This window comes from Bos indicus x Bos taurus, chromosome 5, assembly GCF_003369695.1.
Source record: "Bos indicus x Bos taurus breed Angus x Brahman F1 hybrid chromosome 5, Bos_hybrid_MaternalHap_v2.0, whole genome shotgun sequence".
Taxonomy (NCBI): domain Eukaryota; kingdom Metazoa; phylum Chordata; class Mammalia; order Artiodactyla; family Bovidae; genus Bos; species Bos indicus x Bos taurus.
The window spans coordinates 101,029,720-101,173,898 of record NC_040080.1 but is presented as its reverse complement, the minus strand read 5'-3'; the positions used below and the strand labels follow the sequence as shown (position 1 = coordinate 101,173,898).

Below are 144,179 nucleotides of genomic sequence, written 5' to 3'. Positions count from 1 at the left end.
TTAAAATCAAAACTACTAAATAACCGAGAGACTATTTTAACTAAATTCAAATTAAAGAATGAATTAATTAGGAATCGTCTAAAAACCTACATGATACTGACTTATATGATTGAATAAACCTTAATAGCTTACTTCCTCATAATCAAAAATGAAAAAATATTAAAACTAAATATGGTAATAACTTTCAAAATCTGGACTAGAGCTCAGAGTGATGCAATGGAAAGATTGAAATATCATGAAAGGTGACCAAAACAGCAAACTCTAAGATAATGTTTCTTTGTGAAGAGACTTACATCAAACTATCATGAAATTAAAATTAGTAGAAGCTTAAGTAACATTTTACTAAGTTTTCGTGCATTGCAGTATATCTAAAAGTTATAATTAGGATTAAGAGAAATATTTAAAACATGAAGTCCAATTAACTGGAGGATGTTTAGAACTCTTTCACAGGTTTAGGAAAAGTTAGAATATAATTTCCTATTAATAATTTTACCTTAAGTACTGTCTGAAAATAACAATGATAAATAAATAAAATATTTTTACAAAATTTTATGATACACGTGTGGGGGTTATGTAAACTTTAATTAAAGTTCATACTTAAGTTACTATGAAAAAAAAAAAAAACTGTAACTTTTCCACAATTGGAAATATCTACTCAGTGTAATTCTTACAGCCCTAAGACCATAAGCTCCAGGAGGACAGGGCCATGTCTGTTTCGTTCCTGGCTCCATTGCCAGCAACAAATGTACTGCTGGATCATACTATGTGCGTAATCAATATTTGCTGAATGGAAGAATAATCATGTACATGTACTTATACGAAGTATGCGTGTGTGCTCTCTGCAATCCCATACCTGCAACCAAGTACCCTGCAACCCAGTACTCTGCAAACCCAGTATCCATCCTCTGTCCATGGGATTTCCCAAACAAGAATACTGGAATGGGTTGGTTGCCATTTCTTCCTCCAGGGGATCTTCCCCACCCAGACATCAAACCTGCGTCTCCTGCATTGGCAGGCAGGTTCTTTACCGTTCATACACCTTGGAAGTCCCACTAACATGAAGGGATCCCATTAGTCCACTGAAAATGACTCCCATTTGTTTAGTCATTCAAAATGAACTGAACAAATATTTGTTGAGAGCTTTCAGAAAATTAAGATCGTGGCATCCAGTCCCATCACATCATGGGAAATAGATGGGGAAATAGTGGAAACAGTGTCAGATTTTATTTTTCGGGGCTCCAAAATCACTGCAGATGGTGACTGCAGCCATGAAATTAAAAGACGCTTACTCATTGGAAGGAAAGTTATGACCAACCTAGATAGCATATTCAAAAGCAGAGACATTACTTTGCCAACAAAGGTTCGTCTAGTCAAGGCTATGGTTTTTCCTGTGGTCATGTATGGATGTGAGAGTTGGACTGTGAAGAAGGCTGAGCACAGAAGAATTGATGCTTTTGAACTGTGGTGTTGGAGAAGACTCTTGAGAGTCCCTTGGACTGCAAGGAGATCCAACCAGTCCATTCTGAAGGAGATCAGCCCTGGGATTTCTTTGGAGGGAATGATGCTAAAGCTGAAACTCCAGTACTTTGGCCACCTCATGCAAAGAGTTGACTCATTGGAAAAGACTCTGATGCTGGGAGGAATTGGGGCAGGAGGAGAAGGGGATAACAGAGGATGAGATGGCTGGATGGCATCACTGACTCGATGGACGTGAGTCTGGGTGAACTCCGGGAGTTGGTGATGGACAGGGAGACCTGGCGTGCTGCAATTCATGGGGTTGCAAAGAGTCAGACACGACTGAGCAACTGAACTGAACTGAACTCTACGTACCAGGGTCTGCACTAAGGCATTAGGGATGCAGCTATGAACGGAGCAAATAAAAAGAACTCTTTTTTCCATTGGTGCTTACCTTCTAGCAGGAGGAGACTATGAATCAATGTTATAGCCAAGGAAAATATAAAGAGGATTAGTTGGTGATGCATATTTAGTAGAAAGCCAGACAGGGAAGACAGATAAGTGTATCAGGTGGTGGGGAGAGCTTTCTGGAATGTTTACAAGGGGAGGCCGGGGAGGCCAGGGAGGCTGCGGCAGAGAGTCAAAGGGGGAAGGAGAAGGAGGTACAAGAAAAATGCCCCCCCAACAGGAGGCTTTTATTTTTGAATGAGATGGGGAGCCATTGGCGAGCTTTGAGCAGAGAAGGGAAGCCATCCAGCTTCTATGACAACAGGCTCAGTCTGGCTGCTGCGTTGAGAACAGAATGAGGCAGAAGCAGGAGGCCAGGGAGGAGGCGAGGTCTGGCGAGATGGTGATGCTTTAATTTATTGCTCCTTATGTGACAGGCTGTGTGAGAGCTGGAGTTATGGATTTAATATTTACATATTCTATTACTTAATCCCCACAAACTTCTGAGGTGGATTATTATTTTGCCATTTTCTGGATCAGGAAACTGAGGTTAACAATGTTGGATTCACCCAAAGTCACTCAGGGAGCAGGTGGAAGATGCAGGATTCAAACATATTCTAATGACCCCACTGCAGTGCCACACTGCTTTCATACGTTTTCTTCAAATGTTTTGTAATAAATAGAATCAGTATACCTAGAGATTTTTAGAGTACCCAGTTTAGGGATGAGGTGGCATTAAAAAGAAACTGACCCATCCTGTCAGCTCTGTCCTCAATTTCTCTCTGCAGCAAACCCTCTAGGCCAGCCAAACCAACCGATTTATTATTTCCCACATATTTCTTGAATTCTCCCAATCTTAAAATTTTAGTATTTGGGGAAAAGTTAGCCAACCTGACACTCACAACAGAAGCCATGTCTATGCCAAGTCTGACCTTAGGTCATTAGCCTCTGAAAATTTCCATGTGACAGACAAGGTATTCATTGCCGGTTTATCTACTGGTGTATTTGTGTCAGACAGCACCTGGGGAACCCCAGAGTTCTTGCAGTTGATCTCGTAAAGAGTTGGGCACATTAAAAATTTGGTTATAGGGCAATATCATTCATACTAAAGTATTTTTCTCATCAGTCAGGTCTCTTATTATTTAAAAAAAAAAAAAGTGGTGCTAATGAAAACTGGGACTCTGGGTAAAAACGAAACAAAAATCTTGCTTCTTTTGATATTAGTATGCTAAGCTTTGTTGGCTTGAGGTCCCAAATTTGATATATAACTCAGGTCAATTTTCACTTTTGTCTAAAATTCATAAAGGAAGTCACTGTTTGAGGGACAGAAAATAGAACCATGAGTTATACTATAAGAGTCTCAGTCCTGCATTTACTACCACCCAGATGTGGGTTTTAGGAAGTGGCAGAGAACTCTGTTACCACAGTAGACAACTTGTCTATTCTATGGCCTGACACTTTGCATTCAAGCCCAGGCAATGGATGAGGCTGGAGGGGAAAAGAAAATCATAGTTCAGGACACTTTGAGAACCCTGCTTATTGACCTGCACTGTGGGTCCCTGGGTGGAGATAAACAAACCCTCAGCTATCAAAAGTATTATCTCAGAGTCTGGTAAAAACACAAGAGTCAAGAGTCAGGAGATATGAAGAGACTGCTTCCAGCTCTTCTACATTTTATAATGCTTCAGACAGTGACAGTGGACTTACGGTTATAAAAACCCCCTCGTTTCTCGAAAAGTTCATCTGTACCATTCAGACGCTACAATGCCAATGCCTGAATGTTTGAAAACAGGAAGAACGGGATCAGAGCATAATTAACAGGTAACATTTAACACAAAAACTTAGAACTATTGTCTCCATCTAAGCCACATAGGTGAATTTAGAAAAAGCAAGTCAACTATTCATTGCCTTAATCCCTACACATATGAGGTACAGGAATTAAACCATAAAATATATCTGTTTACATATAAGGATCTTTTTAAAAATCAACTGGGGGGGTGGGAGGGAGGCTCAAGAAGGATATATATATCCTTAATCTGATTCACGTTGTATAGCAAAAACTAACACAACATTGTAAAGCAATTGTACTACAATTAAAGACAAATTTTTTTAACATATAAAAAATATTTTTTTTTTAATTCAGATTTACACTTTCCCTATGTATTAGCACGAAACGTTTCAGGCATACTGAACTCAACTGAGTCCTCACTAGGAGTGGAAGGTACTAAAATAAAGAGCTGTGTACGGTAGATTCTCACATTATTACAACAGTGTCGTCTAACAACTCTTCCCTTAAAACTTCGTCCCGGGCTACTGCCTGAGTCATAAGTCAACATACAGTATGGTCTTCAGTCTGTTAGGCAACTTCTCCAGAACAGGATGTGGTTCTTCCTTGAGGTGACAGGTTACGTACTGCAAGTTTTTTCATCTCTATTGAAAACATCTCATTTGCTGCCAAGCTATATGTAAGGGAAAGAAGCCCAGTCTGCCCTTGGAGGCTCCTTGGAGACTGAAACCAGAGAATGGCCGGACATACATGCACTATGAAAAGTCTAAATTAAACAATGGCTTTACAAGAGCACCTTCCCATGTGACTCTGAATCAGAGTAAAGGGAAGTTCACAAAATCAAAGCAGTAAAATGGATCTTTATTTGGAAAGTACTCATTAACTCAGCAAACCCTAGCTGTAAGAATTAGATCTGTGAGGAAAATCCTCCTGGCAATGAAACCAGGGCTTTGATTGCTACTGGCTCATAAAATAAATAATAATGTCCACTTACAATTCTATATTACCTTTCAATTTACAAAGTGCTTTCTCATACATTATTTTATCTTCGCAACATTCTTGTGAGGTATTGAGACATGGTTATTCTTTCACGGGTTAAGAAATTGAGGCTCAGTGAGCAGACAGGATTTCCTCAAGGCCACAGAGTTATTAAGAAGCAGAGTCCAAACTGAGATGTTGGTCTCCAGACACCCACTTCAGAGCTCTTGCTCTATCGCCTCTAAAGGTAGGAAGCCATAATTCCAAATTATCATAGCTACTTAAATATTAATTGGGTAAATTCTAAAATTGCACTGGTTACCCAATTGTTTTTTTTTAAAAAGAAAATTGGCCAGATTTGGAAGAAAGCAGACTTACAAACTGCTTTATGTATGTTCCATATGATAATGGCAAGAATCCAAATTACATTTCAAGGTCAAACAAAAGTAAAATAAAGTTTATTTCTGAATTTCATAATAATGATATCAAAAACTGAAACTACTGCATATATTAGAAACTCTGCCAGTTGAAAAAGAAAAAGAAAACTTTCCTGACTAATTTACAAACTTAAAAAAGTTTCTCTAAGGTTCTCTCTTAAATGAGTCATACTCTAATTTGATAGTGAAAATACTTGAAACTAATTTTTGGTACCTGGAGTTGGTTTTTTTCCTTCTTCTCTTTCTTCCCTTCTTTCTTTAAATTTTATTCGTTTATTTCTTATTTTTGGCTGCACGTGGGCTATTCTATAGCTGCAGTGCTCGGGCTTCTCATTATGTGGCTACACTCTTGCTGCGGAGCATGAAGTCTAGAGCGTGGGCTCTGTAGTTGTGATCCCGAGGTTTGTTGCCCCACAGCGTGTGGGATCTTCCTGGACCAGCGATCGAACCCATGTCCCCTGCACTGGCAGGCAGATTCTCAAACAGTGGACCACCAAGCTAGTCTCTTTCTTTCTTTCTACAAATATACGACAGCATAAAGCAGAGAACTATGGTGAAAGGGCAATGTTTTGGTGACCAGGGAAGCTGGGCTTTGAAACCTGGCTCCAGCTGAGTGGCCTGACAAGTCTATTTAACTAATGAGGATTTTATCTATAAAGCGGAACCAAAATTATTATTATTTGTTGGCTTAGTCAACTAGGGCTATGCTAGGACAGAATAGCACAGAGTGAGTGGCCTAAACAGCAGACATTTGTGTTCTTCCTGTTCTGGAAGCTGGGAAGTCTAAGATGAAGGTGCCAGCAGGGCTGGTTCCTGGTGAGGACCCTCCTCCTAGCTTGTAGATGGTCACCTTCCAGCTGTGTGCTCACAGGGCCTTTCCTTGGCACATCTGCACAGAGAGAGGGAGGAAGTAAACTCTCTGGTGTCCCTTTGTATAAAGGTGCTAATCTTACCAAGCAACCCCACCCTCATGACCCCATCTAACCCTGTTTATCTTCCAAACTCCTCACTTTCTAATACCATCACTTTGAGGATTAAGGATTCAACATATTAATTTGGGGGAAAGCAACCATTCAGTCTATAGCACTTGATTCCCACCCTAATATCAAAGCAAACTGGGGTAAAAAGGCATTTAGGAAGAAAGAGGATGAGATGGTTGGATGGCATCACCGACTTGATGGACATGAGTTTGAGCAAGCTCCAGGAGTTGGTGATGGACAGGGAAGCCTGGCGTGCTGCAATCCGTGGGGTCACAAAGAGTCGGAAACTACTGAGCAACTGAACTGAACTGAACTGAACTGACTAGGAAGAAAGAAGTAGCATTTTTAATTAAGGAAGGGCACAAAATAATGAAAACCACTGAAGTCCAAAACTCCTGGTTCACTACCTTTGATCACAATCTCTCAGGTACCCTTCCTGAAACAATCAAGAACATGGATGAGGATGCTAAGAGAGAATGCTGTACTTGAGATCCCAGTCATGGCTGGCTACCCACAGAACCTATTTTCAGAGAATCTGTCCTGTTCGTACCAAAGGATGTTCACCACCTTACCTGATGTGTGAACTGTGGCCCTAAGGAAAAACCACCCTAGACAGATTCTCTGTCCAGGGAATGAAGCATTAGCTTAACAATTGAGATGGTGAGATAACAGTTGCATGGGGAGTGGGTGGAGAGACGCATGGACGGGTATAGAACCGAAGCCAGATCTGGATCCATTTAAGCAAAGGCTGTGTCCAAACAGAAGTGAATGGGGAAGGTTCCCTTATGGCCTAGTGGTTAAGATTCTGCCCTGCAATGCAGGGGACGTGGGTTCTATCCCTAGTTAGGGAAATAAGACTGCACATGCCAAGGAGCAACAAAGCCTGCACATCACAACGACTGAGCCCCAGTGCAGCCAGGAGCATCCCACATGCAGCAACTAAGCCCCAGTGCAGCCAAAGACACGAAAGAAAGAAGTAAGGGGGTAGCAGAGCAGCCATGATGGAGGTGGCAAATCTGGAGAGCAGGTTTGAGCAGGAAGCGAAAGAAAAGTACAATAAGCAGGTCAGTCATTCAGTCAGAGAAGGTAAAGGACTCGGGTACCAATGTCACACAGGGCCTCCTGTGACCTGATAACTTTTTCCCTGCCTCCAAATATTTCTGAGATTCTCCAGTATCCTTTCAATAAACTCTCTTTTTGCTCTAGAAATAGCCTGAATGGCTTTGTATCTCTTGCAACCAAAAAGCCTTGAACATCATAAATACAATCAATCACCTGTCAAGGAGGAGATTAATTCAATACAAATTAATTTAATACAAATCCACGTGAAAACGCCAAAGAGCAATTTAAGAGCAATACAGGTGGGGACTGGGAAAAAGCAGAGTGAATGTGAAATCAGAGTTGGGTGAGGTTAACAAGAGCCCTCTCCCAAAAGACATGAACAGAATCAAGTTTGCAAAGTAGGGAGATACTGTGTTTGCAGTGAGAAAGGCATTTATCTAAGAAAGACTTGCAAGGAAACATAAACAGCAAGCCACTGACGGTGAGTTCAAAAGCAAGCTAATACAATAGTTGGCTTTTTCAAAGAAATAATACTTTAAAAATTAATTTCACTTTGAATATGTGTGTGTTAGTCGCTCAGTCGTGTCCAACTCTGCGATCCCATGGACCGAAGCCCACCAGGCTCCTCTGTCCATGGAATTCTCCAGTCCAGAATACTGGCGTGGGTTGCCATTTCCTTCTCCAGGGGATCTTCTCAACCCAGGGATCGAATCCAGATGTTCTGCATTGCAGGGAGATTCTTCACCGTCTGAGCCACCAGGGTAGTATCTTTTAATCTAATGAACATTTTCAAATTATTCGGTTGTTTTGAAACTCACTTACATCAATTCAGTAAAAATGATGTTTTATTAGTTTTGCTATTTTAAGGTCCAAAATCAAGTGTGTCATTTAGTTTATGGTCAGCTGATAACTTATCAATTTTCAGTGAATCTTTACAAGTTCAAGTTCTGTTCATGAGACTTACACAGATCTCCTAGTTCTTGGCTTAATTATGAAACAGAAGAACTTCCCTTAGGTTAAATATTCAACGGGTTTTAGTGCTATGACTTAACAATTTAACTTGATATTGATCATCAGTTTTAACATTTGTAAGTGTTAAAACCCTTTGACATAAAAAGATATCTATATTATTTGCTTTAAATTCTAGTGTTCGCTTTGTCTCAAAAAATTTTCAGCACCTCTAATTAGGAGACTGTCACAATGGATTATGTGAAAAAGCACATGAGAGTTGTAAAGCCCTGACCGTGTTTGACACAAATGTTATGCGTCACCAGCATGACCAGAGAGTCATCAAATCGATCGATAATTGCTGACAAGGTAAGGACAAGTGACTCTAAAGAGAATGACAGAAAATGGATGGGAACAGCTGTTCAATGGCAGAGTCTTTCCCTCTAGGGACAGCATACTAAAAAATCATAAAAGTGTTAAGAAAGGTACAACTGTAGATATAAGCTACAACTGCTTATATCTTGCTGTCATATTCTGAGAAGAAAAGTTCAGACTTATTAACTTAATCCTTGAGGCTATTCATCTGTTGCACAAATATTTATTGAACTCCTATTATGTGCCACACTCTGGCCTAATAAAACAGTTCCTCTGTGTGGCCTTAACAGTCTAAGGAGGACCCATTACACACGATTGCTTCAGTGTGTGGTCCTTACTCACATCCCCTACCTTTTGCTATGTGGTCACTTCTCCAGGAGAATGTTCCCAATACACAAACCACATACACACACATGTGAGAGCCCCCATACAAGTACACATCTTGGTATAGCTATTTCATACTCCCCAAACTTCAAATATCACCTACACTGGAAAGTGTGTTCCTAATTTCCCTTTCTTTCTTGATGGAAATGTCCTACTCACTGTGCTCCCATATATCCTGTTCATGGGCTTATCAAAGCATTCACTATAACACGTAATCTGCTATCTTTGCTGATTTATTGTGGGTCTCCCCTATAAAGATGAGGGCCTAGATCTAGCATGATACTTAATACACAATGAAAGTAAAAGTGAAAGTCGCTCAGTCGTGTCCAAATCTTTGTGACCCCATGGGCTACACAGACCATGGAATTCTCCAGACCAGAATACTGGAGTGGGTAGCCTTTCCCTTTTCCAGGGGATCTTCCTAACCCAGGGATCGAATCCAGGTCTCCCGCATTGCAGGCTGATTCTTTACCAGCTGAGCCACCAGGGAAGCCCAAGAATACTGGAGTGGGTAGCCTATCCTTTTTCCAGCTGATCTTCCCAACCCAGGGGTCGAACCAGGGTCTCCTCCATTGCAGGCGGATTCTTTACCAACTGAGCTATCAGGGAAGCCCCCATACACAATGGGTGTCCTGTAAATGTTTCTTTTTTATAATTAAAAAAATACTTTTTTATTTATGGGTCATAGTTGTGGCACATGAATCTTTGTCCCGGCACATAGACCTCACTCTAATTGTGGAGCATGGGCTCTTGTGCGCCTGGGCTTTATTAGTGGTAGTGCAATGGGCTTAGTCGTCCTGAGTCATGTGAGATCTTAGTTCCCTGACCAAGGACTGAACCCACGTCTCCTGGATTGGAAGGCAGATTCTTAACCACTGGACCACCATGTAAGTCCCTAAATGTTTCTTAAATGAATAAATAAATGAACCAGTGGTCTCAGATAGGCTAAGAAAGGAATCAATCTTGGACATTGAAAACAATAGTTTTAGTCAAAATTAAAAGGATTTCCATATGTGAACAGGAAGAAAAGACTGTTCATCTTACATTATCTTAAAAGATTGGGAACAGAATTCTATTTAATACCAGAATCTCTTAAGAATATTACAGCCTTCCTCTGCCAATTCAGCACTTCAATTTAACCAAAGTCTGTGACTGTAGTCAGTATTCTTTGATACTGATTAGTCTAACACACATGGCGAGTACACACACACACACACACACGCACACGCACACACACACGCAATACAAATCTTCTCCTTAAGTTGAATTCATCAGCTTACTGGTTGAGGCACAGCACAGACAGGATATCACATAACAGATGTTCTACTGGGGAATCAAAAAATAGATAATTAATTTCAGGGGGAAAAAAATCCATTTTTATAGTTCCAAAAGCGTGAAATTTTAGCAGATGGTGCTAAATAACTTATCACATCTCTGGAACCTGGCTTATGCCACATCATGTTGGGCCACAGCTAGACAGCCTGGCCTCCTGATTGAAACGCAACCCAGGGATATATGTGGCATTTCTGTGGCATTTCTGTGACATTGAGTGAAAAGCTTTAATTCATGCTCAAGTCACCGTTATACAACCTGAACCAGAAGTGAGCTAGAGAAGACATGTAACATTCTGCCATTTTCAGTGGAGCAACTGGGTGAAGAAAACTCTGCTTCACCCTCTTAATGGGTCCTTTGCAGACTCCCAGCTTTTTGGATTTGGATCTTGGGCCATTATCACGGAAGGGGCAAAGGAGACTGAGAACGTGTCTCTGTACAATTGAAAGTGAGCACAGAAGAGTCCACAGATTACAAAGCCTCCAGCAGAGGTTAGCAGGTAGAGAAAGAAACCCGGGCTTCTTAACCAAAACCTAGTCAAAAGATTAGGACATGACTAGCGCACACAGGTCAGGCATCTCTGGTGGCACAGACAGTAAAGAATTTGCCTGCAATGTGGGAGACCTGGGTTCGAGCCTTGGGTCAGGAAGATACCATGGAGAAGGAAATGGCAACCCACTCCAGTATTCTTGCCTGGAAATTCCATGCATAGAGGAGCCTGGCAGGCTCCAGTCCATAGGGTCACAAAGAGTAGGACACGACTAAGGGATGAACACACACACACACAGGGCACAGGTCATGGAACATGCCACTCACCACCAGAAGCCAACAATATCCAACCAGACCATCTATGTTCAATGCCCACTGACCACACACTTGGAATCAGAACAATGTCAAATGGCTTTTCTGAATGCTTGCTCTCAGTTTCCATACTCGCTTTATTGCAGACAAATAATGAATAGTCCAATGCTAGTCTAATGTCAGTACAAAGGCCACACTTCCGGCAGCATTGGTCTGAAACTCTTGGAGGTTTTCTTTGTTTTTTAGGTTCACTGCAAGGACCAAGGAAGGTGGTTGAAGATGAATGGTGGTGAGTTGCTGGTCATTTGCTGGCAAAAGTCAGCTTACAGAATTTAGTCTAATAGATGCTGAAAGCAAAAGGTAATTCAACAGGAGATTGACTTTTAAGATGAACTGCTTAGAACCCCCAAATAAGCAGGGAAGCAGACCTGCCTGATTGAATCCCTTTTAAAGGATGTTATCTAGATAGAAATGTATTAAAGTGGACAAAAAAAAAAAGAAAAAGATATACAAGTCCAGGTGAGAATGCATCTTTACCAGGATGTGAAAACTTCAGAGATAATGTCAGAGAGAACAGGAAGTTTGCCTTTTTCTCTGTTGTTTACCCTCCTCCTGCTCTGAGCCTTCAGGCTCCTGAATTCAAATGCTAAACATAATATTAATAATTACTGATTCCCAAGACTTGAAGGAACACTATGGGGGAAACAGACTTAACATGGCTTTTTCAGCCTATCCTAACTCCCTGCTAAAATACCTAAGATGATACAGAAAATGACCAAAGACAGAAGTTATTGTATTTCCAAAAACTAAGGCTGGAAGCCTATCATAAGAATCTACTGGGGATTTCTATCAGGCCTAACTATGGAGCTGAATTCTAAGAAATTAAAAAACCTACTCATATTTCATCTGTTGCAAGAGAACATCTCAGCCACCTAAAAATATAAAGAAGATATAATAGGAGTCCTTAGAAGTCCTCTTTGTTCCTTTTCCAATCTCTTCACTCTGACTTAGAGATACAGAGGCTATAATCCTGCTACTGTATGGCATTTAGAGGCAGCCAGAATCCATCAGCTGTTCCCTCAGCATCATCTGAAACCCATTTGGAGACTAATTCTAAGAGAAAAATAGGTAAGGACCCTAAAAGTTAACAGGTACAGAAAATATTCTAGCCATTGTTCTTGGCATTGTAGATTTCCAAGTACTCTGTCACAAAAAGTTCTCATAAAAGGTTCACAGAAGAGTAGCTCCGTGAAATGGTTTTCCTTGAAGGAGCTTTTGTGAATAAAGAATTTGAGGCAAGAATGCATAGCCCCTCCCTGAATATTCACAGTACATCTAACAGTTTCGAGATACCCTGCAGGAAATAATCATGTTTAAATTTGTATCCATCGTTGGCTAAATTATTTTGCCTGAATAAAAATTTACCAACATTACTCTTGATATTCTAATGAGTATTTTGCAGAAACCACCGAGAAAGCTTGTTCAAATAGGAAGGGCAGAAAGTAGAAATTAAAACCAGATCCCTTTTCTGTACACAGAGATGCCTTGGATGAATGTCTGGCTGATCCAAAAAAGTGGACAAGAAGACTTGCCCATCAATACCCAGTATAATCAAATTTTCTCTGATTTTGATCCTAGGAGAAAATTCATCCAGCCCCAGAAGTGTCAGTGAGGAAAGACAATCTACAAACCCTGAATGATCACAAACACTGAGTTGAAAAAGAGATTTCTCTTTATTTCAGGATGAATAAAGAAAAAAACTAAGGCTACAAATTAGTGCAGAAATAGGAAAAAGGAACATCATCTGGAAGACTTCAAAAGAGATCATTCTCTAGAAATAATTCTATGTTTCACTCAATGTTTAACATTTAAAATATCAGTGAAATCACAATTTCAATCAAATGGCGGTGTGAAACTTACAAACAAGCCTAAATAGACTTAAAAGACCAGAAATAAAAAGAAAATTTTATTTTAAAAACTAGTCATTAAAAATAATTCTCCAGAGTTAACGTATTGTATGGTGCATTCTTTTAAGAAATAGATATTTGCCACACTATATAAACAATTCCAGGATGCATAAAAGACACAAATCCTCTTCATTTATTGATCTTTTACAAAGCTGACGTAATCTGACACTAAACCACACAAACCACACACACACACAACCACTGATACTGATACACTTACTGACAATTATCAGAATAAGCTTGAATGGAAAACTCCTAAAGGAAATTCACAGACATATATATTAAAACAATAATCCAGCATGAAAGAGTGGGGTTTACTCCAGGCACACAAGAACTGTTGTAATACTAATATCTGGCGATTGGCAAAGAGCAGTAAAATTAGAACTCTAGTGCCGTGTGTGAAGACTGAGATCAAAAGTTCCCTTCCTGCCCTGTTTCAAAGAAGTACTTAGGGCCTTGTGACTCATTTCCAAAGTTTTCTTCAAAGAAGACAGAAGCTCCTTGAAGACGAAGCTGTTTCTTGGTGTAGGGGAAAGCCCACATTCACTCAAGTAAATACTTCTGAGAGAGAGAAGTACCCTTAAAGACACAGCTAGTAGAAACTTGATTGCTTTACAATGGAAAGAGGCAAGTGTCAATAAGTCAGAGGCAGTAGGGACTAGTAGACCCCTCAATGTGGTTTCCTGGTAAGACAGCAGATTGGGGTTGTAGGCAACATGAAGGGAGCTGGGCCACCAGCAAGGGGCTCTAACCACATCCGGGACTCCTGCACATGAAAACTGAGAGTGTAGCACTGACATATATATATATGTATATATCACATCAGACCAGATCAGTCGCTCAGTCATGTCCAACTCCTTGCGACCTCATGAATCGCAGCACGCCAGGCCTCCCTGTCCATCACCAACTCCCGGAGTTCACTCAGACTCACATCCATCAAGTCAGTGATGCCATCCAGCCATCTCATCCTCCGTCGTCCCCTTCTCCTCCTGCCCCCATCCCTCCCAGCATCAGAGTCTTTTCCAATGAGTCAACTCTTCGCATGAGGTGGCCAAAGTACTGGAGTTTCAGCTTTAGCATCATTCCTTCCAAAGAAATCCCAGGGCTGATCTCCTTCAGAATGGACTGGTTGGATCTCCTTGCAGTCCAAGGGACTCTCAAGAGTCTTCTCCAACACCACAGTTGAAAAGCATCAATTCTTCGGCGCTCAGCCTTCTTCACAGTCCAATTCTCACATCCATACATGACCACAGGAAAAACCATAGCCTTGACTAGACGAACCTTTGTTGGCAAAGTAATGTCTCTGCTTTTCAATATGCTATGTAGGTTGGTCATAACTTTCCTTCCAAGGAGTAAGCGTCTTTTAATTTCATGGCTGCAGTCACCATCTGTAGTGATTTTGGAGCCCAGAAAAATAAAGTCTGACACTGTTTCCACTGTTTCCCCAACTATTTCCCTTGAAGTGGTGGGAGCAGATGCCATGATCTTCGTTTTCTGAATGTTGAGCTTTAAGCCAACTTTTTCACTCTCCACTTTCACTTTCATCAAGAGGCTTTTGAGTTCCTCTTCCCTTTCTGCCATAAGGGTGGTGTCATCTGCATAGATATTTCTCCTGGCAATCTTGATTCCAGCTTGTGTTTCTTTCAGTCCAGCGTTTCTCATGAGGTACTCTGCATAGAAGTTAAATAAACAGGGTGACAATATACAGCCTTGACGAACTCCTTTTCCTATTCGGAACCAGTCTGTTGTTCCATGTCCAGTTCTAACTGTTGCTTCCTGACCTGCATACAAATTTCTCAAGAGGCAGATCAGGTGGTCTGGTATTCCCATCTCTTCCAGAATTTTCCACACTTTATTGTGATCCACACAGTCAAAGGCTTTGGCATAGTCAATAAAGCAGAAATAGATGTTTTTCTGGAACTCTCTTGCTTTTTCCATGATCCAGCGGATGTTGGCAATTTGATCTCTGGTTCCTCTGCCTTTTCTAAAACCAGCTTGAACATCTGGAAGTTCACGGTTCACATATTGCTGAAGTCTGGCTTGGAGAATTTTGAGCATTACTTTACTAGCGTGTGAGATGAGTGCAATTGTGTGGTAGTTTGAGCATTCTTTGGCATTACCTTTCTTTGGGATTGGAATGAAAATTGACCTTTTCCAGTCCCGTGGCCACTGCTGAGTTTTCCAAATTTGCTGGCATATTGAGTGCAGCACTTTCACAGCATCATCTTTCAGGATTTGGAATAGCTCAACTGGAATTCCATCACCTCCACTAGCTTTGTTCGTAGTGATGCTTTCTAAGGCCCACTTGACTTCACATTCCAGGATGTCTGGCTCTAGGTCAATGATCACACCATCGTGATTATCTGGGTCGTGAAGATCTTTTTTGTACAGTAGTTCTTCTGTGTATTCTTGCCACCTCTTCTTAATATCTTCTGCTTCTGTTAGGTCCATACCATTTCTGTCCTTTATCGAGCTCATCTTTGCATGAAATGTTCCTTCGGTATCTCTGATTTTCTTGAAGAGATCCCTAGTCTTTCCCATTCTGCTGTTTTCCTCTATTTCTTTGCATTGATCGCTGAAGAAGGCTTTCTTATCTCTTCTTGTATGTAAAATAAGTAGCTGCAGAAAGCAGCTACTTAGCCCAGGGAACTTGGCTCGGTGCTCTGTGATGACCTAGAGAGGTAGGATAGGAAGGAGGAGGGAAGCTCAAGGAGGGGACATATATATAATTAAGGCTGATTCACACTGTTATACAGTAGAAATCAGTACAATATTGTAAAGCAATTATCCTCCAATTAAAAAAAAATTTTTTTTAAAGGAAGAAAATTGAAACAAAATCGGCAGAGTCATGAAGAAGCCATGCTACCTGGGATACTCTAAAGGTAGATAGAGGACAAAACAAGACTGTTCTCTGATGCACCATCATAGCCTAAGAGTTGCTGCAGAACTTCCCCGAGATGTGTAGTGGGAAAGCAAGATCCACAAGAGACATGGTCATTCCAGTGAGTCAAAATCATTAATTTACCTACAAATATGTATTATGCACCATGTGCTAGAGATACAGCAGGGATGAACAGACATATCTAGCCCTTAGGAGCTTGCGTTCTAGATTGAGAAGATAGCAATAAACAAGTAATATAATAAAGTCAGTTAGGGAGTATTTTAGAAGCTGTAAAATGCTGTAGAATAAAGAATAAAGAAGATGGCTTAGAGGCTATTGTAATCTAGTCAAGAAAACATGGTGGTAACAGCAAGATGAGAAGTGGTCAGACTCCAGATACGTTTTGAAGATCAAGCCAACATGACTTCCTGATAGACTGGGTGGTGTGAGGCAAAGAGAGTACTTAAGAATGACTCCAGATTTTTCCATTGGAACAATTACAAGGATAGAATTACCATCAACCGTTCTGGAAAAGACTATCTTGGGTAGAGCAGAGAGGAAGAGCTGAGGAAATCCAGATCTTCTTTTTCTTAACATACTGTATTTCAGTTTTCTTTTTAACATCCAAGTAGAGATGTTGGGAGAAATATCAACAACCTCAGATATGCAGATGATGCCTCTCTAATTGCAGAAAGCGAAGAGGAACTAAAGAGCCTCTTAATGAGGGTGAAAGAGGAGAGGAACACACTGACTTAAAGTTCAGCATTCAAAAAGCTAAGACCAGACTTCCCTGGTGGCACAGTTGATAAGAACCCACTTGCCAGTGCAGGGGATACAGGTTCAATTCTCGATCAGGGAAGATTCCACATGCTGAGGAGCCCACGTGCCACAACCACTGAGCCCATATGCTACAACTACTGAATCTTGAGTACCCTGGAGTTCAGGCTCCACAAGAGAGACCACTGCACTGAAAAGCCCGTTTACTGAAACTACAGGAAGCTGACAGGCAACAGTGAAGACCCAGCACAATCAGAAATAAATAAAATAATAAATTGTTTAAAAAAAAAAAACTACCATCATGGCATCTGGTCCCATCACTTCATGGCAAATAGATGGGGGGAAAGGGGGAACAATGACTGATTTTATTTCCTGGGCTCCAAAATCACTGCAGATGGTGACTACAGCCATGAAATTAAAAGATGCTTGCTCCTTGGAAGAAAAGCTATGACAAACCTAGACAGTGTATTAAAAAGCAGAGACATCACTTTGTCAACAAAAGTCCATATAGTCAAAGCTATGGTTTTTCCAGTAGTCATGTATGGATGTGAGAGTTGGACCATAGAGAAGGCTGAGCACCAAAGAATCGATGCTTTTGAACTGTGGTGTTGGAGAAGATTCTTTGAGAGTCCCTTGGACAGCAAGGAGATCAAACCAGTCAATCCTAAAGGAAATCAACCCTGAATATTCATTGGAAGGACTGTTGCTGAAGCTGAAACTCCAATCCTTTGGCCATCTGATGAGAAGAGCCAGCTCACTGGAAAGGAACCTGATGATGGGAAAGATTGAAGGCAAAATAAGAAGGGGATGACAGAGGATGAGATGGTTGGATAGCATCACCAACTCAATGGACATGAGTTTGAGAAAGCTCTAGGAGATAGTGAAAGGCAGGGAAGCCTGGTGGACTGCAGTCCATGGAGTCTCAAAGATTCAGATACAACTTAACGACTGAACAATAACAGAGATGTTGAATAGACATTGGACATAAAGGACAGGATTGTGTGGTTTAAGTTAACTTTGAAAAGGAAGGCAGGGTAGGAGGGGAAAAGAGGAAGAAGGAGCTAAGGAGAGAGAGGGAGGAAGGAATAAATATGCTTTCCACATAATGGATTTTGAGGTCAAAATCTTTGGACTGAAAATCAATTCCACCACATTACAATCAGCAATGTAAAATGTGATATTCCAAGGTTTGTACAGAATTTAGCCAGGGGGATATTGGGAGCTCTCAGGGAGATTTCACAGAGAAAAATGGCATTTAAACTGGGCTTAGATGGATATACCTGAGTTTAGAACCTAAGAAGAAGAACAGGAATGTAATGTGAAACCTTGAAGTGTAATGGTAGGTAACCCACTGAAGTGCAATGGTAGGTAACCCAGAGTAGGTAACCTACAGAAGGTTCTGGTAGGTAACAAGAACCTTTTGTAGGTGGAATAGAATGATGGCAAACAAAACTGGGAGAGTAGGCTGGGTCAGCTTTGGGAGACCCTTGTATGATGTGCTAAGAAATTCAACTTACTTTGCATAAATTTGTGTAATAGCAACTGAGAGCAGAATAAAAACCATGGTCATGGTCATAAAGCCATGGTCGTGGAAATGTAGTTGTTGAGATTTGAGTAGGTGGAATAGAATGATTCTGTGCTTTAAAGCCTGAGTAATTGCAGACAGACTAAGGAGTTACTGAAAAGTATTACGTATTTACTACTTCCCTGGTGGTCCAGTCGTTTAAGAATCTGCCTACCAATGTAGGGGACATAGGTTCCATCCCTGGTCTGGGAAGATTTCACATGCCTTGAGACAGCTAAGCCCGTGCGACACAACTACTGAGCCTGCTCTCTACAGCCTGCAAGCCACAGCTACTGAAGCCCGAGTTCCCTAGAGCCTGTGCTCCACAAGAGAAGCCACCACAATGAGAAGCCCACACACACCACAGCTAAAGAGGGGCCCTACTCGCCACAACTACAGAAAGCCCTCAAGCAGCAACGAAGACCCAGTGCAGCCGAAAATTAATTAATTAATTAAAAATAAATAAATAAACAGTTTTTAAAATTGAGCAGTCGTATCTAGTGATACCAAAGAAAAAGTATGCCCAGGACAGAAAAGAGACATTATTCTAAGCAAACCTGCCTAATGATTTAATTCTTGTCCAAGGGAAGAACAACGGAGAGATTACCCAAGATCATGATTTAGTCCTACCTATAATTTTTTGTAGTCACTCTATGTGTCTATGCTTAAATTAACTGATAAGAAATTACTAATCTTAATTTTCTTAGTGCACTTTTAGTTCTTCTCAACTAATCCTTTTTTAATCCACAGTATTACCTGGCAGGCTATCCACAGGGGTCGCAAAGAGTTGGACATGACTGAGCATGCACACACACACACACATATACACACATTGCATAAAAAATCTTTTGGTTATCATTGAAGGTGCTTGAACCATAAAAACTCAACTGGTAGCTCCATTCAAAGTAAACTGTTGAATGGCAATTAAACAAGCTCCTAGTACAGAGATAAAGCACATCTAAGATATGCACAACTTTATAGATATTTCCCTTTAATCAGGCTTCTCTGGTGACTCAGTGGTAAAGAATCCACCTGCAGTGCAAGAGACAAAAGAGATGTGGGTTTGATCCCCGGGTTCGTAAGATCCCCTGGAGGAGGGAATTGCCACCCACTCCAGTATTCTTGTCTGGGATCCCTTGGAAAGAAGAGCCTGGCAGGTACAGGCCATGAGGTCACAAAGAGTCAGACATGACTGAAGCGACGGAGCATGCAGCCCTTTAAGTCCTCAGGTCCTATAACTCTAAGTGATACCTCCCAGCTTGTCGACTATTTACTGTGTCCTAAAAGCAAAAAGACTCAGCCAATCAGACTCATTTTCCCTTAAGTTATGAAAACAGGATTAGGATTAATTTGCCCTTTTGTGTTGATGTGCTTTTTAAAAAAAATTTTTATTGGAGTATAGTTGACTTACAATGTTGTGTTAGTTTCTAATGTACAGCAAAGTGAATCAGTTATACATGTACATATATCCACTCTTTTTTAGATTCTTTAGCTGTATAGGTCATTACAGAGTATTGAGTACAGTTGCTTGTGCTATACAGTAGGTCCTTATTAATTATCTGTTTTATACATAGTAGTGTGTATATCTCAGTCTCCCAATTTATCCCTCTCCCTCTCCCCTCTGCCCAACCCAGTAACCATAAGTTTGCTTTTTACATCTGTGACTCTACTTCTGTTTTGTAAATAATTTCATTTGTACCATTTTTTTTAGATTCCACATTTAAGCGATATCTACCTGGAAAAGAATTCAGAATAATGATAGTAAAAATGATCCAAAATCTCAGAAGAAAATGGAGGCACAGACCTAGAAAATATAAGAAAGGTTTAACAGAGAGAAGATTTAAAAAACAAAGATAAACCACACAATAGAAGATCACATGTTTCTCAGTGGTACATCTCATGTGGAGCCATTGGCAGGACCACAGAGACCTGAGGGAAGGTTCAGGGGCATACAGGCTCCCTATTATGAGCAGCCTGAACACTCATTGCCTGGACTCGGCAGTGTTCCCTGGGGTTGCTGCATTACTGGTACATTTTGAATATCAACATGCTCTGCATTCCACTTTTTAAATCAAAGGCCAGAAATCTCTTCCAAACAGCATCAAGATTGCTCTCACTCTTGGATGTGGACATCTTCAATAATCAGTTTAGTGCTTCAAATGATCTCCCTCTGTCCTTTGACCTAATCTTCTACTCCCACTTCAAAACCTGGATTGGACAACACAATTTTTTTTCTTAGTGGAACTAATTAGGGAATATTTTTAGACAAAATGGAGAAGGAAATGGTAGCCCACTCCAGTATACTTGCCTGGAGAATACCAGGAACAGAGCAGCCTGATGGGCTACAGTCCATGGGGTCGCACAGAGTCAGACAGGACTGAGTGACTAACACTTTAGACAAAATATACCCAGTGTAAAAGAGATAAGCAGTAAGAATATATTATATGGCACAGGTTATTGTACCATTGTCTTGTAAATAGATTTAATGGCATATAACCTGCAAAAATACTGAATTACTATGCTTGAATACTTGAAACTAATATAATCTTGTAAATCAACTAAACCTCCATTTAAAAAAATCCACTAAAACATATAAAGATTCTATAGATGCAAGCTATAAACATTCAAAGAAAACAATGAAATGAAATGCTGTATTACCCATTTGTAGGTATAGTTTTAAGCAGCCCACAAAGTAATTAAGTTTGGTAAAGTTTTATAAAAACCCTGAGTGATTGACATCTCCAGGAGTAAAGCCATCTTCAGAGAATCCAGAACCATGAAACTAAGAAATTCTCTTTTTCTGGGCACTAAATACTTCTGGATTTAACCCAAAGCTGGCACTGAGTCATAAGTAATCTGCACTTTCAAAAGAAACTAGTTACATTATTTCTACTTTGAAACTCTGGTGTGGGGCATGAATGTAATGGGGAGTAAGTCTTTCTCTTTTGTTTTTCATCTCATCATGAAATGTATTTCCTCCCACAATAAAGGTTAAAATTTTAACCAAAGACCTAGTTATAAATTTATACCATCAACTATAAGTTAATCAATTATAATTATGTAAGTTGACAAGTTTTTCAGATCCAGCCTCGACTAAAATTTCTCTTTTTTATATCTTATACTCCCATTTTATATTCTATAATGAGGATCACTGGAAGGACTGATGCTAAAGCTGAAGCTCCAATATTTTGGCCACCTGATGCAAAGAGCCAATTCATTGGAAAAGACCCTGATCCTGGGAAAGATTGAGAGCAGGAGGAGAAGGGGGTGACAGAGGATGAGATGGTTGGATGGCATCACTGACTCAATGGACATGAGTTTGAGCAAACTCTGGGAGATAGTGAAGGATAAGAAGCCTGGCGTGCTACAGTCCATGGGATCACAAAGAGTCAGACACGACTTAGCGACTGAACAACAACAGCAATGAGAATATATTCTTTCATCCCCCCAGCACCTTTTCTTTTTGGTGAGCTCCACCCTCACTCCTGTCTCTAGTTTCTTTCAGGAAATATTCTTCCCCTGATCCCCTACACGGTCCAGACGACAGCTGCCAGTTACAGCACTGCATCCACTGGTCAGAGACTGTGTATGACCTGACCTGAACCTTCCCCAAACTTCTACAAATTAGGAATTAACCAAAAGGGACAATCTCTGTTTGGTATCAAGGCTTAGGGGCTGAGACTGAGAGCGTGATGACCTCATAGAGGAGGCCTGTAGGAAAACATGTGAAAAGGAGTGCAAATGAAAGCTAGAAGAGAGACTTGAAGAAACCTGAGTACTTGTTTCCAGTGATCCTGGAAACCCAGTTATATCCTTGCCCTTCCCTTTTGCTTAGTTAGTTCAGGTTACATTTCTGTTGTTTGTGTTCTAAGTTGCTTCAGTCATATCTGACTCTTTGCAACCCCTGGACTGTAGCCCACCAGGCTCCTCTGTCCCTGGGATTCTCCAGGCAAGAATACTGGAGTGGGTTGCCATTTCCTTCTCCAGGAGATCTTCCCAATGCAGGGTTGGAAATGGTGTCTCTTACATCTCCTGCGTTGCCAGCAGATTCTTTACCACTAGTGCCACCTGGAAAGCATTTCTGTTACTTGTTTGCAAAGGTCTTACTTCATATGCACCCTCTCATAATTCCGCCATTAATAAGGGTGGAATAATCTTGTCCATTTATCATGTGACTGGCAAATCTGGTTTAAAAAAAAAAAAAAAGTTTACTTCTGGAAGAATCTGAGCCATCAACTAATTGAAATTGAGGGCCAAGAGGGGGCCAGGGAAAGCATCCATACACTTCTGTGGCATCATTGCAATGACATCATGGCATCCTGTGTTCAGCGTTGTGAGCGCTCATGGGCAGATCCTCACATGCTAAAGCTCTTCCCTGCTCTTCTGGCTTCTGAATCTAGATGAGGTCACCAGTGTGATCTCACTTTGGAGAGCATTCAGATGAAAGGAAGTGTGGCGTAGGTGAGTCAAGAGGGGAGACTCCCTCCTCCCAAGTCAAGTTTCCAGGCAGAGAAAGGCAAAGAGCACAAAAATTCCAAAACCAGCTCACTCTTTAAGCTGGTAGCCAATGATCTTCCTCCCCGTAGAAGGAAGATGAGCCTTGAGGCCCCAAAGCCAGCTCCACAAACAGCTCAGCCACTCCCAACAGTGCTTAGGTTTTCATGCTTCCATAACAGCCACTCCTTTCTCTGGTTTGGGTCCAAAAAACATCCCTCCCTTCTCCTTTAATACCAGCCTCTCTATAGTGAGCTCATGTCCCCGCCTCTCCACCTCCTCTCCCTCTGACTCACAGTGCTCAAAGCTTTAAGAAATAAAAACCTGTTAGATCAGTCAGACTAGAACTCTGCAAGTGCCAGCCCTTCCGTGAAAGGGAATCTCACTTTCATTGTTAGCACTAAAGCTCTGAGTTACTTAACTTGGTCATAAAAAACCCAGAACTCCACTCATTCTTCACCAGCAAAAACAATCCTGTTCCATGTCTTTTAAAGGAAAAGAAAATATACCTGTAATAAACAAAATGTTTGTCATTTTAACATCTCAAAAGAGACATCATCCATGGAGTTTAAACATTAGACAAAGAGGTGATCCCTTTACCTTGATTCCTGTTTTTGAACATAGTTTTTTGACTAAGATGCAAAATGATTTAAGGAAGCAAAATCCAGAAAAGTCTCCTCAATAGGGGACTTGCATGTGACTTGATCACATTCATTTTTATACAAGAAGCACCAAGAACAATGCCTGAATCTTTTAATTTTTCAACAGATATTTATAGAATTTATCTTCAAGTGATTTGAAGTAAGAATCACAAATAAATTTGAGTTATCAAATATTTTGAGAGTAAGGAGTCACCATTGTCCAAATCAGAAAACAATTTGCTAGATCTGAAAATTTTCAGAATTTTTCCTGAAAACTTGTATTTTTAATCACCTTTGCAGAAACAAAGAAAAAGATTTCGTCTTAGGTATAAGACAAATGGAAAATATTTTATAAAGGAGCCTTTCTCCCTCGTCTCTAAGCAGTATTCTTAAAATCAAATTGTTGTTTTACAGCCTGCCTCTCCCAGACCAGAGCTGATAAAATCAATCAATTCTCAACAAAGACCAAGGTCAAGCTCATTTTCTTTCCAACTCAACTATGTTCTTTCTCTGAGCCTTGGTACATTCCTCTTGTGCTAAATACCCTTAGATTTGAGCAAGAGAGCAAACGAAAAGAATTTGTTGGGAAAAAATAAACCCTGGCCCTGCATTTGAACCTGAACTAACCACAGGCAGTCTATAAAACAAGGTGTAATCAAATAAATTCAGGATAGCAGTATTTTTAGCATTATTATCCTAACTGGCCAGTGAGCTTCGTGGATGGTTTTAAGTGGTTTGGCTGGTTTTTTTCTGGGGAGTAGTTATCCATGAAAAGATGATTAGCTTTCAATTACATGTAATGAATATTCTCTTGGGTTTCTTTGCCCTACCCCTTTGTCTCTTTGGGGCGAAACATACTCAACCTTTCAGACAATTAACTCTCTATGAACTACTCCAGTATTCCACCAAAAGAATAATGACCAGGAAACACAATCATAGGGCCGGTTCTATTGGTCTTTTGCTGAGTTCCTGGGAAAATGATTCGTACTATGATAGATCTTTTTATTGAAATTGCCCTGGAAACTGTCAGCCAAAGAAAGATCCAGAGAAATTTTATGGTTCACATCATAACCTGAGCCCCCAAATAAAGACACTGTAGAAACATGCTCAGTGAGTTTGCTGAGGGCTCGGTTTTCTTGCCTGTGAAATGAGAAGCTCTTGAATCATCTTTAGCTCTTACTTTAAAATTCACTGGCATAGTTCTGTCTGAGATGGTTCGCTTTTGATGATGCTGCTTATAAAGACAAAACAAGCAAGATCAAAACTGAGAATCAGAGATGTTAGTGTTCCTAAGATTGCACAGTTAGCAATGACAGAGATTGGATTTTAAATCGACATTATTTTGCTGTCTCACCTCTCAAGAGAAAATGTGAATAAAATGCATATATAAATTTTCTAAATATTTGTTGCCCGCGATACATTTTTAAAAAAAGATTAATGAGTATTTCCACACCCAGTGCTCCATGTTTAAATCAAGATCACAGGGCAACCCTTTAGAAGGACCCAAGCAAATGAGTTCCTAACTTGTCCTGGGTCATTCAACTCTCAATTCTCCATAACAAGCTAAAGTGGCAAAAGTCTGGGAGTTTTTTCTTTTTGCTTCTGGAATGTGTTATTGTATTTAGGGAACAAGTACTTCTCAGGTTCCAGTAATTCACACCATCTCAAATGTTTTCAATGAAGCCAAGCTGTGAAGGAACTCAAGAGGAAGTTAAAAACACAAAAACTGCCCGTGATCGCTCCCAGCTCATCCCTGTCACTCCATCTCACAAAGATCTGGCCTGAACATGAAACACTATTTCAAACTTAGTATAAAATTCATTTTAAAGAGCCTTCCCTGACTTCTAATCTGGCTGTATAACAATACAGGCTCTAATTTCCGTTTCTGAAGTTTGACACCATCCAAAAATTAAATCAAAATGTTGCTTCAGAATCTCCCTGGTCTCTTTTTTCATTTGATGAAGCTAGCAGCTTGTGTCCACTCACCAAAGTGGCTAAAACAAGACAGGAAATGATTCTAATGACTATGGATACATAGCATCTCAACATGAGTTATGTCTTCTAGGTCAACTGAAAAGGGTGCAATCTTGATAAAGCATTTACAAGTGTCAGCTGCTTTCAGACTTCCCAATAAAAGTTTTCTGTATGTGATTGTCTTTTGAAGAGAAAGAAAGGGAGCAATTCAATCCCAAGAAAGCATTAAAACATTTGCATACAACATTCTAAGAGGTTCTATTAACAAAAGTTGACGCTAGAATAGTATGCAACAATAAAAGGAACAAACTGTGGATAAAGCAATCACATGTAAGAATCATACAGTCATTTTGCTAAGGGAAAGAAGCCGGAGACAATAAAGTATATGTTACGAGATTCCATGTATACGTATTCACACATGGAACTCAAGACAATGATTATCTGGGAGGAGGATTAACTAGGAAAGGACAGAAAAAACTTCTGGGTGCCAAAAGTGTTCAGTGTTCAATCTGGGTGGTGGATAAGCAGGTACACGTGTACCTGTGAAAAACCACTGGGCTCTGTGCTTAAAAGCAGTGTTTGTCAAGTCCTTCCTCGATGTACGTTAAATTTATTCTTCAATAAAAAAAATTTTTTTTAAGTTTAGCCCAGTTGTATAGATGAGAGAAAAGTTATATAATTCATCCCTTGAATATTACTGATAATTCTGTTTCTGTAGTTCACAAACATTTTTTAATGCTACTTATACCACACAATTCCTTATCTGCAGTGATGAAATGCAAAAAAACTATGAAAACTGAAGTTTTTCAACTGACTTGAACTGAAGTGAAGCTATTTACACCTTTATTCATTTCACCTTCTACCTAGTGTAAAAATATTCACCCGCGTTTCTGTGGATGTGTTTTTTGATTACGGGATGTCACCCACACCCCTCTGTGATGGTTAGAGAACATGCAGTACGCGCCTTATGACCTTTGTGAAACCTACAAATGTTCGACATTTCTAAACACTGCTGGACCCAGCAGTTTCAGGTAAGATACTGTTAAGCTTTATTTATTTGAGGATACATTTGAAGAGTTTTAACCAGCACCCTAGACCTGTGATGTCAGAGATACTTTATTGCTTAAGATGAAAGTGTTAGTCACTCAGTCATGTCCGACTCTTTGCAACCCCATGGATGGTAGCCCACCAGGCTCCTCTGTCAATGGGATTCTCCAGGCAAGAATACTGGAGAGGGTAGCCATTCCCTTCTCCAGGGCATCTTCCCGACCTAGGGATCGAACCTGGGTCTCCCGCATTGCAGGCAGATTTTTCACTATCTGAGCCACCTGGGAAACAAGTTTAAGATGAGGCTGAATTTATTTAAGTAAACTGTGGGCTGAATTATTTTAGTAAATATAAGGTAAATAATAAGGTGGCTCACAACCAAAATTGTAAAAGTGGCATGGAAATGACTTAAATTTAAGGAACATCTTTCCGGCATGCTCAGAAAGATGTTAATATGTCCATACAGAACACCAAGTTGCCTACATAAGACAAAGGGTGGGGAGAGGGGCTTTCTTTACATCTTCCCCAGCCAGCACCCAGCAGGAACTTGCATTCGCTATCCCTCAACAAAAGCTTGTTAGATTGAACCGAATCTCCAGCATTCCTCATCCTTTGATTTCTGTTACCCACCATCCCTGAAAAGAAAAACTAAATGCATTTTTTTAATAAAATAAAGTTTAAGGCCTTAGGGAAATAGTGCTTTGGTTCCTTTTGGTTGATTGGAAGAATTGATTGAACCGCACCTTGGTTTGTACCTTTTAACTTTAGGATGTGTCTCTACTGGAAGCCCTCAAAGACTCAAATCAATCACTAAGTCCCCGCTCTTTATTCTGTGCATCCAAGGACAGAAATCTCACAACCCAAACCACATGAAATTCATCACTGACTGCAGGAAAAGATTTACTCTTTCTGTGCTGACTCGCCTTGGTACCATTGCTCCTGAACAGCTGCTTTCACATTTCTTCACTTTATTCCTCTATATTTTCCCCAAGGAAAAGAACTCATCATAAGGATCCTGCCCAAATATATTCCGGAAGCACTGTAAGTGTTTGCCTCATGCTTCTGTATCAGTTTCAGGACCATCGTAAATCAACAGTTGGCGGATGGAGGTGCTCAGACCAGAAATCATGGCTTTGAAAACACAGCATCATTCTCCTCGAGCAGCTGCAGCCTTTTATTAATGGCTCAGGAGGCTTTCACACCTCCTTTTAAATCCAGTGCATTTGAAGTAATAAAACAGGGAGCAGTTTATAGGCAGGAAATATTAAAATGTTTAATTGCTTTTTTTCCCCTTGGCACAAGGCAGACCGCCTCAAGCATTCTCTAACACATGAAGAAAAAGACACCTGTCCATGCTTGAATGGACATGAAACAGGGGATTGGCAAATTGAACACATCTGTGACCAAACCGCCTTTAAACCCACATCAAGCCTTTTTTTTTTTTTTTTTTGCTAGTTCTAACCATTTCCTTCCAACTACTTTTCATTTTCTTCCTTCTCCTTGTCTAATTACAATAAAACACAGAGGAGAATAAACTGATATCAAGTCCAAAATGATTCCCTAATGTATCTCAAAGAGAGACTGAGCACCAATTGAACCTGAACATCTTTCCAACTGTCCAGTCCTATACTTTATCATCAAAACCCTTGAACCCTTCTCAGAGAAAATGGGATCTGAAAGTGTGAGTACGAATGGGATCACTAAACTTTTGACAAGTCTATCTATATGATGGACTAAGGCAACCCGAGATCAAGCTCCAGCTCAGCCAACTGCTGGTTGAATGACTTTGGACAGGCTGGTACCTTCTCTGAGTTTCAGTTGGCTCATGTGTAAAATAAGGATGATCAATAGTGCCACTCACTTGAGGTGGTTGTGGGCATTAAATGAGATGTCCATTGTTATTTATTATAATTCATTCTAAAGAGAATTGTTTCTAACACAAAAGAAGATATGGCTAACACTCTTCCATGAACAACTGACCTTAGTACAAGAGTATCTTGCTGAGATTTGTATTGGTTATCTACTGTATAACAAATTTTCACAAACTTAACTGTTTAAAACATCCCTTTATTAGTGCACAGCTGTGCCATCAGAGGGGCTTCCCAGGTAGTGGTAAAGAATCTGCCTGCCAATGCAGGAGACACTAAAGACATGGGTTTGATCCCTGGGTGGGGAAGATCCCCTGGAGGAGGGCATGGCAACCCACTCCAGTATTCTTGCCTGGAGAGTCCCCACGGACAGAGGAGCCTGGCGGGCTACAGTCCATGGAGTCGCACAGGGCTGGAGAGGACTGAAGCCCCTTGGCACGCATGAAATCAGAAGTCCCTCACGGCACGATTGGGTCCACTTCTTCTGTATCACAGACTGAAATCCAAGGGTAGACCAGGTTGAGTTCTTATTTAGAAATTCTAAGGAGCAACCACGTCCATGCTTGCACGGGCGCTGACCGAGTTATTTTCTTGTAGTTGTAGTTCTGAGATCCTGTTTCCTTGCTGGCTCTCAGCAAGGAACCTCTCTTAGCATTTAGAGCGTGCACTCAGCTCAGACAGTTCCTCCATCTCTAAAGTCAACAGCAGAGGGTTTCCTTCACACCAAATCCCTCTAAATGCTTCAATTCACTCTGACTTCTGCAACCAGCCAGGGAAAAGTCCGCTTTTAAAGAGGTCATCCAATTGAGTTACTCCAGCCCACATATTTCCCTATTCTAAGGGAAACTGATAAGCTTAATTTCACTAACAAAAATCCTTTTTTGTCATGCATTGCTACATAATCATGAAGTATTGTAACACCAGGGAGCTGAGGACCTGGGGGCCATGGAAGGATTCTACCGTAAAAATTTAAGATTAGTAGTTGGGATGAAAACCATGTGTTATATTTTAAAGCAGAACCAGAAAGCAATGTGCAGCCTCCTAACCACTTTTTCTGCTCTCCATTTATATATATATATATATATATATATATATATATATATATATATATGTATGTATGTATTTGGCTGTGCCAGGTCTTAGCAACATGTGGGAAACCTGGTTCCCTGACCAGGGATTGAACTTGGGGCCCCTGCATTAGAAACACAGAGCCCTAGCCATGGGACCACCAGGGAAGTCTCTGGTCTCCATTCCTGCTACCTTCAAATTCAATCTTCATAGAGCTGCCTGGACTAAATATCCAAAGGCAAAACTTGTAAGCTCCTCATTGCCTACAAGAGCAAATCTAAACCTCTTAACTAGGCCCACAAACCCTCCATAATTTTTTTGGTATCTCAAAACTACCTCTGAAACTCCATGCTGCTGCTGGCTGCTAAGTCGCTTCAGTTGTGTCCGACTCTGCAACCCCATAGATGGCAGCCCACTAGGCTCCCCCATCCCTGGGATTCTCCAGGCAAGAACACTGGAGTAGGTTGCCATTTCTTTCTCCAATGCATGAAAGTGAAAAGTGAAAGTGAAGTCGCTCAGTCGTGCCCGACTCTTAGTGACCCCATGGACTGCAGCCTACCAGGCTCCTCCATCCATGGGATTCTCCAGGCAAGAGTACTGGAGTGGGGTGCCATCGTCTTTTCCTCTGAAGCTCCATACTAATTCCATAATCATGTAATGAAATACCGAACTGCTTAGTTTCCTTTATCCACCATGATGTTGCTCACTTGCGTCTTTATTCAAGCTGTCCTCTCAGCCCAGAACAATCTCTCTGTTTTCACCACCCCTTTGTGGTGGTGAAATTAAAGAATGAATAGCTCTTATTCATCCTTTAATTTTGCTTATCACTTACCTTATTCATTCATCCAATAAATAACTTCCAAATATCTACTCTATGACAGAGATAAGGCTATAGTGATAAAATAGACTCATGCAGTCTCTACTTCACAGAACAGACACTGTCTTTGGGGAAAAAGCACTTAAACAAGTACAGCCCAGTGACTGGAGGAGGGCTGATGCACCCAACAAAGACACTTGACCAAAGTCAGAAGTTTCTGGAGGAAGTGACATCCAAGTCAAGACTCTGAGTATGAGTAGGAGTTAAATGGGAGTAAGCAATGGGAGTGTGGAAGGGGAAAAAGCTGCAAAGGCAATAGCATGAAAACATACAGGTATATACACATTAGAAAGAACACGGTTCCTTTGAGAGACCAAAATATCTCCATTTCACTGAAGTATGGAGTTCTGGGGCCAGTACAGGAGTTGTGCTAGGGTAATGAGGAAGCATTGAAGCTTAAGACTAGATTTCTGTTTAGTGACATCTCCCTAGCTGGCCCTACAGATAGAGGATGGGCTAACAAGAGAGAGGAAACTGGAAGGGAGTTCAGAGCAGTCATCCAGACCAAACATGACCGGAAGTGATTTTATGTAGAGGCAGAAGGGATCAAGGGAAATGGAGAGACCTGAGAGATGATGCCACCTACAGAAACTTGGTGATGAATCTGCTACTGGGGATGAGGGAGGGTGATGCCCTTGTCTCTGGCCTGGGAAACAGGGTGGATGTGAGAGCCTGTCACAGTCAGCGGGAAGATGGGTGGAGAAGCGGTTTTGTGGGGGAAGATAATTGTTTCCAAATGGCTTCTGGGATAGCCAGCAATTTACAGAGACTATTTTAATTCTTCCTAGCCCACCTGTATGATTCAGCTACATTAAGCAAGAAAAGGTCATCTGTTGAGTATAAGGGGAAGAAGGGAAAATATAGAAGTGACACTAAGTCACTTGTTCCCCCCAATTATCCCCCTCTAGTCCCAGGGTAGAAGAGTCTCATCATCTGGGATTTCTTACTCATTCTAGGTAAAGATGATGGAGAATGATTGTAATGATCTTCCCTCTGATGTTGAGCTCTTCCCCAAATATCTGCGTGGCTCACCCTTGCCCTCTCTTAATCTGAATCTCTACTTCACTGTCATCTGATTAAAGGGGGCTTGCTGATCGCCCTTCATAAAGAGCAAAATCTCCTATTCACACTCCAGCACTTGCTAGCTTGCTTTTACTCTATAGCACTTTTGACAGAATGTGTGCGTTTGTGTATAAGTGAATCGTCTCTTTTAGTAGAGTATAAGTACCACAAAGGCAAAGACTTTGGTCCATTTGTTTGCTGTTGAATCTCTCTTTCTAGAACAGTGTTTGGACACAGTGGGCACCAGTAAATAATTGTTGGGTAGATGAATAAATGTAGGAATGAAAGTCTTTGTTCAGAAGACTAACCTTGGCTGGAGAAAATCACATGGGAATCTTCAGGATAGAAACAGTATTAGAACCATATGAGTAGATAAATTTTCTCAAGAAGAGAATACAGAGTTAGGAAAGATCTCTGAGAAATTCCAACATTTACCAACCTTTAAACAATAACCTGTAAGAAGAGGCAGTCAGGAAAGCCAAAGAAAAACCAGGATTTGGGGATTGAGAGATGCCGAGGAGGAGGAGGATCATAAAAGAGGTGTCAATCGTGTGGCAAATGCAACCAAGAAGATAAATAAGAGTTCTAGAACATCTACATTGGGTTCTTCAACCCAGATGCCATTTGTGGCCCTTACTGAGAACAACTTGAGAGAAAGGTGAAGAGGAGGGCCAGAATTCAGTCAGCTTGGAAGTAAAAGATAAGAGAGAAAGGATAAAAGTAGTTGAGAGAAGAACTAGAGGGATGCTGGAGAGATGCCCAGGAGAGTTGCTTTTCAAGATTAAACAAGATTCAAGGTTGGTGGGAAAGAGACAGCAAAGAGGAAGAGGTTTAAGATAAGAGAGAACAAGATAATAATAATAATAGTCAATACCTGGAGATCTCTGCAGTACAGGAAGTGAGGCTTCCTTCTTCTGGAACCCTCCTCTGACCTCTCCCTGCCCCTCCTCTCCCTCCCTGCTACAGCCTGTGTCAACTGTGCTGTTATTAATAACAGCCTGTGTCTGTTATTAAGCTTATCCAGTGAAATTGTAACTCTGCTTATGTTACTGTTGGGTCACTAGTTTATGAGCTTCATTAGGGAAGGGACAACTTCTGATTCATCTTTTTATCCTCATGAACTGGCACAGAATCTGCTACATAACAAATACTCAGTAAGGTATCCAATGAGAAAATGAACAAAGGAATTGATGGAGTAGACTTCTGACCCGATGGACTCAACAAGTATATGTTGAATCCTCACTCTGCTCCAGGCTCCACTGTGGGCTCTGGTCTTTGAGCAGGAACAAAGCAAAGCCCACGAGCAAGAGAACTGAAGAAAAAATACAAACATGTGGCGAGAGAAATAAAAGTAGACTTGAGGTAAATGAAACATCATGAACCAGCACTTCATATATTCAATAATGTTGATACTTTAGAAGGAACATCATGCCTCTTCACAGCCAATTTTTTCCATGTGTGAGGGGAGGATTTACTTACCATTTATTAGGATTGATTATAGTCTTGCTTCCTCATTTCCTGTTTTTCATGATACTTTTAATCTATGAATCACTTGCCTGAATTTGTCTTTCTCCATAATCTCTCAAAAGTGGATTGAACTGGTTTTCCAACTCTTTACTAAGAGAAAGACCAAGATCCAAGATCACAGAGTACCGTGGGTTAAAGCCTTCACCATGCCTTCTTCCAAAGTACCTTCTCACTCAGGACCACAGTCATCATTATGTTCTTCTACAGGAATTAAATGGAAAACATGAGAAAGAAAGAAAGAAAAAAAAAAGCAGGGCTTTAGGAGATGTTACTCAAACATTCCCAAATGGGAGTGCCTATGTTTGAGTCATTACTGCACTTTTAGGAACACCCTAAGCCTCATAGATAGGAGGAATTGAGGCATGAATACACAACAACATTACTGTGATGCCAACAAGCCATTCTAGATCACTTATGCAAATGATGCAAAAGTTATCCAAACAAACATAAGGGAACATGGCAGTCACTGTGGAACATTTAAGAATCCACAGCCTCAAGGTTCTTGGATATTGGTGTTAATCAAACACTCGTGGCCATATTTTCAAAAGTAAGATTAAAATCCTCCGTTGACTCTTTCTATTCTGAAAACCAGTTTCTAGTCATGGTTGACCCTTTCACCTATTCGCCCAATGATATCATCCAATTGAACAATCACTTCCCCATGGATTGCACCCAATTCTTAAGAAAAGGGCTCAGACTTCCGTTGTAATCTTCTAGCCGGATATCTGGATGTCCCTCCAATATCACAAAACAAACATCTTTAAAACCAAACTCACTCTCTTCCTCTGCAAAACTAGTTCTTCCACCCAACTTCCCAGCTTCCATTAACGATGCCACTGTTCCACTAAATGAAAACCTTCCCTTTATTAACCTTTCCTTCTCTCCCGTTCTTCATTTCTGTTGAGAGATTTTCTAATACCCATTTCCAACATATTATTCCAACCCATCCTCCTTAACATTCAATTCCTTTTATTTTCACTGCATCCAACCTCGTTCAAACTCTTTATCTTCTCACCTGGACTTAGCAAGCACTGTTAGTGGGGCAAGAAACTTTTACCACCAGAAGATTTGTATTCAAATCCTGGTTTCATCTCTTCCTAGTTGTGTGATTTTCAGGATTTTCCCAAACTCTCTAATCCTCAATTTGCTCCCTTAAATTATGGCTCATTTCATGAGAATATAAACAATGTCTGTTAAAGTGCCTGGCACATCACTGCTCAAAGATCAATGACTCTTTTCCTCACTCCCAAAGTGTTCTTGTCGTATTTTTTCCATACTCATAAACTTCAAATGATTTCCCTTTTTCTACAAAACCAAGATCCAGCTACTTATTTGCCCTCCACAATAGCACCCAAGCTACTTTCCCAGCTTCCATTTCCCAAAGTCAGTCTCTCCATCAACCTCAAACATGCTCACACTTTCACAATGCTGATCTTTCCACTGTATTTGACTTTCCCGTTACTCCCCACCAGTCAAAAACCTACCTATCCTTTAAGAAACAACATAAATGCCATCTCCTCCAAAAGGTCTAATTCTGATATTCAAGTATGTGTTCTGGGGGACTTCCCTGGTGGTCCACTGATTAAGAATCTTCCCTTCAATGCAGGAGACATGAATTCAATCCCTGGTTGGAGAACTAAGATCCCGCGTGCCTTGGAGCAACTAAGCCCATGCACCTCAGCTACTGAGACTGCAAGCCATGACTAGAGAGGCTTTGTGCCACAACAAAAGCTCCCGCGTGACTCCACAAAGGTGCTAGATGCCAAAACCCGACACAGCCAAAAATAAATAAATAGATATTTTAAAAACATATGTGTTCTACCTTTGAATGCCCACTTTACTTACTTAATATCTACATTATGGGATTTATCATATTCTGCTTCATACTATGATCTCAAGCATCCATATGTTTGGAAATGTGAAGTAACTTCTTATTCATCTCCAAAGCTACTGCTTTTCACTTATTTGAGACTCAGGAAATGAGCAGAATTGATTGTAAGTACACATCCCTAGAAGAGTTGCTTTTTCAAATTTGATGCAGGCAATCATTTTTGTCTATTTTAACCAATGATATATTCTGATGCCTAGAAGAGTGCTTAAAATAGAGTCAGTGCTCCCAAACTATCTCCTGAATGACTTTAAAATCCAAGATTAGTTTTTGAGCCCCCACAAAAAAAAAAAAAAAATCCCATATAATCCAATTTTTAAATCATGCCAATGATGAATAGCAACACCTAAGTTCTGCACAGTCTCCTCGTCTCCCACCAAGGACATCCTGTCCTGTGTGATTGACATGAAATGGGTGCCAGCTGTCCACCCAGGGAGAACACACAGAGGAAGAGAGCCTGGTCTCCATGCCCTCAGGTGCCCTTCACTAACCAGGCCTCTAGACAGCTGCCTGGTGACATGCCATTGCTCCACACGCACCTTTCTCTCTGGCCGAGACACCCAGCCTGCCTTTTAGCAGGGCCCATAAATTAAAGCCTGAGAGAACAATCACAGGAACGCTGGCCTCTGAAGTCAAGGCCAGCCAGCAGTATGATTCAGGCGCTGAATGTCGCCACCCTCTGCTTTGGTCAGAATCCCGAGAGAAATCACTTGCCAGCCCAGCCAGTGTCAGAAAAACACCACTGAGCTGCTGGCCAAGCTCCCCCACACACAGGCTGTGGACCCCATCTTGCTAACTGACAAAGCTTTTAGCTGTGCCTGCGGAATCAGCCTGTTTGCTCCCTGCGGTGGAAGGTGGAGGAGGGAGGGAGCGAGGAGACAAAAGCTTTTCAAGTCAGAGAGACCAGGAGGTTCTGAATACTGGCTCCCCCACTGACCCGAAGCACAGCTGTGGGCATTTTATCAGCCTCCTGGACTGCAGATTTCTTATATCTAAAATAACATCTACCTGACAGCACTATTGCAGAAATGAATGGGGATCTATGTAAAGCACCAGGCTCTAGGATTGCTGGTGGTATTATTGCTATTAATAGATTAGAGCATCAGAGAAACAAACCACAGGAGATGAAGCCAACCTTCCTAACACAATCCCAGAAATTCACCTTTACTAATTCACTAGAATATGGCCCATTTTGTCCCTTGGAAGGATAATGACAGATTTCTGAGAAAAATAAGCAAGTATTAATCCTAAGCATTCTGAAACCCAACTGACAAAAACTTGCAGATGGAATTTTGGAACTTAACCTCTGGCAGAAAGTTCACTGGCTTGACCTCATTTTCCCTCAGCCCTGAACCTTAAAACCCAGCGAACAGTGCCCCCGTGCCTCGAAGTCCTGCCACCCACAAAGATCGCCCGCTTCTCAGCAGTTTGCCTGCTCTACTCCCACCCTCTGATCACCCTTTCCTCTCAACCAACACACACACACCAGACCTCCTGGGTCATCCTGACCCATCCTCAGAACTCACATTCACTCTCACCTTCATTCACAGGACTTCGAGGCTCCAGAGAGAGGAAGTGCAGGAGAAGGGACTTTTTTCCACAGCAGCCATAATCTGAGAAACTACCAGCACGTTTGGCAATCACAGGAACTTACTCAACTGTCACTTGTTGTTCTTACTCGTTAGGTAAGTAAAGTCCCTAGGCTGATTGCATCAGGAATACATCCTTTCTAAGGTTTATCTTGTATCCTGCATCTTATACAGGTCTTCAGTGCATGAATCACACAGACTGCTAATGTTTTAAGTCCCTTCTTGTGAGCCATCCTGGGTGATGGAGTCATCATGTGCTGCACTGTATGATTTTCTGCTGAGCTCCTTATCTGATTCTGTGATACCCAAACTGACACTAATTCTGGAACTTTCTCCCCACTAGCTAAGGAAGACAACATCTTTACTTTTCAATTGTGGAGCTGGCTCCTGTATCTAAAACTGAAACGGAGGAGTCTTTTGAGAATTACCTTAGGCCCCATGTTCTATGCGCTGTGCTCAGTCTCTGTCGTGTCCAACTCTTTGAGACCCCATGGACTGTAGCCCACTCGGCTCCCCTCTGTGGGGATTCTCCAGGCAAGAATACTGGAGTGGGTTGCTATGCCCTCCTCCAGGGGACCTACCCAACCCAGGGATCAAACCCAGATCTCCTACATTGCAGGCAGATTCTTTACCAACTGAGCCACCAGGGAAGCCCAAGAGTCCTGGAGTGGGTAGCCTATCCCATACTCTATAGCACCCACCTTATTTGCTTATTCTCAACTTTCATGGGGGGTCTTCAAAGTTGCCTAGCTTCATTCAATCATCTCTTCTTCTCCTAGCCTCAGCCCACATCATTTCTCATCTATCTGTTGCAATCATCTATTAACTCTTGTATCTGCCTCCAGGCCAACTCACTTTAGCCCTAGTCTCCTCCTATATCTTCACAGCAGAGTGATCATTCTGGATGGCAGGTCTTCCTAAATTACTACATTGCTCTACGCAGACACTTAAAGGTTCTCATTGCCACAAACAATCCAAACTCCTATGAGTAGCAGGTGAAGCTCTTTATGATCTCATCCCCGCCATCTTATCTCTTGCCACAGGCTTGTTCTGTCCTATGCTAACTACCAAACACATTGCACTGTTTTCCACCTCCATGCCTCCTACTAGGCAGTCCTCTGTGCCAGGGAAAGGAACATCCTTTCCCACCTACCTTCCAAACCTGGAAAGCTCTGAGTCCTCTTTCAAGAATCTGCTGGAAGCAGACCTCACCAGTTAGAGATGCTATCTTCCTCCTTTTCATCCGCACTCTTCCTCATGATCTTATTTGTGCTCCTGTATCTCTCTGGGGCTTCCCAGGTGGCACACTGGTAAAGAAACAGCCTGCAGTGCAGTAGATGCAAAAGACACGGGTTTGATCCCTGGATTGGGAAGATCCACAGGGGTAGGAAATGGCAACCCACTCCAGTATTCTTGCCTGGAGAATTCCATGGACAGAGAATCCTGGCAGGCTACACTCCATGGGATCTCCAAAAGTCAGACACAACTGAGCACACACACAGCAGCTCTCACTCTGAATGAACTTCTTGGTTTGTGCCTCAACTACTAGCCTGCTGCTGCTGCTGCTAAGTCACTTCAGTCGTGTCTGACTCTGTGCAACCCCATAGACGGCAGCCCGCCAGGCTCCACCGTCCCTGGGATTCTCCAGGCAAGAACACTGGTGTGGGTTGCCATTTCCTTCTCCAATGCATGAAAGTGAAAAGTGAGAGTGAAGTCACTCAGTCGTGTCCAACTCTTTGGGACCCCATGGACGGAGGAGCCTACCAGGCTCCTCCGTCCATGGGATTTTCCAGGCAAGATTACTGGAGTGGGGCACCATCGCCTTCTCCGAACTACTAGCCTACAAGCTCTTTAACAGTAAGAATTGCATCTCATTTACCTTTGGCTCCTCAGTGCCATGAAATGTCCAGCACATAGTAGGTGTTCTATAATAATTGATTACATTGACCTTTTCTCATTCCTTTAGCAAATCTTTGGGCAAAATCTATCCTAAAATGACATCAGCTAGAAAAGAGCAATACTGAAAGATTTCTTCCCCGCCCCCCCAATTGGTTGGCATATCATTTCATGTTCCAGGAACACCTTAACCATATTTTCTTTTGATTCAAATAGTTTTTCTTAGAAAGTCATCTTATTTTGCCAGTTTGAACAAGCCTGGAAACTTTGGTGTTTGTTTTAAAACTGAAAAATGCCTTAAGAGGTACTTCGTGCACTTGGACAGGGTTGAGAAGAGACCCACAGAGATGATTAAAGGCTGGAAAACAGACTAAGAGAACTGGAAGGAAAAGCTAAAGGCAATTTAGGAGTCGACGTCAAGCATATGAAGGGCTGTTATTACTGCGGAGACTGACAAGCTCATCGTGTCCGTATCCTCTTGAGGGAAAGCAACAGGAAGTGAGGTGAGCTGCAGCAGAGAAAACATGGGTGAGACAGAGAGGAACATTCCTGGCAGAACATTGCTAAACACTGAAGGATCCAACAGGAATGATACTTCTTAGTCTTTTTTTTCTTCAGAGGTAGAGAGACATAGGAAACGTTCCCAACTGTCTGGAATGTTCCACATACACTATTAACTACATGCAGGGATGGAATGACACTGTTTTAAGGAGTTGCCTCCAGATGGCATATAGATTTCTGGCACTTCAGGTACACGTAGCCTGACAGAGTTTATCCCGCTCTAAAATTTTGGAGGAAGTATCTCAAAGGAACTGAACTCAACTGTCACTTTTTTCCCATTGAACATGTACTAATCCCTTCTCTTCACCTAACACACAGCCAGCCCTTGTGTTAGGTACCATCCAATGACAAAAGACACGTTTTTAATCTGATGGACAAAAGAGCTGTGAAATGGAGTATTTCCTGCCATATCAATAAACAAGGATGTCACAGCCATCAGGGATTCCAACCCTCCAAATGGGAATTTCTGAGCCCAGGAAGAACGCCTGCTACATGACTGCCACCACCCCTATGGTGAGCCGAGAACTAAGGATGTGAACAATCAAATCGTGGGATTTCTGGCCCCAGGTAGAAGAGATGCACGTGAAATGAACAATTTCAGTATGCCCAAACTCTTGCGTCTTCCCATACATAGAATAGTGCTAAGTTCTATTACTTGAAATATCTGGTTTTCCGTAGTTAACAATGATGTTCAGACTACCTGCCCTTTGTTGCAAGCATCTGTATAACCTGACTCTCCCCCTCCCACCCCCCACCTTCTCAGAACAGCTCTCTCAGGGCTACTTGAGAAGAGATGTCTCCCGAGCTTGAAGTCCTAAAAATTCCCACTCCATAAAACATAACCCTCAACTTCGAGGTTGTGATACTTCTTTCATAGGATGTCCCGGCCTCAGCTCTCACCTACACACTACTTAGCAATCACCAAAGCTGCCTGCATTTCTCCAAGTACCAGGTGCCACCAGGTCTCTCAGCCCCAGCCTCGCATATGCCGTTTCCTCTTTGTGTACCTCCCTTCCTCCTCCCGTCCAGCGGAAACCCCTTCTTGTTCTTACGGCACAGCTCAGCTGTTAATTCCCTCCAAGATGTCATTTTGTCAAAGCCACTGTTCCTTTCACTACCATTTTAGATTATGACAATATTTCTTCATTCCTGACTGCATGTATTAGAAACTGGCTCAAATGAATGCTAATAAAGCAGAATTTACTGGAAGTCTATCGGGAGCTCAATAATAGCTGGAGGAACAGGCTTGGAAATGCCCCAATCCAAGGGAGTGAACAGAAAGAAGCAGGGAGTACATTTGATTCTTATCCAAGAATTAAAAAATAATCTTTCCATCCTAGAGTCAAAGTCCTAGAAGAAGGTCTAATTGGCCAAGCCTGAGTCCCAGCTATAGGCCTGAACAGTCTATAGCTGCCCTAGAGTAGGGCAACTACAGAATGGAGAAGGAAATGGCAACCCACTCCAGTGTTCTTGCCTGGAGAATCCTAGGGACAGGGGAGCCTGGTGGGCTTCCGTCTATGGGGTCACACAGAGTTGGACATGACTGAAGTGACTTAGCAGCAGCATAGGAGAATAAAAAACAAGAAAAGTAGTACCATATGGTTGGAAACAAGTTCTAAGTATAATAAAGAACTATCATGAAATAGCATTTGAGTATGTCTATGGTTCACTGGAAGGACTGATGCTGAAGCTGAGACTCCAATACTTTGGCCACCTCATGCAAAGAGTTGACTCATTGGAAAAAACCCTGATGCTGGGAGGGATTGGGGGCAGGAGGAGAAGGGGACGACAGAGGATGAGATGGCTGGATGGCATCACCGACTTGATGGACATGAGTTTGAGTGAACTCCAGGAGTTGGTGATGGACAGGGAGGCCTGGCATGCTGCTATTCATGGGGTCGCAAAGAGTCGGACACAACTGAGAGACTGAACTGAACTGAACTGAACTGATGGTTATCATCAGGCAGGTAAGCGTGACTGGCCTGGTAAATTCATTTCAACACCATTGGAAGTGTCTATGGCCATTCAAGCCTGTGACTTTGCATGACTTGCTTAATCCAATTTCAGTTTCATTTTGAACCATATTTGGCCCTGTACTAAGTTTTGCTTTCATTGAGAAGAATAACTGTATACCTTGCTAAGAAGAAAATAGCCTTTGGGAATTCACTTGCAGGATTTCAAAAGTTTAGGATTAAGATTTTGTAGATGACCAAGAGGTAAGTTTATCTTCCCTTGAAGATACATTGTTATGAACATTGAGAATAATAGTCAGGAGCTTGGCTATGAATCAACAATACATTTTGCCCTTATGTGGTATCTATTGCTTTAGGTTCCAAGTCATCAAGATCATATCAAAGAAAGAAGCTAGTTTTGGACACCAAACTTATATATCTCTACAGAATTGGCTCAGGAATCAGGCATAGGTCCTTCTTCAATAAACCTTTCACACGAAGCTAGCTTATTATTCACATTTTCCACATCACTAAAAAAGGCAAGTCATGTAATAAGAATTCTGCTTAATTCAGTTGGCTGGATTACGTTTAGGTGTCTGGAGAAACAATATCTTCTAATATTAAGCCTTAAGACATTAGCAAGAATGTTACACCAATTCTCATTTTGAAGGGCTTGTCAATTCAGATATATTTTAAATTCAAGTATAAGACTAAACTGGTGTGTGTGTGCAACGTGTGCCTCTTTATAACCGTGATTGCCCCCATCCCACTCCATAGGATTCTGCTTAAAAATCACTGAACACCAAGAGAGTTAGTACTCATTGGTCCAGATCTGGATTTTATGGGTTAGCTGCACTCTGGATATGAAGGACTTGAAAGAAACTACAAACTACCCCCAAAGAACCTTGAAGCTGCCTTTGCTGATGGGAATCTGTGATGGTGGACCAGTACAGCAATCCTGAATTGTTTCTAGTGCAGCTGTGGATTACCTGTGGTTTCAGTGGACTACTGTGTACCCTTTGTTTATTTTATCCCTCCTTCCTGTTGGAAAAACAGCTGGAGAACAGACATCCTGCTGTTCAGAGCCTCAGGTTTTGGAATATTAACAGGAAGCCACAATAAGCATCTTCATTACTTCACCTGTGGCAAAAAGAGCAGAAAGAATGGAGCCCATCAGGAGGAACTGATTTAAAACAGAATGAAGCAGTTTGTGGACCATATGTCTGAACATCCAAGTAACTGCCACTGGCCCAGTAAATCGGCTTCCTTCATGTAGAGTTCAACCAAAAGGAAGAGGAAAAGTCAGTTTCCTATAGAAAGAATAAAGGCAATCCTCGTAGCCTGTAGCAAGAGATGGGGAAAAAAAGTATTTGGTGGTTTAGACCAAGAAGTTGTATCACATAATTTATATCAGTTGCTTTTAACTTTGAACAAAAGGCATGGGAATGGATGGTAGGGGTATGTGGATGGGAGAGGAGGGAGCTAATGACCTTATAAGATACTTTCATGTGTTTTCCATCATGCATAATTACTCATCCTAAGGCAAGAAGGATATTGCTTAAGCATCACTTCAAATATCTTCCAGAGTTTTTTTTTTTTTTTCCAGGATGGGGGAGAGGTACAGAGTTGCACAAAAAGGAGAAGCAAGTATAAAGTGTCTATGACCCTGTTCTCCAAATGAAGAGACAGGGCAGAGAGGTTATATGAGCTAGAGGTCTGTGTAAGGTTTACATCATAATGGGTCAGAAATACTTACTCCTGGAAGTGGAATTCCTGGAGGTGGATTCATCTTCTCCACTGTAGGCTGAGGCTGTGGGGGAAAAAATCATTCCAGAAAAAACCTTTACCCTTTAAGTATAAAAAGGAGCTACTGAACAGAAGGACCAAAGAGGGAATGATAATCTTAACATTGATTACTGAGGACACACTGGAACCCTCCCTCATTACTGTACCTAATAAACATTTATAGGCCTATGGGGCATTAAATTTCTTAGAGCCTTGATATATTCCATCTACCAACTTTGGTAAAAATACAAATAAGAAAGAAAATTTAGAAGCACAAATAGACAGACAACAATCCTCAGAATCAGTTCAGATCAGTTCAGTTGCTCAGTCATCTCCAACTCTTTGCATCCCCATGGACTGCAGCATGCCAGGCTTCTCTGTCCATCACCAACTCCCAGAGCCTGCTCACACTCATGTCCATCTGGTCTATCTCATCCTCTGTCGTCCCCTTCTCCTCCTGCCTTCAATCTTTACAGCATCAGGGTCTTTTCCAATGAGTTGATTCTTTGCATTAGGTGGCTGAAATATTGGAGTTTCAGCTTCAGCATCAGTCCTTCCAATGAATATTCAGGATTGATTTCCTTTAGGATTCACAGGTTTGATCTTCTTGCAGTCCAAGGGACTCTCCAACACCACAGTTTAAAAGCACCAATTCTTCAGTGCTCAGCTTTCTTTACGGTCCAACTCTCACATCCATACATGACTACTGAAAAAACCATAGCTTTGACTAGACAGACCTTTGGCACTAAAGTAATGTCTCTGCTTTTTAATATGCTGTCTAGGTTGGTCATAGCTTTTCTTCCAAGGAGCAAGCATCTTTTAATTTCATGGCTGAAGTCACCATATGCAGTGATTTTGGAGCCCCAAAAATAAAGTCTGTCACCATTTCCACTGTTTCCCCATCTATTTGCCATGAAGTGATGGGACCAGATCCCATGATCTTAGTTTTTTGAATGCTGAGTTTAAGCCAACTTTTTCACTTTCATCAAGAAGGTCTTTCATTCCTCTCTGCTTTCTGCCATAATGGTCATGTCATCTGCATATCTGAGGTTATTGATATTTCTCCCAGTAATCTTGGTTCCAGCTTTTGCTTCATCCAGCCCAGCAAATTACATGACATACTCTGCATAGAAGTTAAATAAGCAGGGTGACAATATACAGCCTTGATGTACTCCTTTCCCAATTAGAACCAGTCCATTATTCCATGTCCGGTTTTACCTGTTGCTTCTTCACCTGCATATGGGTTTATCAGGAGGCAAATAAGGTGGTCTGGTATTCCCATCTCTTGAAGACTTTTCCACAGTTTGTTGTGATCCACACAGCAAAGGCTTTAGCGTAGTCAGTGAAGCAGAAGTAGATGTTTTTCTGGGATTCTTTCTTTTTCTATGATCCAATGGATGATGGCAATTTGATCTCAGGTTCCTCTACCTTTTCTAAATCCAACTTGAACTTCTGGAAGTTCTCAGTTCACGTACTGTTGAAGCCTGGCTTGGAGAATTTTGAGCATTACTTTACTAGCATGTGAGATGAGTGCAATCGTGCAGTAGTTTGAGCATTCTTTGACATTGCCTTTCTTTGGGATTGGAATGAAAATTGACCTTTTCCAGTCCAGTGGCCACTACTCAGTTTTCCAAATTTGCTGGTATATTGAGTGCAGCACTTTCACAGCACCATCTTTTAGGATTTGAAATAGCTCAAGTGAAGTTCCATCACCTCCACTAGCTTTGTTCATAGTGATGCTTCCTAAGGCCCACTGGACTTCAAACTCCAGGATATCTGGCTCTAGGCAAGTTATCACACCATCACAGCTATCTGAGTCATTAAGATCTTTTTTGTATAGTTCTTCTATGTATTCTTGCCACCTCTTCTTAATATCTTCTGCTTCTGTTAGGTCCATACTATCATCAGAGGACAGACAGATTGAAAGCCACAATCACAGAAAACTAACCAAACTGATCACATGGATCACAGCCTTGTCTAACTGCATGAAATGATGAGCCATGCTGAATAGGGCCACCCAAGATGGATGGGTCATGCTGGAGCTGCTGCTGCTGCTGCTACTGTTGCTGCTAAGTCACTTCAGTCATACCCAACTCTGTGCAACCCTGTAGACAGCAACCCACCAGGCTCCCCCATCCCCAGGATTCTCCAGGCAAGAACACTGGAGTGGGTTACCATTTCCTTCTCCAATGCATGAAAGTGAAAAGTGAAAGTGAAGTCACTCAGTCATATCCAACTCTTAGAAACCCCATGGACTGCAGCCTACCTGGGTCCTCCATCCATGGGGATTTTCCAGGGAAGAGTACTGGAGTGGGGTGCCATTGCCTTCCCTGGTCATGTTGGAGAGTTCTGACAAAATGTGGTCCACTGCAGAAGGAAATGGCAAACCACTTCAGTATTCTTGCATTGAGAACCCCATGAACAGTATGAAAAAGCAAAAGGATATGACACTGAAAGATGAATTCCCCAGGTCAGTAAGTGCCCAATATGCTACTGGGGAAGAGTGGAGAAATAGATCCAGAAAGAATGAAGAGGCTGAACCAAAGCAAAAACAATGCCCTGTTGTGGATGTGACTGGTGATGGAAGTAAGGTCTGATGCTATAAAGAACAAGGTTGCATAGGAACCTGGAATGTTATACCCATGAATCAAGATAAATTAGAAATGGTCAAACAGGAGATGGCAAGAGTGAATGTTGACATTTTAGGAATCATGGAACTAAATTGGACTGGAATGGGAGAATTTATTTCAGATGACTGTTATATCTACTACTGTGGGCAAGAATCCCTTAAAAGAAATGGAGTAGCCCTCATACTCGACAAAAGAGTCCAAAATGCAGTATTTGGGTGCAATCTCAAAACCAACTTCCCTGGTGGCTCAGATGGTAAACCATCTGCCTACAATGTGGAAGACCCAGATTCAATCCCTGAGTTGGGAAGATCCTCTGGAGAAGGAAATGGCAACCCACTCCAGTACTCTTGCCTGGAAAATCCGATGGATGGAGGAGCGTGGTAGGCTACAGTCCATGGGGTCACAAAGAGTCGGACATGACTGAATGACTTCACTTTCACTTCAAAAATGACAGAATGATCTCTGTTCGTTTCCAAGGCAAACCATTCAATATCATGGTAATCCAAGTCTATGCCCCGACCAGTAAGGCTGAAGAAGCTGAAGTTGAACAGTTCTACGAAGACCTACAAGACCTTCTAGGACTAACACCCAAAAAAAGATGTCCTTTTCATCATAGGGGACTAGAATGCAAAAGTAGGAAGTCAAGAGATACCTGGAGTAACAGGCAGGTTTGGCCTTGGAGTACAAAATGAAGCAGGGCAAAGGCTAACAGAGTTTTACCAAGAGAACACACTGGTCATAGCAAACACCCTCTTCCAACAACACAAGAGAAGACATGGACATCAGTCTACACATGGACATCACCAGATGGTCAACACCAAAAGATTGATTATATTCTTGCAGCCAAAGATGGAGAAGCTCTATACAGCCAGCAAAAACAAGACTGGGAGCTAATTGTGGCTCAGATCATGAACTCCTTATTGCCAACTTCAGACTTAAATTGAAGAAAGTAGGGGAAACCACTAGACCATTCAGGTATGACCTAAATCAAATCCCTTACGATTATACAGTGGAAGTAAGAAATAGATTGAAGGGATTAACTCTGATAGACAGGTGCTTGATGAACTATGGATGGACAGAGGTTCATAACACGTAGGCCGTGATCAAAAACGTGCCCAAGAAAAAAAACTGCAAAAAGCCAAAATGGTCATCTAAGGCAGCCTTACAAGTAGTTGAGAAAAGAAGAGAGGCGAAAGGCAAGGAAAAAAGGAAAGATATATCCATCTGAATGCAGAGTTTCAAAGAAAAGCAAGGGGAGAAAAGAAAGCCTTCCTCAGTGATCAATCCTCAGAATAGGATTCAGGAAATCCATTATACCACGTAATCACTCTGAGTCCATGAATCAGATTCAAGCACAAACTTTAGCCATTCTACCTTTAGTTACAAGAACTAGGATAATGTACTGTACATTCCTGATTATTAGGCATCCTCCATTCTTCTGAGGAGAAGGTTAAGATATGATGATCTTTTACCTTTACCTGGTTTGTTTCACTTTTTCTATTTCACATTCAATGCTCCCATTTCATTTAGTTTGTGTTTTCCAGTTTCTCCATCTCGTCTTTATTTTTTTTGATGTTCTTTCTCAAGCATTGATCAAACATAGTAGAAAAACTTTTGTATACATATATATAAATAATATGTATAATACATATATTTTAGAAAACTTATGAATTTTTGCCTAACTAAAAAATTTATGACATTTGAGTCTATTTGCTTGACTTAATAGAATGCTAAATTTCTAATAAAAGAAAAAAGATATGCATCAAGCAACAAAGGTTACTGTATAGTACAGGAAACTATAGTCAATATAGTATAATAACGTATAATGGAAAATAATTTCAAATATAATTTATGTGTATATGTATAGCTGAATCACCTTGCTGTGTACCTGAAACATTGTAAGTCAACTATATTTCGATTATATATATATATATATATATATATATATATTAAGGGGAAAAAAGTTTTCTCCCTCTCAGGAGTGTGTAAACTTTTAGAAATATAGATGAAATAATCAAATGTCTGCTTATAATATTTAATGTATTAATTTAGTCATGTTAGTGCTTAAAATCATAGAAACCTCAATTTAGGATTTTTTTTTCCATTCTCATTTTACAAAACAGTTTTCTTCAACTTCTTGATGTACAGGATCAGCATCTGCATCACCACCATTTTTATTTTCTGATGGGCTGTTGGATGCTGTCTTGGAAGAGGAAGTGGCAACCCACTCCAGTATTCTTGCCTGGAGAATCCTATGAGCAGAGGAGTCTGCTGGGCCACAGTCCATGGGGTCACAAACAGTGGGATAACTGAGTGACTGAACATACACACGTGTCATCAGAAATCTTATCCCAAAACACAAATACCCGTGCACATGACATGAAGACAGTTGCTTTGTTCATTCATCCTGCAGGTGAACATGTGTGCTGTTGTGTTCACTTAATGTAGTCTAATACCTGATTTCTTGCTTTTGAAAAGCCTCTTTTTTTTTTTTGAAAGGCCTCTGTTTAAAGGCTGCTTATGATGACATTCAATCCTTGCAATAATGAGGTCACCACTCCACCCACGCCCATCACAAAAAACTGATTAAATCTCTGTTGAATTTCTTTGCCTCCTTTTTTAAGTGTTCTGCAGGTAAGATCTATAAGTTTTGAGACCAAAATTTTCTGAAGTCATGTTAGGCCTATGTGACTTAATTTTGTTCTCATTTATTCTATTATTTTCATTTTTATTATTTTGTATTAATTTTTTGAAGTATAATTGCTTTACAATGTTGTATGAATTCCTTGCTGTACAGCAAAGCGAATCAGTCATATGCATACATGTATCCACTCTTGTCAATTGCCTTCCCATTGAGGTCAACACAGAGCACTGAGTCAAGTTCCCTGTGCTATACAGTAGATTCTCATTGGTTATCTATTTTGTACACAGTGGTGTATATATGTCAGTCCCAACCTCTCAATTCATCCCACATCCTGCTGTCCTCCCTTAAATTTGTTTACCTGTAAATTTGTTCTCTACATCTGTGACAATATTTCTGTTTTGAAAATAACTTCATTTCTACCATAAAATTTTTCTGGATTCCATATAAAAATGATATTTGTTTTCCTCTTTCTGACTGATTTCACTCTGTATGACAGTCTCTAGGTCCAGCATGTCTTTGCAAATGTTACTTTTTAATTCCTTTATATGGCTGAGTAATATTCCATTGTATATATGTGCCACATTTTCTGTATTTCTCTGTTGATGGACATTTAGGCTGCTTCCGTGTCCTGGCTATTGTAAATAGTGCTGCAGTGAGCATCAGCATACATGCATCCTTTCAAATTATGAATTTTCCCTGGATATATGCCTTGGAGTGGGATTGCTGGGTCATATGGTAGTTCTATTTTGTTTTTTTAGGAACTTCTATACTGTTCTCCTGGAGAAGGCAATGGCACCCCACTCCAGTACTCTTGCCTGGAAAATCCCATGGACAGAGGAGCCTGGTGGGCTGCAGTCCATGGGGTCACGAAGAGTCGGACACAACTGATCGACTTCCCTTTCACTTTTCACTTTCATGCATTGGAGAAGGAAATGGCAACCCACTCCAGTGTTCTTGCCTGGAGAATCCCAGGGACGGGGAAGCCTGGTGGGCTGCCATCTATGGGGTCACACAGAGTAGGACACGACTGAAGTGACTTAGCTGCAGAATACTCTTCTCCATAGTGGGTGTGGTAATTTACACAGTGAAGAAGTGTTCCCTTTCCTCCATACTCTTTCCATCACTTATTGTTTGCAGAGTTTTTGGTGATGACCAACTGGCCAGTGTGAGGTGATACCTCATTGTAGTTTTCATTTGCATTTCTCTAATGAGTGAAGTTGAGCATCTTTTCATGTGTTTGTTGCTCATCCATATATCTTCTTTAGAGAAATGTCTATTTAGGTCTTCTGTCCATTTTTTGATTGGGTTTTTTGTGGGGTTTTTTTGTTTTTCTTCTTAGCTGCATGAGCTGTTTGTATGCGTTAGAGATTAGTTCCTTGTCACTTGCTTCATTTGCAAATATTGTCTCCCAATCCAAGTGTTGTCTTTTCATTTTGTTTGTGATTTCCTTTGTCGTGTAAAAGCTTTTAAGTTTAATTAGGTCTTATTTGTTTATTTTTTTTTAATTTTTGTAAAAATAAACAAATGGAACCTAATTAATTTTCATTACTCTAGGCAGTGGCTTGAAAATGAGCTTGCTCTGATTCATGTCAGGCAATATTTTCCTCTAAGAGTTTTATAATGTCCAGCCTTGCATTTAAGTCTTTAATCCATGTCGAGCTTATTTTTGTGTATGGTGTTAGGTATTGTTCTGATTTCTTTCTTCTACATGTAGTTGTCCAGTTTTCCCAGCACCACTTATTATAGAGACTGTCTTTGCTCAGGCCTATGTTACTTTATTTATTTTTTAAAATTTATTTGGCTGCATCGGGTCTTTGTTGCAGTATGTCGGTTTAGTTGTCCCATGGGCACGTGAGATCAGTTTGCTGACCAGGGATGGAACCAGTGTCTCCGGCATTGGAAGGTAGATTCTTAATCACTGGACCACCGCGGAAGTCCCAGGTCTGTGCGACTTTAGAAGCTGAAGAAAAACCACATAATTCAAGAGACTTTTTGAAGACTGAACTAAAGGTGGTCCCCTCCTTTCTGAGGGGTACATTTGCAGATGATCTCCTCTCATATTTTAGCAGATACAGTACTAATATCTGTAAGTGTCTGTTTCCTCCATTATAGAATAGAGCTAATAATATGCTTTGCTCACAGAATGGTGGGGAGGGTTAAACAAGATGGCATACTACCACGACACTTTGCACCATGTAAATACCTAGAAAGTAACAGACATTATCAATTGCTACTGCCCCAGTCTTGGGTTCCACAAATAAAAAATGCAAAATTTGAAGAGTTATGTCCAAACAAACCCATAAAGATCCAAGATGAAGAAAATGAGGACAGGTTAAAGGAACTTGGATTATTATGCCAAAAGAGAGGAAAGGGGTGATGTAACAAATAAATTTCTAAAACAGAAAGGACTCTCAAAGAGCAGTAAGTATTTCTGCTCTTCCTTGCTCTGTAATATGGTCACGGGATGCATCCAAATTACATCATAAAGAACTCATGTCACATCGAAGGAAGAATTTCTATTCAGTGAAGTCAGTGAAAGAATTGAATCACTCTGCTAAGGACTGAATCATTTGGTATAGTACTGTCTAAAGGCAGTGTTATTAAAGGAATGATATTGCAACAGCCTAATTAGCCCCATGTTTCTAAAAATCAAGACGAGCTAATCTATGAAAATAAAGTATAGTGGTACTTCCCTGGCAGTTTAGCATTAAAACCCCACGCTTCCATTGCAAGGGGCCATGAGTTCGATCCCTGACTGGGGAACTAAGATCTCACATGACACACAGTGTGACCAAAAAAAAAAGAAAGCATAAGAGTGGGACACCAGTAGGAGAGCATATAAACCAGGCAGCAGTGGAGACCAAAGAAATAACACTTTTTGCTGAGTTCCTGGGGATATGCAAACTTATTTTTTAATATCTCTAATCAGGGGCTTTCTTTCCTTCCATAGACTGCCACTACTATTAGAAAAAGCATTTCCTTGGACCTCTAAAGTCTTGACTTCAAGTCTCAGCTTTTCTTCTTACCATGTAACTTTGAATGAGCTTCTCAATTTTTTGGACAGTATGTTTCATCATCTGCAAACAATGAATGAAAACATCAGTTAGCGGGGATTCAGTGAAACCTTTACGAAATGGCTACTACGCTTGGCATTTGGTACCCCCTGGCTACTTTGTTCTTTAAATGTTCATTTATTCATTGTGGCACACAGACTCTCCAGTTGTGGGCTTAGTTGCTCCAGGGCATGTGGGCTCTTAGTTCCCTGATCAGGGATCAAACCCAGATTGTAAGGCAAATTCGTAACTACTGGACCACCAGGGAAGTTCCTGTGTTGGCTACTTTATTTTTTTTTTTAACTTTTTATTTTGTATTGGGGTGTACCCAATTAACAAAAAATGTTATGATGGTTGAACTCTTCTCAGGTGAACAGTGAAGGGACTCAGCCATATATATATACATGTATCCATTCTCCCCCAAACTCCCATTCCATCCTCTCCCATGGCTACTTTAGATATTGATTTTCCTCACCCCCAAATCACTTCTAAACATATACCAGTTTCAGAAGCCATTACAGTATCATCAGCTGAGAGGCTTACAGCCTGAGGAAATACTTAGGCCTGGTTTACTTTAGGTAACAAATTCCTTGACTTAGTGACTAAAGAGCAAGATCAAATTCCTCAAAGACAGACCTGGAGAGAGGTGAACTTCTGGGAGTGTGTGGAGTTGTTATCCGGTTTCCCATTCAGCAGTTGTGCTGGGAACAACTGTGTCTTGTAGATATCCTCTTCAAGGGTACTTTATTTTTCCTTATTGTTGCTACAAATGTTTCCACAGCCTCCTATTCATTCAGGCATAAATGGTTTGAAATGGTTTTAAACACTCTAACAAGATTTATTTGGAGAAGGCACTGGCAACCCACTCTGGTGTTCTTGCCTGGAGGATCCCATGGATGGGGGAGCCTGGTAGGCTGCAGTCCATGGGGTCGCTAAGGGTTGGACACGACTGAGCGACTTCACTTTCACTTTTCACTTTTATGCATTGGAGAAGGAAATGACAACCCACTCCAGTGTTCTTGCCTGGAGAATCCCAGGGACGGGGGAGCCTGGTGGCTGCTGTCTATGGGGTCGCACAGAGTCGGACACACCTGAAGCGACTTAGCAGCAGCAACAAGGTTTATTAATTCAGTTCAGTTCAGTCGCTCAGACGTGTCCAACTCTTTGTGACCCCAAGGACTATAGCACGCCAAGCCTCCCTGTTCCATCACCGACTCCCGGAACTTGCTCAAACTCACGTCCATTGAGTCAGTGGTGCCACCCAACCATCTCATTCTCTGTCGTCCCCTTCTCCTCCCGCCTTCAATCATCCCAAGCATCAGGGTCTTTTCCAATGTGTCAGTTCTTTGCATCAGGTGGCCAAAGTATTGGAGTTTCAGCTTCAGCATCAGTCCTTCCAGTAAATATTCAGGACTGATCTCTCTTATGATTGACTGGTTTGATCTCCTTGCAGTCCAAGGGACTCTCAACAGTCTTCTCCAACACCACAGTTCAAAAGCATCAATTCTTCAGCGCTCAGCTTTCTTTATAGTCCAACTCTCACATCCATACATGACTACTGGAAAAACCGTAGCTTTGACTAGATGGACCTTTGTCGGCAAAATAATGTCTGTGCTTTTTAATATGCTGTCTAGGTTTGTCATAGCTCTTCTTCCAAGGAACAAACGTCTTTTAATTTAATGGCTGCAGTCACCGTCTACAGTGATTTGGGAGCCCAAGAAAATAAAGTCTGTCACTGCTTCCATTGTTTGCCCATCTATTTGCCATGATGGGACCAGAAGCCATGTTCTTAGCGATCCCCAGGAACAGTATGAAAAGGTACATTAATTAGGACAAGGCTTAGCTGACATAACAAAAATATACAGTGACTTAAATAAGACAGAAATCATCTCTTTTCTCACTTAGTAGTTTGGAGGGAGATGGGGCAGGGCTGACAGAACAGCTCGGCCTTCATCATCAAGACATAGCTTCTGCCTCTGAGTTCTGGGCAATATCCACGCAGTGAGAAGGGCAGGGCAGGGAACACACCAGACTCCTTTGAGTTGCAAAACTCATCAGTCATACATTCTTCAGATCACAGCTCATTAGCCAAATTTAGTCACATGGTCAGACCAGCTAGAAGGGAGACTGGGAAATGCAGCCTCGTCCTGGAAGCCACGTGTCCAATAAAAGCGTGGGAAGAGAGAAATAGTGAATATAAGGCAGGCCCACTAGCAACGTGTGCTCCACAAAATTGAGGAGGGAAAGCTGTCCAGACAGTTTGCCTCTTTATTCAGAGGCCAGCTAAATTTTTGAAAGTCCAAACAACATAGCTTTTAACATACAGCAGTGTTAAATGGATCACAGTATGGATCAAAATGCCATGAATAAAGACCCTAGCAACACAAATTGAGGCTAAGTACAAACCTTGTTTATACAACAGAAACTTGAGTCATTGACTCTTACTGAGGCCAAGCGATGTCTGGGAAAAGCTGAATATGCTGACCCAGAAAAGAGTTGGAGAAAAGAGCTGTGTTGGAACAGTGACAGCGCTTAGCCTCAATCTTTTAAAAATTCAAAAATTATGGGGGTGGCCCCTGGAGCAAGCCTAGGCTAGCCTGAAGAACTCTAGAAGAAGAAAGAGTCCCACTCCGACGCAGAGTTTATGATTTATGAAACATCAGGTCAGATGAAGTGGCAACACCCCCTATTTGACTGTGAGAAAATACCTCTTGGGCCAAAGGATAGTAATTCCTATTTGTAGTCAAGAATGGGTTTACCACACACTGTTTTGCAAAGTCTTATGGAAATCTTTTCCAAAATATTTAGGAGAATTTAATATGCTATTTTATTTAATTGTCTGCACTTCTTATTTATCTCCCTCCTGCAGGAAATGCAGAATATTTTGTTATTAAACCCTTATTCATGAATTTAAGAGTTTGTCTGATCTCACAAATGTTCTCATTTACAATTGGGTCTTCTCTCTGACTCTAGAGAGATTTCCCCATTTTTCTAACAAGTACAAGAGAATCCACAGGAATTTTTAGATCTTTCAAGAATAAGAAGAAAACCACCAAAACACAAGCAAACCAATGTTTAAAATAGACAAAACTAAGAGGAAGTATATCCTTGAAATACTCAACAGGGGAAATTTGCTATGAAATTGAAATAATCTCTACCAGTTGTTTTAAATTTTTAGATTTAAAAAAATGAAATCCTGGACTAAGGCCAAAAAATTCAGTTCGGGTTCCAGAAAACCCAGTAGCTAATGGTGAACTTGGACAAATCCCACACTGTCTTTGGACTTCCAATTTCTCATTTGTAAAATCAAGAAGCTGAAAAACATTTCTAAGATTTTTTTCTAATTTTAATCATCCATAAGTTTATGCAATGGTTACTGAATTTTTTTAAAATTCCCAAATCACAAATGTCCCAGAATCACATTAAATTTTTTCCTACTTCACACCCAAATTAGCAAATGATAAATTCCCCCTAACAGTTAGGGGGAAATCCAGATTCTGAAGACATCTTGTAAAGTTAATATTTGTAAAGGGAGAACTAAACCATCTTCTCAGGAGCTTTCTAACCCTTAGAGACGTGTGTAGCATTTTATTGATTTCTTTGTGCCAAAAGGGTATTTGGATAATATGGCTGTTCCCTCCAAATCTGGCCTATTTATGATTCATATCCTGCTGCCAGTAAAATGTTTATAGCGAATGATCTCCTCATGAACATTAGTTTCAAAGGATTAAAGCTAATTATGGCATTGGATCCCACGTTGAATTTTCCCCAATGACATTACAGTGAACCCCTGACTTCAGTCTCACCTCCTGAAGCATCAGTCCCTCTATCTTCCATGTAACTACCAGTGCTCTGCCTTAAGTGACGGTGCTTTGACAACTCCTGAAGTCCCACTCTGTGCCTGGTAAGCTATGCCATGACATTTCACTCCGCCATGGCTTTACAAGTGCTGCATTCAACACCTCGAGTGTCATCCTTTTCATGGCTGCAAGGAAACATTAGTGCTAATTCTCAATAGACCTTCCCTCTAGGCAGGCACAGCCCCAGAAGACAGATGTATGTACGTTGTATAAGTCCCTTTCATCGTGTCTGATTCTTTGCGACCTCATTGACTGTAGCCCATCAGGCTCCTCTGTCCATGGGCTTCTCCAGGCAAGAATACTGGAGTGGGTTTCCACGCCCTCCTCCGGGGGATCTTCCCAACCTAGGGATCGAACCCAGGTCTCTTATGTCTCCTGCATTGGCAGGTGGGTTGTTTACCACAAGCGGCACCTGGGAAGCCCTCAAATACAGAAAGAATAATAGAAGAAAATTGTATGCCAAGAAAAAGATGCCACCTTGTCAAGGGGGAAGCAGATGTACCTCAGAGTGTGTGCTGGGTTCCAAGGCAGAAACTAAACAGCTGTGCCACATGCTCTAGTCTTTCTCATTCCCTAAGTCCCCTCCTCCACCTTCTTATTGCCTTCCTTACAGTTCCTGATAATGGGTAAAGAAGATGTGGTACACATACACAATGGGACCCCACTCAGCCATAAAAAAGAATGAAATTATGCCATTTGCAGCAACATAGATGGATCTAGAGATTATCATACTAACCTAGAGATTATCATACTAAGTGAAGTAAATCAGACAGAGAAACACAAGTATCATACCATATTATTCACATGTGGACTCTAATTTTAAAAAATGATACAAATGAATGTGTTCACAAAACAGAAAAAAATTTGACTGATACTGAAAACAAACTCATGGTTATCAAAGGGGAAATGTGGTGGCGGCGTAAATCAGAAGCTTGGGGTGAACATATACACACTACTGTATATAAGACAGATAACCTACTGCATAGCACATGGAACTCTACTCAATATTCTGTGATAACCTATTTGACCAAACAATCTTAAAAGGAATGAATATATATATATTCACATATATGGGCTTCCATGGTAGCTTAGCAGTAAAGAATCCGCCTGCAATGCAGAAGACCTGGGTTCAATCTCTGGGTCGGGAAGATCCCTGGAGGAGGGAATGGCAACCGCCTCTAGTATTCTTGCCTGGAGAATCCCATGGACAGAGGAGCCTGGCGGGCTACAGTCCATAGGGTGGCACAGAGTTGGACACTACTGAGCGACCAAGCAGCAGCAGCAGCATTCACATATACATGCTATGTACTTGAAACTAACACAACATTGTAAATTAACTACACTCCAATAAAATTGTTTAAAAAGAATTGATAAAATCTCACCTTCTCTGGAAAGCCGTCACTGTCTTTTCTACCTGCTCCATAATGACAGATGTTTTCTCCTCTGTACGCCCATGGTCCCCTACACCTAGCTGTACTATATCCCCTTCTGTTGTCACTGATCCCCAGTGTATCCCTTAATGCCCTCCGATTAGGACTACTGCTTTGCTGACTGTTTCTCTCCAGTAAACTGTAGTTCTCTTATGGGTAAAAAAAAGTCATAGTTCATCTCTACCTGGGATGCCTAGGACAAGTTCTGGTCCCTTTAAGTACTCAGTAAATGCCTATTTAAAGAAAGTTTGTCTTACTGATGTTAAAGCAGTTACAACATTTAATATCCACACACCAAACTGCCTAGGAGTAGCATCAAACGTTGACTCACGTTCCAAACATACCTATTATGCATAGCCTTTTCAAAGAAAGACAGCAGATAATAACTTATTTCCTTTTGAATTAGGATGAAAGTTTCATTTTCTGTTAAAAATTTCAGAAGTGCAACCTACAAAATAATTACTTTCTAGATTTCTTTTGCATTCTCTTTCTGTAAATTTCCCTGCTCCCACATCTCCAAAAATTCAATATTTTCCCCCAAACCAGCTACACTCAAAAATGAAGAACTGATCCCTCTTGACGAAGAAAATTTTAGCCCTTTACACAGGAATGGAAATTCCCTGTTTCCAGAGATTAACAATCTAAATGGATAGAAATCATCTGCTATCCTTTAGTAATGACAAAGGCATCTACTAAATGGGAGGTAATGGGGCTTAATTCAGGATTTCTCAACTGCGACACCAAAGACACTTTGGCCAGATAATTCATTACTTAAAGGGCCATCTTGTGCATTGTGGGCTGTTTTGGCATGGTCCCTCTCAATGCCGGCAGCAGTCTCCCAGTTGTAACAATCAAAAATACCTCTAGATATTGCCAAAACAGCCCTGGTGGGAAAAATTGCCTCTTGTTGAAAACCACTGCCCTTAGTATATAGTCTCAGAAGATAGACATATCAGGCTTTAGAGCCACTCATACACGTAACAAATCCCAACTCCATCACTTAAGAGCCATGTGCTCTTATTTGAGCAAGTCACTTAAGCCCTTCAAGCTTTAGTCTCTTCATGTAAACAATGGTGCCAGCAAAACCCATTTTCACAGCTTTTGGAAGACTAAATGGAAAAATGTACATGAAATGCTTAGTATAGTACCTAGTATGTGGTGAATTCTTAATAGATAATATTTATTATTTAGTTATTGCTTACAAAAAGTATCAATTTTAATGGAATTAAAATATCACTAAATGCACCCTTCAATTGAGTCAACCATAACAGATAGTTTTTTGGTCTTGTTTTGCTTGTTTTTAATAGAGGACCATATTTTTTTTTTCATTTTTTAGTAAGATTAGTGATAATAAGGCTTTCCTAGTGGCTCACACAGTAAAGAATCTGCCTGCAGTGCAGGAGACCCAGGTTCCATCCCTGGGTTGGGAAGATCCCCTGGAGAAGAGAATGGCAACCCACCTCAGTATTCTTGCCTGGAGAATTCCATGGACAAATAGCCTGGCAGTCTACCATTCATGGGGTTGCAAAGAGTCAGACACAACTGAGTGACTAACACACACACAAATGTACCCTAATACAAATGTAACCCCAAACACATTTGATTTTTAAAGAGTTCAAAACAGATTCAGGCTCTTACTCTTCCTTCATGGCCTCACTGTGAACATCAAGAGTTACTGCTGTACAGTTAAAGAAAGCACAGAGAAGCATCAGAAAGTAGGATTAGAAAGAGAGAAAACTTTTCCAGTTCTAGGAGAGAATCCAGTTGTGCTCCAATATCTATGCTCCCCCACTTCTCCAGTGATACCAATTTTAAAAAGTTAACAACTTCCAATATAGTCATGTTTCCTAGACTCCTTCCCAAGTAGGAGCAAGCCATGTGACAAAGTTCTGGTGAATGCAATATAAGCAGAACTTGTAGGAACAACTGCTAAGATGTGTCTTTAAAGGAAGAGGACCTGCTCCCTTCTTTATCCATCCTGCTGCTTGGAAGACTGATGCAACAGCAGGAGCACCAGTTAGGACCATGTTTGCAAGAACCACTCCCAACAGATGATCAAGTGGATAATTGGACACAGCTTGGGCCCCAGTATCTGTAGTATGGTCCTGTCATGGATGTGTGCTCAGTCGCTTCAGTTGTGTCCAACTCTGTGACCCCATTGACATAGCCCACCAGGCTCCTCTGTCCAGAGGATTTTCCTGGAAGAATACTGGAGCAGGTGGCCAGGCCCTCCTCCAGGGGATCTTCCCAACCCATGGATGGAACCTGTGTCTCCTGCACTGCAGGCAGATCCTTTACCACTGAGCCACCAGGGAAGCCCTCTATCAACTCTAAGCTAACTACACCTTGACTTTAAAGAGAGAAAGAAAACTTCAATCTTATTTAGGCCACTATTATTTTTGAATTGTTATGAGTCATAGCCAAACAGATCTAATGTTTAGCACTGAATTAAAAGCATGATACCAAGCAGTGAGCAAGTTACTCTACAGTTTGATGTTTGATAAAACTCTTCTTCTGATACCCAGCCAATCCAACCTGTATCCCTTGACCACATGACTGAAAATTCAAAATGCTCGTCCATGACTCTTTTAGTAAAGAATTTTGGATGAAATTAGCTCCAACTAGAACTAACCAGGGCCTTCTCTGGTGGCTCAGATGGTAAAAAAAAAAAAAAAAAAAATCTGCCTGCAGTGCAGGAGACCCAGATTCAATCCCTGGGTCAGGAAGATCCTCTGGAGAAGGGAATGGCTACCCACTCCAGTATTCTTGCCTGGAGAATTCCATGGAGAATAAGCCTGGTGGGCTACAGTCATGGCTAGAAAAGCCTGGTGGGCTGTAGTCCATGGGGTTGCAAAGAGTCAAACAGGACTAAGTGATTAACACTTTCACTTTCAGAACTAACCAGTTGCAGAAATGCGAGTGAACATAGTTTTACCTAAAGTTTGCAATCTAAGCTTTTTTGTGAAAGCCTATTAAATCTTAAACCTTTTAAGAATGTAAAGGTCAACTGCTTCTGTGCCCAAACTGAACTCTTTTTAAAGGGAATTGTAGATGTAGCAGGAGATAAGTCTGCTTTCAGTTTCCCTCATATGAAAGTTTTCTGACAGGGGAAGTCAGCCTAGTAACAAAGATCACATCCTAGGTGTTGCCTTCCCAACTAGCCCATTTTCTAGGTAAGTAATAGGGATGGTTAGCCAAGAGGCTGAATTTTCTCCCCTACATTTATATGCTGAAGTTCTAAACCCCAGTATGTCAGAATGTGACTAAATTTGGAGATAGGATATTTAAAGAGGTAATTAAGTTAAAATGAAGTCATTAGGATGGTCACAATTTAGTATGGCTGGTGTCTTTATAAGACGAGAAGATTAGGATATAGATATGACCATGGTGCAGGAGGGAGGCTTCCCAGGTGGCACAGTGGGTAAAGAATCCACCTGCCAATGCAGGAGGCGCAAGAGGTGCAAGTTCAATCCCTGGGTGGGGAAGATTCCCTGGAAGAGGAAATGGCAACCCACTCCAGTACTCTTGCCTGGGAAATCTCATGGACAGAGGAACCTGGTGGGTGACAGTCCATAGGGTCGCAAGGAGTCAGACATGACCAAGCACACACACACACATGACCATCGGGAAGACCATGATGGAAGACACAGGGAGGAGACGGCCATCTAGAAGCCAAAGGGAGAGGCTGCAGACACCTTGATCTTAGACTTCTCAACTCGGGAATTTCAGAGAAACAAATTTCTATCGTTTAAGCTGCCCTCTCTGGAGTGCTTCCTAATGGTCACCCAGGCAAATGAATACAGGTAGGCAGAGTGGTAAACAGAACACAGCAGTACGTAAGTAAAAGACAATCTTTAGTTTCAAAAACCGTGAGTACATGAGTCCTTCAGCTCTGCTTCTTCAAAGGGATATTCACCAGAAACAAATAGACCAGATGCTTACTTGTTTGGAGAGGGAATTGTATTGCCAAAGAAACCACGAGCTTGGCCTGACAAAGCTTGTGATCATTTGAGCCCTAAAGCAACCCCTGGAACCCCCATCCTCCACCAGCAGGAAGGAGTCGGAGAAAGAGGGCACACTGCAAGAGTCTTCTTCAGATGTGGTCAGGGAGGATCACGGAAGAAGAGAGCTCCTCCCCGAAAGTCAGAACCCTGAGCCACCAGATGCGCTACGTGGGAGACGGACTCCTCCTCACTCCCTCTTTCCTCTAGTCCAGCAGGATCTGATAACTGCTACAGCCTGATGACTGAGCAGAATTTGCATTCTCTCTTTTTCCAAATCAGAGTTTTTGCTACAGTTATAATGTAACTAACTACTGATGAGCTGAGACCAGAAAAGCAGGGATCTGAAAGAAACCCTATTCTGATCTCATAGAAGGGACCAAGCATCACCCAGAGATTCTGAACCTGGACTTCTATTACAATAGAAGGATGGGACTTTTCAACTGAATCTCTTGGCAGAGGGAGGGGAGAGTGTACTCTGTGTGTGGAAAAGATGCATGTAACATTTTAGATTTCCACCTGGACAAACCACAATAGAAGATTTTTGGATGTCTCTTAATGTGTCCTCCACTTCTTCCTTATTATTCAGTTCAGTTCAGTCGCTCAGTTGTGTCCAACTCTCTCTGACCCCATGAATCGCAGCACACCAGGCCTCCCTGTCCATCACCAACTCCCAGAGTTCACCCAAACTCATGTCCATCAAGTCAGTGATGCCATCCAGCCATCTCATCCTCTGTCGTCCCCTTCTCCTCCTGCCCCCAATCCCTCCCAGCATCAGAGTCTTTTCCAATGAGTCAACTCTTTGCATGAGGTGGCCAAAGTACTGGAGTTTCAGCTTTAGCATCATTCCTTCCAAAGAACACCCAGGACTGATCTCCTTCAGAAAGGACTGGTTGGATCTCCTTGCAGTCCAAGGGACTCTCAAGAGTCTTCTCCAACACCACAGTTCAAAAGCCTCAATTCTTTGGCGCTCAGCTTTCTTCACAGTCCAACTCTCACATCCATACATGACTACTGGAAAAACCATATTATTAGAAGCCCGAAATTTTAGCTAGGTACATGGCTGCCCAAACATCTCTCGGCTTCCGCTGCAAATAAGTGTGACTGTGTGATTAAGTCCCAACTGTGGAGTATAAGCAGACATGATGTTTGTAACTTTGGAGGTGTGTTCTTAGTGGTAGTAAGCATGTCCTTTCCTGTTTGTCTTTCCTATTTCATGGAACCTGAAAATAAGGGCTATGCTTCACCCATGAGGATGAGGGTCACAGACCCAGTTCACCAACTTTGATGAGATGGACAGCAACCTGTGTCCCTGTGTCACTGATGACTGAGAATCCATCATTTTGGCCTCTGTTTCTAAACTTTTATATCAGAGAAAAATTAATATATATCTTCTTTAAGCCAGTGATATTTTGGGGTTCCTATTATTCATGACAGAACCTAAGCTCAAGTAGTACACTGACCTTATGGGTTTCCTTCTAGCTGTAGACCTGAAAAAAAAAGAAAAGAATAAGAACTCAGGCAGAAAACTATTATATGATTCTTAACTTCAATTCCCCTGAGCCCTTGAGGAACTATGTCACTTAGGCTCTGCCTATGTGTATTGCACATGAGTCTGAGAAAAGCAAAGGAGACAGAGTAGGAAAGTGAATCAAAAATGGAAGAGATGTTACAGAGGCTGGGTGATTCATTCAGAAGCAGACCAGTGTGACTCACCTCCCTGAACACCTTCCTCATAAGGAAGTCAAAGGAAAGAGGCTTGAAAAAGATGGAAAAGAAACCCAGAGACGCATCCTGAAATGGGCTGTACCAGTTTGCCGGGTTAGCCAGGTCCGTCTTCATCCACAGGTCATCTCAAAGTGAAACGATGACTTGCCTAAATTTTACATGTGGTTCTGAGGTAAAGGAAAGGGAAATGTCATTTTGTCGGTAAAGTATTCCTTGAAGCACACACGCTCACCCGAGAGGGCTATGGCTCTCGCCCACACGATTCCCGTGGCTACTGATGAGAACTGTGTTGTAAAGCCTTAGCCATCATAGCGCATCTTTTAGTGACTCCACTGGCCTGTACAGTGTTTAGAAACTGTCCTGGGGATCCCACAGCTATGGTTACCACAAATAAAATGTGTCCTCATCTGCATCGGAACTGCATGATCATTTTCATAGACCCCAGTAGCCATAGACACATATTGTTTAGCCCAGCAATTTGGAAATCGTAACTACGTAAATCAGGAACTGTTTGGATCTGGAGTTTTGGAGCTGGAAGTAGACAGACGAGAAGCATGAACTCTTTTTCGAAGAAATTACCTGAATTCAATTACAAGTCACTGCAGTGACCCAAATGAACCCACTTCTCATTCTAGCCTGCTATATTAACCACATTACTTTTTGCCCCTAGCAGCAAGGCTGGTTACAGCCTAATTTAAATTCCTTACACATTATAATTCTCTGCTAAATGGGATAAAGAGCACATGGTCTCAGTCACCTGCTAAACATATGACATGGAGTGTAAATTCATTTATTTAAATCTTAATATTAAAAGACATTCTTGAATTTAAATCATCCGATACCGAGTTATGACTTCAATCCAAAACAGACATGCCCTAGAGAGTTAAGAGACCTTTTCAAAGACAAAGAAGGCTTCTAGCCTGCTCACAATTAGCTATTACATGCTACTAGGGGTTGTTTAATTGGGACTGCCACTCTCAATTAACCAGCGACAAGTGAATAGAAGAGTGAGTAATCAAAATTAGGTACACATGTTACTAATTATGTCCTAAGGAGTGTAATGAAATTGTATGTTTTGCTTTGCTTTTTCTTTCTTCTCTAGCTCCAAGAAGTTACATAAATTAAATTTGTGAGGGAACAGAGCTCAAACATAACGTTTTTCTTCTAAGTGTAAGAAAACCACGTGCATCAAAGCTCCTACAATTCTCCAGCTATATTCCAGCGTTTACTCTGTAGTGAAACTGATCAGGACTCCTGAGGCCACCAAAATGACCCAGTGAAGCTCTTCTGTGATTCATATATAAGGCTCATTGTTCTTTTCTTCACTGAGCAATACCACAGATCATCTAGCCAAAAGACAAAATTCCCCTTCCGTTCACTAAAAAGCAAGAATATTCAGTTTCTCGGCTGTGATTCACTAGGTTTCTGATTGATAGTGTGTTATTGGGGAAGTGGAAGGGAAAGAAAGGAAAGCTACAGTGATGACGCATTGAGCTGAAGAGATCTTCAACTTAAATCTCCATTTGGAGCTGGTTAAAATAGCCATTTCCCTAGAATTGCATTTTATATTTGAATTTCCTGGACTGTACAGCTTTAAAATTTATATTTAAATATACCTACATATTTAAATATAGATCATTTTAGATGAGGGGGTTGTACCAAGCCCTTGATATAATTTAAGCATGAATGAAAGATATAAAGAGAATGGGTCCCGTTAAATATTAATCCTGTGTCATATCTTCATTTGTAGTAAGAAAGAACTACAAGAATCCAGATACATTTGGAAACTATAATTTTTTCCCCTACAAATATCATCCAGCTCTTTCTAGATTCAGTTAAAATAACTGTCTTCCTATGGCTGTGTTTCTGGTTGTTCCACAGATTATGAGACAGTAGGAGAATTTGCATGACTCTAAACTAACCCATGGAGCATGGAGATATCATAAGGTGCAGCTGATCTAAAAGTGAAATGTTTCCATGACTGACCTTTCTTACACTTACCAGGAATGCTGAGAATTTGAGTCTTCCACTTATGGGAGAGGCCAAATCAAGAGTTCCTAACTTTTTCAAGCAGAGACAGGCATGTAGATCAGCAGTAAGGGCCAGAGAGTGAATATAACATCACTGTTGCAACCATCCAACTCTGCCGGTATAGTGGAAGCAGCCATAGATAATATGTAAACCAGAGTGTGACTGTCCCAATAAAACTTTATTAATATTTAAAAAAACAGACTGAAGACAAGATTCAGCCCTTGGGTCTAGTTTGTTAATTCTGTTTTAGATCTAAATCCTCTGATTCTCTCTGATCATTTTTAATTTTCCATTTCATCACCCCAGAAAATAATTAGAGGGACTTTCATGTCGTAGAGTAGAAGTTCAGATTTGAAAGAAGTGTCTAGAATTATTGGGGAGCTTGATTAAAAAAATGTTGATTCACATGCCCTCCCCATAAATTTTAACTTAAAAATTCTTACATGGGTCCCAGAAATGTGAATTTCCTAAAACTCCCCAAGTTGATTTTGATTCAAAGTCAGATTTGTGATTTCTTAATCTAGATAATATTCCCAGCTTTTCCAATAACTTTCTAACGTAAGGAGTATCACATATTCTATTAGGGTAATTAATGCTTGTAGTTCAGTTGGTAAAGAATCTGCCTGCAGTGCAGGAGACCAGCATTCAATTCCTGGGTAGGGAAGATCCTCTGGAGAAGGAAATGGCAACCCACTCCAGCATTCTTGCCTGGAGAATCCCATGGACAGAGGAGCCTGGTGGGCTATAGTCCATTGGGTTGCAAGAGGCGGATACAACTTAGCGACTAAACCAATGCTAGCTACTACAATAGCAAATTCCAAACCTCAGACTCTTTACCCAGTAAAAATGTATTTCTGTCTCACAGTCACTCTCCTCTGTCTTATAGTTATGCAATCTGGAACTGTGTATGTGTGTGGTGGTGGGGTGTAAAAAGAAATGAAGGAAGCAAACCATCTCAATTTCTTAGCCCTAATGTGACACAAGGAACTTCTACTCACATTTCATTGGCCAAAACTAGTCATGTGTCTTTAACCTTAATTGCAACAAAGGCTGGGGAAAGGGCAGGAGTATATTAATACTTGGTGAGCTCTACATGTCTCTGACACACCTGCCATATTTTTATCTGACTCATTATCTGTGATTCTAGGATCCTACCTGCCTTCTCCAGACCACACAGAAAGAGCAGATGCTCAGAAAGCACTGGGCCATCTATTAAAGTCTGAGCAATTCTGAATAGACAATTCATAGTTGTTACTTGCATCTAGCTTTTTGCAAAGGTTAGACTCTTGAAATTCTGGAATGGAGCTTATTTTTATAAATCAACTATTGGTTTTTTGGTGTGTTTTTTTTAATTAGCTGGAAATTCGCTGTGGGAATCCAAGGCTGTTGTGATCTCTGCCTTCTGAGTTAGATACACAGAGATAGGTGTCATGGCAAAAGAAAACAGCAATTAGCAGATTGTCCTCATGTTTGCAGTTACAAAGGTTGGATGTTGGTTTAATTTAAGTAGTACTGTATGTTTCCATGATACTCAGTGTTAGAAAATTAAGAAGAGATGTAGAGATGGCCTTCTCCAACTCAGTAGCCAGAGCAGCTAATTCCCCATTTTCAAAAGTGGGGGTAAATATCTAAATGGGAGGAATCTGCTTGAATATTTAGAGACACAGACATTATTTTTAAAGTTATAGCCCTCTTTAAAAAAACAACAGAAAAAAGAGGCTTCCTGGCTTCCTTATCAAAAAGGAGGGGAAAAAAAATGCTATCAATCTCTAAGCTCTTAGAAGAGAAAATGGGGATTTCTACTAAAGTGATACAGAGTTCAACTAGATATTTGAAAAAGTCCCAAAATATTTAGGGAAACTAAGTCTTTCCTGCATAGAAACTGAGAGAACATTTGAAACTCTTAGACTAAGGAAGGTTTATGGTTTATGGGTCTCTGTGTTTGAGTGTGTCCTGTGGAGGTACAGGTCAGCAGTGGACTGCCACAGGGGCAGGAGCTCTGGGTGCGGCAGACTCGGGTATGGCATAAGCCCCCCTTGGAGGAGGTCGCCATTAACCCCACCACAGAGCTGTCAGAACTTACACAGGACTGGAAAATAGACTCTTGGAGGGCACAAACAGAACCTTGTGCACCAGGACCCAAGAGAAAGGAGCAGTGACCCCACAAGAGACTGACCCAGACTTGCCTGTGAGTGTCCAGGAGTCTCCAGTGGAGGCGAGGGTCGGTGGTGGCCTGCTGCAGGGTTGGGGGCACTGAGTGTAGCAGTGCACGCATGGGATCGTTTGAAGGAGGTCACCATTATCTTCATTACCTCCATCATAGTTTAGAAAGTGAAGTTGCTTATTTGTGTCTGACTCTTTGCAACCCCATGGACTGTAGCCTACCAGGCTCCTCCGTCCATGGGATTTTCCAGGCAAGAGTACTAGAGTGGGTTGCCATTTCCTTCTCCAGGGGACCTTCCCGATCCAGGGATTGAACCCAGCTCTTCCCCCATTGCAGGCAGATGCTTTACCATCTGAGCCACCAGGGAAGTAAATAGCAGGGAAGGAACACAGCTCCACCCGTTAACAGAAAATTGGATTAAAGATTTGCTGATCATGGCCCCACCCATCAGAACAAGACCCAGTTTCCCCCTTAGACAGTCTCTCCCATCAGGAAGCTTACATAAGCCTCTTATCCTTCTCTATCAGAGGGCAGACAGACTGAAAACCACAATCACAGAAAACTAACCAAACTGATCACATGGACCACAGCTTTGTTTAACTCAATGAAACTATGAGTCACACAGTGCAGTGCCACCCAAGACGGATGGGTCATGGTGGAGAAGTGTGACAAAATGTGGTCCACTGGAGAAGGGACTGGCAAACCACTTCAGTATTCTTGCCTTGAGAACACCATGAACAGTATGAAAATACAAAAAGATAGGACACTGAAATATGAACTCCCCAGGTTGGTAGGTACCCAATATGCTACTGGAGATCAGTGGAGAAATAACTCCAGAAAGAATGAAGAGATGGAACCAAAGCAAAAACAACACCGAGTTGTGGATGTGACTGGTGATTGAAGTAAGATCTGATGCTATAAAGAGCAATATTGCGTAAGAACCTGGAATATTAGGTCCATGCTGCTGCTAAGTCGCTTCAGTCATGTCCAACTCTGTGCGACCCCATAGACAGCAGCCCACCAGGCTCCCCCGTCTCTGGGATTCTCCAGGCAAAAACACTGGAGTGGGTTGCCATTTCCTTGAATCAAGGCAAATTGAAAGTGGTCAAACAGGAGATGGCAAGGGTGAACATTGACATTCTATGAATCAGAGAACTAAAATGGACTGGAATGGGTGAATTTAACTCAGATGACCATTATATCTACTACTGTGGGCAAAAATCCCTTAGAAGAAATGGAGTAGCCCTCATAGTCAACAAAAGAGTCCAAAATGCAGTATTTGGGTGCAATCTCAAAAATGACAGAATGATCTCTGTTCGTTTCCAAGGCAAACCATTCAATATCATGGTAATCTAAGTCTATGCCCAGACCAGTAAGGCTGAGGAAGCTGAAGTTGAATGGTTCTATGAAGACCTACAAGACCTTTTAGAACTAACACCCAAAAAAGATGTCCTTCTCATCATAGGGGACTAGAATGCACAAGTAGGAAGTTAAGAAACACTTGAAGTAACAGACAAATTTGGCCTTGGAGTACAGAATTAAGCAGGGCAAAAGCTAATAGAGTTTTGCCAAGAGAACACATTGGTCATAGCAAACATCCTCTTCCGACAACACAAGAGAAGACTCTACACATGAACATGACCAGATGGTCAGCACCGAAATCAGATTGATTATATTCTCTGCAGCCAAAGATGGGGAAGCTCTATACAGTCAGCAAAAACAAGACTGGGAGCTGACTGTGGCTCAGATCATGAACTCCTTATTGCCAAATTCAGACTTAAATTGAAGAAAGTAGGGAAAACCACTAGATCATTCAGGTATGATCTAAATCAAATCCCTTATGATTATACAGTGGAAGTGAGAAATAGATTTAAAGGACTAGATCTGATACACAGAGTGCCTGATGAACTATGGACGGAGGTTCATGACACTGTACAGGAGGCAGGGATCAAGACCATCCCCATGGAAAAGAAATGCAAAAAAGCAAAATGGCTGTCTGGGGTGGCCTTACAAATAGCTGTGAAAAAAAGAGAAGCAAAAAGAAAGGAGAAAAGGAAAGATATATGCATTTGAGTGCAGCGTTCCAAAGAATAGCAAAAAGAGTAAGAAAGCCTTCCTCAATGATCAGTGCAAAGAAATAGAGAGAAACAATAGAATGGGAAAGACTAGAGATCTCTTCCAGAATACTAGAGATACCAAGGGAACATTTCATGCAAAGATGGGCTCAATAAAGGACAGAAATGGTATGGACCTAACTGAAGCAGAAGATATTCAGAAGAGGTGGCAAAAATACACAGAAGAACTGTACAAAAAAGATCTTACAACCCAGGTTATCACAATGGTGTGATCACTCACCCAGAGCCTGGAATGTGAAGTCAAGTGGCCCTTAGGAAGCATCACTACGAACAAAGCTAGTGGAGGTGATGGAATTCCAGTTAAGCTATTTCAAATCCTAAAAGAGGATGCTGTGAAAGTGCTGCACTCAATATGCCAGCAAATTTGGAAAACTCAGCAGTGGCCACAGGACTGGAAAAGGTCAGTTTTCATTCCAATCCCAAAGAAAGGCAATGCCAAAGAATGCTCAAACTACCACACAATTGTACTCATCTCACACGCTAGTAAAGTAATGATCAAAATTTTCCAATCCAGGCCTCAAAAATACGTGAACCGTGAACTTCCAGATATTCAAGCTGGTTTTAGAAAAGGCAGAGGAACCAGAGATCAAATTGCCAACATCCTTTGGATCATCAGAAAAGCAACAGCATTCCAGAAAAACATCTATTTCTGCTTTATTGACTATGCCAAAGCCTTTGACTGTGTGGATCACAATAAACTGTGGACAATTCTTCAAGAGATGGGAATACCAGACCACCTGATCTGCCTCTTGAGAAACCTACATGCAGGTCAGGAAGCAACAGTTAGAACTGGACATAGAACAACAGACTGGTTCCAAATAGGAAAAGGAGTATGTCAAGGCTATATATTGTCACCATGCTTATTTAACTTATATGCAGAGTACATCATGAGAAACATGGGCTAGATGAAGCACAAGCTGGAATCAAGATGGCCAGGAGAAATATCAATAACCTCAGATATGCAGATGACACCACCCTTATGGCAGAAAGTGAAGAACTAAAGAGCGTCTTGATGAAAGTGAAAGAGGAGAGTAAAAAAGTTGGCTTAAAGCTCAACATTCAGAAAATGAAGATCGTGGCATCTGGTCCCATCACTTCATGGCAAATAGATGGGAAAACAGTGGAAACAATGGCAGACTTTATTTTCTGGGGCTCTGAAATCACTGCAGATGGTGACTGCAACTATGAAATTAAAAGATTCTTACTCCTTGGCAGGAAAGTTATGACCAACCTAGACAGCATATTAAAATGCAGAGACATTACTTTGCCAACAAAGGTCCATCTAGTCAAGGCAATGGTTTTTCCAGTGGTCATGTATGGATGTGAGAGTTGGGCTATAAAGAAAGCTGAGTGCCGAAGAATTGATACTTTTAAACTGAGGTGTTGGAGAAGACTGTTGAGAGTCCCTTGGACTGCAAGGAGATCCAACCAGTCCATCCTAAAGGAGATCAATCCTGGGTGTCCATTGGAAGGACTGATGTTGAAGCTGAAACTCCAATACTTTGGCCACCTGATGCGAAGAGCTGACTCATTGGAAAAGACCCTGATGCTGGAAAAGGTTGAAGGGTGGGAGGAGAAGGGGATGACAGAGGATGAGATGGTTGGATGGCATCACCAACTCGATGGACATGAGTTTGGGTGGACACTGGGAGTTGGTGATGGACAAGGAGGCCTGGCGTCCTGCAGTCCATGGGGTGGCAAAGAGTCAGACACAACTGAGCAACTGAACTGAACTGATCGTGCTTGAAGGAGGAACTAATGTAGCATTTATGAAAATCCAATTTCATTTACCAGTGATGAATTATGGTTTGCAATTGTCCACACACACAATCAGCTTTTTCAAAGTAAAAAGAAATACTAATCAGTAAAAAGATATTGTTTTTCAGCACACAGCCCTTATTCAGTATAAACTGGGATCTTTAGTATGCACAGGATGGTTTTCTGTAACAGATCTGCGAATTGTCACTAAAGTTGGTATTTAAACCTTGTCTGTTAACCTTTCATCTCAGAGCCCGTATCTGAATCCCTCGTTTATTATCCTGATATCTCTCTCACCACAGCTATGTTTCAGTTGATACAGCAGTCTCAGTCTTTCAGAATAATGTCACCTTGGAGAAAGCGAAAAGCGTTATATTTGTTTAGCCAGTGTGATAGTATTTGGCTGTGTCATCATTCCCAAAGGATCTTGGTTTACATACAACTAGAGATCCAACCAGTCCATTCTGAAGGAGATCACCCCTGGGTGTTCTTTGGAAGGAATGATGCTAAAGCTGAAACTCCAGTACTTTGGCCACCTCATGCGAAGAGTTGACTCATTGGAAAAGACTCTGATGCTGGGAGGGATTGGGGGCAGGAGGAGAAGGGGACGACAGAGGATGAGATGGCTGGATGGCATCACTGACTTGATGGACATGAGTCTGAGTGAACTCCAGGAGTTGGTGATGGACAGGGAGGTCTGGTGTGCTGCGATTCATGGGGTCGCAAAGAGTAGGACACAACTGAGCAACTGAACTGAGCAGATATGACAAGATGGTCTGCAATAATTTCAAGTGTTAGACTTTTATCTAAATGCTGAAAACCCTTCCATAATTGTACAAACACATAAAACCTGGCAAATAAACAGCCTTTTAAAATATAATGGAGTTAATTCAATGGCTCCATTCCCCAAGAAACTTCCTGTTGCAAACAACTGTTGCAGCACTATGGTTTAAAATCAGTGTCTCTCTCAGAATCTTCAATCCAACAACTTTTAAAGAAAATAAAACAAGATTTCTAGGCTATTAAGCTGGGAAGAACATCCTTATGTATATGGAAAGAGTGGAGGTTTTTGTGGGGGCTTTTTTTTTCTGTATTTTCTTTAGAATATTTATATGCTTGAAGACTTTATGTCTCACAGTGACAGAAAACTTACATACAAGATTCATTCTCAGTAGAAAATAGATCAATAATCCTTCTATAGATAAGAATTGCAGACAGAACAATTATCTAATAAAAGTACTTAAATCGCCAGCTGAAAATGATTTAACATGCAGAAATCAGGAGTTTATCATTCACACATCACAAAGCCTAGAACAAGTATTCCATAACTACATAGTTTACAGATAGAATTTTTTTTTAATTTATTACAAACAAATGCTCTTTCCCCTGATTTCAAGATCAACAGGAAGATTCTGAGATTTTACCACCTACTTAGGGCCAGTGGGTTCATAAGTCACAGATACTTAGAGCAGACGTGATCTTGAGGGATTATCTAAAATAGCTTCACTTTACAGATGAAGAAAGGGGCTTGTGAAAAGAGTGAAATTCAGCCTGGATTTCCTCCAGTCTGTATCTGGCTCTACTCCCACATCCCCCATTTTCCAGCTGCACATCAGCAGCAGAGGGTCGGTTTCCATCTACTCTTTGGAAAACTAGTAACTAGAAAGTGGTTTGAGTGATAGGCGTTTAGGGCACTCCTAAAGGAAACAAGGTCTGTTAGTTTCAAAATAACCCAACTGTTATTCATAATGTGTGGAATGGCAACTTTTTGCTCATCTGTTGAAATGTAATTGCCTTAAAAATAACAAATATTTTCCATTTGTCCCTAACTCATTCTTGTTAACAGTGAGAAATGACTCATTGAGAAATGACTTTTGACAGCTTCCAGCTGCCTAGTGGATTTTTATCACTGCCTTTTACTGGGTCAAGGAGCAGCCATGTGTAACCCTTCGGGACCATTATTGGCTATAAACTCTGTGGCAACTGCACTTGCTACATCATTCATTAATTGGTTCAAGCCAAATACCAGGGAGACCAAAGTTAACATGCTCACAGACAGGATGCCTCATCACAAGCAGGAAAGAGAAATATTAATATCATATCTGCCATAGAAGAACATGTAGATGGACTGAATCAAATCCATTACTGACACCACAGCTTAATGCCAAGAGCATGACCTACTGATAAGGAGCCTGTTGCACTTTTATTTCTATATTTAAAAGCCTGCATATATATTTCAACAGAATTATACAAAACTGAATCTTTTGAGTCATAAGATTCTGGAGCTTTAATGTATTATTTCATAAGTGAGAAAAGGGATCAAATTTGAAGTATTTGCTCAAGATCACACAACTGGTTACCAGCAGAACTCAAGGGAGAACTCATTTCTCCTGATACCTGTTCTAGTGGGTTTTTTTGTTACATTTGTGGTTCAGGAGGCTGACGGGCTGCAGTCCATGGGGCCACAAAAAGTCAGACACAGCTGAAGACACACACACACACACACATACACACATAATTCTTTAATACTTCTAACAAGTTCATGCAGTAAAATTATCTTGCATGATAACCACATTTTAATTATATTCTAATCTGGTTGTAATCTATCCCTGATGAGTCTCTTCTGTTGAAAAGTACTGTGATGGCTTATTGCTATAACATCTCTTCCTTTTCTCTTCAATGAAAATCTAGCTTAAAACAGAGTGGCAAATTTATTGTTCTGGTCAATTGTGTTAATAATGCCTGAAATAAATATCATTTTGTCAGGGTGGAAGGAATATAAGAAAAATAGTTTAAATTTCCTTTTGTAAGGTTTTAATGTTGATCCTGCAATGATTACCTTTTGAAGCGTGGCTCATGCTTTCACTTTGAAAATGCTTATTATGGAATCTGAGGAAAAAGAATGACCTGAATTTAAGGTTAAACTTGAGTTAAAAAAGAAAAGCAGAGAGATAAGATCAAAGGCAGAAGCATCCCTCGGGGCCTCAGGATCTCTCAGGAAAAACAGTTCTCTTCCCCTAAAATCTCATCAGGCAGAATGAAGCAAATGTACAGCTCTTTGCTCAGCCAGATACAATCAAAGCATTACATTCTAGTCAATAGAACAGGAATTTCCACAAAATTGATAAGGACAGACTGATGGACAGAGGTCAAAGGAGTCCTTTAGAACTTCTATTAGTACAATTTTCTCCCCCTCTCTCTTTTTTTTATTTCCAGAATATAGTGATTAAGACTATAGTATGAAATAAAAATGTCCCACTGAGTCACAAAGCTAAGAACGTCTGCAGCCACTGTCCTAATGTAAGTTTCTTGTGGAGACTTATAGCTGTGCTGATTCACAGCTTCCCACACACACTGACGGGATAGCAGAAAAGAGCATCTCCCTCTTCCGGTTAATTATAAAAATGTGTGCATCCAAAAAAAAAAAAAAAAAAGAAGAGTCATATGGTTGCTTCAGACAAGTTGGATTTTTTTTATATGTATTTACAGAAATTAAGATTCTCTCAATTAAATATATTTTACAATGAGTCATTTTTGGGTGGAGGAAGATAGCATTGTGGAAAGAAAAGACGACTCCCTCTGGTTTGATATTTTTAAAAATCACGAAAGCAGCTTCAAATTGCACAAAGATTCTTCCAATGGATGAGCTAAACTCACAAGTCGTGAACCAAAGAAATGAATGGCACAGGCAAGGAGACCCTGCTGTGACAGTCAGCCACACAGGGTACTTCCATGGGTGCTATGTTCTTCCCTACACTTTCTCTCAAGGGGAGGGGAGGGAAACGAACATGTATTTAGTTCTCACTACATGTTGTGCCAGAGGCAATCATCTCCTGGATGCCTTTCCACCTCAGTGTGAGTCTGTGGTATATGATGCCCTCCTCTGTATACAGAGAAGAAAGGTCCAGCCAGGGAAAAGTGGACTAAGACATACTAATTACATCATGTACATTCATTCAACAAACATTCATTGATTAATCAAGCCCACCTGGAGCCAGGAGAATTTAAAATATCCTGAGTTTGCTTAAAACTAAAATAAGAAACCCAACACACATGACTCAGAGATATGAGGACTTCAGGAAGTATGAAACACCCATTCCAGTTTGCCAGCTACATCATCAAGGACCAGTGATCATGCCTAGAATATATAAAGGTGAACCAGTTGTTCAGAATTCGTATTTGTGTGTGAAACCGTCTAACATTATGCACTGCGTGTTAGAGCAACCACTAGCAACATGGAGCAACTTGATTGAAACTTAAACTGGTTAAGTGAATACAATTTATAATTAGGTTTTTCAGTTGCAGTAGCTACATGTCAACTGCTTGATGGCCACGTGTGACAAGGAGCGTGTCCTAGGCAGCACAGATATGGAGCACCATCCTCGCATCCCGTTCTTCTGTACAGCACTGCCGGATTGTAAACATTCTAAGTTGCAATAGGGATTTAATACATAACCTTGTTTCAGAGATTTTTTTAAAATACTGCTTTCTTTGTGTAACACTTTATGATTTTTGTTCAAAGCCTGGAAAAGAAGAAATTCCCTGGCTTTTCGGTGGTTAAGATTTGCCTCTTTCACTGCCGTGGCCCAGGTTCCATCCCTGGTCAGGGAACTAAGATCCTGAAAGCCATGTAGCATGGTCAAAAAAAAAAAAAACAAGAAGAAGCCTGGAAAATATTATCTATTGGGCTTCCCTGGTGGTTCAGTGCTTAAGAAACCAGTGTGTAATGCAGGGGATTCCGGTTCAGTCCCTGGTTCGGGTTTGACCTACTGAGCTGACACAGCGCAACTTCTGAAGCCCAAGCACCTGGAGCCTGTGCTCTGCAAGGAGAGAAGCCACCGCACTGAGAAGCCCGCACACCACAACTGGAGAGTAGCCGCAGATCACTGCAACTGGAGAAAGCCTGCACACAGCCATAAAGACCTAGCACCGCCAAAAGTAAAAATAACTTAATAACAGAAATCATCTTTAAAAAAATTGATCTGATCCATTCTGAGATTACTCCCATTCTATGGTGAAGGCACGTGATACCTCGGGAGACTAGGTGACAAACAGGGTCATATATTAGTATCCAGGAGCAGGCGGCAGGGGAAAGCTGCTAACCCAGGTGTTCAGGGCATGCTGCAGAAGTGCGACACTCAGAAGGCAACTGTGGCGTTGAATCCCAGCTCCAAGACCTACCAGTTGAGTGACATGGAACAAGTATGAAACTCTTCTGGGCTTCGGGTTCCTCATCTGAAAAAATGGGGGTGATAATGACAATCTTCTAGAAAGAAGCATCCATCACCAGATGGTTAACTTGGTATGCTACCCAGTGTGACAGTGGTCCTCCTCCTGCAAGCAGGATTTTTCTTTTTAATCTTAATTTAAATTTTTTTCAATGTTATACTCTACAAATAGGATCAACAGAAGTGGTTCATAATTTAAGAAGCTGATTTTGAGTACGTTGACATTTCCAACTGTTATATATACTCTCCTCCCAGCTGCTATATTTGTGTTATTTCAGAATAGTTATCAAGATTATATGAGAGTTTAAATAGTGCATAAATCTGACATGTCGACATTCAATAAATGCAAGTCCCCTCTTCACCTTCTTCCTCTACCCAAACTTTTTTTAAGGCTTCCTGGTATCCACCTGTCACATAGTTTAAAAGCCTAGATCCTATCCTCCATGGAAAAATGACTCAGCAAGCTTATTTACAATCTGATAATGTAACACATAGTTTCCACAAGAATCTGTGTCACATATGATATCAGAAATCAGCAGTAAAATAGGATTAAACACTCAGAAACTTGTTTTTCAGGAAGTTTTAAGAATGTATCTATTCCTATATTGATTATCCAGCTAATACCTCCAGAGAGGTATATTCTAATTGTTTCTTCTGTTTGGCTTAGAAAAACATCATGGGATGACTCTAAAATGAACTTACCTTTCTAATTATTTTGGGTTCAAGATATTAAATTTAATTTACATATATGAAGTCAATGATTTATAATTCTAGATCAGCTCTGAATTTTTCAAGCTACTCTATATTTTAATTCATTTTAATTTTTCAAAAATATACCTGTACGGTATTCTCCACCAAGGTCTTCCCTCGTAACTCAGTTGGTAAAGAATCTGCCCGCAATGCAGGAAACCAGGGTTCAATTTCTGGATCAGGAAGAGCCCCTGGAGAAAGAAATGGCAACCCACTCCAATATGCTTGCCAGGAGAATCCCACGGACAGAGGAGCCTGGCAGGCCACAGTCCATGGGGTCTCAAGAGTAGGACACGACTTAGCAACTAAACCACAATTCTCCACCAAAGAGTCCTGAAACAAAGAAGTGAAAGGAAGTCTCAAGTAGGTGGATGCTTTAAGTATCTTCTGGCTGGTACTGGTGCTGGGACCACTTGGCCTGAGAATAGGCCGACATATGTGAACTTTAAAGGTGCCTGCTAACACCCTGTCGTGGGTAGCTAACATTTTGCCTTTATAGAGGCTCCATGTAAACCTTTTCTGGAATCCGAAACCAAGTCTGTGAAACCGGAAGTAAGGAAGGCATTATCCCATTTTCCCAGGTGAGAAGCTTGAGAAAGCAGATACTGTACTGACATGGCACAGACCACTGTAAAACCAGTACTAGAACTCAAGTCATTTGACTCCTCCTCTGATGTTTTTTGTATTATCCCAGGGGGCTCAGTGGTAAAGAATCTGCTTGCAGTGCAGGAGATGTGGGAAATGCAGGTTCCTGGGTTGGGAAGATCTTCTGGAGAAGGAAAAGACAACCCACTCCAGTATTCTCTTGCCTGGAGAAGTCCATGGACAGAGGAGCCTGGTGGGCTATCGTACATAGCATTGCAAAGAGTCAGCTGAGCAACTGCGTGCACACACACTAGTATCAAAACCATTGAATCAAAAGAAGCTCTCTTTCAAATAGACCTGAACATAGCACCTTTATTTCATCCAATAAATCAAAATTAGTATGCAGAGAATGGCCACATGATCAAACCAGAGAGCCAGCCAGTGACGACCAGGAAAACCAGGGTCAGACAGGCAACAAGAGGAAAGGAAATTGGATGAGCTCGTCTAGCTAGGTTTGTCATGGCTTTTCTTCCAAGAAGCAAGTGTCTTAACTTCATGGCTGCGGTCACCATCCTTAGTGATTTTGGAGCCCAAAAAAATAAAATCTGCCACTGCTTTCACTTTTTCCCCATCTACTAGCTCTGAAGTGATGGGACTGGATGCCGTGATCTTAGTTTTTTGAATGTTGAGGGTTTTTTTTGAATGTTTTTTGAACGTTGAGCCAGCTTTTTCACTCTCGTTTTTAACCCTCATCAAGAGGCTCTTTAGTTCCTCTTCATTTTCTGCCATTAGAGTGGTATCATCTGCATATCTGAGCCTGCCATGGAGAAAACAGGAAATGAAGGTCACTGCCCTTTGTCTTACTATCATCCTCAGCATCACTGTCAGAGGATGAGGGTCTTAACTGTTTGGTGATGATCAGATCACATTTAGTATCAGTTTTGGCTCTTCAAGATCTGCTCAGAAAACATGGTGATAATAAAAAACAACAGCAAGTATCATTTATTTGAGTGTCTGCTCTGTGTCAAATGTTGTCTTTCAGCTTTGAATTTAATCCTCACAACTCCTCTTTAAACTATATGTCATTATCAACATTTTAAATAAAGAAACCAAAACTGAAACACATCAAGTCCCTAAGTGGTGCAGGCAGGATTCCAAGCTGGGTGTGTCTGACTTCACATGATTTTCTATTCCCCTTCCTGTATGCTCAGAGCAGGGACACTTGAAACAATAACTAATACGATAAACGACTTGGGGATGAATATGAAGAGCACGCCTGAGAACACAGCATTGTGTTTAAATATTGAAACTCTGTTATTGAAAAGAGGAATTGGGTTTCACATAATCAGTAGAACCAAAACTAGGCATGGAAGTTATAGAGGCAAGAGGGCACCTTGACATAGAGTTTTCTAGTAGAATAGTCAAAAGATGGAATAGATTTTTCAAGAACATTCACATCACCATTTGACAAGGAAACTGCAAAAGTTATTTCAAGTATCAGCCAAGTAGTTGAAATCAGTGTCTTCTGGGTCCCTCCCAGACTGGAAACAATCTATGAATTTATATCTAGTCATCATTGATGTGTAGGTGAAAAGAAAAGAGAAGAAGAGATCTAACAACATGTAATTACTGAGAGTCCAAGAAAACAGTACTAGACACTCAACCACAGGGACTAAAATGTGTGAGCCCGATCCCAAAAGAATTAGAGAGCCAGGCAGGGAAAGAAGGACTGCCACAAGAAGAAGAAGCATGGTCCATTGTTTTGACTATTGAACTACAAATCGTGAGCAGAGGAAACAAAGCAAGGTCCTGTCCGAAGCATGATAGTTTTGCAAGAGATTTAAATTCTCGTATCACTGGCAAGATGTGTATCTGTGGCCAAGTTTCACAGTGAATTCTCATTAAATGTTGGTTTGGTGGTGGTTCAGTTGCTAAGTTGTGTCCAACTCTTTGCAACCCCATGGACCATAGCCTACCAGGCTCCTCTCCATGAGATTTCCCAGGACAAGAATACTGGAATGGGTTGTTGTGTTCTTCTCCAGGGGATCTTCCCAATCCAGGGATCGAATCTGGGTCTCCTGCATTGCATGTGAATGCTTTACAGACTGAGGCACCAGGGAAGCCCAAATTTTGGTTTACATTATTGTTATTCCTAAGTATAGATTTTTTTTTTCCCCCAGGATATGGGGCAAAGCCAAAGCTAATCAAAGCTACCCTTTCTCAGAAGACTGCTCCGATACAGAAGGACTTCAGTAAACCATGTCATCCTCTACTTTTAAACTAGAAAATATGAAAAAGCTCTACTTTTGAGAACCAATACCTACCCAAGGAAGTTTCTAAACTTAACAGAGGATTAAACTTAAATTGTGGTTAAAGTTTCCTGTTATGGTTCTCCTGCTATTGTGAACTAGTTTACGCAAAGTTCCGTTCAAAATGCATTTACCAGTAGCTTCTGTGGGTGTATGTTTGCAGGCTCCACAATCGTGTTTTCTGTGTTCAAATTCCACCTGGATCCACTGAGCTGTGAAATCCTGACAAGTTATTTGAGCTCTCTGGGCCTCAGTTTCCTCATTTGTAAAATGGAGCTAATCAGAGTCCCAACTTCAGATGATCATTAAAAAGAATTTGTAAAGCAGTTACAACATTGCCCACCTGCATAGCAAGGTTACCTATTATAATTTCGGTTATTTCTCAGGCATCATGATGGGAAGGAGAAATACAATGATAAATAAGGCAAGGTTTCTGATCATAGAGGAATTTCTCAGCCCGTGAAGAAAGATTCAAAAGCAGAATCCCCTAAAATGTGCCAAGTACAGAGAGGAAGGTACAATGGAAGCAGAGGGGAGATGTAGCTAACTGAACCTGGGAAGACTTCCAGGAGGAGGGAATACTCCAACTAATTCTTCAAGGAAGAGTAGATGGCAAAGTTCTAATGGAATCCTTGGAATCTTTTGGCCAAAAAATATTTCACCCAAAAGCTTAGCAGATGAAAAACCTTTCCAGATGTCCTAACTGATTTAAAACAATAATAATAATCAACCAACATATTAAGAACTTGGTCATATCAATTGAAATATGACAATTTTGGGGTCTAATTTCCAACTATGTGCTTAATCGCTCAGTCATGTCCTACTCTTTGCCACCCTTTGGATCGTAGTCTACCAGACTCCTCCGTCCATAGGATTTTTCAGGCAAGAATACTGGAGTGGGTGGCCATGCCCTCCTCCAGGGGTTATTCTTGACCCACGGATTGAACCCAAGTCTGTTGCATCTTCTGCACTGGCAGGTGGTTTCTTTACCACTAGGGCCACCTGGGAAGCCCCTATAATATAATATAATATAATATAATACACATGTCTCTTATTGGATTCCTTGGGAATCTAGACTGTAGACCGCGAGGGGAGCGAAAGAAGAAAAACTCAGCAGCGGGAGAAGCTGGGCTGTGATTCAAGCTGGAAAAAGTCCTCAGCCAGTCCCTGCAGGGAGCTCTCAAACTGGGATGACCTTAGGTCTCTGGGCATCTGGGCCTTTTTACCTCCATAGTGACCAATCTTCAGACGCAGGCTGACTGAGATGAGTCCATGACCTTTTATGAGGCCAAGGCCAATTCCCAAAGAGGGCTGACAACTGAGGACTGAGCTGGCAACACTCCCAATAGCTGGAGATAAGTCCCTCAGTCTTAAGTACGATGTTCTTGATTTAATGTCAGACTCTTGCCCACTAGAATGTAAGCTCACAAAGGCAAGGATCTGATATTTTTTCTGAGGGGTCTCAGGAGCCCCAGAGTATCTGCACATGACAGGTACTTCATAATGTTTGTTAAATTAATGAATTAATGGTAGAAAATTATTATATCATACAGCATAAACCTAAACCCAAAGTTTCTAAAGGATGAAGTCCACTTGGCACACAGAATACTTTCAAATAACTTGTACTGGGACTTCCCTGGTGATCCAATGGTTAAGAATCTGCCTGCCAAATTATATGTAACTTTGTTCTGTATTTTCCAAGTCTCCTGTAAATGTGTTATCATACTTTCATAATTTGAAAAAAAGCTTTAAAAATATTTAAAAATAAAAAGAATCTGCCTGCCAATGCAGGGGACAGGGGTTCCATCCCTGGTTGGGGAAGATCCCACATGCCGAGGAGCAACTAGGCCAGTGGGCCACAAAACTGAGCCCACATGCCTAGAGCCACTGAAGAACAAGAGAAGCCACTGAAATGAGAGGCCCTTTCACCACAACAGAGTAGCCTCTGCTCGAGGCAGCTAGAAAAAGCCCATATACAGCAAGAAGACCCAGTGCAGCCAAAGAGAAATTTAATTTTTTTTATTTATTATTGGTACAAAAGTTTGAAAAGTATGCTTCTTTTTAAAATCTTGGTTTAATGTATATTATCATATGTGAAACAGATCGCCAGTCAAGGTTCAATGCATGAGACAGGGTGCTCGGGGCTGGTGCACTGGGATGACCCTGAGGGATGCAATGGGGAGGGAGGTGGGAGAGGGGTTCAGGATAGGGAGCACATGTACACCCATGGCTGATTCATGTCAATGTATGGCAAAAACCACTACAATATTATAAAGTAATTAGCCTCCAATTAAAATAAATTAATTTTTAAAAATAAAATAAAATCTTGGTTTAAAATCTGTGATCAGCGATTTGAAAATCTGTTTATAAGTTCAGTTTAATACTTTTTAATGGCTGGTGTTATGGGCTGAATTATGTCTCCCCAAAATTCATATGTTAAAGTCCTAACCTTCAGCCATTCATAATGTAATCACATTTGGAAATAATATATTTAAATGGGTGATTAAGTTAAATAACGTCATCAGGTTGAACCCTAATCTTATATTACTGGTGTCTCTGTAAGAAGAGGATATTTGGACAAAGACATATATGCTCACAGAAAAAAGCCATGTTCGCACAGAGGAAGAAAATAGCCATCTGCAAGCCAAGGAAAGAGACCTCATAAAAAACCAAGCCTACAGGCACCTTGATGCCATACTATTCAACCACTAAAAAAGAAGGACATTTTGTAATTTGTGAAAACATGGATGAAGGTGGAGGGCACCAAGTTAAGGGAAACAAGCCAAAGAGAGACAGACAAATACCATACTTGTATGGTATCACTTGTATGTGGAATCTGAAAAAAAAAAAAAGATTGAACTCGTGAAAACAGACTAGAAAAGTGGTTACTAGGTGCTGGGGAGTGGGGAGGATCGGGAGAGGTTGGCAAAATGTACAACCTTTCAGTTATAAGATGAGTCAGTTCAGAGGATCTAATGTATAAATAATATGGTAACTAAAGTTTTCGACACTGTATTGTAGGATTGAAATTTGCTAAAAAGTTAGAACGTAAATGTTCCCATCTAAAAAAAAGGTAAATATGTAAGATAACGATGACTCGGTTAACATTTATTCAATCATCACATTTTACATCTTAAATATCTTACCATTTTATTGGTCAATCATATTTCAATAAAGCTGAAAAATAGTGGATGTGGGTCCATATTTTAAATAATACTATTGATGAATGAAAAGAAAGGTTCTTAATTTTTAATAGACCAGGTTCAGTCATTGCTTTTCCCTGGTCAGGTGTCTCATGTAAGGAGTAAGCAGAAAGCCATCTCCACAACATTAGAGATGTGCCTACATTATGAGTATCTTTTTAATCTGCAGTTTCTCTGCAAGGGGCATTTACAAGCCACGTGTCTATTTGGTAAGTACGCATTTGGTGAAAACAATGTAATCTGAAAAGCCACTTACTAAATGCTGCTTTGAAAGATACAAAAAGCAAACAAAAGAGTGAGACTAACAGCCCTTTCTCATCTCTATTCCTCACTCAGGGAAAGCTCCACACTGTTCAGGATACAAGGTTACACAACGAACTCACCCAGAAAGGCTGCCGGGGACTGTTGGCACCAGCCATTCTACACGTGCTAGTAAGCTAAATCCCTTTCTTACATTTTTAGACAGAAACAAGTAACAGTTCCAGTATTTTCTTCCCAGACCCCGTTGCTGCCTTTAGCCAACCTCTGGGATGCATGAACCTCCACCTTGGAGACCAGACTACTTGAATAAACAAAGAGAACAGCTGGTTTTTGAATTACTCCTTAGACAAAAGCCGTCTCTGCCCTGGTTCTATTATGTGTAGAATTATTGGGGCCCAGAGTGACCTGCCATTCTCTGAAATGCCTCTCTAACAACAAATGCCAGCCCTCACACTTTTCATTCAAGGGCATTCACTCTTCTGTCTGATCTGCCACCTGATTGCCCTGCAGTGTGTCCCTCTAAAAGCAGAGACAAAATCATGAAATCACTCGGCATTCCCTAAAGGAAATCTAGGGTCGAGTGTTATTCTTTGGTATTTCAATCTCTGAGTTCAACCCAGAGGATGCACAGTTCAGAAGCAATATAATTGAATTTCCTTTCACCAGCCTGCCTGGGCTTGTTGTCTGTCACTCACCAGAGCCAACGTCTTTGTAAAGGGCTTTAGGAGCCGCATCTTAATGTCACTGAGCAGATAACATATTAACTGTTAATTGACACATGGAAATGCTCCATAATTGTGTTCCTGTCTTTGTTAGAGGATGAAAAGTGGCATGATTTACCACTGCTGTTTTTTCTTCCAGTTTTCAGAGAGGTTATAATCTGAACACCCCTCATCCCCTAAGGTCAAGTCACAGTGTCTCTGTTTCTGTGGCAAGATTGGTCTTCTTATTAAATTATTCTAATATCTTTCAGAGTTTAAGCGATTGTTAAACTAATTTTCCCTCGTAGTAATGATGTTTTATTTTGGTGGGTTTTTTTTTTTTTTTAAATCATACTGACAAAATTCCCCTCAAGGGTGTCATTTTCTTCTAGAAGTTGTGAAAGGTATTATGATATTAAAATGTTTAAATATTTAGTTCTAAGCCATTTCTATTTCTTCAAATTGCCTTCCATTCTTTATAAATCCTCATAGACAATCTTATGCAATGTTAAGTAAAGTGTATATATACAGTCTTTTTTTCCAGCTTTTTTCAATTAAATATATTTCTTATGTCAGCCTACTAAATGAACTTAGGCATTCGTTTTCCCATGTTTAAAATATGAAAAATAATGTCTACCTCTTGAGACTGTTTTGTGGATTAAATTATGCTAACGTGGTAGAATCAACCAACAAGATGAGGGAAGCACGATTAAATCTGAATTTAATGTGAATATATTGATATAGCCCACAAAATTATAATTTTAATAGTAATCAATTCCCTCATATTATTTGAGACAGTTTATTTCGTCAGGTCACTGACAATGTCTAAAAGTGAAAATGCTAAATGCATTTAGCATAAATTTATCCTACTTGCCCCTGAAATGAATGCAAAGTAACTGGAATCTGTCACCTTTCTTATTAATCTGTTAATAAAAACAGGAATAAAAACTTATATTTATGCAATGCTTTACCATTTGAAAATTTCTCCCACTCACTTACTTGAATCAGTTAGAAACCTTATAAGGTTGATAGATATTATTATTCTCACTTTACAGATGAGAAAAGAAAATAAGCTTCAGAGGTAAATAACTTATCCATCATTGGGGTTAGATTGAAGTCTCCATATTCCAAATGCAATATTCTTTTCACCACAGCACACAGCCAAGACTCACTGCTCCCCGGAAAGAATCGAATTTCAGGGTTTTCTCATTTTTTTAATGTGGGTTTAATCAGTTTTCAAATATGTCACAGCTTCTTTTAATTTGTATTTTGTTATTTGCAAACAAAGCTATATGATTTGCTGCAATGTGAGCCTACCAAATGTTCTGTTATGTAAACACTTTGAATAGACAGGAAGTAGATCTTTTACCACATCCTCCTGAGCCTGCATCTTTGGCCTTACAATAAATTAAAAATCTTTTGCATTCCCTATCATCCTCAGTTAGTTGACAATAATCCCCCAGTTAAATAAGCTTGTTGGAAAAGACCTTGCTTTGTGAACATAAAGCCTGCAACAGAAGTTATGGGAATCAATGTAACTCAGTAACCTTTCCTGTACACTAAATTTAACTGATCAGTGCCCCTTGGGGGTTGGCTCCTTTGGAAGCAGAATGTTTTTGTCTGTACAGACCCAGCACACCAAGTCAGTCCCACTTCTTACTATTTCAGCATCCAAACTTTAGATACCCAACCAGGTTAACCACGAGTCTTTCAGAGGGGGAATTTCCTAGCACCACAGCTGACCTCCACTAACCCAGACTGCCTGCTGTCTCAGGGTTTGTCTGGAGCCCATTTGGCCTTTGAGACTGGGGAGGTCAGTCAGTTCCCCAGGGCATTCATTCCTTGCTGTCTGTCTCAGGAGGGACTTTTCTTTGTTTGTTCCGGACTTGTAACCCTGAGGCTGCCCCATTGGTTCAGTGGTAAAGAGTCTGTCTGCAATGCAGGAGACACAGGTTTGATCCCTGAATCAGGAAGATCCCCTGGAGAAGGAAATGGCAACCCACTCCAGTATTCTTGCCTGAAAAAAAAAAAAATCCCATGAACAGAGGAGCCTGGCGGGCTACAGTCCATGGGGTCACAAAGAATCGGACATGACTGAGCACAGCACAAGCCCTGCCAACTTCAACATGAAGGCAGTGAAGCAAAATGATGTTTCCCAAAGGGAAATGAAGGAAAGACTGTATCAAGAAAATCTCTTTTAAACTCCTGACCTTATGAAACATTTGAGTGAACAAAAACTGTTGACAGTCTTAAATATGTTGAGTATGAGATGCCAAAATTTATTCTCAGAGCTATATCTTGGCTGTCTAACTTAAATGATTTGGTCATTACCTTTTGGGAAGGCCAGAATGAATGGCAGAGTTTCAGTTGTTCAGGAAGGCCTGGAAAGAAACAAGGAATTGTTCTAGCAGTAGAAACCAGCAGTGTAGAGCAACATATTTCTGCCAATCATTGTAAACTTCTAGCACAGAAATAATGATTGTTGTTGTTCAGTCACTCAGTCGTGTCTCTTTGCGACCCCATGGACTGCAGCACACCAGGCTTCCCTGTCTTTTACTATTTCCCAGAGTTTGTTCAAACTTATGTCCACTGAGTCAATGATGCCATTCAACCATCTCATCCTCTGTCGTCCCCTTCTCCTCCGGCCCTTAATCTTTCCCAGCATCAGGGTCTTTTCCAATGAGTTGACTCTTTGCATCAAGTGGACAAAGTATTGGAACTTCAGCTTCAGCAACAGTCCTTCCATTGAATATTCAACGTTGGTTTCCTTAGGACTGACTGATTTGATGACAAATGTCCCTCTAGTCAAAGTTATGGTTTTTCCAATATTCATGTATAGATGTGAGAGTTGGGCTATAAAGCTGAGTGCCAAAGAACTGATGCTTTGTGTGGTGTTGGAGAAGACTCTTGAGAGTTCCTTGGACTGCAAAGAGATCAAACCAGTCCATCCTAAAGGAAATCAGTCCTGAATATTCATTGGAAGGACTGATGCTAAAGCTGAAACTTTGGCCACCTGATGTGAAGAACTGACTCACTGGAAAAGACCCTAATGCTGGGAAATATTAAAGGTAGAAGGAGAAGGGGAAGACCTACATGAGTTTGAGCAAGCTCAGGGAGTTGGTGATGGACAGTGAAGCCTGGCATGCTGCAGTCCATGGGGTTACAAACAGTCAGACACGACTGAGCAACTAAACTAAACTGGACTGGTTTGATCTTGCTGTCCAAGGTTCTCTCAAGAGTAATCTCTAGAACCACAGTTCAAAAGCATCAATTCTTTGACACTCAGCCTTTTTTATGGTCCAAATCTCACATCCGTACATGACTACTGGGAAAACCATAGCTTTGACTAGATGGACCTTTGTTGGCAAGGTGATGTCTCTGCTTTTTAATATGCTGTCTAGATTGGTCTAGCTTTTCTTCCAAGGAAGAGGTGTCTTTTAATTTCATGTCTGTAGTCACCATCTGCAGTGATTTTGGAGCCCAAGAAAATAAGTCTGTCACCATTTCCATTTTTTCCCCATCTATTTACCATGAAATGATGAGACTGGATGCCATGATCTTAGTTTTTTGAATGTTGAGTTTTAAGCCAGCTTTTTCCTAATTGATATTGGTGCAATACCAATACATTCACCATGTGCTGATAGGCATCATCTTATCTGAAGCCCATAAGAAGTGTCAGAGGAAGTATTATGATTCCTCTCCATTCTGTTAAGTGAAAAAACAGTGGTTTAGAAAGTTAAGGTGGTTTGCCCAGGGTCACCAGCTAGGCAGGTACAGGAACAGAAATGAATGCTATGACTCCCCTGTGGTATTCTACTTCATTTTCCACCTACGAAAGGGAAAAATGGCACATATGCGTATGAAGAAAAAGTGAAAGTGTTGATCGCTCAGCCGTTTCCGATTCTTTGCAACCTCATGGACTGTAGCCTGCCAGGCTCCTCTGTCCATGGAATTCTCCAGGCAAGAATACTGGAGCGGGTAGCCATTCCTTTCACCAGGGAATCTTCTCGATCCAGAGATTGAACCCAGGTCTCCTGAATTGGCAGACAGATTCTTTACCATCTGAGCTACCAGGGAAAGTTATACCTATGAAGATGTGTCCTTAAACCTATAAAGGCTCCATTTTAATAGCAGCTTATTTCTGTACAGGTAGTGCTCTTGTCAACTTAATGCTCTGCTTTTGCTATTCCTCTTAGGAGCTCTTTTTTAAGAAAATTTCTTTGCTGCACCAGGTCTGTTAATACCATTTTGCAATGCTAAGAGCCCCCAGTGAAAAGCACCCTTATTAGTTAAATAAACAAACAATTTGATTCTAAATCTAAGAGCAAAGTCATAATTGATGAATACGTAGTGACCCAAGGGTTTTAGCTGGTTACTGTACACTAAGCACACACATTCATCATCTCTATTTGAGTTAAGCATGAATTACTAAGTGTATAAGTTCAGGAGCCACTTTTCCCCTTTTCACTGTCATAGGTCTGCTTTTACAGTCCTCCATGTTTTATTTTAAATGCAGTCATTTCAGCTGCACTTTTCTGTTTTTCTCCATTTCCATATGAAAAACTTACAGAAAGTTACAAAGCCATCTGAGTCCTTCCACCTTGGAAATTAGAGAACTTTGTTCCATCCTCTAGCATTCAAGTTTTGCTCCTTCCTGTTTAGGTTGGATGACTTTTCCCGTAGAGGAACTGAATGTATTCCACCGAGTTCCCTTCACAATCTCCGCCATGTGTGGTCAATTAAATCCCAGCAGAACGTAGGAGTTTCCATTGAAACTACTGCACTTCCTGGGAAGCAGCAGGGTTTACTTCTAGTTTCTAAATATCACTGGATCTTCACAGGGACGATTTCTTCTCTATAGCCTCGACACAGCACACATGGAGTTAGACATGACCCCACCTACATCTAATTTGGCAGCAAACCACTCTTTGAAGAAACCATACTGTTTACATTAAAGATCTTGGTCATTCCTACTCTTCATAGGTTTATCTTTATTTTCTCTAAGTGCTTTAGTGCAAATGTGCACCTGGATTTTAAAGTGGATGCACCATTCAGAAAAGCCTATATAAAATTATCTCTAGCAAAATAAAATTGGAACACAAAACAGATGCCTGGAAGACAATTATGGAAAAAATGATGAGAGTCAAATGGTGAAAATATATTTTGAGCTTATTTTAGTAGAGGTTTTGTTGGTGGTGGTGCTGATGGTGGTGTAAAAATACCAGGATCAATTTTTTAAATGTGATAAAGTAATACAATACTTTGTGGTTCTTTTGGGGGAAATGTTCCTTAAATCTGATAGTTGAAAAGTGTTTTCCTCTGGTTTTAGATACCTATGTAAATGTGCCTGAGATAAACTAATCGTTGTTACACTATACCTAGAGGAAGACCATATGTAGTTCATATTGGAGAGGATTCAAAAATCTTTTTACAATAAAATTACATTAACATGGATTTACTCTTTGGTTACTGTTAGCCATTCATCTTGGAGATATGAGCAGTTAACAATAGGTAGTTTCAGTATAAATCAGGTTTCCGGGGCTATGTTTCCCTACTTAAAAGAATGAACTGTGTTTTAGACTCTAGGGTAATTTTTATATTTACATTTACTTATATTTAATCTTATTTGTTAATTTTGTTTTTATGCAGAGGAGTTTTGCTCTTTATAGCTGAGGCTCTGTGAATTGCAACCTCCACAACACCACCAGCACATTGTATACACATACATGTCATATACGCATGCAATTTCAGGCAAAATTATTTTCTCTTAAAAATCACATAATTTCAATAATCCTTCCCCTAAAGTATTTCAATTAAAAAAGATACATCATACGTGTTTTAAAATGGCAAGTTATCAAAGAAGTATAAAGCCAAAACAGGAGAAACATTACCTTGTAACATAATTCCCAAAAAAAGGCCAAATTACTTGGCTCAATTACGATTGTATATGTGCCCAATGCTTAGGTTAAAAACATTCAAATAAAAAAGGTTAAATTTGGACTGATTTTCCCAAGCAGTGGCAGAGCCTCTGAAAGCCCCTGCTCCCTCATACAATGCCTGAAACACAAAGGAACTGCCTTCAATACAGCCGATCTGAAAAAGGTCTTTCCAAAATAAACGTTTGCAAGAAGCTGAAAGAATCAGGGGTTTTGAAAGGCCCTATTGCTCGCTATGGTCCAGCAGCACTGGCCTTCATCTGTTCCGCAGACAGGCCCGGCTCTGCCCAGCTGGGAGCTCACAGGCCTATTCTCTCGTCCTAGGACCCTGCTGTCCTCTCCGCTCACCCAAGCAGGTTCTCCTCCTTCCCAAAGCTCAATCATCAGCTTGTCCAGAGGTCTTCCCACACCAAACAACCCAAAGTAGTTTCCCAGCTGGTCTCCCTCAGAATAGCTTTGCTTCATAATTCTTCACAAAACACATATACATACATACACACATATATATGTATATATACATACACACATACATACAATACCTCATCAGATTTTGAATTCCAGCAATTGTTAGACATGCCACTGTATTCCATATCACAAAGAGAAAGAGAAGGGTATGATACTCTGTCAATCTTAGGATGTGTCCTGATGTCAGATATATTGAAATATAGGGGAGGACGCGTGTACCTTAGAACCAGTGGGATATACATATGTTTTTCTATATAGATCAGTGTCCCCAGCTGCTCTCAAGGGTCACACTCGAAGATAAGGACTACATCTGCATTGTTTACCCTGAAGGCCTAGCAACCAGCGCCTTGTCTACATTTGGTATATGTATACTGAATATGTAAACAAGTTGATGGCCAGATGGTCAAGAAGATATTTCGTTGTTAAATACCACGCTGTGTGAGAAGGTCTGAGTCTTATTCGTGCGTGTGTGTGCTCAGTTGCTTCAGTCGCGTCCGACTCTCTGTGACCCTATGGACTGTAGCCTGCCAGGGTCCTCTGTCCATGGGATTCTCCAGGCAAGAATACTGGAGCGGGTTGCTATGCCCTCCTCTAGGGCGTACCTTTTGGACTCTGGGTGGTGCAGAAGTTAACATCATACAGAGAGCAGGTTTGTTATCTATTCCACACTGTCTGCATTGTCTTGAAAAATAAAAAAGGGAGAAAAAGATTATTCAGCCAGTCAATATTCAAACCCACTCTGGCCTGGATTTAAGCCATTTTTCATAGATTAGATACATTTCCTTACTTGGATGGCTGGAGAAGAAAATGACAACCCACTCCACTATTCTTGCCTGGAAAATTCCATGGACAGAGAAGACTGGCGGGCTACAGTCCGTGGGGTCACAAAGACTCAGACACAACTGAGAGTGCACTCCATTTATGTTTTCCCTGAGAACTGAGTATCCAGTATTACTGTAGCCATAGAAGAATTCTCCGTGAGAGCCGAAAAGAAATACGGCTACCGATTTAGCTCCTACCGTTATTGCTTGTGCAAAATAAAAATGCTCTTGGTGAAATCCAGCTCTCATCAACACTATCATTAGTGTTCTTGAGCCTTCAGTACTATTCAGGTATAAAAATACGTATTAATAGGAGATTAAGTCATAGTAACAGCAGAAGGTGTTTGTTTTGGCATTCTCTGCAATGATGTAGTAATTAATTCGTGGCAGTGTGCTTCTCTTTCTCCTTATTTTCAGTCTATAAACTATGACCTCAGCTGATCTAGGATAGTAACAGAGGCAATGCCTTGCTAACATAATGAGAACAACACCAGTGAAGTTGCTTAGAAAAGACTCCAATTTACTGGACTGGTTCAACTTAACGCTGATTTAGGCATATGATTATTTTAAAGTTCTTTGGTATTTTTAGCTGAAAAGAAAGATGACAAGTACAGCAAGTGTTATTGCTCCATTGCTTTTTTGCTAGGTGTGAGACAACGTTTTGCCCCATTAAATCAAAGCAAATAATGTTACAAAGTCGTTTCCAGATTTCTAGCTCAACCCAGAAGGTTGATGCTTACTGTGAAGTCTCCGGAATTGGATCAAATTTTCAATTCAAATGAATAGAGCAACCATGCATCCGATGCCTCATAGATCTCCAAATTTAGCTTGAAACCTGTTCCCTTCTTCCAGATGACTGGCAGGGAGGCAAGGGGGAATTCACAGAATTAGCGAGCAAAGCCATGGAGACATGATATCTGTATATTCAATGCTGTCTCTCTTTCACCAGTTTGTATTGAAGCTGGCATTACTAATAGGAATTACCCAGGTAAGGAATAGATTTTAGGTATGTGGAAGTTAACCCTTTAGGGATTTCCCTTTATAAGGTCATGAAACTTGATTTTTTTTTTTTCAAAGCTAGAAGACTAGATGGGCAGAGCAACAATAAGAAATCATTTTCCTAGAAGTTATCTAGTCTCACCTTACCTCCATTATAAGCCAATAATATCCTTTAGCATCTCAGGGATGGCTTGTGTCACCTCCCATCAGGGACTTAGTTCAGATCTTTGAGATTTTACAGGTGGTGAACCACTTCTACCATTCTACCTTCACGCCCCAGAGGAAAATTGTGTTAGGTAAAGTGGAAGAAAGTATGAAGGGAAAGAGCAAGGAAAGAAGAGGAAGAAATCAGAGATTACCCTTTTACCCCTTCATCTCCAAAATTTTTAATATCGAAAATATTCATAAATGGGACTCCCCTGGTGGTCCAGTGGTTAAGAATCTGCCTTGCCATGCAGGGGATGCAGGTTCGATCCCTAGTCAAGGAACTAAGATCCCACATTCTGCAGAGGACCTAAACTTGCGCACCACAAATTCTGAGCCAGAGCGCCACAGCTAGAGTCCATGCACAGCAACGAAAAATATCCCACATGATGCAGTAAAGATCTCCCTGCTGCAACTAAGACCCAGTACAGCCAAGTAAAAGAATATTCCATAAAGGTATAGGGTATATGTATTAGATGGAAGTAGTAAACATGGAAAATATGCAAGACCATAGACCACAAAGTATTTAATGATAACTTATTATTTGCTTTCTAGACTCTTCCAGTGATTGATATTTAGGTCTCACTTGGAGAAGCTCTATTGATTTTTTTCCCTACATTTGCTTACTGTATCTATTTTTACTTTTCCCTTCATATCTTCATAAGCCAAGAAAGCAGAGCTTCAAGTCAGATGGAAGAAATTTTCTTCCAAAAGAACTGAATTTCACTGTTTTTTTTTTCTTCTCAAGCCATCAAAATGCATAAGAATTCCCTCTTTCTCCGTAGTTCCCTCTGTCATTTGGTCATTAGCTGGGGCCAATCAGAAAGGGGCCAGTGGGATGGATTCTAAAGGAGGGCAGCTGAGGGTCTCCATCAACTTTTCTCCACCAACAGGTCCTCTTGAAGGAGATGTCAATGGCAAATTTCCACAGCCATCACAGTACTATACTGACAAATACACAGGAAAGTATTCACAGGTATATACATCTCCGTCATTTCAAAGCTGTCATAGTAATCCTATTCAAACAAATTATTTCTCAAAACCTAACATTCTGTTGCTTTCAGGTTTATAACAGATCAGAATCACACATCGGGATTTCTAGTGGCTGAAACATGGTAAATGAACCTCCTTAGCAACAGACCAAAAACTGCAGGCTGTGGAACCGTGCCTTCCTGACACCTGGGATATTGGATTTGCTACAGCACATAATTGTTCTCAGCTATTTCCACTGTGGTTATTTTTCATTGTGCCACCCGGCAAGATAAAAAGGAAGGGAATATCAGGTTTTGCTTTCCCTTCTGTTTCCATGGACACGGGTTTATAATTTTATATGAAAGTCAAAATCTGTCACTCTTACAAAGTCTGTTCTTGGAGCGACTTTGCTAACAGCTTCGACTAATGCAGTAAAATAATTAGGAATCGGCAAAGAAAACACACAAAGGAAGGGAAATGAGCCCCTTCTTAAGGATGAACAAGGCAGGGTAAGGAGATGACTGTGGAGTGAGCCCGTGGTTTAGGAAAGGGATGAAATGAATAGAAGGCAATAAAGTACTTAATGAATGCGGATGTTTTGGAGCACTGGATGGAATCTCAGCATGCAACGTGAATATAAGTTCACTTTTAAGCCAGAAACAATTGAATTAATGTTCCTTTTAAACATAATAGAACCTAATGGTTAGTACTACATCCGCCTCCTGCTGTCTCTTATGCAAATATGTGAGTTTGTCAGCAGAACAGTTTCAAGACTCTTTGCCATCAAGACATTATTCATTCCAAAAAAAAATTCATGCTGATCTTCAGCCTACTTGATTTTGGCCTAGTCTACTCTCTTGCAGGCCCCAGGTCTGTGGAGTTGTCATGTGGTTCTTACCACATAAAGTTTAAAGAGGCCTTACAGTGTGTGAAGGACACTGGCAGACTGTAATTGGTATAAAAAAACCTGAGGGATCTTTGTTTTGAGGGAATAGTATATACAAAAATATACATTTTAAACAGGAAAATTAGGGATGAATTATCAAATTATAAAGAATTCTTCATTTTTCTGGGAGGATTTATTGCACTAATACTGTGAAATTAAAATAGATCAATTTGTGTACTACTCACGTTCGTTCCTGAAGTGTTTGATGTGGCTGTGGTCCTTGTTCATATCAGGCTCTGAATATGGAGCTGCCCGTCTGATCAGGTCAGACCCACCCAGGATAATCTTATCGAGTAACTCAAAGTCAATTAATGTGGAACTTTCATTGCATTTGCGAATCCCTTCAATTTTGTTATAATACATAATGTAACCTAATGACAGGAATGAAATCCATCACATTCACAGGCAAGAGTCAGGCATGATACAGGAGATGCTCAGAGGCCATGTTATTGAATTCTGTCTGATGCAAGTGAAGAGTAAATCTTCATTTGATAGATAGTGGTAGATTTTTAATATAACTGGATTTAATTATTAGTCAAATTCTATGCCAGATGAATATCATTACACATTTTTAGCTAGATGTAGGAACTCCCATACATATATAGACTCTGATTAAATGTAGCCATGGTAACTAGAAATTTCATTATCATCTTAGCACCAGTATTTTTTCCTCTGAGTACCATCCCAATCCTGAGAGAATGTGCTTATGTGTATGTGCAGTACTCGGAGATGAGGGTTGGGGGTGCCTTTTACCTCAGTAGAAATGTTACTATTTAAAATTAATCAGAAATACATCATCAGCTACTTGACAGAGGGCAAACACTGCTCAGAAAATATTTTTAATGAGATTCACTTCCAAATTTCTTCTTCAGAGTATGTATGATCTCATTCTTCCATATGAATATATATGTCTCCTAAATGTCATATACAAAATAGATAGATAGATAGACGGAAATAGATGAATAGATGGATAGATCAACCTTCTAGGCAAATTTGAACACTGAGGAATGATCTTCATTTTTAAGTTAGACATTTAATACCCTTTAGGCCAGACTTTTTTAGACTAGAATTTTTCAGACATAAAATTTGCTGACCCAGGAAATGAAATGTTCTATTAAAATAACTGACATATTCTTCAACAACCTTTCAAATATCACGTTTGAAAGCTCATCAAAAATTATTTTCAAGACCCACTGTGCGAAAGGCACTGTTCTAGACTCCTGGAAATGGGCAGAGGCCTATTTTCTAAAGAGGACATAGAACATCAAGAAAACAAAAAGACAGGATGATTGCAGATAATAACACATGCTTTGAGGAAAAGGAAACAAGCTGATTGAATGGGATTGAACCAGAGGCAGCAGAGATGAGGGGAGGTTAATCTAGACCATTTGTGAGATACATTCTCATTGAGGAATTTACACTGTAACCTGGACAACAAAAACAAGGCAGGCTAAGACGAAAGCTAAGCTTCTAGGTAAAGGGGCCAACATCAGCAAAAATTTACAGTAGAAACCATCTTGGTGTATTCAAGGAATACAATAAGAGTCAGGCAATAAAAGAGTCCAGTGAAGGAGGGGAGAGAGAGTGTGGAGGTCAAATCACAGAATTTAGATAATTTCTTGTAAGTCATATGGTGTTTGAGTTTTTGTTTCTAGGTGCAATTGATAACCATTTTAAGGTTGATTTGAATTGCGTTGTTTAAAAAAAAATCACTCTGGCAGATACATCTTGAATGGTATTTGATAGAACCTCATCTATATCCATTTTTCATAACTGGAAACAAAAATATATTACTAGTTCAAATGAAGAAATCAGTCAATTATTTTCACTTTCAGTATTTATATCTGAATTTAATGTATCTCTCACTTAACCAGATACCTTTCTATCTGGCATAAATCTTGTCCATATTTATTTCTGATAAAAACCTTAAAAAGTAACTTTTGAAGAAATGTTATAAATATTTTTTCTCCACTCACTGTTATTTTAAAGAATCCAAAGGAACTGTGAAGCCCAAGTTCAGTTCAGTTGCTCAGTCGTGTCCAACTCTCTGTGACCCCATGGACTGCAGTACGCCAGGCTTCCCTGTCCATCACCAACTCCCAGAGTTTGCTCAGACTCATGTCCATTGAGTCAGTGATGCCATCCAACCACCTCATCCTCTGTCGTCCCCTTCTCCTCCTGCCCTCAATCTTTCCCAGCATCAGGGTCTTTTCCAATGAGTCAGCTCTTCACATCAGGTGGACAAAGTATTGGAGTTGCAGCCTCAGCATCAGTCCTTCCAATGAATATTCAGGGCTGGTTTCCTTTAGGATTGACTGGTTTGATCTCCTTGCTGTCCAAGGGACTTTCAAGAGTCTTCTCCAGCACCACAGTTTGAAAGTATCAATTCTTTGGCACTCAGCCATCTTGGTCCAACTCTCACATCCATACATAACTGCTGGAAAAACCATGTCTTTGACTGTGTGGACCTTCGTTGGCAAAGTGATATCTCTGCTTTTTAATATGCTGTCTAGGTTGGTCATAGCTTTCCTTCCAAGGAGCAAGCATCTTTTAATTTCATGGCTGCAGTCACCATATCAGTGATTTTGGAGCCCAAGAAAATAAAGTCTGTCACTGTTTCCATTGTTTCCCCATCTATTTGCCATGAAGTGATGGGATCAGATGCCATGATCTTAGTTTTCTTAATGTTGAGTTTTAAGCCAGCTTTTTCACTCTCCTCTTTCACTTTCGAGAGACTCTTGAGTTCCACTTCACTTTCTGCCATTAGGATGGTGTTATCTGCATATCTGAGGTTATTGATATTTCTCCCTGCAATCTTGATTCCAGCTTGTGCTTCATCCAGTACATTCGCATGATGTACTCTGCATATAAGTTAAATAAGCATGGTGACAATATACAGCCTTGACGTACTCCTTTTCCAATTTGGAAGCACTCCGTTGTTCCATGTCTGGTTCTAACTGTTGCTTCTTGACCTGTATACAGATTTCTCCAGAGGCAGGTAATCAGTTCAGTTCAGTCGCTCAGCTGTGTCCAACTCTTTGCAACCCCATGAATTGCAGCACGCCAGGCCTCCCTGTCCATCACCAACTCCCGGAGTTCACTCAAACTCACGTCCATCGAGTCGGTGATACCATCCAGCCATCTCATCCTCTGTCGTCCCCTTCTCCTCCTGCCCCCAATCCCTCCCAGCATCAGTGCCTTTTCCAATGAGTCAACTCTTCACATGAGGTGGCCAAAGTACAGGAGTTTCAGCTTTAGCATCATTCCTTCCAAAGAAATCCCAGGGCTGATCTCCTTTAGGATGGACTGGTTGGATCTCCTTGCAGTCCAAGGGACTCTCAAGAGTCTTCTCCAACACCACAGTTCAAAAGCATCAATTCTTCAGTGCTCAGTCTTCTTCACAGTCCAACTCTCACATCCATACATGACCATTGGAAAAACCATAAGGTGGTCTGGTATTCCCATCTCTTTAAGAATTTCCCACAGTTTGTGGCGATCCACATAGTCAAAGGCTTTAGTTGTAGTCAAGGTAGAAGATGTTTTTCTGGAATTCTCTTGCTTTTTCTATGATCCAATGGATGTTGCCAATTTGATCTCTGGTTCCTCTGCCTTTTCTAAAACCAGCTTGAACATCTGGAAGTTCATGGTTCATGTATTGCTAAAGCCTGGCTTGGAGAATTTTGAGCATTACTTTACTAGCATGTGAGATGAGTGCAATTGTGCAGTAGTTTGAGCATTCTTTGGCATTGCCTTTCTTTGGGATTGGAATGAAAACTGACCTTTTCCAGTCCTGTGGCCACTGCTGAGTTTTCCAAATTTGCTGGCATATTGAGTGCAGCACTTTCATAGCATCCTCTTTTAGGATTTGAAATAGCTCAACTGGAATTCTATTACCTCCACTAGCTTTGTTCATAGTAATGCTTTCTAAGGCCCACTTGACTTCACAATCCAAGATGTTTGGCTCTAAGTTAGTGAGCACACCACCGTGGTAATCTGGGTCATTAAGATCTTTTTGGTATAGTTCTGTGTATGCTTGCCACCTCTTCTTAAATATGTTTTGCTTCTGTTAAGTCCATACCATTTCTGTCCTTTATTTTGCCCATCTTTGCATGAAATGTTCCTTTGGTATCTCTAATGCCCAGATAGCTCAGTCAGTAGAGCATCAGACTTTTAATCTGAGGGTCCAGGGTTCAAGTCCCTGTTCGGACCTCTCTGTTTGCTTCTCTGGTGGCTCAGATGGTAAAAAATCTGCCTGCAGTGCAGGAGACCTGGGTTTAATACCTGAGTTTGGAAGATCCCCTGGAGGAGGGCATGGCAACTGACTCCAGTATTGTTGCTGGAGAATCCCCATGGACAGAGGAGCCTGGCGGGCTACAGTCCATGGGGTCACAAAGAGTGAAACCCAAATTTGTCTCTAAATCAATTTGCTCTTTTTCTTTCTTTAATTAGCTATGATTTGTTATTTCAGAGTTGCTGAGGAATAGAAATATCTTGATAGTATGGTCTTTTTCTAAGCAGAAAAACCAACATTGATATACCTATTTTGGAATGAAAAGGAACAAAATATTTTCATGATACAGAAAAATCAAATATGACAGACACTTTTCTTTTTAATAGCCTGTTTTCAACACTTGTCTTATAACTAGTTTTTCCAGCTATATTTTTGGTACATGTGAACATGTCCAGTCACCTCTACAGCAAGCCCTCAACATTTTGTCCACTTTAGGTAGCCAGGGTTTTAGATATCCAAGCAACTTACTTCACAGTGCTAAAAAAAAAAAAAAAAAAAAAAAAGGAATATGCATAAATTTCAAAGGATTCACTCCTTCAAACAGTATAGAGAGCTGAGCACAAAAAATTTACAATCAAAAGTCAAGAACACAGAGACATCCTGATTCCAGTAATAGCAGACTACATAATGAGGGCAAGTTCTATGGTATAAATACTTCTATTTGAAAGCATTGAAGAGCCAAAGGAGCATTGAAAAAAAGGACAAAGATCCAGGAAAAGGCAGAAACCCAGAAAGAAAACTTTTCTATTTGGGGCCACTTTTCCCCTTGGAGACTTGTGCCAATTCCAGTTAAAGTGGCTGGGAAGCTGAGAAACTGAGCCAGAGTACTTTTGACAATCTGCCAGAGTTAGGGGGACACAGTTTGGGGCCAGGGTCTACCAAGAAGGAGCGCTCACTCTTTGATCTCTGTTGAGACCTGAACATCACATCTTAAGGATGAACTCAGAATAGACAGGCTTTTTAAAGATTGCAGGACACCTTTACAACATCTCTACATGTGAAAATTAGCATATCACAAACACAGTCAGAAGCTTTGCAGAGCAAATATTAATTCTCTTTTAAAAAAGGTAAGATTATCCTAGACCTCAGATTATTTCTAAAAACAGTTGTGCACAATGTACTAAACACAACAAAAAATAACCAGGCACAAGAGAAATAAAATTATATAAACTGGAAACAGCAGAAAAAATAGACAATAAGCTAACAACAGTTACTTTAAGGTATTAGATTTATCAGATACAGACTTTAAAGTGTAATATTTTACTATTTTACATTGTTGATGAAGAAAAAAGCCAAGATTGAGAAATTCAACAGGGAACTGGAACACTAGTAATAAACAGCCACATAGAAGCTCCAAAAACTTTGTTGAAAAACACAATAATTGAAATTAAGAATACAATGGATGGTTTAACAACAGATTAAATGAGTTGAAGAGGAAATTTGTGAAGTGAGGGTTAGATCAAAAGAAACATTCAGAATAAAATGAGACATAAAAGGATGGAAAGACACTCAGCTGATGCAGTGAGAAACTCTACCATATAATAGGGTTCATGAAAAATAGAGACCAGTTGGGACAGAAGCAACATATAAAGGATAATGATTATAAACACCAAACCAAGGATTCGGGAATTCCTCCTTAATGATGCAGTATGAAAGCTTTCCATCTGAGGCAAGGCATAAGACAATGATACCTCCTCTAACCACTTTTATGGAAACTTTAAGAATAAAAAGGAAGAAATATAGTTGTCATTATTCTCAGACAATATGATTACATGAATAGGAAATCCAAAAGAATCTATAGTTCAATTATTAAAATTAATAGTTAAAATGAAGAAAATTACTTAATTTTGCTAACCCTGAAAATAATGATTCATTCAAAACAATTCCTTAGTAAGTATTCTTAACAGGCAAATAGGAAATATAAATAAATAAGAAAGTACAACTAATAAAAGGGCAAAATAAGTCTTAATCTCTGAAACCAATGAGGCAAAGTGATAGTCAAAAAAAAAAAAAGTTCACATCTTTTCCATCATGTACGTACTCGGCGCTGAGCTGCAACAAATACAGCACATGTTGTGTCAGGCACTTGGGGAATGGAGAAATGGTCAAAGTTGATTCTTCTTTGCCTTTTTTTCAATCTGTGTCTGATACGTTTAATACTTTGAAGTAACTGTTACTCGATTTCTACTGTATTTTTTCTGCTGTTTCCAATTTATGCGATTTTATTTCCTTAGTGCTTAGTTATAGCTTATAGTCTATTTACAGAGCTAAGACTACTGCAGTTGGCAATCAGTTGCAAAGGAGTATGCTATGCTATGCTATGCTGAGTCACTTCAGTCGTGTCCGACTCTGTGTGACCCCACAGACGATAGCCTAACAGGCTCCCCGTCCCTGGGATTCTCCAGGCAAGAACACTGGAGCGGGTTGCCATTTCCTTCTCCAAAGCATGAAAGTGAAAAGTGAAAGTGAAGTCGCTCAGTCCTGTCCGACTCTTAGCGACCCCACGGACTGCAGCCTACCAGGCTCCTCCATCCATGGGATTTTCTAGGCAAGAGTACTGGAGTGGGGTGCCATTGCCTTCTCCAGCAAAGGAGTATAAGTCTTATTTATTCATTTGGGCATATCCTCACTCAACAAAAGAATATTGACTTCCTATCCTCCATGAATCAAGCATTTTTCCCGAGACATTAAGAAAGATAAACAGAAATAAGACAAAATTTTAGCATTAGAGAAAAGACCAAAGAAGAGAGATCGGAAGCAAGGTCTGAAGATACAGGAAATGTTTTGTGGAGGACCCAAGAACTAAGCTAACCTTGCAATAGTGGAGAGAATTTGGGAATAGCCAGGATTTGGCTACCCAAAAACGAGGGACTTATCTGGTGGTCCAGTGGTTAACAATTCATCTGCCAATGCAGGGGACACAGGTTTGAGTGGAAAGATTCCACACGCCATGGAGCAGCTAAGCCCTGCACAACAACTATTGAGCCCTCTCTCCTAAAGCCTGTGCTCTAGAACAAGCGAAGCCACAGCAATGAGAAGCCCGCTCACCGCAGCGAAGAGTAGCCCCTACTCTCTTCAACTAAAGAAAGCCCGCGCCCAGTAATGAAGACTCAGCACAGCCCGAAATAAATAAAACTTATTTATTTAAGTTTAGAAAAAATAAAATAAAAAGTGGGAATAGACATGGGATGGTCATGCATTCCATCTCATAGACCAAAAGTTCAAATAGAAATTGGGAGAAATAAGGATGGATTTTTCTTAGTTTAAAAAGCCTACCAGAAGAATCCAGAATTCAGGCAGTTCACCAATCAGGATGAACTCTGGGCTTTTTGTACACGAGAAATGTCAAGACATACCCCTAATTACCTTTACTCTCTGTTTCCTAGAGTTAACAAGTATTTATTGCGTGTCTGTTTTAGGTAGATGAGCATGGTGTTTAGAAGCATGGATTTCAGAGTCAGATTGGCCATGTTTGAACCTGCCTCCACCACTTACTAACCCTAAGTGACCTAGACACTCTCATCATATGGAAAAGGGATCCTGATAATATTACTTCACAGATCTTTTACAAACGCTAAACGAATTAATCCACGTTACAACTTGCCCGATGCCTAGCACAAAATAGACACAGCTGTAATAATTATTGTTACCTCTTTTATGTCAAATGTTACCCCAAACACTGTGATAGATTTATTTTTTTTAAGTCTCTCCCAGCAAAGACCTTTAAAATTTACTTGGAGTTTTCGTGGGGGAAGTTGCCACTGAAGTGTATAGTGAAGGATACTTAATATCATGAAGAAATATTCAAATATATTGTGAAAAGAAAAAAACAAAGGAAACTGCAGTAGGGAACTGAAAGTATAGTCTCAAGTATCTTTTTTTGAACTCAGATTGGGTTTCTAAAATTCCAGAAAATAGGAGCAACTCTCTCTGGGTACTAGAAGTATGAGTGCTTTTTTTTTTTTTTTTTCAGTTATTTTGTTTTTTGAAAATTTTTATTTTGTGTTGGGATATAGACGATTAACAATGTAGTGATAGTTTCAGATGAACAATACAGGGATTCAGCCATACATATACACGCACCTATTCTGCCCCAAACTCCCCTCCCATCCAGGCTGCCGCATAACATTGAACAGAGTTCCATGTGCTGTACACAGTAGGTCCTTGATGGTTACCCATTTTAAACATAGTAGTAGGTACAGCCAACAGTCTGTGAGTCTCTTTCTGTTTTGTAAGTTCATTTGTATCATTTCTTCTTTGATTCCACATTTAAGGGATGTCATATGACATCTCTTCTCTGATTGACTTCACTCAGCATGACAATTTCTAGGTCCATCCATCTTTCTGCAGGAGTGTTTTTAAGAAACATTATTGGATTATAAACTTGAGGGAGAGACAGTGGGTGTAGTGGGGTTCACAGGCTTTGGGATCATAAAGAAGTGGGTAGATATCTCAGCTAAATCTCTGCCTGTGCAACCTCGAAAGAGTTTTTATTCCTTTTATCTGTTCATTTTAACTTTCTCAGCCTCTGCTTCTTTCATCTACAAAATGAGAGTGCCTAGCACTTGTAGATGATTTACACACAGTGATTATTTCAGCAAGGCAAACTAACTTCCCCACAGCATTCATTCACAGCCTTCATCACCAGCCGCACAACTTCACCACAAGCCCAAGTCCATGCCATTGGCCACTCAGTGTAACCAGAGCTACAAGGTGATCATATTGGTCTCAGACCCTTTTTAAATACTCAGTGATGTCCAAGGCAATAGAAGTGTGTATTTGTTTCTTCATTCATCTGGCAAGAATTGATGTTGAATACCAGAATTTGCAGTAGTATATGCTAGGTGCTAGACTTTGTAAATATCTTGCTGGTCACAAAGTATGAAATTAAAATCCATTTTCATTAACATTCATTCAACGACTATTCATGAATTGTATTTACTATGCTAAGCAATGAGTAAGAAATTAGTTTATCCCCAATCCATTTCTTCTAGCCTCTTAGAGAAACTACAGTTGGTTCTGCTTGTGGTTTCAAAAAGAGAACTAAAATTATATTTACCTTTGACTATAAATAGCATTGGAATAAGCACAAGTCAAATAATTTCTGACTGATCGAATCCTAGCAGCTCCTATATGACATTTCAATCTTTTCATGCTGTTTTTGAGCCATTTGAGTTGAGATATTTTGAATTTACTTGTTTCAAAAGTCAAGATCAGATGCTTTCTCATATTCTATCACAGTTTCAGGCAACACTGGAAGTTTAAAAGGTTTAATTTAATCTGAAAGTCTCTTATTTCATAATCGTCAATGCCAGGTAACCAAAACTTGAATGAAGGAAAAAAGAAAGAGCAGCAGAGCCTCTTCCTTCACAGCAGTTTTTCATGCAAATCTATCTCTGAAATCCATGCAGAATTAGATTCAAGAAATGGTACTCTTATGAAAAGTGTGCCACCCATCCCTATTGTTCACAATAGTTGTCACAGCAAAAAGTTTAAAGCAATCTATAGTAATAGAAGACTAGTTAAATAAAGTATTGTATTTTCACAGAATGGAATATACAGTCATTGAGATATCATAGACAAACGAGACATGGAAAATTCTACAAAATAAATTGCTATATAAAAATCAGATTACAAAATAATAGTTATAGGACATTTCAACCTCACAATTTTGACCCAGCTATTTTTGTCTCTAAAGAAATTTTGACCCTGAGGATATTTTACAGTACAAACATTTTGATAAGATTAGGCTAATATTGAACAAATTTTCAAGAAATTGGGTCCCAGAGAGTTCTTGAGTGGTCCAGTGGTTAAGGCTCCATGCTCCCATTGCAGGGGGCATGGGTTCAATCCCTGGTTGGGGAACTAAGATCCCACATGCTGTGAAGTCCAGCAAAAAAAAAGAAAGAAATTATGTCCCAGACAAACACCACTGAGCAATTTATTTCTTGATCAAAATAGTACTGTAACCATTTTTAATTTTTTTTTAAATTTTCTTCTTTATTTAACTGAGCTCATTTCATTGACATTAGTTGTTTTCCACCTAAATTATAAAATCATAATTTCATTCATCAACAAGGTTTTTGTCACATCAATTTTTTTTTATTTCTTTCAATCTTTGTGAGTTTTTCTTTTGTCACCATTATATCTACCAAGTTCAACATTTCTGGGTGCGAGTTTGCAAATCTAAATATTGTTAAGATCTTATTCTTCTATTAATTTTAATCAATGACAATTTTTACCACGTGCAGTTTAAGACATTGTCAATTTTATCCCATGGAGATTATTTGTACCAGTAACATTTAATGCAAATGTTATTATTTCTCAATTAACCCATATGAAAACTGAAAGCAAATAATAAAAAAAAAGGGGGAAGGGAAAGAGGCCAAGAAAGGAAAAGAAAATGAGTGAATGAAAGAGAGAACAGGTGAATGAGGAAGGCAAGAAAGAATAAAGAAAAGGGAGACAAAAAGAAACATGTGAAGAAAGAAACAGGTCAACACATAAGAGTAGTCAAAGCAGAGGGATCAAAATGGTGGGATAGAATATGACTAAAATATAACATAATAATGCTATCTTTTCAAGCTTAATCTGGAGAAGGCCATGGCACCCCACTCCAGTACTCTTGCCTGGGAAATCCCATGGATGGAGGAGGCTGGTAGGCTGCAGTCCATGGGGTTGCTAAGAGTCGGACAGGACTGAGCGACTTCACTTCACTTTTCACTTTCATGCATTGGAGAAGGCAATGGCAACCCACTCCAGTGTTCTTGCCTGGAGAATCCCAGGGACAGAGGAGCCTGGTGGGCTGCTGTCTATGTGGTCGCACAGAGTCAGACACGACTGAAGCGACTTAGCAGCAGCAGCAGCAAGCTTACTCAGACCAGTGCTTGCCCTTGATAAGACAAATTCCTGAAAAACTCCTCCAGAACATTTCTGTAATTCTTGGTTTTGGTCTCCCTACCTATTGATCTGCATGAGAGAAAGGATGAATTCACCACATCAGTGAAGGATGTTTTTCTGTTCAGTTCAGTTCAGTCACTCCATCGTGTCCAACTCTTTGCGACCCCATGGACTGCAGCACGCCAGGCCTCCCTGTCCATCACCAACTCCCAGAGTTCACCCAAACTCATGTCCATTGAGTTGGCAATGCCATCCAACCATCTCATCTTTTTACATGACCATATAACAACCAGTTAAAACATGTAACATTTTATTAATATTTTGTTTGTTCTACATGCTAAACAGTTAACCTAAGGTTGTTCATCAACATGAACACTAGGTATTTGGACATCAATCTGGTTGGGGTACACAGAGGTTGTGATATTTATAGCACAAAATAAAATATATTGATCTCCCTGGTATCAAAGATAAGGCTAAGATCAAGGTAATGAATGTATCAAATGCTTGGTGTTGGTCAAATGCTGGGTAAGGGGCATGAGGGAAAGCACAAAGTAGAGCAGATGAGAACAATGCTGGCATCTTCCCAAATGATGTATTTGCATCCTGGGGCCACCCTTAGAGCCAAGCGAGGTCTTTATTTCTGCCCTTCTTCATCTCCAGCTCCCAAGCAATTAACTTTACTGCCCCAGACCAATAGTGTTCAAACCTCTCACTTCTTTTTTGGAGGCACAGACTCCAAAAATGTTATGCAAAAGCCTAACTTTTTAAATCAGGAAAAGTTACTCTTCTGGAGCCAGAAAGAGCAAGAAAAAAAGCAGGGCTGGTAGAGGGGTAAATCTCACACACTTGGTTTCTTGCTCCTCCCCACTCCAATCACCCCACAGCAGGAACCCTACAGAACCCAGTTTGAACCCCACCGACTTAGACTTCATAAACTATATTCTAGAATCTCTGAAGATAAATTTTACTAGTAAGCTTGCAAGGGTAGAGATGCCACAGCTTTGACAGAGCCTTGAAGGTTGAACCAAAGCATTACTTTTTTTTAGCTGCACCCCAACCAGTCCATTCTAAAGGAGATTAGCCCTGGGATTTCTTCGGAAGGAATGATGCTAAAGCTGAAACTCCAATGCTTTGGCCACCTCATGCGAAGAATTGACTCATTGGAAAAGACTCTGATGCTGGGAGGGATTGGGGGCAGAAGGAGAAGGGGATGACAGAGGATGAGATGGTTGGATGGCATCACTGACTCGATGGACGTGAGTCTGAGTGAACTCCAGGAGTTGGTGATGGACAGGGAGGCCTGGCGTGCTGCGATTCATGGGTTTGCAAAGAGTCGGACACAACTGAGCGACTAAACTGAGGGATTTTAGTTCACCAACCAAAGATCAAACCTGTGCCCCTAGCCTGCATTGGGAGATTGGAGACTTAACCACTGGACCACTGGGGAAGTCCAACCTATTAAAAACTTAAAATTTAAACATCTCTTAGAAGTTCACTGCTGATTTTAAATTAGATTATTAAAAAGAATAATAATGATAGCCCACAATGATATAGCACCTTCTTCTTTCCTGAAAATATTTTAGGTGTTCACACATATTAATATATTTAATTCTCTTAACTCTGAGAGATCAATATTATTATCTCCTACCTAGAGATGAAGAAGTCAAGCCATGGAGAAGTCACTAACTTGTCTGAGGTCATATACCTTGTTAGTGAAGTGGAAAGGTATTAAAATCAAAATCTGATGCATGTTTCATTTGCAAGAGCAAGAAATTATATTTGAACACAATCATGGAAAAATCTTCAATGATTCCAAACCATATGGCAGTATCTTAATAGTTCATTTCAAACAATTTCCATGGAGTCACGGAAATTAATTCTCTAGGCTTAAGTCATAAAAGGTCATGAAAATTTGGCCTGAGTGATTGAAGATCTTTTAGGAGTCTTTGACTCGATAAATTCACTTTTGATGTGAGTAATCTATGACAATAATACCACTGATAAGATAAAATCTACCCAAAAATATACTTTTTCCAAATTTTTGTTGTGTCAAAGGGGGAATTAAAGTAAAAGATACTGTTATCATCAGGGGCATAACATATACCAATAGAAAGAAAATGAGAGAGATCATAACCAGATTCAAAAATTCTAAGTATTATGAAAGACTGATAATGTGAGTGGAAATTATCAATGCAGGATGAGATTTCAAATGGATTTTGGAGATCTCTGGAGTTTTACTAATTTATTTTAAGATTATTAAATATGTATTGAATGCTTAACAACAATAAAAGCTTTAATTTTGATTCTTGAAGGACTACTGCTGCTGCTGCTGCTAAGTCACTTCAGTCGTGTCCGACTCTGTGTGACCCCAGTCATCCAAGCCTATGCCCCAGCCAGTAATGCTGAAGAAGCTGAAGTTGAACGGTTCTATGAAGACCCTCAGTAGCCTTATAGTTCAGTTGGTAAAGAATCTGCCTGCAATGCAGGAGACCTGGGTTCGATTCCTGGGTTGGGAAGATCCCCTGGAGAAGGAAATGGCAATCCACTCCAGTATTCTTGCCTGGAAAATCCCATGGACAGAGGAGCCTGGTGGGCTATAGTCCATGGGGTCGCAAGAGTCGGACACAACTTAGCGACTAAACCACCACCACCACCATGAAGACCTTCAAGATCTTTTAGAACTAACACCCAAAAAAGATGTCCTTTTCATTATAGGGGTGGTGGTTTAGTCGTTAAGTCGTGTCCGACTCTTGCAACCCCATGGACTATAGCCCACCAGGCTCCTTTGTCCATGGGATTTTCCAGGCAAGAATACTGGAGTGGATTGCCATTTCCTTCTCCAGGGGATCTTCCCAACCCAGGAATCGAACCCAGGTCTCCTGCACTGCAGGCAGGTTCTTTACCAACTGACCTATGAGGCTACTGAGGGTCATTATAGGAGACTGGAATGCAAAAGTAGGAAGTCAGGAAACACCTGGGGTAACAGGCAAATTTGGCCTTGGAATACGGAATGAAGCAGGGCAAAGGCTAGAGTTTTGCCAAGAGAACGCACTGGTCATAGCAAACACCCTCTTCCAACAACACAAGAGAAGACTCTACACATGGACATCATCAGATGGTCAACACAGAAATCAGATTGATTATATCCTTTGCAGCCAAAGATGGAGAAGCCCTACACAGTCAGCAAAAACAAGACCAGGAGCTGATTGTGGCTCAGACCATGAACTCCTTATTGCCAAATTCAGACTTAAATTGAAAAAAGTGGGGAAAACCACTAGACCATTCAGGTATGACCTAAATCAAATTCCTTATGATTATACAGTGGAAGTGAGAAATAGATTTAAGGGACTAGATCTGATAGACAGACTGCCTGATGAACTATGGACGGAGGTTCATGACCTTGTACAGGAGACAGGGATCAAGACCATCCCCATGGAAAAGAAATGCAAAAAAGCAAAATGGCTGTCTGGGGAGGCCTAACAAATAACTGTGAAAAGAAGAGAAGTGAAAAGCAAAGGAGAAAAGGAAAGATATAAACATTTGAATGCAGAGTTCCAAAGAATAGCAAGAAGAGACAAGAAAGCCTTCCTCAGTGACCAGTGCAAAGAAATAGAGGAAAACAACAGAATGGGAAAGACTAGAGATCTCTTCAAGAAAATCAGAGATACCAAGGGAATCTTTCATGCAAAGATGGGCTTGATAAAGGACAGAAATGGTATAGACCTAATGGAAGCAGAAGATATTAAGAAGAGATGGCAAGAATACACAGAAGAACTGTACAAGAAAGATCTTCATGACCCAGATAATCACGATGGTGTGATCACTGACCTAAAGCCAGACATCCTGGAATGTGAAGTCAAGTGGGCCTTAGAAAGCATCACTACGAACAAAGCTAGTGGAGGTGATGGAATTCCATTTGAGCTATTTCAAATCCTGGAAGATAATGCTGTGAAAGTGCTGCACTCAATATGCCAGCAAATTTGGAAAACTCAGCAGTGGCCACAGGACTGGAAAAGGTCAGTTTTCATTCCAATCCCAAAGAAAGGCAATGTCAAAGAATGCTCAAACTACTGCACAATTGCACTCATTTCACATGCTAGCAAAGTAATGCTCAAAATTCTCCAAGCTAGGCTTCAGCAATATGTGAACCATGAACTTCCAGATGTTCAAGCTCGTTTTAGAAAAGGCAAAGGAACCAGAGATCAAATTGCCAACATCCGCTGGATCATGGAAAAAGCAAGAGAGTTCCAGAAAAACATCTATTTCTGCTTTATTGACTATGCCAAAGCCTTTGACTGTGTGGATCACAATAAACTGTGGAAAATTCTGAAAGAGATGGGAATACCAGACCACTTGACCTACCTCTTGAGAAACCTATATGCAGGTCAGGAAGCAACAGTTAGAATTGGGCATGGAACAACAGACTGGTTCCAAATAGGAAAAGGAGTAAGTCAAGGCTGTATATTGTAACCCTGCTTATTTAACTTCTATGCAGAGCACATCATGAGAAACGCTGGGCTGGAAGAAGCACAGCTGGAATCAAGATTGCTGGGAGAAATATCAATAACCTCAGATATGCAGATGACACCATCCTTATGGCAGAAAGTGAAGAGGAACTAAAAAGCCTCTTGATGAAAGTGAAAGAGTTGGCTTAAAGCTCAACATTCAGAAAATGAAGATCATGACATCTGGTCCCATCACTTCATGGCAAATAGATGGGGAAGGAGTGGAAATAGTGTCAGACTTTATTTTGGGGGGCTCCAAAATGTCTGCAGATGGTGATTGCAGCCATGAAATTAAAAGATGCTTACTCCTTGGAAGAAAAGTTATGACCAACCTAGATAGCATATTGAAAAGCAGAGACATTACTTTGCCAATAAAGGTCCGTCTAGTCAAGGCTATGGTTTTTCCAGAGGTCATGTATGGGTGTGAAAGTTGATGCTTTTGAACTGTGGTATTGGAGAAGACTCTTGAGAGTCCCTTGGACTGCAAGGAGATCCAACCAGTCCATTCTAAAGGAGATCAGTCCTGGGTGTTCTTTGGAAGGACTGATGCTAAAGCTGAAACTCCAATACTTTGGCCACCTCATGTGAAGAGTTGACTCATTGGAAAAGACCCTGATTCTGGGAGGGATTGGGGGCAGGAGGAGAAGAGGATGACAGAGGATGAGATGGCTGGATGGCATCACCGACTTGATGGACTTGAGTTTGGGTGAACTCCAGGAGTTGGTGATGGACAGGGAGGCCTGGCATGCTGCCATTCATGGGGTCACCTAGAGTTGGACATGGCTGAGCAACTGAACTGAACTGAACTAGCAGTAATATGGATTTCTCTGGTGGCTCAGACGGTAAAGCGTCTGCCTACAATGTGGGAGACCCAGGTTTGACCCCTGGGTCAGGAAGATCCTCTGGAGAAGGAAATGGCAACAGTCCAGTTCTCTTGCCTGGAAAACCCCACAGACGGAGGAGCCTGGTAGGCTACAGTCCATGGGGTCGCAAAGAGTCAGACACGACTGAGCGAATTCACTCACTCACTAGTAGTAATACTGACACTATTCTCAGTAACACATTTATAAACAGAACTGAAAGTTTCTGCTCTCTTGGAGTATATTCTAATGGAGGGAGGCAGGTGACAAACAAATGGAAGACTAAGAAAAGTCCTGGACAGTGATAAGGAGCATGCAAAGACAGCATGATATGATAGTCAAAGTCTGGGTGGATACTATAGATTCAGTACTTGAGAAAGTCATCTCTAAGGAAGTGATATTTAAGCTGAAACCAGAATGATAAAAATGAACCAGTATTTGAAGATAAGAGAGAACAGGCAACAGGAATGGATAGTGAGAAGGCACTAAAGGTGCCTGAAAGAAAGGTGACCAGTGTGGTTAGAGCATCAGGGTCAATGGAGGACAGTGATGGGTATTGAGGCTGCAGTTGTGGGCCTCCCAAGACAATGACGAATTACATATAATGAGAAAACTGACGAACAATACATACTTCCATAGGATAAATGTTATGGAAACAATAAATATGGGCAACCTTCTATTAGAGCAAAGAGGCACCTAACCAAGATAGGAAATGTGATACTGACTTTAAGCCCTACAGGATGAGAGGAGTGAGCCAGACAAGACAAGGCTAAAGGTATTTCAAAGAAAGTTCTAGAATAGCAAATAGTTCATTGCAGCCAGAGCCTAGAGTCCAAAGCAGGAGTGTGGTGAAAGATGAACCTGAAGATAATAGGCAAGGACAAAATGATAGTCATAAAAATGCCACAGTTTGAAGTTATTTTTTTAACTGAGTAAATCAAACAATAAGCACAATGAATATAGATACAACATATATGTTAATACATTAGAAAGTGACCTTCAAGAGCCTAGTGTTCTAAGCAATGAGGACTTCTATCTTATTTCTAGCACCCCAAAAAAAATAAAAGTTAAAAAAAAAAGATACTAGTTCTTTGCCAAGCTCAACCTCAAGATTCAGTCCTCACCTGGAAAGTTCTTACTTTCTATTGACTACTGTCAAACGAAAGTCAGTGACTCCCCACTGCGATAGTTCATTCACCAAATATTCTGGGGCCCTCTCTACAGCATCCGTCCCTGAAGGAAGATTACATATCGCTGCTCTGATGGACTCAGAAGCGCTCATGTGACCTGTTTTAACCAATGGAATGTAAACAGAAATGACGGGTGTCACACAGAGGCTTTCAGAACCGGCAAACTGTTCATGTTTCTTTTCCCTCTGCTACAACCACCAAGGGGTCCAAGTACAGCCTGCTCCATCAGATGACAGGACGTGGCGCAATGGCCAACATGGAAAGGCATGGTGAAGATGGGTTTTGTTTTGTTTTGGTGCTCAGGCATGTCCTACTCTCCTGTGACCCCATGGTCTATAGCCCACCAGGCTCTTCTGTCCACTGAATTTTCCAGGCAAGAATACTGGAGTGAATTGCCGTTTCCTTCTCCAGGGGATGTTTCCAACCTAGGGATCAAACCTGCATATCCTCCGTTGCAGGGGAATTCTTTACTACTGAGCCAATAAGATAATAAATCAGCCTATAAATCCCTGAGGTTGGGGGTGGGGCAAGGCTTGTTTGTTACTGCAACATAAACTGGCCTATCCTGACTAACAAATTCACAAATACAGACTTCCAGAGCAGAAGAGAAGAGACAAGAGACACTGAGTAAACCACGTACCTGCAACCCTTTGGTCTGGTTACTCCACTCAGGGATTTCCCCCATAGATTTCACACCAGAACCATGAAAATGAAAGGTATTTAATTTTACATTTTCACTCTCTCCCTGCTCGTGACCAAACAATTCAGTACTAATGACTAACTACTCTAACCAAAAAAAAAAAGTGTGACAGGGGATGTAGGCAGCGTGTCTGTGCTTCGTTTTCACAGCCCACAGCTATAAATAATACCATTTAGGAAAGCACACATTGCCTTAGATGGAAGGCAGAAAGAAAAGCACTTTCTCTGATAGTTTAGCAACACATTCAGATTTCATGTCTCAAGGTAAAAATAGGCCTAACAAATGAATTAAATTTGGAAGCTGAGCTGAAGTGAAGAGCACTGGCATTATAAAACATGCCGTAGGAGGAAAGAAAGACTTATAAGGTGCTGTTTTCTCTCTGCTGGTGAGCAGGATAGAAGGGTGGATAAAAGAATTGTCCTGAGAAATAAAAATAATCACCAAGAGTTTGAAGTTAAAAATATCACTCTTATAACATGGGTAACTGAAAGGAACTCTGAAAACCATGTGGGCTTCAGCAAAGGATAAAACTTGAGAGATAGGGTTTTCTTCTGAGTACTTTCAATATTAAGGGGAAAAGAGATTCACAGAAAATGGATGTCAAAGAATGTTTAAAAAACACATAAAATTCCAATTCAACAAAACTCATATGTTTGATCTGTTTCAGTAAAACCCACCCATTTCTATCATGCAAATTTTAGTGCTATATTTAATGGCTTTGGTACTTGAGCAAAGGAAGAGTAAGGAGATGCTATAGGTTCCAAAAGATAAGAAAAATAATCATTCATCAACCTTTCTTAATGCTGCAGTCTAAGGCAATTAAACGTCAATCCTATACCACATGCAAACAAAAAACACTGAATTGTCTTCCTATGTTAAAATATGCACTATTTGTCTAAAAGCATAAATGTATCTAACATTAGATATATTCATGAGGGTAAGAATTGTTTCTTGCTCTTCTTTTTACCTCTCTCAGGGCCTACTAAGTGCAATGGCTAATACCCAATAAGTGCTTGATACTCATTTTGTAATTGAATTTGTTGTTGTTGTTCAGTCTCTCAGTCGTGTCTCACTCTTTGCAATCCCATGAACTTTATCACATCAGGCTTCCCTGTCCTTCACCATCTTCTGGAGTTTTCTCAAACTCATGTCCATCAGGTAGGTGATGACATCCAACCATCTCATCCTCTGTCGTCCCCTTCTCCTCCTGCCTTCAATCTTTCCCATCATCAAGGTCTTTTCCAATGAGTCAGCTCTTCTCATCAAGTGGGCCAAAGTATTGGAACTTCAGCTTCAGCATCAGTCCTTCAGTGAATATTCAGGGTTGGTTTCCCTTAAGATTAACTGGTTTGATCTTGCTGTCCAAGGAACTCTCAAGAGTCTTCTCCAACACCACAGTACGAAGTATCAATTCTTTGGGGCAAAGCCTTCATTATGGTCCAACTCTCATATCCATACATAACTGCTGGAAAAACCATAGCTTTGACTGTATGAACCTTTGCTGGCAAAGTGGTATCTCTGCTTTTTAATATGCTGTCTAGGTTGATCATAGCTTTCCTTCCAAGGAGCACATATCTTTTAATTTCATGGCTACAGTCACTGTCCCCAGTGATTTGGAGCCCAAGAAAATAAAGTCTGTCACTGTTTCCATTGTTTCCCCATCTATTTGCCATGAAGTGATGGGATGCCATGATTTTAGCTTTTTGAATGCTGAGTTTTAAGTCAGATTTTTCACTCTCCTCTATCACCTTCATCAAGAAGCTCTTAAATTCTTCTTTGCTTTCTGCCATACAGGTGGTATCATCTGGGTATCTGAGGTTATTGATATTTCTCCTGGCAATCTTGATTCCAGCTTGAGGTTCATCCAGCCTGGCATTTCACATGATGTACTCTGCATAAGCAGTGTGTATAATTGAATAGAGTGACTTTTCTCCATCAGCCCCTCTTTGCTTTAAGTGGCTTACCAGGTATGAATCATATACTATATTGATGGAAAACTCATGTGACTTTTATGCCAGCAAAACATCAGCAGACAATAACAGCACCATCTGACTCTATGTCTAAATCTGTGTTCCCCAAACTGCACTACTGACATCATAAAAGTGAGTTAGGATAACTCAATTTAATCATTTCACTGAACTACTAGAGAACTGGCTGAATATGCCGGCAGTCCTGTGGCCATGGTGATTTGGCCAGCTCTCGGTTCCCCAAGCCTGGGCCCTAAACACAGGTGAGGCCTTTCCAAGAGATCCAAATGGCTTGGGGTTGCAGCTGAGATGACTCATAGCCATGAGTACTAGAAAGCAGAGGGCTCGTGTGTTCATTGTAGAAACAGGCTTGGAACAACTTATTCTTGAATTTCTGGACAGTTCTTGTAGTCAACCCCTTCAAGTGTAGGAGATCTAACTAATCTGTCATCTCAAGCGCTGAGCAATGATTGTGCAAATCCTCAACCTCCATAACAAGTGTTTCTTGATTAATTTGTGAAAAATTGTGTTCTGCTGCTTTAAGATCAGCTAGTGTGCTCGAACCAAGCACAGTGGAACTGTTGGGACTAACGTGTCAATGGTAAAGAACTTACTGATAGTGACTTTTTCCAGCTGGCTGTGAAGTATCTCAATAGCAGGACCTAAATTAAGACAAAATGAAGCAAACTAAATTTACTATCAATTTACAATAGAATGTACAATATTTGTGTTTTAGAGTAAACATATCTTGAATGGTATTGTTTTATCTGGGGTTTAGGGACTTCAGGGTAATTTATGCAGACTTAAAACACAATTGGAAGATTTGAACTCACATTTCATACTGAACCAATTCAACATACATTAATGAATGTTTACTATGTGTCAAGTAGTGGGGTTTGGTCCCAAAATATAATGATGAAAAATAAATAGAGTGTTATCAAGAGTTTATAGCATTTGTTGACTGTTGCATAAATTTATCTTCCATTGATTTCCGCAGTCAGAATACTACTTCTCCAATTCCAGAAAACACTCCCCATGGACCAATGAAATTTTCAGGCTCAAAACATTTTGCAATAAAAACACAGCTCAGAATTAACTTCAGTGAATATGATTGCTTAGTCATCTATAGTAATGTCATTGGCAATCAGCCATCATTAATGGGCATATGCAGAGTCCTTGAACCTAGAAGGAAAAGCAAAGTCAACTGACTGTAGAATTTGGTTATAGATTCATTCATTCATTTGTAAATTTGTTCTTTCAACATATGTTTATTGAGTCCCTAATATGAGTACATCCTATTCTAGGCAATGGAATACCATAGTGAACAAAAAAGATAAAGCCTTCCTCTCTTTGAGCTTATATTGTAGAGAAAGAGAGAGAAAATAAGCAGGCAAGCAAATAAAAATGTCAATATATATTAATAATTTCACTGTGACTAAGTGCTTTAAGGGAAAAGAAGGATAAGTTAATAGAAACTAATTGATGGGCTGGGAGATGAAATAGATGGTGAACATCTCAGAAGGCTATATTTTGGCAGAAAGAAAATACATACATTATAAGGATGCATTTAGTTTCCATTTAAATTAGCAAAATATCAAGAATATTGCTGAAGAAAGGAGCTGCAGAAAAAAAAAAGAACTAACCCAACATAGCTCAACTCCCCAAGACTCTCCAAAATCCTCAAAATCGCAGCTGCCTATGATACAGTCCATGCAAGGTAAACACTTATTTTTTGCAGAGCAAATTCATGGTGTAGTAAACTTATAAGTAGATTCTGAGATGCAAAAGTACCAAGACAACAGCCGTGCCAGACATATCGTTGCATAGAGAGAGGATTCCGGGTCACTTCAATATTTCCGTTAGGATACCAAGAATTTAGATCCTAGAGTTCTATTGCAGTGTGGAAGGGATGCCTGTCCTCTCACAGCTAAGCCATCGCTATGGCAGACAGAGGATTCGACTTAAAGGAAGTAGAAGGAAGATTGTCCTTTTATGTATATAGATGGTGAAAAGGAGAGAGAAGAGAAGACAAAAGACCAAAGGCAAGTAAATGCAAGCTTTCAACTTTTTCCCATCTTGGCTTCCACCAAGAAAGGCAGTAATATGTCACACAGGCAGTGCCAGTGAGATTCTCTACTCGCAATTTAGAGTCTGAAATAGGACCACTTAGTAGAGCCTCCAGTCTAAGATACAGCCACTAAAAGAAACCTTAGTGTGGTTAGGTAAAGAAGGCTTGAGATTTCGTGTTCCCAGCCCACCTGCATTTCCTGTTTCTTGGATTCACAGTGAAATCCAAGAGCCAACCATGGAGCCCATCACAGCAAAGCATAAGGTCTCCACAGCTATGGAGGACCCCCAGAACAGAAGGCCATAGGGAGGAACTGCCAGAGACTTGGTGGTTGATTCTAAGCAGCCATAGTCTACACCGGTAGCATTTCCTGAGCCAAAAGAATAGCCCATAGCTTATCTTTTGCAGATCTCAGCTCTGAAAGCTGGGAGAGAATTCAGGAACCAGTGGCCATGACCTTGGGGCTCAGAAGACATCACACCTTAAAGACCCTGAATCTTGTTCACTTCAGTTGCACAAGTTTGAGCAACACTCCCCTTTCTACTCACACCAACTCAATGTTAGAAACAGGGAGGGAGGAAACAGAAATTCTCTGAGACTGAATATTTTTATTCATAGGAGAGACTGAGGACAGCCTAAAGGCGTGATTTAAATTGTCAGACTGAACTAATTTTAAAACATACTGGAAATTTAATTCATGTTTCCTACAAACCAGCAGGTGGGAACTGAGGAAGGGGACAGACTCTAGACAAAATAAAGAAGCTGTGTTTCTCTACACATCTCAATCATCGTGAGTTAAGTCCTGAACCCTGCCACACAGGTCACACATTTCATCCAGCCTCTTTCTGACTACCTGTGGGACCCACATCTTTGGGTTGGAGAAAGAGCTGCTGCCAGACACTTGGGTTCAAAATATATAGAACTGACATAATTCTTTTGCAGGCTAGTCAATCACTGTATTCAGAATTAAATTAAGAAATTCTTTCTGAAGAGATAAGGCCAGAACTACTTTCTCAGGCTTTTTGTTTAATGGGTGTTGAAAATTTTCTCCAGAGATCAGAAACTTGCCAATGCAAAGAGACAATGCCTTCTAGAATATGATAGATTCAGATGTGCTTGCTTATGAGGAAAAAAAGATGGGATTAATCACAACTCCCATAACAAATATCTCGTTATAAATTTGTACCTCAAATTAATTTAGTTTCAAAAGATCACAAATGAGTCCAAATTGTAAGCAAAAAATTTACACATAAATATCAAACCTTTTTTTCTCCCTTGAGAAATTCAAATGTAGTAATGAATAGGAATTAGAGATGTAGGAGTAATTTTAGGAAATCTCCTGACTTTATAAAAGTCCAAATATTGAGATAAAATAAGATGAAAGTACCTATATGGAAATAATATAAAACAAAATTTTTTCTAAATGAAGATATTCTTCTTCTGAAGAGGAGAGATAAAAAATAAAAAAACAGATTCATTGAAAACATTAAAAAATACTTATTTCCATTTATACTGTTTTCTAGGGCTTCCCAGGTGAAAAAGAACCCACCTGCCAACACAGGAGACATAATGAGATTTTGAAGGTTTCATCCCCGGGTGGGGACGATTCCCTGGAAAAGGGCAGGACAACCCACTCCAGTATTCTTGCCTGGAGAAACCCATGGACAGAGGAACCTGGGGGGCTATCCATAGGGTCACAAAGAATGGGGCCCGACTGAAGCAACTTAGCTATCCTGCATACTATTTTCTAATTTGTTTAAAATATATTGCTGCTAAAATAATTGAAAATTAGTTTGCTGACAAGAAATTCAGCTTAGAAAGGAAAGGAAACATTATTCTGCTACAATTTCTGCCTAGTTTAAAAACAAATTCTGTCTCCATTGTTCTTCTGGCATCTTTTTATAACCAGCTTTAATGTGCTATTCTCTTACATCTTCTTAAGTGAAATCATATTTTGATCTTTTATTCCACAAATCAATCTGGTATAACATGTAGTTTAAACTTTTCCTTTGTAAAGATACCCAGAGTTTTCCTAAGAATCCTATGGAGAGTGAGAAGGCACGATTTGTTGTTAAGAAAGCCACTTGAAAGAGCTTCCCGATGACGTCTTTTGAAACGCCCTCTCACCCAGCAAAACTTTCCACACTTGTTAAATCTTATAACCTCCGGTAACCCGTAGTGCTTGGAGGTGAGGAGGTGACTGATCCCTCACACTTTCCCAAAAGAGCCCCCTGCTCCTACTTGCCTGTAATCACGGTTTCATATTGAACTTAATCTTCTTGCTCACAAATTGCAAGCCTGTAACCATTAGCTCAAGAGTGGCACCAGGAAACAAGAGTACATTATTACTGCACCATCATCCCTTAATATTTCCAATTTACTCCTTTCATGCCGGGCATTTGCAAGAGGCCTCATTTATTCTTAAATTCCAGGAACACAGGAGGTAAGAAAAGATTTGTTGTGCAGCAGAGTGCTCTAGATCGGGCATTCATGAGGAAGGGGAAATCAAATGGGGCCATCTATGAACAGCTCAGTCCAAATCCTTATGAAACCCCCCACCTCTTCAAATGATCCATGGTCCCCTTGTCCTTTCTTGGCCTGGGCCTCTCAGACTGCAGGCTGTTTGCATTCAGTCAACACTTCGATTTTATAGGCCTGTGGAGCCAAAGATTACAAGACTTTTGAACTCCAGGCTTCCTTCTGTCTGGCTCTGTTTCTGGAGCCCAAATCTTTTTTAACACTCTACAAAAACAAGCAATTAGGGTAAGGTCTGTTAATCTTCGCCTTTGGACCTAGAGGTAATTACAGATTTGGAATCAAGCAGTGAGGAAGCAGAGTGACCGCTACCAAAGCTGGGAGCTATTTACGAAGGATCAAACTGTACATCAAAGGCAGTGATAAGGAATGAAAATGTCCAACTGTTATTTCATAGGACGTTCCATACAACACTAGGCTAGATTTTTTAAGGAAAAGAAGAAATGTATAAATTAACATGAATGAAAAGTGGGAAGATATTGGCTATACTCCCTGCACCATATATCTTTGTATCTTACTTCTTTTATACATGATAATCTGTACCTCTTAATCCTCTCCCCAATCTTCCCCTCCCCTCCTCTCTTCTCTCCCCACAAGTAACCACTAATTTGTTCCCTATACCTGTGAATCTGTTTATTCTTTTTTGTTGTTGTTGTTGTAGTCACTCATTTGTTTTAATTTTTAGATTCCACATTTAAGTGATTTTACACAGTATTTGTCTTTCTCTGTCTGACTTACTTCACTAAACATAATACCCTTTAAATTCACCCATGTTGTTGCAAATGGCAAAATCTCATTCTTTCTTATGACTGAATAGTAAATCAACTATACCTCAATTAAAAAAAAAAAAACTAAAAAAGCAAATGTAAGGACTTCTCTAAAAAATGAAAATAAAGAGATATTTTTAAAGGCTCAAAACATGCTACAGCACCCACTGCTTTTTCTGTTACCAGATGGGTAACTGCATATCTGCTCTCTCCACACACAATAGCAGGCACCTCTTCTTTCTTCCTTAACTCACACTATTAATGTACTTCAATCTATTAACAGCTTTGAGATTTAGTCTAGGTAATTGATGTTACATTAAGAGCAGGATGGTCTTTTTAGTTACTCAAAATAAAATGCTAAACACTTGATACAGGAAAAATCATAGCATTTCTTCCAAAATCTGACTTTTAAAACTGCATTTTACCACTCATCTAAATGATGACAGGCGTCCTTAGGGAGAGATAAGGAATTCATTTCATTCCTATCAACAAATATTTTGCTATAAAATGTGTCAATGGTCAACTCAGCTGTGCTAACCTGGCATCTTTTCAAACAAGTCTGGAGTTTTTCTATAAAGATTTTACATGGATGTGCCAACTATATACTTCTTGAAACATAAACCTCATAAATGGTAGTAGGGCTATGACTCAAGAGAACAGAGAGTTTCCAATTTACTAATGGGTTGAGTTTCAAAACTTCTTTTTTTTTAATTATTGAATACTTGGAATGCAGATTGAATTTTCCCATATAAACATTGTTGTGATTATTCCATCCAAATGGACCTGCCTAAGAGCATTTCACTCCTCCAAGCCCTGCTCATCTGACTTGCCTCTGCAGTTCTCTCCTCCTAGACTGCCCTTTACTGTTCCTCTCCTCCATATCCAAAGCCAACTCATGCCCTTGACAACCATCAGAAAAGCTACTCCACCGAGATTCTCAACAGATGAACCAGTGACTGGATTCACAGAACTAACGTGTTCTTCCTGACCCCTCTGCAGTGGACACTGTGGTCATTCCCCCCGTGCACACACATCCATTCTATGCCCCACAATCTATGGTAACAGCCATAGGATTTGGGTGAGATTGAGCCCATCCCTATTTCCTGAGTGGGGTCTATGTCAATGGGGATAATCTCATCTCTCTTGATCTTTGATCCAGGTAATCTAGTTGTAAACCAATAGGTATTTGACAATTTCCTGGCCCCATGGACTGGTTCACAGTCAGCACAAGTCTTAGAACTTTTGGCCAGTGACTATGGAAGTCACTTGAAGTCATTCTCTTCTTGAACTTGAAAGTTAGAGATAATATGGCTCATGTTGCTAGGAGAATAACTGTTGATCCCATCAAGCAAGCCAGGGTGAAGTTGACTCCCAGAGAAAGGCAAGAGAAACAGAGCTGGGATCCTGATAGAACAAGCTCCCCAAGCCTGACCTACTTCTGAACTTTCCAATTACATAAGCCAATCATTCCCTCAAGCCACTTTGAGCTGGGTTTTGTTACCTCCAGTGAAAGCTATTACTAATCCAACCCTTATCTCCTTCTATGTCATATAATATTTTTGTGTACCAGTTTCGTATTTCCTAGTATACATATTAATTTTCTGAGACCAATACTGCAGAGAACACATCTTTGTATCTGTCAGTCCTAAAAGAAATCAATCCTGAATATTCACTGGAAGGAGTGATGCTGAAGCTGAAGCTCCAGTCCTTTGGCTCTCTGATGCGAAGAGCCAACTCTTTGGAAAAGACCCTGATGCTGGAAAAGATTGAGGTCAGGAGGAGAAGGGGATGACAGAGGATGAGATGGTTGGATGGCATCACCAACTCAATGAACATGAGTTTGAGCAAGCTCTGGGAGTTGGTGATGGACACGGATGCCTGGAATGCTGCAATTCATGAGGTTGCAAAGAGTGGGTCACATCTTAGCGACTGAACAACCACCACAAAGGTGTATATTCACATATACATAACTATAGATTGAGTTGAGTCAGTTAAGTTTAATTTTCTCAAGTGAAAGACAGCTATGTGTGTTGCTAAAACAGTTTATAGAAGAAAATAATTCTATCTTTAAATAAGATTGACAAGCACTGGACTTTTAAAAGAAGGAATAACTTCTTTACTACAGTTATTTTTTTTTTTTAACTTTTTGGCCTCCTGGCACATAGTTCCCCAACCAGAAATTGAACCACACTCCTTGCAGTGGAAGCACACTGTTTAATCACTGGACCACCAAGGAAGTCCCTGCTGTAATGTTTCTCAAAGTCCTCAAAATACTATCAGATCAGATCAGATCAGATCAGTCGCTCAGTCGTGTCCGACTCTTTGTGACCCCATGGCGCAGCACGCCAGGCCTCCCTGTCCATCACCAACTCCCGGAGTTCACTGAGACTCACGTCCATGGAGTCAGTGATGCCATCCAGCCATCTCATCCTCTGTCGTCCCCTTCTCCTCCTGCCTCCAATCCCTCCCAGCATCAGAGTCTTTTCCAATGAGTCAACTCTTCACTATGTGCATTGACAAAAAGTAGGCTTTAATATATTTGTCAGACTTATTTATCTTCTTATCCCTTTTATGCTGACCATCTTGAGGAACTAATAAAACAAAGAAAATATTGGGGGAAATGCTATTATATGTCATAATGTAGCTTAACTATGCTAAGAACTCCAAACTTGATGAACTTTGATGAATAGGAAAGAAGGGGATAAGGAAGTGTTCTTCTTAATTCCTGAAGTCAAGACCTCCATACACTTTTGACACAACTCTTATACATCTTTTTGCCAGGAACTTGTCACCTTTATGCTGATCTCTTAGATGTGCCCACTATGTTCTGATCTCTTAAAATGCTCCCTCTCTTTGTTCTTATGTACGATAAAAATCCTTTCTCCCTTCAAATAGTTGAGCCATCCAGGGGAAAGCAATCTGATTAAATTGTGAAAAGTCAACCAGTTCTCCATATGTCCAATTCCTATAGATACTACACTTTATTATATTTCTACTAACACTATCCCCTCAAAAATATCTTCAGGAAACATAAGAATATATGCCAATATTACAAATGGAAGTATAGAGCAAACATTTTTTAACAGAGTGTACACCTTTAAATGAGATCATTCTATGAAAGAACTTTGACCTTTACTATATTTCCTTATTATAGCAAATGAGATATTTCCATTGTCAGGATGATCATCATCATTGTTAGTTTTAATAATACAACTTTTAATACCTCTGGAGATTACTGGAAGTGGAAGTTGGGGGTAGGTACGATGAGTGAAGATGGTCAAAAAGTACCATGTTTTAGTTATAAGTTAAATAAGTCCTGGGGATGTAAGTTACAGCATGCTGACTATAGTTAAGACTACTGTGTAGTGTGTAAATCTTAATAGTTCTCATCATAAGAAAAAAAAAGTAACTATGTGTGGTGGTGAATGTTAACTAAATGTATTCCAGTAATTACCTCACACAATGTGCATATATCAAATCATTACATTGTACACCTAAAATTAATGAAATATATGTCAATTATGTATCAGTGAAAAACAGTAATTTTTATGCTGTCCTTATTTGGTAGACACTGGCATTGTTTCCATAATTAGTGATATTTTCTAAGGGTGTTGTGTTCCAAACAATTCTTCTGAAGTTCTATAGTTTTCATTGCCAGACAAACCACTCCAAAACTGAAAGGCTTTAGCTTTTCATGACCCGGGAGTCTTCTGACCCACCAGTCCCAGTGCTGTCCCTGTGGTAGTCCTAATCTTTACGGGCTCCTGTCCCGTAAGTCCAGCCCCACTGTGTCCCGGGAGCTCCCTCAATCCCCAGCCACGGGTGGTACTGGGGGGCAATGCCCCCACTTAGTGCTGGCCTTGATCCTGAAGCCAGGCAGCCACCAGCGCTGTCTCAAGGGGCATGGGAGCAGACCGGCTCTAAGTCAGGCAACAGTATCAGTGACACCATTTTGTAGGACAAAATTTATTAAAACTGCCTTAGATTGCTAGGTACTCATTCAGGCTCTTTAAGCATGCAAACATAGATTTTTTTTTAAATCACTGTAGTCGGGACTTCCCTGATGGCCCAGCAGTTAAGGATACGCCAGGCACTGCAGGGGACGTGGATTCAATCCTGTCGGGGAAGTAAGATCCCACATTCCTTGGAGCAACTAAGCCCATGAACCACAGCTACTGAGTCTGCACTCTGGAGCCTGTGTGCCAGTGAAAGACCCCACATGCTAATACTCGACACAGCCAAATAAATAAATAACTTTTTAAAATTACTATAGTCTGTAAGACTTTTGATATGGGCAGTAAATGTGATATTTTAAACAGACCAACCAAAAAGTGAATAATAAGTGGATTATAAAACCAATGATTTATCTCTCCCAGTTCTTTTGTTCTGGGGCAGCTTGAGAGAGATTGAAAGGTCTAAGACAGCCTCACTCACATCTGAGGCCTCAGTCACAACAGAAGAGATGGTTGAGTCTGTCTCTCCCTGAGGTTTCTCCTCCAGGAAGTTCATTTACGCTTCTTCAGAAAGTGGTCTTTCAGTTTGCAGCAGGAAAAGTGCAAGCCCCCAAATGCAAGTCCTCTTTAAATGTGTGCTGCCTCATGTTTGCTAATATCCTCTCTGGCAAAAAAGTCACCGTTAAATTCAGATTCAAGGGGCTAGAGAAATACAGTCAGTCTCCTGTGTACAAACCTTCGCGTTTCGAACTTTCAAAGACGTGAGCGTGCCGTCATGTAAGTTCACGGGTCAAGTCAAGTGGACATTGGTCCTTGCGTGCTCCTCTACAAGTGGCTGTGCTTTTGTATACTTTACTGTCAGCTTCTGTATAGGGCACAGGAGGACAGTTCCTTTATTTCAAGCCCTGGAGGCCTGGAAGCAAGTGTAAAAGTGGCAGGGACATGGCTGGCACTGCTAAGAAGTGCCAGCTGCTGTACTGTAATGTACTTTTCAAGATACAGTACTATCAGACTGAAAACGTTTTATTTCTTGTGTTTGTTTTTTATATATTTTTCATGTGGAAAGTATTATAAACCTATTACAGGAGAGTACTTCCAGACGATTGTGTTATTTGAATACCGCGGCTTACTTTGTTGGAGTCATGAATACGAACAAATTGGGCTTATGAATGTACTCACTGCATGGAACTCATTCATACGTAGGGGCTTACTTTAGACTCCCCTATTTGATGAGAAGAGTGGCAAAGTCATGTTGCCAAGGGACCTTTGTGTAGGAATGAAAGGAACTGTCATGAACACCTTTGCAAACCGTCTGTTTCATCCCCACTCTGGCCACAGTGAAACCTGAGATGAGCAGTCACCACCGAGCCCTGCACAGACTGCTACCCAAACGACTGTGAACAAATAAATGCGTTTTGGGAACACTGGTTCTACTGCCAAAGCTGACAGAAACAACTTCTGAATCCATACGGCAGGTTAAAGTTCCAACAGTTTTTGTTTCCTTTTTTAAACTCATTTTACTTTCCTGTGCAGAGGCATTTAAAAGTAAGTTAGAGACATCGTGTGACTTTTCCCCACAATTTCTATCCAGCTGGATGGAGAACAAAAGTTGTTCACACATGAAAGTCAAGTATAAATTAGGTACTTGAAAATGGGGGCATGTTTCTCCTGACTTCTACATCCTGCTCACCTAGGAAGAGAAGGAAGCAGTTTTGATGAAACAGCCACAAAAACAAAATGCACGTTTGGCATAGAAACATGCAAGAGAAGCTATCATGTACCTTTATCCCTGGGCTTCCCAGGTGGCACTAGTGGTAAAGAACGTGTCTGCCAATGCAGGAGACAACAGTTCAACAGGGGTTGGGAAGATCCCCTGGAGAAGAGCTTGGCAACCCACTCCAGTATTCTTGTCTGGAGAATCCCATGCAGAGGAGCCTCTGGAGGGCTACGGTCCAAGGGGTTGCAGAGTTGGACAAGACTGAAGCAACTTAGGACACACACACCTTCATCCTTAATATGACATATTAAGGTTCAGCCATAAGCAATGCCTTTCCGTGTGAAAGCTCTCAGAATTCATAGCACAGATTGTAAGGCAGAGAAAAAGCAGGGGATATAAGAGAGCCTGGCAACTCTGCTCCAAGTTTGAATTTTAAAAAGAAACATTTCCACTTTCCTCACCTACTATTACTCAAACTGTGTTTTCAAATGAGTCCCTCATCAGAATGTAGCAGAATAATTGCCAATACAGAATTTCTGACACCTGAATTTTGTTTTTGGCACTAACAAGCTGATTGATCTCAAGTACGTCATTTGACCTCTCTGGATCTGTGCTTTCACAACTATTCACTGAAAAGGTCAGACTAGGTGACATGTCGAAATGTTGCTCTTCTAGAAATTAAGTGAAATAATTGACCCAATCTCATATCACATATTGGAACGCTGGGCAGTGTAACATCAAGGTCAAGGAGATGAATTTTGTTGTCAAAAAGAACCAGTTTCAGGCCCGGTCAGTAACCGACTAGCTCTAAAGTCTTGAGCAGGTATCTTAAATTCTCCATTTCCTCATCTGTAAAATGAGAAGCAGTAATTGTATTAGAATCTTCTAATTATGAGATGATGCTTATCATATGTTCAGCATATGTCTGGCATCTTAAGTGCTCAGAATATGTTGTCTTCATGTTGTCAACAGGAATCTGTCTGTTAAAATCTTGTCCGTACTGTTATAAAATATACTGGCCATGTCACATGTTCCACAAAAGAATCTTAAAGTTCCCCCCATCACAACCGAGTCAGCCCTGCTGACTCCATGTCCTGGAGCCAAAGCAGAAGTTGAACATTCAAAATCAACAGAACATTCTGGGCCTACTGCTCTCCTTGCCCAAGCTGTTTTACTTCCCTGTTTTTAAACTCTTAATTTTAAGTCTTAGAAAGAACAAGAGAGTCAGGATCTGAGTTTAAAAGAGAGAAAGAAAAGCAGGCTGTACAGACTCACTCTGGCTTCCTCCCTGACTCGTGGAGGAACTCCTAAACCTGGTTCCCTGGAGGAAAGAATGTCTTGCAGTCATCTGCTTGAAATAAGATACTCAGTTTAACCAGTAATTCTGGTCTCTCCATTTTTTCCCCTCATGTTCAAGGTATCAAAGGAACAAGTGATGCCTACAACATCAAAATGTTTTTACTCTTCACCTTAAAACAGCTATATCCATTCACAAAATGAGAAGTAACTCAGAGTAAATTTAGGCAGGAAGGATCTGCTAGTCCACCTTGAAAGGTCTCCATCTTAATTGCTAATGATAATAACAAGACAACAACAATGCGGGGGAAACGGAATTTTATCACCCTTCACCTTCACCTAAGCCTCTATACCCCCACAAAGGATTCACAGGGAGGCAGGGCGAGGGCTGGAGAACAAACAGATGCCCACAAACCAAGTGAATAAATAATTAAAAGTTATAAAAAGAAGAGAATAAATGGGCAAATAAAATATATTCTATCCTCCTGGTTGGACAATTCTACTTCTTAATAGCAAGGAACCCCAGGTTCAAATTCAGTATTTTTGGGTTCCTCGGAGTTCCACACTGAAACAGAGACGTGGGGAGAGAGCCCTGTCCACGCCGCTCCACCCCCCAGGTCCAGCCAGCACCCATTCCAACCTCAAAGGCAAGGTGGGAGCCAATCCAGCACGTACATCCAAGCAATCCAAACCCTGCCTGGCAGCTAGCCCTTGGCAACCCCACCTGCCTACAAATGCACAAGAGTCTGCAGCTAGGAGGATAAGCTCAGGGCAAACGCCCACATAGGCATTGAAATCAGGCCTGGAGAGTTCACAGAACCTAGGCACTCGGACATGGTCTTGAAAAAGAGAGCTTGAACTTCAGACGAGTCTGTCCCCTTGGCCTTGAAGACTCCTTGTCCAGTATATTCCCAAGACAGGATCCCTTTAGGCTGGGGGCTCAGGACTCTAACACCTCTTGCCTGGCTCTAAGGGCAACACCAACTAGACCACAGCCTTCTCTTCAGGATCTTCTCTTCAGGACCTTCGCCCCAGGGAAATTCCACCTGGTATCTTCTCCCACAGACAGACGGCTTCTCGAGAAGTTTTCTGAGCTTCAGCTTCTTTTAAGTGACACCTACGCTCCCACAACCTTCTCTGTAAATCACAAACAAATGTCAGGCAACCAGCTCCTTCCTAATGTCTCATTCCTGACATTATTCTTTAGTCTGAAACTGAAGCCCACGGTTCTCATTTTCTCCAAATTCAGAAAGCTTGTCTTTTCTTGACATTTTATCCTGTCTGAGTAGTTCTACTCATTCATCCTTCCTCCAAGGGAGAGGGAAAAAAAGACATATGCATATGTGTGTAAAGGATATATATGCAATGAAAAGATATATATATATATGTATGTATGTATAAATATAGCTCATATACACACAATGACTATCTTAAAGTCATTGCTTCTCTCTCACTTCCTGTAAAAAATCAGGAGACTAATGCCCAGTCTCTTTTTAAAATTTAAAATTAATAGTTACTTATATCCAAACTTTGCCTCTTTATTCCTTGGCCCTGATTATGTCCTGATTTTATTAGTGTGAACTTCTCTTTGAGGTTATCCTATCAATAGTTACTGGCCTGGTGCCCCTCTCTCTGGGGCTTCCCTTGTGGCTCAGCTGGTAAAGAATCCGCCTGCAATGCGGCAGACCTGGGTTCATCCCTGGGCTTGGAAGATCCCCTGGAGAAGCGAATGGCTACCCACTCCAGTATCCTTGGGCTTACTTGTGGCTCAGCTGGTAAAGAATCTGCCTGCAGTGCAGGAGACCTGGGTTCGATCCCTGGGCTGGGAAGATCCCCTGGAGAAGGGAATGGCAACCCACTGCAGTATTCTGGCCTGGAGAATTCCATGGACTGTATAAGTCCACGGAGTTGCAAAGAGTTGGACACGACTGAGCCACCCTCTCTCTGAGCCCCGTGTCCTCACTCTTCCACACGAAAGGCTGTCAGAGAGCCTCCCTGGCTTTCCCTTCTCCACCTGCTGTCTCTCTTTCAGCCATCTTAAGTTGCCTCTCCCTTGTTCATTTTTCTCAGATTCCTCTGTGCTTTCTGGAAGAATTCTCTCTGTTCCAAGCAGGCACCATCTTCTCAGGCAGGACTGGTTACATGCCCTCCTCACGAGCAGTGTGGATTGCCACGAAGGCACGGGGAAGGCACTCAGGCAACCCCTTACTCTCTCCTACGCAAAGACTAGCCAAGTTCTAGAAAGATTGGGATGAAAACCAGGGCCGGTTTCATGTGCCATGCTCTTGGTTTAATGTCCTGATGTCACCATCCTAAAACTCTTAATAACGTCTTTGAATGTCTTACATCAGGTCCAATGGTATGATGGGGAAAGAAGTACACACACTATATCTGGCCAGCACTTCCCGCCACCCCATTCACACCGAGCGTTTTTGAGGCCCCGTGAGCACAGAATCACGTGACCTGCAACATTTGAGAGTTCAGTGAGACTCAAACCAAGTAGAAAGTGTGTTACATCTGTGGCTGCAAAAGTAGGGGTGTCCCACCTAGGGACCACGTCTTCTACTCCGTTCAAAGCTTGCTCCAAATGCACAAAGACCACGGCATTCTAAAAACTTAAATAGCCAAAGAACTCTATCTTATCTTTGGTTATTCCTAGTACTTCCCTGCACTGGTGGTGGTGGTTTCGTCGCTAAGTAGTGTCAACTTTTGTGGCCTCATGGACGGTAGCCCCCCAGACTCCTCTGTCTATGGAATTTTCCAGGCAAGAATACTGGAGTGGGTTGCCATTTCCTTCTCCAGGAGATCTTCTTGACACAGGGATCAAACCCAGGTCTCCTGCATTGCAGGCAGAATCTTTACCTGCCAAGCCACCGGGGAAGCCCTGTATTAGCCAACTACTTATCCTGAAAGCTCTGACATAAAATAAAGGGAGGAGAAGAGGAAAACCAGTAGTTCCTTTTGCTTTTAGTCTTTCCTTACCCATCAGCAAGCAAAGGGTGGACTGTTGGTAGATGTTACATATCAAAGAATAAAAATAGTTGAATTAGTTTTGTATAGCATTTCCTTCACTTTGGCAGAAACAAAATAATATACATGCATCAACTATAAAACCTGAAATGTATAATTTTAGTGATTTCACATACAAGTAAAATGCTCTTACATTTGCATTTAAAACTGGCATTTATATTGGCATTGCACAATATGAAGATGAGCGGTAAAATTAATGCTGATAATTTTAAATGTTAATGTCCCTTTACTTAGAACTACATTAAATGGCAAATTTAAACCACTATGACAAGTTGAAAGAGGGGCTGCAGAAGGAAGGAAAAGGCTGTATATTTTAGCACCTTTAACTATACCTTTTTTTCCTTACTGTTTGAACACATGTCCCCACATTTTTTTTTTTTTAATGAGGCCATGCAAGTTCTGTAGTCACCTCTGGTGAATAACAAAAAGAGATTGAGTGGGACAGAGGCTAGGCTGGGAGAGGTCAGAGCTGGGCCATCGCCCAGCAGGATGCAGACATTTGTCGAAATGCCCTCTTTGACACCAGAATTCCATCCTCAAACCCCTCCAGTGGTGACCCATCTCATTCAGAGTTAAAGCCAAAATTCTCACTATGACTCTATCCCACTGCCACTTCCCCTGCCCACCTCCCTGACCTCATTTCCCACCACTCACCTCCCCTCTCAGCTGCTGTCAGCTACCTCATTGCATTCTCCCACACCAATGGCACCCCACTCCAGTACTCTCGCCTGGAAAATCCCATGGATGGAGGAGCCTGGTGGGCTGCAGTCCATGGGGTAGCTAAGAGTCGGACATGACTGAGCGACTTCACTTTCACTTTTCACTTTCATGCATTGGAGAAGGAAATGGCAACCCACTCCAGTGTTCTTGCCTGGAGAATCCCAGGGACGGGGGAGCCTGGTGGGCTGCCGTCTATGGGGTCGCACAGAGTGGGACACAACTGAAGTGACTTAGCAGTAGCAGGGCCTCTGCACATGCCATCATCTTCCCTACAATGCTTCCTCCTCATCCAAATATCTGGAGCTCCCACTTCCTTAGATCTTCAGATATCTCATCAAATATCTCTGTAACAAAAAACCTTCCCTGACCATCTCATATAAATGCACAATACTTCATTGACCTTGCTTTTCTTTCTTTTCACTTCTTACCACCAGACCTATCATATATATACTTATTTCTTTATTTAAATTCTTGGTCTCCTCCACTGAAACATAAGCACCAGGAGGGTAAAGAATTTGTTTGTTTTTCACTGCTATATGCTCAAACTAAGTCTGTGTAAGTATTTGTTGAATGAATGAAACTAATACACCTCCGAAAGCATGAAGTCATTCAGATTGAGACAAGAAAAGCCTCTTTAATATGGAGGCATAAACCTGGAAGAGCTTTCACATTACAAAATAATATCTAACTTGGATCCACAAATAGCGTCTAATGTCCAAAGTCAGGAAGCATTCTGTTTAGGGAAAACCACCCAGCAAAGGCGCCAAGGAGCCTGGGACTGAAGAGGGGAAATGGACTCTGCCGTTAATGAGCTGTGCGATCATAAGCCGTAACCAGAACCTACGAAAGCCTCAGGTCTCTATGAAGCAAACATGATTTAAAAATTCCTGCCCTCCTTATCTCACAGGGTTTTGTGTGTAATCAGTGAGATAATAAACATCTTTTTGCAAAGCTACAATGTTGAAGAAATGCTAGGGAATCACACTTATCCTGCTAATTAAAGAAACAGTGGCTGAAAAGAGGGGTCTCAGGGAGGGGATAATGGGCTGTTAGGCCATTTAACTAAGCCTGGTATTTAGAGAGACTGGGATGAAAGAGGGATGCAGAATAGCAGATGCCGGGAGTGTTGATCTTTCACGGGATGACACCCATACATCTCCCATTTGACAGGAATGTCCCTGAGCCCAGTTAGAATTAGCCTTTCACATAACACTCAAATTCCTGGACTTCCGAGAACAGCCATATAAGGGAGGAACAGACAGTACAGATAGGAGGAGAGGCAAAAGGTTGGGGGAGAAAACAGAGATTTTTGTATTCCCGCACACACAGGACAAGATGTTTCAACCAGTCCTATCATTTTGAAAAGATTTTGACTAGAGAATATTTACCCAAGTCGGAAGCCCCTGTTCTCTTTCCCAGCATTTCTATGTGGGGTGGTTTTGGGGTTTGTTTTTTCTTTTTTTTTCCAGTTAATCTGTTTTTACTTCCAAACCTTATTTTTATTTGCTTTGTTTTTATTTGTTTTGTCTTAGGGCTATTTGTTTAACTTTTTATCTCCCTTTGCTGCACTCAGGATGCAAGCTGATCTATTCTCAGCAACAAAGCTACTTCATGCTCCCAGCCGAGTCTCCTTCCACACAGAACAGAACTCTTCATGTCAGGATGCCCGCCTCCGCTAGAATGTATTTTTAAAATTCATTTTCATGCTAACAATGCCCCTGTAAAGATGGCGAGGCGTAGAAAATCAAATTGTGCATAATTCTTAATCAGGAAACTCAAGCATTTTTTTAAGACACCCTTAGATGCTTCGGATGAACCTTTTTGGTAATTTTAGGGCTCCAGTTTACTTAAGCACAACACTTTCCTTTTTTTTCAAGATAAAAATGCTCTGACATGTACCAAAGAAGGGAGGTAGAAGTGGCTGTCAAAAGTGGGCAGCCTGACAGCATTCCCTGCCGAGGGAAACCCTGCCATCTATTTTTAAACCAACCTGTGTAATTTCAGAGAGAAGTCACATCTCCTGATAAATGTTTTGGGGGCGGCTGGAGGATAAGTCTGCAGCGCTGGAAATGGCAGGCCCGCCCACACTGAGAAAGAAGAGCCTTGAGATTCTGCCTTTTCGCAGGACCCCCAAAAAAAAGAATAATAATGAAAGTTTCCCAAAAGTGTGCATTTCTTCAATAAAAAGGAAGCAGCCTCTAACAGAGAAAAACAGAAGGCCCAGAGCTTCAAAAACTGGTATGAAATTCGCCTTATTGGTGTTAATAACAGATAAGGGATGTGAGTGACATAGAGTTTGTGTGACACGGGAGAAAAGAGGCCATAAATAAATGTGGTTGTTTAATGTGATGACAGTGAGAAGGATGGAGTAAATACGACAGAGTTTGAGCGTGAGTGCTTCCAATACTTCAATAACTGGTCCTCAGAGAAGCGTAAGGATGGAGATTCATCCCCACAAAGGGGACACGAAATGATTCAGCAGTGAGGGTATAGAGTCTACCTCCGTGCTTTCTGGTTGCATGCAGTCTGCCTTCTCTGAGACTCGGTTTTCCTCATCTGCAATATGGGACTGCTGACACTGTACCATGTAAGACTGTCGTTAAGATTAGGTAACAGCACAGAGTAAGTGGCGCTGAACAAGACCACAGTGAACAGCACACCCTAAGCCTCTAATCTGTTGAAAGGGCCCTTAGTATGAAGAACCAAAAGGGGTTTCCTGGGGGGCTGCATATTTATTCTTCTTGGAAATTCTAAATGGCCAGCTATCTCCTCCAGTTTCTGCTAAGACCAGTGCTTGGTCCTCACTTAAGATCTAAGACCAATCAGTAACCCCATCCCAACTCCTACTCCCCCTCTACACTCACACACACACACACACACACACACACACACACGTACTCCCCAGGCCACAGTCAAGAGCACGTCCTGTGCCAGTGCCCAGCCCTGGGCAACTGACCCTGACGCAGCCCTGCAGGGCAGTTGTTTGCCTGAATGGAACCTCTTATTAAAAATTAATTCCTGTCAAACCCGATTACATATGAACATAGCCTCATTGTGATGGTGACTGAGATTTCTGGAAACAAACATAGGCCCTACTGTCGCCAAAAGCAAAGGGCGTCTTAGGACAATCCTGAGCCTTGATCTGTGAACACAGAGACACAGCCAGCGGATTCCCCGAGGCTCACAAAGGCATTTGTCCTCCAGGGACAGCCATTGTCCCCACCCTCTTCCCCATGCTCCTCCCTGCCCCACACCCAGGCCCCCACTCCCTGAGGCCTGTGTGTCAGATGACAAAACTGATCCTTAAGGCAGATACCTCGCCACCACCACCTAATCCAGATTCTATGCTTCTGATAGCGTGGATTTACCCTCTGAGAGCTTAGGGTCCCTGCTCTGTAAATACAAATTAAAGGTGATAACAGCACTACCCACTGGGGTTGTTGTGGGGGATTAAATGAGACGATATATGTAGAGCACCTGGAATATAGAGGGCTGGCCCTCAATAAATTTCCCAACACATCTCCACCCTACCCTATGCATTCCTGTACTGAGATACTGTCTTCTGCAATGTTTCTCCTATTTAGGGAACAAAACTGGGGGGCTCTTGTTTTTCCTGAGAAAAGTTGAAGAGTACAGAGATCTGAGGTAAAAATACCCTAGACCAGATTTACACATTTCTCTTGTGCATTAATTTCTTCTTCCACTTCCAGCTCTTGAAATCAAGGAGAAACCAAAGTTGGAAGTAGAAAATTCATTGCGTCCTCCTCTTTCTCCCTACTTTTCATATCTTTAGTATTTTTGCCATCAGAAAGTTTGATCTGACATTGTATGATCTTCTAACTGTGGTGGAGAGAACCCCAGCTTCTAAAATAGGTGCCACCTTACTGACTGAGTCAGGGTAAAAAGAGTAACAATGTCCAGTGAGATAACGGCACAAGTCTGAGGAGGCAGAGGGCAAGCAGGCAATATGAATCAGATATAAAATGTGTGAGGTCACTGACCCAGTCATTCCACTTCCAGGAATTTATCCAAAGGAAACAATTAAGCCAGAATAAACCAATGATTTTCATTATAGTACTGCTGATCATAGTGAAAAATTGTAAACAAGCTAATGTTCCTCAATAACAGGTCAATCACACAAATTATTGCACATTTGTATCATTGAATACAATGTAATAAAAAAGTCTTTTTTAATGAAACAAAGCTATACTTAGGGAAGATGAAAGAAGTTCTTAATAAATTATTGAAGTTGGAAAAGCTGGTTGTGGAAAAATATGTGACGATAATCCTGTTTATGTAAAAATGCAAAAATCCATTATGCATACTTTTAACACCCAAAGTATGTTTTGTCAAACTTTTGACTGGTTTATAATGTTTCACTATAGTTATACTAAAAAACAAGGGCTAATCTAGGACGACAATTCAGAGGATTGCTAGCTGAGATCCAAAGTAATAAGAAAAACAACGTTTGGCTTTTAACCCCCGTGAGAAGAAAACAAAACAACCAAACCAGCCAAACAAAACAAGGAAAACTGTAAATCAATCAATCACCCTTAATCCCAAAGAGCCTGCCTGCTGGGGAGGGGGATGTGGGCTATTACCCTTAAAGATTAGAAAAACAAGAAAGGTAGTGGGTAGGATTGCCAAATGAGTAAGGTTCGGAGGAGCCATTAAAGCAAAACGAAAACCAGGTCCCACCAACGTGTAGATTTGAGCCCTGGAGAGAACTTAAACAAAGTGGGTGGAACTCTTCAGTCATCAGAAAGTCGCAAAAAGACAGAAGAAACAGCTCAGGCAGCCTCAAGTCCCATTCCCAAGAGAAACTAAAGTTGGGCCGCTTGTTTTACTTCATTGAAAAACGTGAATGAATCAACTTGTAGGGAAGATAGGAGGAGAAGTGTGGTTTAAGGAAAGAGATTTTGAGGTTTGGGTTTTTTTTGTTTTTTTTTTTAATGCTTTGAACCCTATTCCTTAATCTGAACTGATAAGCATTTTATTAGGATTTTATTATTTTATTTTAGGTGGGCTTGCCGGTGGGTACACCTGTGATTTATTTCGGTGGGAAGAACAAACTTCTTGACAGGTGCCTAAATAAATGGATTTTCTCTTTTTCTTTTCTAAAGTGAGCCTTGTCTTTAGAAGCCAAGTCTTATGTTTTGTTTGGTTGGCTTGGTTGTTTGGGTTTTGGTTTTGTGGTTTTTTTTTCATCTCACATGGGATTAAAAAAAGCCAATTTTTTTTTTCTTTTAGTATCTTACAACTTCGGGTCTCAGCTAGTAATCCTTTGCCTTCTCTTCCTACATTAGCTTATTTTTTGGTTTAATTATAAGCTTCACTGCATCAGACAATCAAACTTTAGATCAGTCCCATCCTGAGGCTGGAGAAATCATCTTGAAAAATTAGACTCAATATAAGAATCCTGCTACTGGGTGCCCCAAACCACTGCTCTGGGACAACCCAGAGGGATAGAGTATGGAGGGAGGTGGGAGGGGGTGTTCAGGATTGGGGGACACATGTATACCTGAGGCCAATTCATGTTGATGTATGGCAAAAACCATCACAATATTATAAAGTATTTATCCTCCAATTAAAACAAATTCATTTTTTAAAAAAAGAATCCTGCTACTAAATTAACATCACTAAGGCCCATCATCTGGTGTTGGAGAAGACTCTTGAGAGTCCCTTGGACTGCAAGGAGATCCAACCAGTCCATTCTGAAGGAGATCAGCCCTGGGTGTTCTTGGAAGGAATGATGCTAAAGCTGAAACTCCAATACTTTGGCCACCTCATGCGAAGAGTTGACTCACTGGAAAAGACTCTGATGCTGGGAGGGATTGGGGGCAGGAGGAGAAGGGGACGACAGAGGATGAGATGGCTGGATGGCATCACTGACTCCATGGACGGGAGTCTGAGTGAACTCCAGGAGTTGGTGATGGACAGGGAGGTCTGGCGTGCTGCGATTCATGGGGTCGCAAAGAGTAGGACACGACTGAGTGACTGAACTGAACTGAACTGAACTGAAGGCTCATCATCAGAAAAGGAAATATAAAGAAAGAAGAGATATTTTTTAAAAAGAGAAAGAAGAGGGAAAATTTTTTTAAACTGTTTGACTCAGCTGGCTCTGGCTCAAGCATCCAGCCTTCCAATCTGTTCTCAAAGTGGGGAGGAAAAAGCCTTTGGTTAGAATAACCAGCAGCAGAACCTTGCGATGTTGAAATGCAACCACACAAAATGCAAAGTGTATTTAGAACAATGGAAACTGCACACGTAGAAAATTGTGTGGTGGTGCAAGGAATTATACAGATTTAAACTACAAAGAATACATTTAACAAATTTTACTGCAAGCTTTCAAAAGCCACTCACACAAGGGGCTTCCCTGGCAGTCCAGTGGTTAAGACTCTGTGCTTCCATTGCAAGGGCTGAGGTTCAATCCCTGCTTGGAAAACAAATAACCTACATGCCTCGAGAACTGGCCAAAAAATTTAAAAAAAAAAAAAAATGAAAACAAAAACCTCGCACAGGTCTCAGCAGTCTCCAATGTAAACACATCACCCAGGCAGTAGCATCTTTTCCTATAGATTTGAGTTACTGCTCTGAAATTATGTAATCTCCCATCTGGAGCAGTTTCCAAAAGCCTTTCCCAAACGATACAGAGACAGAATTCAATCTCTTCTTTCTTCCACTCCTCAACTGCCATGCAGGGCTGCACGTTAGAGTCCATCAACCAGGAAATATTTAGTAAACAGAATTTGTAGTCCATTTATTCTGAGTTTACTTTAAGAAGCCACTTATCTCTTTCAGAAGGACTTGCCTTGCCCATCACCTTTTGGAAATGACCTTAGAGAGAGACACTCCCTGAGGACGTGCAGAATCCAAGGTCAACAGCATGTGTGATAGAAATAAACAATTCAACTATTGACGTTTTAAGATCTTCCCTTTTCCTTCCAGCGACAGTCATTCTTTTCAGAGCAACTGATGCTGAAAGCTCAGCCTCTGTGCACCAGGTGCCAAACTGAATCTCAGAGACAGAGTTTTGGATGAAGTAGAAAAAATGGCTTTATTGCTTTGCCAGGCAAAGGGGGACACAATGGGCTCTTGCTCTTGAAAACTGTGTCCAAACCCAGGAGGATTTGATGAGGAGTTTTACAGCAGCAGTTCAAAGGGTGGGATTTAGAGATTAAGATAAAATTAGGGTATGTGCAGGGCCTCCAGCCCTCTAATCTAGTCTCAGGTCATCTTCTTGAAAAGTTTCTCTGGTTCCTTTAATGTAGCCTTAAGTGGTCTTTCTCTGATATGAGGAATGTTGCTATCTTAACAAGCTTAAAGATATCCTTATGTGTATCCCTTGAGGTGGAACCAGGACCCTGCCCCAAGGTTGCACTGTGATTTCCTGGCTACCCTTTCCTTGTGTTAGCATCCCTTCCTTTCCTGAATTAGCAAGTGTTCAAATCTGCCCTTTGGAACTCAGGGAAAGTCATGGAGGCTGGGGTCAAGAAAGGTCAGGACAGAAAACTTCTGTGCCCAGAAGCCTCACAGGGTCTTTCCTGCTCAGTTTCACAACTGAACCACATCCGTAGGTGTACCCACACGAGGAGACTACATGAGCTCCCAGCTTGCAAGCTCATGAGCCTGCAAAGTGTCTCCTCTGCTATATACGATGACACATCAAAGTATCTCCTCTGCTATATTCTTAGAAACATGACCATAATTTCTTCTCCAGTGAAAGGTTATGCTACAACACCTAAAATCAATAATAATTTTGAGGTAGGGAGGCCTTGCAAGGTTATATTATTCAAAACCTCATTTTGCAAAAATGATGAAGTTGAAGGCCAGGTATGTCAAATTCATTTGAAAAAAAAAATTTATATTTTCTAAGAATTTTGCCACGAGATTATAGTTTCTCCATCTTTGATCATGCACAGTGGAAAGATCAAAGGTCTTTGATCTTTGATGAAAGATGAGGTCACATCAACCTGAGTTCAAATCCCAATTCCACCCTTTATGGCCTTGGTTGTTGGTGTTCAGCCACTTAGTTGTGTCCAACTGTTTGTGACCCCATGGACTGCAGCACTCCAGGCTTCTCTGTCCTTCATTATCTCCTGGAGTTTGCTCAAATTCATGTCCATTGAGTCAGTGATGCTGTCCAACAGTCTCATCCTATGTCATCTCCTCCTCCTGCTCTCAATCTTTCCCAGCATCAGGACTGTCTTGGTGGTCACAGGTAAGTAAATCTCTCTAAGCCTCCATTTGCCCATCTGTAAAATGGACTCGATAAGAATTAAAGGAATCCAGAATATACCACTGGGAAGAGTCTGTTTCCGAAACTCCCTTTACCTGCCTAAAAGCAGAGCTTCCCAAAAGAATTCAGCTGTCATAAATGCCCTGCCCAGACTTTAACCACCCAGGGAAAATTGACGTCTTTTGCTGGAGAGAAGTCAGCATTAGGACATGACCTTAACAGACATTGTCACGAAATTACCATATCTCCTATTTATTCTCCTAAGGGCCCATTTTTCTTTCTTAAAAGTCTGTTTTCCCATAAGTGCCCTTCTCTCCCTCCTCTTTCACTATTAAGATGGTAAAAAAGCCCTAAATTTTAACCACTTCCTTGAGTCATATTTTTCTGTGAACTACTGCAAACGTAAGTGAATATAAGTTTGTCTTTTCTCTTGCCAGTCTGTCTTTTGTCCATTTGATTCACAAGCTTCCAATCATTAAATTTATGAAATTAGAGGAAAATTTATTTCCTCCTCAAAAGTGCTAACTGCTGCTGCTGCTGCTAAGTCTCTTCAGTTGTGTCCAACTCTGTGCAACCCCATAGACGGCCCACCAGGCTCCCCCGTCCCTGGGATTCTCCAGGCAAGAACACTGGAGTGGGTTGCCATTTCCTTCTCCAATGCATGAAAGTGAAAAGTGAAAGTGAAGTCGCTCAGTCGTGTCCGACTCTTAGCTACCCCATGGACTGCAGCCCACCGGGCTCCTCCGTCCATGGGATTTTCCAGGCAAGAGTACTGGAGTAGGGTGCCATTGCCTTCTCCGAAAGTGCTAACATGTATTAGTTAATTAAAACAACCAAGACACTATCGTGTGTTAATTAGTTCGCTTCCCACCATATCTCTATAGTATTTTTATTTTCCAGGGAAGAAAACAGAGACATGGAGAAGTTAATCAATTTTCTTAAAGTCAGACAGCTGGTAAGTGATGGAGTCAGGATTTGAACCCAGCAATCTAATTTGAGAGCTCTTGTACTTAACAACTGTACATGCGTGCTAAGACTCTTCAGTCCTGTCCAACTTTTTGTGACCTTATGGACTGTAGCCCGCCAGGCTCCTCTTTCCATGGGATTCTCCAGGCAAGCATACCAGAGTGGGTTGCCATGCCCTCCTCCAAGGGATCTTCCTGATGGAACCCATGTCTCCCACAGCTCCTGCATTGCAGGCAGATTCTTTACTGCTGAGCTATCAGGAAGTTGGTACTTAACCACTTCATAAGAGTAATATCTGCCTCACGAAGAAGTTACCAAAGATTAGAGGAGATAGTCTGCAAATAGCACACAGCCTAGCCCAAAGGAAAGGCTCAAAAAATGCAGCTTCTGTTTTTACTATCAGAAAATGGTCTGTCAATGTGCTGTTGCTGAAACTAGAGCTTTTCCTGTCCCCCATCAAGGAATTAGGATAGAACAAGGAATCTAATCTGAAAGTAATATAACTAATTTGTGTTTGAATTAGCTGTAGTTTCTAGCTTGACTGATGCGTGGAGGGTGTTGGAGTTCCTGAAAATAGACAAGGAAAAGGCAGCCAGAGGAGAGGAATTTGTCAGGATCACTCAGCACCATTCAACGGACTTCAAGATTCAAGTGACTGAAAAGGTGTAGGTTTGGTCTGGTTTGGTTTAGTTTGGGTAGGTTTTGTTTCGTTTATCTTACCACGAAGTCGGGATATTTGTCTTGACCCTAATATGACCTGGATAAAATAACCCACAAGCTTCCTTGAGTCTGATTAGCTGCTGGTCAGCAGCCTTGCAGTGACGGATTCAGCTCTCCCAACGTCCTGATCCCTGAGCTGGGAAGGAAGTGGACCAGTGAGACATGCAATATCCACATTGCTGTGGAGGACGAAACAGATGTTAACAACCTGGGCTTCGGAGTCAGACCCATCTGTGAAGAAATACCAGCAAAAGACTCAATTTAAATGCTCTGATTTCTGCTTTCTCATCTGAAAGACGGGAATTTAAAATCTCTATAAAACCTACCTCAAACGATAGTTGGACCAACCTCATGGTAATAGCTCAATATGCATGTCCGTGCTCAGCTGTGTCTGACTCTTTGTGACCCCATGGACTGCAGCCCACCAGGCTCTTCCGTCCATGGAATTTTCCACTCCAGGTGATCTTCCCAACTCAGGGGTTGAAGCCCCATCTCCTGACTCTCCTGCATTGGCAGGAGGGTTCTTTGATCCCTGAACCACCTGGGAAACCTGATGCTGGGAAGCTCAATGTGTATTCTCTGGTAAATTTTTAAATTGACTTTGTGATCCAGCAGCAATTTCAGGAAGTTTTTCATGAAGCTTCCCTTCCCCAAACAGGAAAAAAAAAAAAAAAAAAAAAACCATTCCCCTCTTCCTCTCAATTGCTGTAGTACTGCTTCTGGATCTCTTTGATGGAAATAAGTGACATCAGTTTCTATGTGCCAGCCAAAGTGCTGAGCACTATCTCCATTTTTTCACAGAAGAGAAGAGGGAAAAACTAATGAAGTGAAGGAACTGGTCTCAGGTTATACATCCAGCTAGTGATGAAGCTAAGATTTGAACCTGCAGGAGTTTAAATTCAGAATCTATGTTCTTAACTTGAGGCTATTTGTTGCTCTGTACCCACAATGACTTAGGTTCCTTTTAGCTTCATTTCAAGGCTAAAAGGTCAAGATTTGTATCTAATTTATCTTTTTATAGCCCCCAAAATATTCTTTGAACAAACACTTTGTCTATTATTAAATGGACTCCCCTGAGGCTTACAATCATAATTCATTTTTACTAAGTGCTCTACATCATTTTCTCATTCAATCTTCACAAGTCCATCAGCTAAGTGTTGGTATTATCCCCATTGTTCCAATGAGGACACCCAAGGCTCAGAGAGACTAAGTAACTTGTTCAAGTTCACAGGGAAAGAAAGTGACAGGTCTGGGGTCTCATCTGGGAAGATGGAATCCATTCATCGAGCTTGTAATCTTCATTTTACAGCTAAGAATCATATCTGATCTGAGATATTCTATGGGTCCACTCAGCCAGCCTCTTTTTTTTTTTTTTAACTTTTTAACTCTAGATTTCTTTCGTCAAGGTGTTAGGAGAGCCTGAAAAATATGAAGCTTTGTATAAAAGTCAGTGGCAATTCCAAAATGTCCTTCTGAGAAGGATTTGGGAGTAGAAATTTCCAAATTTCAATTTGGAATTGGACAGAGAGCAAGAATTGTTTGAAATTATATATATTTTATGAGGCTATATTTTCATAAAAGACTCACTACTTTTAATCAGATTCTATTATTACCTGTGAATTGCTGATGGATATTATCAGGGCACATTAAAGGGATAATCACTCTTCTGTTTGAGGATATATTAAAAATTCTGTGTTTCATGAAGCTGTATGTGGACAAGTTATCATTTACCAAAAGCAATGTAGACATCAATTAAGTGAAATCTCAAATTTATAAATGATGCCAAGACCCTCTGGCAATTGAAATACCAACTCAACAAGAATAAACACGAGGAAGATCTCACAGAGATGTGTGAGTGGGCAGAGAATATTGACGCTCAGTGGAGGGAGCCACAGGTAGTGCCCGCAGGAAAAGGCAACCCACCTTGTTCTCAGGAGACCAGGGCCTCCGAGTGCAGACGTGATCCAGGAAAAGGATGATGGCATCATCGCAGCCCATTCCCCGAAGAAGGAGGTCCAAAGTATTGTGGCAGTCACAAAAGCAAGCATCATCAGGAAGGATGTTAAAAACAAAATAGAAAGCACAATCTCATAAGTGCTTGCACACACGCACACACACATACACACAGAGATGCCAGAATTCATTTGCTACAGAAATACGGGGTCAAGTTCCAGTCTTTAAACCTCAAAAATGTCATAACAAACCTGGACGTATCCAAAGGGCACTTAAAATTTTTAGAATTTTTAAAGAAATCAGAGAACTTTAAACCAGAAAAGACAAAACACAAGAGTTGATGGCTCATAACATCACAGAAGTTTCTTTTTTTTTCTTCTTTAAGATCAGATGGTTCTGATAAAGTGAGCACAGTCCAGTGAGAACAGCAGACCTATAAGTCTTGGTGAAATTAAAACAAAGTATTTCTAAGATGATTTATATTTTCAAATGCTATTGTATAGGGCAAATAATAAACTAGAAAAAATCATAGTTCTAAGAGAGTCTATCGTCAGGGGCACCTAAAAGCTTACTGTGCAGTTAGAACTAAATTATTAATATATGCCCCATCTTTTGATGCTCATATTATGAAAGATACCTAGCAATCTCCCTTTCACTGTTCTTTGAAGATCCTGAGACAGGAGATACTAGATTAAATTAACTACTGGCTTAATATATATGACATATTAGTAATCCTCAAACTGGTCAATCAAAGAATTACCTGCGGAACTTTTATTAAAAAACAGATTCCCAGGCCTCATATCCAGCAATTCTAATTCAGTAGGTTTGGGGCTTAGCAACCTTAAGGGAAAATCCTTTCCATGGAAAAATCCAGAGAGTAATAGGATTGATTGAATTTGAATCATGTTTTATCCCTGAACCAATCACTGAAATGGGAAAATGCAGCACTCTTGCCCTGGCCTGGGTCACGGACCTGCCGCCTAGAGTGGCGGGTAGGGTTTTCTCCAGGAATGAAGTGAGAACGTAATATTCAGTCTCCTTCCCCAGTAACAGAACCTCAATTACATATTAGGGGACACATGTGCCCAACTAGAGTCTGTATTCTGCAGTCTCTCTAGTTATGGCCATGTGGATAACTCTGGGTGCTGAGTGTGCAGACGACAAGTATGATACAGGATTTCCTGGAAGATTCTTTGAGGGAACAGACTCTGCAAGGGGTGTCCTCTTTTTCCCGTCTCTCCATCCTCCTTCCTACTGACTGGAATGTGAATGTGATGACCAGCATGAGCCTCTGCTTTGTGACTGTGGGAATCAAAGCTAGAAGAAACCTGATTCTTAAACAAGCCTGTGAAGTGGTCCGACGAGGCCAGGATTTTCCACCTCCTGACTTTTATAGGAGAGAATCAATCCTCATGGGTTTTGATAATTTTTAGTTTTTGTTCTCTATTATAGGCCTCTGAAGCTAATTCTCCATCACAGACAGTAGGATTCTGTAATCAAATGTGTGATATTGTGATTTATAATAAGAAATATATATATTGGTCTCTGTCCCCAGTTCCTGACACAGGGCTTTTGAAACCCTGTAATTTCCTGGGGGATAAGACAGTCTTTTGTTTTAATAAGAGGACTCTGTGTGGGCTTTTGGATGAGGACCGGTTATCGGAAGGAATAAGTCATGATTAGATTGGAATTTTCAGCCCTGCCTCCCATTATCTTGAGAAAGGAAAAGGGCTGAAAATGAAGTTAATGATTGATCATGCCTACTCGACAAAACATCCATCAAAATTCCAATAGTATGGAGTTTCAAGAGCCTCCTGTCTGGTGAACACATGCTTACTGAAAAAGACCTAAGACCACAGAGACACAAACTTCTGCTGAAGACCCTAGACCTTGCCCTATGTATCTCTTCCCTGGTGCACAACTGCATGCTTTATCACATCCTTTAAGAAACCAGTGACGGGCTTCCCTGGTAACTCAGTGGTAAGGAATCTGCCCGCCGAGGCAGGAGCCACAGGTTCAATCCCTGGCCTAGGAACATCCCACATGCCGCAGAGAAGCTAGGCCTGTGTGCCACAGCTATTGAGCCTGTGCTCCAGAGCCCTCCAACCTCAGTGATTAAGCCCACGTGCCACAAATACTGAAGCTGTGCCCTCTAGAGCCCATGCTCCCCAACAGGAGAGGCCACTGCAATGAGAAGCCCGCAAACTGAAACGAGTAGCCCCCCACTCTCCCCAACTAGAGAAAAGCCCACCATACAATGAAAACCTAGCACAGCCAAAAATAAATAATAAATAAATAACAAATAAATAATAAATATAATATATATAATAAATAATATAAATAAATAAATTATATATTTGAAAAGAAACTATATATTTAAAAAGAAATTATATATTAAAAAAAAAAACATAATTAATCATTGCCTTGGGTTCTGTGAGCTGCTCTAGCAAACTGATTGAACCTGGGAAGAAGGTCATGGGACCCTCTGATTTGTGGCCATGTGTTGGGCTGAAGTGGTAGGTAGCTGTGACCTTCTACTTGCTATTAGCATCTGAAGTGGGGTAGGAACAGTCTTGAGGGGTTTC

General features: G+C 40.8%; 1 long non-coding RNA gene and 1 other non-coding gene across 4 annotated transcripts; one reads left to right on the top strand and one right to left on the bottom strand.

The window, feature by feature from the left end:
* Positions 1 to 40,579: 40,579 nt before the first annotated feature.
* LOC113893300 lies at positions 40,580 to 140,095 on the bottom strand. 3 transcript variants are annotated; one of them, XR_003511278.1, is made up of 5 exons: positions 139,968 to 140,095; positions 114,245 to 114,292; positions 50,704 to 50,754; positions 42,375 to 42,428; positions 40,580 to 41,758 (listed from the first exon to the last, which is right to left on the bottom strand). It is a non-coding gene; the product is annotated as an uncharacterized LOC113893300 (long non-coding RNA). The 3 variants fall into 3 exon arrangements; XR_003511280.1 differs by lacking the exon at positions 42,375 to 42,428; XR_003511279.1 differs by lacking the exons at positions 40,580 to 41,758; positions 42,375 to 42,428 and adding an exon at positions 49,360 to 49,637.
* On the top strand, positions 97,354 to 97,426 carry TRNAK-UUU. The gene has a single exon. It is a non-coding gene; the product is annotated as a tRNA-Lys (tRNA).
* Positions 140,096 to 144,179: the final 4,084 nt, after the last annotated feature.